At 41.8% G+C, this 144179-nt stretch overlaps 1 pseudogene; it reads left to right on the top strand.

The window, feature by feature from the left end:
* Positions 1-28512: 28512 nt before the first annotated feature.
* On the top strand, positions 28513-28595 carry LOC122903766 (annotated as a pseudogene).
* The last annotated feature ends 115584 nt before the right edge of the window (positions 28596-144179 follow it).

The following is a 144179-nucleotide window of genomic DNA, read 5'->3' as shown; positions in this document are numbered from 1 at the left end:
AAAGAGGCAAGGCTTCCATGTAACTGTCCCATAGGACCCAGATGTCAGAAACATCCTCATCTTCCACTAACCTGACGCTTTCCAGTCGAGTCCCACTTGCGGTGTTCCCTTCAGGTCTTGGTGAGCTTTAAGTAGGCTGCCAGGTCTCTATGAACAGCCTCCCCGCAACGCAGCCCATGCCAGTCAGAAATGGCTTTCATCTCTGTCCCGTAGTGGGTGTGCTCCCCCTCTCCTAACTGGTCCTGCCTGCTACTTTTCACAGCTCCTTGATCTGCCTAATTCTTGAGCCCTAACTCACGTTGCAAGAGCATACAGAATTCTGCGCTGTTGAAGAGTGTTGACACGGCGAAAGAAAGGAAAGGCAATCAAATCTACTCTGAGCCCGAGGTGCACCGAACTCTATTCTTATGAGGGCAGCACACATTTCAGCTTCCAGGGCCAAGGACTGTAAATCTATCCATATGCATGCGGAGCATACGCAGCTACGGAAAAACCGCTGTGAGTAGGGACGCCCCAGATTGGATGGCACTTGCTAGAGTGATTACCCAAATATTTTGGTAGGCCACAGAGGAAAAGAATTATGAGTCTTGGACGGGAGATTCATTTCTCTGCCAAATGGCCGTTTCACTGCAGGGTAGCGGAATGTACTTTCCACTCCAGATAGATCAATGTTGCAATTAAGATATTTAGTGGAGCGGGCCATTTCAAGTGTGACCTCAATGGTGTCCACACCTTGTGGGGGATGGTGGGTGTTGCTTAAGAAGACTCAGGGTTTGACCCTCAGCATGCTGAGTCTATAGGGTGAGCAGGTTCTGAATGTTGACTCGGTGTGTCCATATGGCAGCTATCTGTGGAACTTGGTTGATAAGCCTAATGGAAGTTTTATCTCAGCAGAAAAAGCAGAAGCTTTGGGAACTGAACACCACTTGATAGTTGTCCAGCTTTGGCCAAGTCACTTCACTTGAGTGGTTAACATTTATGAGTCCTAGACACAGCAGAGTGGCAGCCAAGAGCATGGACCCTGGACCCCAAGTGTGTCCTCATCCCAGACGTGCCATGATTGTCCATCTGACCGAAGGCAAGTTCCCTTTGCCTGACTGTCCTCATCTGCAGCAACATGGATTTCAAAGTGGTACCCAAGTTTCCTTTTGGGGTGATGAAAATATTTGAAAACGAGATAGAACAGTAGGGATACAGGGGCGCCTGGGTGGCTCAGTGGGTTGAAGCCTCTGCCTTCGGCTCGGGTCATGATCGCAGGGTCCTGGGATCGAGCCCTGCGTTGGGCTCTCTGCTCAGCGGGGAACCTGCTTCCTCCTCTCTCTCTCTCTGCCTGCTTCTCTGCCTACTTGTGATCTCTGTCTGTCAGATAAATAAATGAAATCTTTAAAAAAAAAAAAAAAAGAACAGTAGGGATACAACATTGTCACTATACTAAATGCTATTGAGTTGTTGACTTTAAAACAGCCGATTTTATGCCTTGTCCAAATTACCTCAATAAAATATGTTTTCTTTTAAAGTAGTTATGTGCACCATAAGGTTATTGTAAGGATTTAAAGTTAATGCTCTGATGAAGTCCCTAGGACATGCAAACCCTGGCTCTTATACTGCTCCAGGTTATCTGTAAGGACTGTGCCTGCTCACCCAGATTTAGACCTATCAAGAGGAACGCAACTTCCCTCTCTGCCCATACTCTGTAGACAGGATGTGAACAAATGGTGACTCTCTCATTCTCTTCTTTCAACTTCGTTCCAGCCTCGCCTCGTGCACCAATTAATTAGATTACTGCTTATCTTATCTTAATTATTGTACAAGAGTATCTTCCCAGCGAGATTTTTCAGAAACACCCTGGTCAGCAACAAATTTTAAAAACTTCTCCTAGGGAAGATTAATTTCCAGGAAGATTCACAAGCAGCTAACCTCTCTCATTTCTGGTTCACCTTTGTTAGTGGCCCTTCCAGCCACAGATGATTCCAGGCTTGCTTCTTAATTCTGGAGCATGTACTTCATTTGGATCCTGCCACTCATGGGCAGGCAACATCGCACTTGAGTCAGATCACTAAATGAAGCAATGGAGTCACCGCCACCCGTAGTAATAACACATTCTGACAAAAACATGAAAGATAGTGTATCTCTGCCTTAACTCATGCGGGTATCAGTGGCGGGGAAGAAAGTAAATTCTTTTAGAATACAGACAGAATCTTTTATCAATGAAAAACTGTCATCGGTCTTTCTTATCTCTTTGTGCAATGACAGCGGGATTTATCTTTCTTAGAAGCAAGCCTCCAAATGAATATCATGCCTATTTTGCCAAGGTGAGCAGTTTGTCATTGTTGGGCAAGTGGACATGTTTTACATAGATGTTGTGGAGCACACATGCCACTTGTCATAAATCCACATGCCCTCCAAGGTGTCCTGAAGCCCTGAGCATTGCTCCATTTCTCTTAGAAACACGAGAGTCACGTATGCTTGAGGCTTGCTCTGTGGACCCCAGATAAGCCAGACTTGCATGATGTAGACTCTGTGCTCAGCCTAATAGCTCCATTATAGCTGCTTCCCCAGCAGCTGGGGAAAGCATGGCTAGAAACCTCTCCTCTGTTTGATGGAACAGTCCAGTCTAGAGTCAGCATTGTGAGGAAATCTTCCCTCCAGCGAAGAGAACTCTGATATTAGCACATTTCTCCAGACACTAGCAAGCAATGGTTCCTTCTTTTCATTCTTTGGTTTTTAAAAATGCTTTTATTTTCCTGTCAACACACCCTAGGTTTTCCCCCAAGGGTTTGCTCCCTTGGTGATAATAGAATCGTTATCAGCACCGGGATAAGAATAATATTAACTTACAGCTCCTGAACACTCCCCGTGTGCCAAGCACCATTCGGAGCATAAAATGTGTCCCAGCTTATTAAGCTTCATAACAACCTCTGAGGTGGTATGACATTTGTCTCCATTTCACAGATGGGGAAACTGAGACCCAGTAGCCTCCGAGGGTGCAGAGCTAGCCAGCAGCAGAGCCAGGATGTGAAGCCAGGTAAACTGGTTCCAGAACCTTTGAACTCAACCACTTCTTTGTCCTGCCAGTCAAGAAGTTCCAAGGAGTTCTAAGGCCATTGAATGATTCATTGTACGACTGTTTTCTAAATGTCCCCAAAAGGTAACACCCTAATGCTAATGACGTCCCCAGAGACCTCCACCTTGTCTCCTCTTTTGCTCAAAGTGGGAGCCATCGTTCTTACTAAGCCCAGAGTAAGAACAAACGCTGGGTCACAAAGAAAACTTCTCCCATGCAGGCCAATCCCAAGGTCCTCAGAGGAGAACCTTCCTGAGAAATCTTGGAAGTTCCATCCGTTGGAATCTGAGGTTACCTTAAGCCAGAAAGGGAATTTAGTTGGAGAATACTAAGAGACTTAAAGAACTGAAGAAAGATGGAACCCCAAAACTTAGGAAGGACAAGAACTCCAAGGCAGTCTCTTTAGGGTAGTTCTATGGGGACAACTGAGCTCTCACTGCAATCGGCCCTAGAATGTCTCATGAACCAATGTAAATTCCCAGAATGGGGTACTTTCAGTTTACCTTTAGTCATGTGTCCAAGCTTGGAGACTGTCAAGGAGCTTCCTGGTTAATTCTGACTCAGGGGTCATGCTTTGGGAGATATCATAGCTCACCTTGTTATTTTTAAGTGCATTTTGTAAACTTTGAAGCAATTCAGTACAAAGGCAAGTTGTCATTGGAAGCTTCAACCCTGGAAGGGTTGTAGGAGAAGCATTGCTTTCCATTCTACAGATTAAAACTCTGAGACATAGGAGGGTTAAGTACGTCCAAGGGACAGTCCAGTTAGGATTGAATCTCAGGTCTTCCTACTCTCAGAAGCTGCTTTCCACCTCACGGGTGTCCTCTGTACAGCTAATTATGAACTCAGGGTAGCTTTTCATCTCTCAGCAGTTTAGCATCTCAAGACTTTGTTTCCCTTCTTTCTCTCCCCACCCACAAACTCGTGCTGGCAAACACACTGGTTCACTAGCCTACTCCCTGCCGGGGAAAGAGTTAATCTGTACAGTTCAAGGACCCCCCACCATACACACACACACACACTCCATAGAAAAGGAGAATTGAACCCCTAAACATGTGTCCTGGAGGTTTGTCTCTGGTGATAAGCCCCAGGCTGCAGGATCTGCTCTCTCCTGGCAGAGATACCAGGAAACACAATTGCCAGAGTCTTCACATCCCCGGCCACAGACAGGCTTTCCCCACCAACAGTTGTGTCTGTTTTCGTAGCACGAGACTAGGGGAGGGAGAGATTTTATTAGCTGCAGCAGGGTGCGGGGCTCAAGGAACACTCGAGTGGTTCTCAGTCAGGCATGAACCGGTGTTCAGCTGAAGGTTCTGGCATCGTCGTGGGGAGGGGTAGGTAGACAGGGCTCTCTCCCTTTCACATCTGGGAGAACACCTGGCTGCACCCTCCAAAAGGCAATGCCAAAGGGAGAATTGGCGCTGATTAGGACCCCAGGAGAGTTAACAAAGTAACGTTCACTTATGCTAATAGCGTCAAGGGTTATTCCATCATCACTAGTGGAGCAGGCTGGACTGAGACAAGCTGAAGTCATAAAACATCCTTAAAATCGCTCTGTCTTGAAATAGGCAAGGGAGGAGAATTTATTATTATTGTTCCTCAGTCACAAAAAAAAAAAAAAAAGAGTAAAAATGAATGAAGGTCACCGTTTCCTTTACAGCTGATCGACTTACCTTTCTCTTTGTTCCTGTGCCTACACAGTAAATCGAAGTTGGAAACAGAGGTGCATACTAGATGATTTTCCGTTGTTACTTTCATTTTCCCCAAGAGGAGAAGGGACAGTCCATTTAAAACAACTGAGCTATTATATCACAGTGCTTCTTGTTTAAAATTCGAACGTCATTGGAGACGTGCTCCAGCAGAACTCAACAGGAATTGTGAGAACCACGTTATCTCAAAAATACAAATCCCAAATACACATGAAATTTAGGGCTTTAGAGTTTTCCAGAATTTATGTATAGATGAGCTTTTAACATATATGCATAAATAGTATATGCATGTTACCTACATGCATAGATTACACATACTATAAAGTATAGACTGTAGTGTGGGTGTGTATAATACTTGACCCTCCTACAAACTTTGGAATGCAGATGGACGAAATGGATGCTCAGTTTGAATAACTTGCTCCAAAACGTAGAACTAGAAACGGCAGAGCCATTTGACTTGGTCTTCTGACTTCAAGATCAATGTCCTTTCCCCTATGAAGATTCTTTTTTTTTTTTTTCCATATTTTAAGAGGTCTCAAAACAGGATTCTGCGACCATCTAAATGACACATGTGTACCTAAGCCCTGTAGCACCAGCCCCATGGCATCATTGCACCAACTACAGCAAAACAGCTACAATAAAACAGCATGTAAACACACCAAATTGGCATAGATCCCTCAGGAGCAGGAGGTTCAGGGTCAATAGCTCTGGAAACCTGGATAAATATTTAAGACAACAGAGGACTTTTCCCTTTGGGAAGGTGCTTAGCATCCAGAGTGGTTAGAAACGAACAAGGGTGTATAGGGACAAGAGCACGTGTCATTCCAGCAGCAATCCTGGGAGGCAGCCTGATTCAGGGGTGAGAAGAGGGATGTGTACGTGAGAGAAGGGCCCCTCGGGGCTCCTCCCCCATCCCACATCTTCCCACTGGCAGCATCCAGGTCTATCCTTCATTCTAAAAAAGTCACATTCCCATGGCCTTCTCTCTATGACCTTCATGTGAGTATATGACCTTAATGTGAGTATTAATGTCCAGTGAGTCATGCTCTGAGCCCACATCTGTTCTTGAAACCTCCCTCTGTCATTTCAAGGAGACTCAGACACCATTCACTGTCCCCTGTGTTCCTAAAGAGTTCTGAGGAGTTTCTTTTTCTCCAGCCTCCTGGGATCCAGTACCCTAGGTGAGTTTCTGTTGGGCTCAGCACTTCTCCAGGGGTCTACCTGGTACCCATGTGGGGACCCTCAGTACCAGAACTACATGGAGACTCGTGAGCAGGTAAGAGAAAGAAACTTTGTCCCCAGTTCTGTGTCCTCTGTCACCTGAGTCCTGTAATGACTCTGAGTGTGCTGAGAGTTTCACAAAGTCTTCAGGCATCCAGCTCTTCCAGCCCGATTCTCAGGCCAAGCAGAGAGAGAGCCAATCTTCTCCCATCTCAGAGATCTCCTTCTCGAGAAGATCCCCTGCCTCCTCTTTCAGACCAATGCCTTCCTCCTGTCCCAATAATAATCTGTGTCAGCGGATACTTGCACAGGCCACTGAACCGCCAGACCTACAACTACATGTAGGTCAGGTGAAGTTGCCCTCCCAATCATAGATGCTCTGAGAAGCATCGGAAAGCCAAGATGGGGAGGTCTCGTGTAGTCCTGAAGGCCTTCCAGGTGGAGGTGGTGCTTTGGATTCTTAAAGGAGTTAAGATAAAGATAAAAGTTAAAGATAAAATAGGCCCAAGAATTCCTTGGTCCTGATTTGTTCACAGGAAATCAATTAAACCCATACCCAAAAGCCATCTCATATGCAGGCAAACCACCGAAGCGAAAAAGAAAAAAGGGAGAAAAAATTTAACTCTCGGACCTTTTCCATGCTGACAAGTTTTGTCTCCCCTCACCGTAGGTATTTTCCTGTTGTGTGTACAATTCTATTTCCCCTCATGTGTGTTGAATCCATTTTCTGAGAGGCAGGCCCTCTCCTCTCAGAAAGAAAAACATAGAAAACACTAGATCTGATATAATGCATCTCATTTCCCTTGGGATCCCCATTTCCCTGCTTCTCATACCAACTCTGAGTGGTACAGTGAGGGTGGAGGGAAGATGTCTCAGAACACAAAATTGAGAAAGCCTACCCTTCAGATGGTGGCCAAATCTGCCCTCGATGTCCTTCAACCATGGGCCCTATCAGCCATATCAACAATCCAGGGGGACAGGAGATGGGGCAGAATGCCAGCATTGTAACTACAAAGGGCATAGATGCTCCCGAGCCTGAGGTTTCAAAATAGGCCTTTTCTGTGGGCTCCAAACCCACATTCTTACATATTAAAGCTTCCAATGGCTTTAATGCGAGTTCCATGCATGTAAGGCTTGCAGGATTGGACCCTGTGGGAGTGTAAAGTGACAACATAATAGAGAAAAATCGCTCTAGCAGGCAACAGTGACAGCTGGGCAGGCATTCGAAAAAAGGGGAAAGGCCTCAGTTTAGACAAATTACTGAATGAAATGATCACATGAAAAGCCCTTTTTACAGCTGCCACTAAGAAATCCAGAAAATATAAAACATGTGAAAAAGTAAATAAAGGAATTTCTGAGCCTTTTTTTTTTTCCCCATTAAAGGTACGGTAAATGGTTAAAATGCCCCAAAAAGATCTTTGGTGTTCTGAGTCATGGGCCCAAATGGAAAAATGTGGCTATTTGGGTTTTTCACATCAATTACTATACAACCAATAAAACATAAACAATGAAAGGACTCCAAAAAAAACCCTGGAAAATTCCAAAGCCTATTTCAGAGTCTCTATGATTATACTCAGATCCCCTCATTTCCACGACTTCTGACATCTCGTTACCCTGCATTATACTCGTTTTCAAGCATATATAAAAATGGCTTAATGCATCCTCAGAACAATTTCAATGATCTAATGGATGAGTTCTATCAGCCACTTAAAAATAAAACAGACATATCCTTAATAGAAATCCTTGGGGTGATAGAAAAATAGAAGGAAGCCCATGTTGGGGGAAAAAAAATTAAAATACAAGAGGCTGCATAGCAGGGCAGAGGCACCCAAGTGGGAGTAAAGAAATCCGGTTTCTGGTATTAATTCTGCCGCTAATATGCTGTGTGATTTGGGGCTAGTATTAACCCTCCTTGGGCCTTGGTTGCCAGATCTCTAAAATGAAGGAGTCTGAAAGGATGCTCTCAAGACCCCTTCCTGTACTGACAGGCTATGATTTTGAAAGCTTCCTCGGGGGAAGATCCTTTAGAACATGTGTTCATGACCTAGCCATTTTCAAATTTAGAAACAAAAACATTTTTAAATTCTCCCTGCTTCTCTGTCTAGATACCAAATTACAGCATTGAGAGGGGTCCAAAAGGGCCAAATAGTACAGTGATGTTCCCCTGGGCAAAGCCCAATTTTACAAAGTAATTCCCAGGACCATCTCAGATTAAGTCCAAAGACATTTTCGGAGAATTTCCAAAAGGCCTGATAGAAGATTGGAGTAATTTCTTAGTTCTGCAAGAGGGGGACACCTAACCCAAGGGCCCGTGCAGAATCTGTTCAGCTTCCAAGAGCCAAACTAGAGCTAGCAGAGAAATGCCCAGCCAGCCTGGATCTACTAGTCAGAAACACACACTTCTGGAAAAGAAGAAATTATAACACATGATGAACATATGCATATTTAGACTGTGATAACACAGATTTACAAGAAATACATTATTCAACAGTGCGAGCATTTTGTAAGTTCTTCTAAGCAGTCCCTGAGTTTGGAGAAAAGGAAGAGAAAGAAGGAAGGGCATAGCCAGGCATAGACACTTTTGGCTCACTGCTGCTGCCTTCTCCTAGGACCTAGCCCAGTGATTCTCAACCCTGGATTTACACTGAAATCATATGGGAAGCTTTTTTTTTTTTTTTAATTTTCTCAATTTATTTATTTTCAGAAAAACAGTATTCATTATTTTTTTCACCACACCCAGTGCTCCATGCAATCCGTGCCCTCTATAATACCCACCACCTGGTACCCCAACCTCCCACCCCCCCGCCACTTTAAACCCCTCAGATTGTTTTTCAGAGTCCATAGTCTCTCGTGATTCACCTCCCCTTCCAATTTACCCCAACTCCCTTCTCCTCTCTAACACCCCTTGTCCTCCATGATATTTGTTATGCTCCACAAATAAGTGAAACCATATGATAATTGACTCTCTCTGCTTGACTGATTTCACTCAGCATAATCTCTTCCAGTCCCGTCCATGTTGCTACAAAAGTTGGGTATTCATCCTTTCTGATGGAGGCATAATACTCCATAGTGTATATGGACCACATCTTCCTTATCCATTCGTCCGTTGAAGGGCATCTTGGTTCTTTCCATAGTTTGGCGACCGTGGCCATTGCTGCTATAAACATTGGGGTACAGATGGCCCTTCTTTTTACGACATCTGTATCCTTGGGGTAAATACCCAGGAGTGCAATTGCAGGGTCATAGGGAAGCTCTATTTTTAATTTCTTGAGGAATCTCCACACTGTTCTCCAAAGAGGCTGCACCAACTTGCATTCCCACCAACAGTGTAAGAGGGTTCCCCTTTCTCCACATCCTCTCCAACACATGTTGCTTCCTGTTTTGTTCATTTTGGCCATTCTAACTGGTGTGAGGTGATATCTCAATGTGGTTTTAATTTGAATCTCCCTGAGGGCTAATGATGATGAGCATTTTTTCATGTGTCTGATAGCCATTTGTATGTCTTGATTGGAGAAGTGTCTGTTCATATCTTCTGCCCGTTTTTTGATATGGGAAGCTTTAAAAAAAAAAATGCCTGGATCCCATCCTCAGAGATTTTAGTCTAATTCCTGTGGGGTACCACGGGGGCAATGGGCTTCCAAAAATCCAGGCACCCTCCAGGTGATTCACTTCAGCAGCCAATTTTGAGAATCCCTGCTCGAGGCCCTCTACTTCAGAGGTTCTCAAACTTGACCATGCATCAGAAGCACCCAGAAGACTCAGGAGACTGCATTTATGAGATCTCACCTCCGAGATTTCTAACTAAGTACCTATGGCGTGAGGTCCCAAACTGCATTTCAGATATGTTCCCAAGTGATGCTGATACCGATGATCTGGAACCTTCACAAAATACTGTTCTAATGTGTCTGTTTGGCTCATAATGATGGAGGCACTTCCCACACAATCATCTTCTTCTCAACCTTTGATCTTCTCCCAAACCACTCAACCATGGCTAAGGTAGGCCTGCTGCTGCTAGGGACAATGTTCAGACTCAAGACCCAGGTGTGTCTAGGGACCAGCAGAGAATCCTTGATTTGGGCTCCATTGGTTGCCTTTTCCACTTTTGGGTGAGCTAAAGGAAAGAAGCTCACCTCCAGAAAACATTGCATAATGCTCTGAATGTTAAATAAGACCTCCTTAGTCTGTAGAGTTGAAAAAGTTAACCCTATGGGCCTGGTTGGCCTCCAAAAACAAAGTCAGAAATCTGAGAAAGGAACTAGGACAACTTGCATCCCAACCAGGAGCATAGTTTAAAAAAAAAAAAAAAAAGAAAGGAAGCAATAACAATCCATAAACACATCAGATAGTCCTTAAGAACTTAATAAAAGAACAAGACAAAGGGGATTTATACCTCTACCTGCCCTTGCCAGGCCCAGCATCAGTTGAAGGTCTTCAACCTGAGCCAATGAACCTAATGAATTCTAGAAAGCTTGCATTCAAAAGTAACGGCCTGGGAGCCAGGAGATGACTGAGAAGAAACAGTAGTTCTGGGCTGCCTGGGTGGCTCAGTCAGTTAGGTGATTGCCTTCAGCTCAGGTCATGATCCTGGAGTTCAAGGATTGAGTCCTGCATCTGGCTCCCTGCTCAGTGGGGAGTCTGCTTCTCCCTCTGACCCTCCCCTCTTCATGCACTCTCTCTCTCTTTCTCTCTCTTTCAAATAAATAAATAAAATCTTGGGTGGGTGGGGGGAGAGGGGAAAAAAAAAAAAGAAACAGTAGTTCTGGAGGCATGGCCCTTGGGCAATGGATGAGGAGGGTCTAGTCAGTTGGAGGTCTGGGACCTCTTTATTGTGAAATCTTTACCTGCCTAACCATGAATGACAACTAACCATTTCTTCTTCCCTGGCCTGTGTTAATCTTTATGCTAATAACTAAGAATAGTCCAGGAGGGCCTGTGGCTTCTTTCTAATCACTTGAAGTCCAGCTCACTCCATCTGTGTGATTCTTTGTCCTACAGTAGACTGAACATGTGCCCCATCTAAGCCAAGTCCCATATCCACCCAGGTCAAAGCAAACTCAGTGGTACCTACAGAAAGCCTTTGGCTTCAACAGTACCTCAGGAGAAACCCTGGAGACAAAGTGAAAGCTGCAAAGTGGATAGTTCAACTCTTTTTCCATCTGCCCCATCTCCATGTGCTTCTTCATCCATTTGGCAATCAGGCCCAGGGAAGGGCAGCAGCCACCAGCAGAGAGGTGTCCCCCAAGAGGCAATAGCTCTACCAGGAGAATGTTACATTCATTGAATAAGTCACTATCCAAAGGAGCTGGACCAGGAAGAGGATTCCAGGCACAAGCTGGCAGGCACGATGGATCTGGGATTTGGAACAGATGATGGGAGGCCAGAACCTGAGCTAGTGAGGGTGACCACTCTTCCAGGTGCTGGATGCTGACCTCCAGAGGGGCTGGGGGGTGAGGGGGAGCTGGAGGTAAATGTTTAAAGTGTAAGTCTGGTGTAAATGGGAGTTGGACTTCTCCTGAGACTTGTCCACAAAGATTGTATCTTAACTCTAACATATATGAATTGTTCCTTTTTTACTTTCTGCTTGGAACTGCTTGGGAAACTTCCTCTTAAGCAAAGATGGAACTCTCTAACTCAGCTGGCAGCCAGGAACCCAGGATGAGAAAGTGAGAAGCAAATAGATATTTTGGATGGTAGTAGAAAGCATGAAGATTTTTATATCTGTCTTATCTCTATCGCTAGAGATTGGAGGTGGTTGAGGTGGAGGTTAGAGGGCACTGAGAACAAAGCCAGGAGGGAGGGACAGGACATAAAGAGCACATGCTAGTGATGTGGTTGAAGATGGTGGGGGACATACCAGGTATCACAGCTCCATGTTTTGAGGTAAGGCACTGACTATCTCGGAAAGTCAGAAGCACCCAAGTCACTGGGTACCTAGCCAGAAGAAGCCCCTAGCCAGAAGGAGGAAAAAGAGGAGGAGGAGAAAAGGAAGTAACAGGGGAAGAAGGGAGAGGAAAAGGATAATTATGAAAATAAAATACGTACCAGAAAATCCTCACTTTTTAATTCAGATGCATTCATTACTGAGAAATTTAATACAGTGTAGTATGATAAATGCTCAATGAGACTAACATCAAAACCATCCATTAGACATAAATAACCGATTTGAGCTGAAGACCAAGAGCCCAACAACCTTTTCCATTTCCCACCCTTATCACTGACTCTGGTCACTAGTCAAGCATGCTGACATGATTATTGTCCAATAAGGACAGCAGTGGGAGTGATGTTTTGACTTGGTTGAATTGCTTTGTCCACAAACACATGGCAAGCACATTTTCTTGCTCAATTCCTCTGCACACATGAAGACAATTCACAAACATGTCTGAGCCCATGACATGGCATGGCATGTAGGTAAGATGCACCCCATCCTGATGCCATCAGGCCACCCACTTATGTTTTGTAACCCCTCACAGGAAAGATAACCCCCCTGCCCCAGTGCTAACCTGGTTCCCTGCTCCATAAAGAAGGACCTGAGACATAAGCTCCCATACTGGATGCTTATTTTTAGAAGTGATCCCAGGAGAAAGGGATTAAAGAGTGAAACTGGGAAGGAAAGAAAGAAGGAAGGAAGGAAGGGACAGAGGCCACTACAAAGGCATATCCTTGGGTTGGGAATCACTGTAGAAACTGGAACTCACTCTGTATAAAATATGCCTCATAGTTGTCTACCTGAGGGACAGAAGAGGACAGGACTTGTCCACCAGATCCTGTCCCTCATTGGAAAGGATCTCCCCATTAGACAATGTGTTAGCCTGTTTGGACTACTAGAACAGAATACCATAAATTGTGTGTCTCATGATAAAAGGGAATTTATCTCCCACAGTTCTGGAGGCTGGGAAGTCCAAAATCAAAGCGCTGGCAAATTTAGTGCCTGCTGAAAGCCCACTTCCTGGGTCACAGACAGCTCTCTTTTCATTGTGCCTGCAGATGGCAGAAGGGATGCAGAATCTCTCTGGGGTCTCTTTTGTAAGAGCACTAATCCATACATTACGGCTCTACCCTCATGACCTAAGTATCTCTCCAAGGCCCTACTTCCTAATACCATCACGTTAGGGGTTAGTTTTTCAACATATGAATGGGGGGTGGGGGGGTGGCACAAACATTCAGACTGTAGCGGACAATAACTTGCTTACAATTCCAGGCAAGCTGTACTTGTGTGTACAGCTACTAAGGTACTAAGTGTGTTTCTTCAGTTCCCCACATCTCTGGATCAGAAAAGTTCCAGAGAAACAGGTGAGGAATAGTATTCAGGCACACCTCCAGGAAGCAGGTGTCATTCATTATAGTACAAGATGGGCAGAGAGAATAGGAGCCAGGACATGAGAGGTGCCCAATACTGTTCTTCACACCCCAGTGGAAATGTAAGCCAATATTTTACTTCTCCCAAACATTTTTGCCTCTTTTGTTGATTGCTGATATCAATTTCTCCATCAGCCATCAAGTCTTGAATGTATTCAGCAGATAAAGCAAACCTCTCAAAGTCCCTGACATCAGGTTGCCTCTACTCTGCCTTTGGTTGTAGATCTGATGTCAGCATGTCATCAAGGTTCTGGAGTCATCAGGGTTGAGAGGTAGAGCCCCGAGAACCACCCAGTCCAGGGGAGGATGATGTCAGGTCTCATGTGGGGATGGTACTAACTTAGGCCATCCACACTTGAGTAAATGAAACCTACAACAAAAAGCTTGATTGTAGCTGTTGTCTTCAAGCGCAATGAGATTTGAATTTGGGTGAAGAAGTTCTGCTTATCATGCAATTCTCATTAGCCGCAACAGGAAAAAAAAAAAAAACAAAACAGATCTTCCTTTCAGGTGAGGAGGAATGGTCACCCATCTTCACAGGGGTCAGGATATTCTCTGGTGCAAACCTCAACTCATGCCTCCTCACTTCTGACTCTTCTTGGCTTTGGAGAGCCAGCAGTCCCAGACTAACCCTAGTGGAGCTCTAAAGCAGTCCAAGGATGAAGGCCACTGATAAAATACTTCAAGGTATGTCAAATGTTTTACAGAGCTAATGGGAAATACAGCCCAATAATCAGGACAAACTTTGCAGAGACTTGCCTTCCATCCCAACTGACGCTTTTATACCTCAGATTCCTATCAGCTCATACCCAGTCCACTCCAATCTTTCTCACATTGTCTCTCTGGCTGTGCTTTCCCATATTAGCCCAGCTACGATGGGCCAATTCGTGGTCCAAAGTACCTTTTGGGTTGTATCATTCCCAAGGGCATTTTGGATTATGTCATTTCTACGCTCATATAACACTTGGCATTCCCTATTACAGAGAAAGTAGATAAATGCCTTAGTCTGGTATTCAAGAACTTAATTTGACTTTCCATCTCATTTCATTTAATTCCCCTACATAAATCCTATGGTTCAGCCTGTAAGAACCACACACACATATGACTGACCACTCAGAGCCCAGCCCATTCTACATCATCACCAGGGTCCTCATCCTAGAGCCAACCTTAGGTCTTCACTCCTGAAATGAATATGGGGAGCCCATTCCTAGCCCTTACTTCTTATCCAAGCCTCATGGCTCTGAACACGTTCCTCTCTATAAATACTTATTAACTACCTTTGCTGTGCCACGTCCTAGAGTAACAAATGACTAAGACATAGTTCCTGACTTCAAGGAACTCCATGCCCAGTGAGAGAAATATGTAAATAAATAATTATGAAACAATGTGATATTACCTTATTAAAGAGGGACAAACGACTCTGGAGAGTGGGGAGAAAGCAATTAGAGAAGAGAGAACACCTGATCTAAATCCTGAAAAAAGAGAAAGAATTTATAAATACAAAGAGAGGAAGGGCATTCCAAGCGAAGAGACAAAGGTCCAATGAAGGGGAGAAGCATGGAGAGGTGAGCTCAAAGGTAAGTAAGACAGAGGCCCTGTGAGTCTTGGACTCCTGGTGAGGAGTCTAGGCTTTATTCTGCAAGCAGAGGAAGCTCTGCTGAGTTAGAGGGAATGACTTCATTCAGACTTATATTTTAGAAATCTCATGCTTGTGGATGCCTGGTAGCTCAGATTTTAAGTGTCTGCCTTCAGCTCAGGTCCTGATCCCAGGGTCCTAAGATCGAGTCTCACATCAGGCTTCTTGCTCAGTGGGGAGCCTACTGCTACCTCTGCTTCTGCCCCTCCCCCCTGCCTGTCTCTCTGGCAAATAAATGACCAAAATTAAAAAAAAAAAAGAAATCTCATGCTTGTAACATGGATGATGAACATCTAAGGGAGACAAGAGGTGGACAGATAAAAAGACAGCGGAAACAGACCAGTGAGGAAATTATTGGGGTGATTTCAATAAGGAAGAACAGGCTTCAAACCAAGCAATGGCTGAGGAGACAGGGAAGAGAATGCCCGTAAACACTGCTAAGTGTTGGACAGATTTTATGTACAACTAGACAACTCAGACAACTTACCAGGTATGTTATGGGTTAACCAGTGTTTCGCAGTTAAGGTTAGAGACATCACTCCACCCAAATCCTGTGTCCCTGAGAAAGTACACAGCCTTCTAACCAAGTCTCTTCTATATGAACACTTAAGTCCAGCCCGTTCTTAGGGAAGGCACTATTTGTATTCATCAGTTTACCATCCTCCATGCCAACCACACACAGATTCCTTCCAACTTACACTTTTGTTTGCTGAAGTCGTGATTAGCACATCTTTATGTGGTGACACACAGCCGGATTCTCAATTTTTTTAGCAAATACAATTTTATTAATTTATTTATTTCTGACTGTTCCTGCAAGAAGAAACCAAAGAAAACCTTTCTGAATATTCTTTGACAGATTGCAAACCATCAGCGGTAATCAGAAAAGGAGAAGGTGGTCGTGGGGACAGGTTTCCCTACTGGAAAACAAGAAGAGAATGGCTATTTCTCTCATTACCATTACCATTACATTTTGGAGAGAATGGGAAGAAAAAGGACATCCTGGTATACAACAAAAGTGAGAAAATGCTCAAAACCCAAGGTCCATCAGGGTAAAAACAATGTTTATCAATGTACCCCCAGTGTTTAGCACTGTGCCAGACACTCTTTAGGTTCTCAGTAAATGCTTGCTGGAGAGAAGGGGAAAAGGGAGAGAAAGGGGGAAGAAAGGAGAAGGAAGGTATGGAGGAAAGGAAGAAGAGGGAGAAGGAAGGGGAGAGAAGGAGGGGAAAAGGAAGAAGGAAGGATTCACTGGTGTCAGAGTACCTTAGGAACTGAATAACTATGGTCCATGCCAGATACCCTCTGTCCATTCAAACCCCTGCCTTTGATCAGAAAAAAGAACATGGCACAGGAAGAGAGACAAAGGATTGAAGAAGCTAAAAGTGTATCCAAATGTCCTGAGCTACTCCTGCCTGAGGGGTTCACCAACCCTCTGATGGCCTCCTGCTTCTGAACATGTAAGCCTTTTTGCAAACAATCACACTGCCGTCCCTGCTGCAATGCTCTTCCCTCAAGTCACAACTCAAATTTGACCCCCTTCGAATGACTTTGACCAAGGCCATAAGCACAGCAGACCTCCAGATACCACCACTTCTCTCTGTTTCATTCTCCTTACAGTGCTGATCACTTCCCAAAGCTGTCTTATGCATGTATGTATCTCCTAGTTTATTGCCTATTGCCTCCCAGGAGAATGTAGGCTTTGCAGACTTCATCACTGACCACCTTCTAGCTAACAACAGCTCCTAGCACATAGTATGTTCTCAATGACTAATTTGATGAGTGAATGTCCAACTAAAGAGATGAGGACACAGAGCAATAAGGATGGATCTGAAAAGTGTAATGCTCGGTGAAAAAAAAAGCACAAGAAATGGAACAAAATCTATAACAAATTTCCATTTACATAGGTTTGAAATACAGGCATAGCAAGGCATTGGTACATTTTGCACAGCATAAAAAGCATTATTACATTCTGCGCAGCATTAAAATCATTGATGATGTTGAGGAACGCAAGGCATTGAGGTGTCAGAATAAAAAGAACTACATACATATAAGCAAGCAAAGAAGAAATAAGGCACCCCAGACTAATTATGACCATAGCCATGAACTGAGAAATAGGGGAAAAAAGAAAAGGGTAAATTAGGGGTGCCTCATATCAGACTCACACTAGATTGTTATTTTTCATAAATAGATTTCATAGATAATATAACTAAAAATAGATCACATATCTGTGTAATAAATTGCATCGTCCCTGCTTTGTTTTGGATTCATTTCTTCTCTCCTGGCGTGCGGGTGTTATGATGAGATGCCACCTTCCAGGGGCTGTAAAGAATAGAGATACAGAATGCTTGGACAAGTTGAGCATCGAAGTCAAGATTCTGCTGTCCACCCCTCTTGTGGATGAGCAGAATCACTTCCTGCACAGTTATACGCACTCTATCTAAACTTCCATCCTTTGCTCTGAGCCTTCAGGAACTTCCTGAAAACTCCTCTCCTTTATTAAACTATTTCTATTCGTTTTCTGATAGGGTCCCCAAACCCAGCACTTTAGGAGCACAAAACCAAAGTGGCACCACAGGGCCCCGTGACACACATTAGGAAGCAGATGAAAGCCAACAATGAGGCAGGACGGGGTAGACAAGTCAGGCATGAGTCCCCACAAGCCACAGCTGGCTGCGTAGTATAGACACAAAGAACCATCAGGATTCAAAGAGACTTAGAACCAAATGAAACTTCTAGCAATCGAGGCAGACCCTCTGCCCATCCTGGGTCATCCAGTCCTGGATGAACTGAACTCACAGCAGAGCTGGGTTCAGGACTCTGTTCCCCTGACTCCCTTTCCAGTGCTCATTCCTAGGGATCAAGGTCATCACTGTGTTTCCATGCAGCCCAGCTGCTGATATGAAGGAGGAACACCAGCTCACTAAGAGGTAAAACCAGGTTTGTCTCAGCCTGAGCAACACACCAGAAGGTGTAGGCTGTTCCTCTGGGATAGATCCATTTCCTTCACTTGAAATCCTCTGTTTTTTTTACCAACTCTCTAAAGTTCTGAACATCCAAAATTCTTACTAGTAATCCTTACTGGCTTATGAACAAAGGACTTCTTAAAGGTATTTCTTGGCACTACACTTTTTTCCCAACCATAACTAGTATACACACACACACATCCATAAAAATGCATAGATATTCAAATGTCCACATGTGTAGACAGTGCAATCGGGACTGTTGTTTTTTGGTGTTTGTTTTTATAGTAACTACAGCCCCATACCCTCAACCATCCTTACTCTGATGCAGAAAGAAGAGGAGGAGAAAACGGAAACTCTGCTCTTCAGATAACTTGCTGGTGACCCCTGGTAAATAACAGCCAAGCAAAACTTCAAGGAACTTGTTACTTAGAGCTTGAATTTCAAGCAAACATCTTCCTGCATTTCTAATGAAAAACGGATCTTTCCCCCCTGCTTTTGAAGTGCTCTTTGGGAATTGTTTGAGTGTTCTTTGCAATCTTTTATACCCAGCCTAAGGACTCTGACAAACTCTCTCTTTCCCTTCAAAGGCTTGTTAACTATGTGATGAATACACCTGTCACTTCCAATTCCAACCTGACTTTCTGTTGTGATGGCTGTAGAATTTGGTATCTATGGCAACTTTTCAGTGGCTCAACATCGATTAAAAAAGGATTGGCTTATCAGGGCTGCTTGGGTGATTGATGGAAATGATCAGGTGCTCAAAAATAATCATGACAGATAGTCTCTTAATTAGCTAGTATGTGCAAGATTCAGAAATTTTAAATTTCATTCCCTTCTTTTTATTATTTCCATGAAAAAGTGACTGAAATGGAATTCTACGAACTAGTTTCAAGTTGATTGGGACTGTCTTGAAGAAAGAAACTTGAGTCAATCCACACATCTTATTTAGAAGCCAAATGGCACACTTTGTCTTGTCTAGAAAATCCACTCCTTGATTTTTTTTTTTTTTGCTATCTCAAGATTGGAGATAAATTCATGTTTTCTTGTTTTTGTTTTTGTTTTTGAAAAGTCAGGTTCAGTACTAAGAAAATTTTCATTTCTTCTGATTTTAGGTTCAGAGCACGCACAAATTAATTATATAGTTTTTATGCTAATGCATCCTCAAGTAGGTGAAGCCAGAAAAGATGATGTTGCGGAGACGAAGCCAGACATTCCCACTGCAGTTTAAATGCCTTACTTTTTCATAGAACACTTTAAATCAATATCTTCTAAAGTGTAATGATAGACCAATGACAGCATACAGGATCATTTTATGGAGTCCACAAACTTTTTCAATAGCCAGATATTTATTTGAATCTGAAACTGCTGCTGTGTAAGCTTTTTTTTACCTAAAAAATACAATGGTGACAATTTCATATGCTTTAAGCTAATTTTTTATATAATTATTTATTTCCTAGGTCTGCCATAGCAAAATACTGCACACTGGTTGACTTACAGAAATGGTTTATTATCTTATAGTCCTCGATGCTAGAAATTCAAAATTGTGTCGGCAGAGCCATGCTCCCTCTGAAACCTGTGGGGAAGCTTTAGCTTCTCCCTAGCTTCTGGTATTTGCTGACAATCTTTGGCAGTCCTTGGCTTACAGCTGCCTTTGTCATCACATGCTGTTCTGATGCCTTGGGCTTCACATGCCTATCTTCTTATAAGGACACCAATCATAATGGATTAGAGGCCCAGCTTACTCCAGTATGACCCTGTCTTAATTAATTACATCTGCAATGGCCCTATTTCCAAATAAAATCACATTCAGAGTTACCAGGAGTTAGGACATTACCATATGGATTTTGAGTCACGATTTCACATTGAGTCACGATTTCAAAGACAAGTTTGTTCAGGTGGAGGCTAAGAAGAGATACTTTATTTTTTTAAGAGTAGAGGGGGAGAGGCTCTCAAGCAGACACCACGCTGATAGCTCAGAACCAACGCAGGACGTGACCTCAGGACGGTGAGATCACAAACAGAACTGAAACCAAGAGATGGACACTTAATCAACTGAGCCACACAGGTGCTCCTAAAATAGGTACTTTTAAAGTTGAGGTTGATTTAAAGAAAACAAGGATAGTATGTGAATATGGCAAGAGTTGTAAGCACTGTACACCAAATGACTGAAATTGAAGGGGGAGGTTGATTGTAAAACTGGCCACAAACTCTTCCCTTCCCAGTCCCCACATCCCTATACACTGTGTCCTTACCGAAAATTTCTCTCAAGAGGTGGAATCTATTCCTCAACCCCTTGATTCTGGCCAGTCCTAGGGTTTGCTTTGGCCAATTGGGACATAAACCAATATGCCATGAACAGAAACTTGAAAGTGCGTGTTCACTGGGCATCCTCTCGTGTCCCAGCTACCATGTTGAAAGATGACAGACCTCATGAAGTAGAACAACCAGCTGACAATCAGCCAGTCCCTACCCAGCTACTGGCTGCAGACACATTGACCTGAGCCCCAGATCAGCTGGCCAGTCCCCAGGTCTAGATCAGCAGCACCACCCATGGAGCCCAGTCCAAACTGTCAATATGCAGAACCATGAGCAGGGGGGAAAAAAAAAAAAGGAGCTGTTTAAAACTACCACCTACACAAGCTCATCAATTTTGTTTCTTTTGACTAGTAATTACAGCAGTTTCCCAAGTTTTTCTCGGGGTTTTTTTTTTTTTTTTAATCAAAGTTTCTCTTAGGGGTCCTAAAAATATTGGTTGAGGGCTGAAGCAAACAAACCCTTGGAAGAGGGTAGGAAGGCTGGACAAGAAAGGTATCTTGCCACATTTTGCTTTGAAGTCCATTTACTTCCCTCCTCTTCTCTGATTGGCCTGCAAAGTTAACCAAAAATAACCTGACAGGCAGAGAGAAAGGAGCCAGGCCTCCACCAGTGCCCCCTGTTTTGCTGCAGGAATCTTTCTGTTCAGCAGTTTCAGAGAATTGAAGAAGAGATTTCCATAAACTGTGACAGCCATTATTGGTGACCAAACCATGGGGCTTTACCATCATCTTCCCCAGAACCCACCGTGAATGGAACTCTGTGAGACCAACTCTGAGCAGCATGATGGAAAAAGAATTACACTTGAGACTGAGACTCCTGAAACTCCCCCCACCCCGACTCAGTGGGTTTTCTCATTGTAGCCAGAGTAATCATTTGACACAAAGCTGATCATGCTGATCCCCCTGTTTTAAAATCTTCCACTGCTTTCCATTGCTGTTGGAGTAACAACCAGATTCTTCAGCGTGGCCTCTATAGCTATACTAGCTTACAAGACCATAACAAAATATCACAGACTGAGTGAGTTAAATGAGAGAAATTCATTTTCTTCTGGTCTAGAGACTGGACATTCAAGAATAAGGTACTGACACAAGGTTGATTTCACCCTGGCTTCCAGATAGCGGACTTTCCCACGTGTCTTCATGTAAGGTCTCCTCTGTGCACACACATCCCTGGTATTTCTCTTCCAATAAGGACAACTGTCCTATTGGATGAGGGCCCCACCTTATGACCTCATTTAACCTTAGTTTATTCCCTTAAAGGCCCTATCTCCAAATACAGTCACACCGGGGGTTGGAGCTTCAAGTAGGAATTTGGAGAATAAAATTCAGTCCTTTGCAATGGCCTTGTTTGGCCTGTCCCTGCTCACCTCTCCAGACCCTTCACAGGCCACTAACTACTCCCTTACTTCTACCCTCCCGCTACTCTGGTTTTCTCCCTTCCTGAACTACATGTGTCTTGATTTTATTTTTTTATCCACATAATGCCTAACCCGCCTAAGCGCATAAGCTCCAAGAGAACAAAGAAGGATTGTATCTGGTTTTGCTCATCAGTGTATCCCCAAACTCAGTGCTTGGCATATAGCAAACACTCAATAAAAGTATGCAGAATGAACAAAAAGTTTAGTAAAGGGCTTAAGATTTATAGAAGTTACACAGGTCAACATGGCACAGAGATATGGAAAACAATTCTTATCCATGCATTCATGCAATAAATACCTGTTCAGCACCTACTGTGTGCTAGATCCTGAGAACACAAAAATCCATAATATAGGTAGGTGTCCAATCAATCTCTTTGCAGGCTAAATTCTCTTATTGAACCATATTCCCTATTCCCATTATATTCAGTCTCCGATCTACTTTGGCCTGGGTATAAATGCTCACTGAAATTTTTCAAACTATGTGATTCTTATCATTGCTATTTACATTCATTGCACATATATCATTTGAAGATCTTAATGTTAGAAATAAAAATCATCCTACATCATTAAAAGTTTAAAAGGCAATTGTCATGCTTTCAGAGATGGAGCCTGATTACAGTCCCAGGAAAATGACTCTCAATAAATTCTTAATGGCTTTATGGGTAGCTAAAGAGAGAAAATACAGGTAGGAATTTTAAGATATATAAATAACTGAAAGATGCATACTAATTTTAAAAATCATTCTCCAGGACCAATGTGACTATTAGATGAATCACACATTTTTTTCATAATGTTGTAATATAAACTGAATTAAGAGGAGATAGAAATAAAGCACATGTATCATATACACAGATGCTTCTAAAAGTCTTGCAAAACCTAATAAATTTAACAAGGGCAGAATTTAAGAGATTTCACTGGCCTGAAAACTTGACTTTGTAAATCCCTTTAAGTCCAAAACTTGCAGCTACTATATGATGTTTGCCTGAGATCCGCCAGACTTTCTGGTAGTTGCTTTCCAGATATGATTCTAATCCTCCTAATCACATACAGAGTAGGAATCACCATTCCCATTTTACAGAAGGGAACACTGCAGATTAGAAAGCTTAATACAGGAAGCAGCAAAGCCCAGTCTCAGACTCCAGCCAGGTGAATCTCAGGACCCCTGCTCTTTGCATTGTTCCATGCTGACTCAAAGCAGTCAAGAATAGGTTCTGGCTGACTCCCTCTGTGGAAAATCTGGGATATAAAAAAGGAAATTAAATGAATTAAATTAGATTTTTGTCTCTATTTTGAGGCTGGGAATGTGATTTTAAATGCCTTCTAGACCTCAGGAGAGAGAAAACGAAAGACTTCAGGCCCTTAGTCCATCTCTAGGAAACGACTCAATTTCCCCATATGAGCGTTCTTAGCTTCAACAGGGAACAATACAAGCAGAGCCACGAGCAAGACCAGATTCTTCCAGAAGGAGAGTTGGGGACTGAGCCCTCTCTGAAGTGACGTCAGAAAAGGCGAGGAAACACTGTAATCTTTTCCCAGTCTGCAACAGGCCCTGGAATTTCCATCTTAGGAGAGTTATTCCATTTGGTTAAACTGTTTCCCCCAGAAATCCTCTTTTTAAATGCTGGACATCACTAATCATCAGAGAAATGCAAATTAGAACCACAATGAGGTATCACTTTACACTTGTCAGAATAACTAGACTCTAAAACATAGGAAATAACAAATGTTGGTGAGGATGGAGAGAAAAAGGACCCTTTCTGTTCTGTCAGTGGGAATGCAAACTAGGCAGCCACTGTAGAAAATAGTATGGAGGTTCCCCAAAAATTAAAAATAGAATCACCAGATGATCCAGTAATTCCACTGGTGGGTACTTACCCAAAGAAAACGAAAACACTAATTTGAAAAGATATATGCACTCCTATGTTTATTGCAACATTGTTTACAATAGCAGAAATATGGAAATAACCCAAGTGTCCCACAACAGATGAATAAGGCAGAGAAGATGTGGTGCGTGGATGGATGGATGGATGGATGGATGGATAGATAAGATGATAGATGATAGATAGATAGATAGATACAACAGAATATTACTCAGCCATAAAAAGAATGAAATCTTGCATTTGCAATAACACGGATAGACCTAGAGGGAATAATGCTAAGTGAGCCACACAAAAGAAAAACAAATACTATATGATTTCATTCTTACATGGAATTTAAGAAACAAAACAAACAAACAATAAAAGAGATAAACAAAAAACCAGACTTGTAATATAGAGAGAACTGATGGTTGCCAGAGGGAAGGTGGGTAGGGGGATGGGTAAAATAGATAAAGGGGTTAGAGAGTATGCTTATCCTGATGAGCATTGAGCAGTGTACACAATTGTTGAGTCATTATAATGCACACCTAAAACTAATATGATACTATTTATTAGGGTGCCTGGGCGGCTCAGTTGGTTAAACATTTGCCTTCAGCTCAGGTCATGATCTCAGGGTCCTGGGATCAAGCCCCACATCAGGCTCCCTGCCCAGTGGGAAGTCTACTTCTCCCTCTCCCTCTGCCTGCCTCTTCCCCTGCTTGTGCTCTCTCTGTCTGTCAAATAAATAAATAAAATCTTTTTAAAAATACTCTTTATTAATTATAAATATGAATATATGAATAATTATAAATATGATTTTTATTTAATTAATAATTAAAAATAAATGCTTAGGACCCTAGCAGGATAATTAGATCATTAATACTCTGGCCCATTTGGTTTATTCAAGAGCAATTAGCCAATCATCCTTCAAAGGAAGGGGACCAAGACAAGCAAGTCCAGGATATGGAACTCCCTCACAAGGGAAGGGATCAGAAGAAAGACTGGCCTTCTGTTCCTTACAGAGTTATCAGGGACCAACCCTAGCTGTGATCCAAGTAAATTGTCTCAATTTAGTTCCAAGAAAGGCTCTGTGTTTTGATGTTCTCACCTGTGAAACGGGAATAAAGATATTAATTACCTGTTAGGGTTGCTTTGAGGCACAATGATTCAAACAAGCACCAGTCACTGCTCTGAACACTGAGTACAGTGCTGAGAACTGGGTTTGGCACCCAGCAATCACTCAGTATATGTAAGTGTTTGAACCTCTCTCGACTGCAGTTTTCTCATTTGCAAACCAAGAGTAGTGATGTTCTATATTGCAAGTGCCTGGCTTTCCTTGATTCATCCAGCAAATATTTAATGAGTACCCACTATGTGCCTGCCACAGGACTATCATGGTGAATCTGATATACTTGTTTCTTACATTCAGTAAACGTATACTTTAGAGGAAGAGACAAGCTTTCCTGCCAATTATCAACAGTGGAATTATCCAATTATCACTGGAAAAACATTTAACAACAATCATTACAAGTGCTTTGAAGGAAAAGCACTGGACTGGTAGGACTTCAGGAAGGTCTTTCTAAGGAAGTGACGTTCAAAATGACTTCAGGATGAGTGGATTGGTCAGATGAGTTGCAGAGAGAGCAGTCTGGGCAGAGGGAGCATGGAGGGTGAAGCACATTCAAGGGAAGCCCCAGGATAACTCAAAGCATTGTTGTTTCTGAGATCACCATTGTGTTGGCCTCTGCTGTGAATAGAGGCAACTGTGGTCAACTCATGGCAGGTAGGTAGCCTTGGGTCACTCCAGCAACACGGCAAGAGGCCACATGATAGATGCAGCAGAAATGAGCCAGCCAAATGACTTTGGGAACATCTGTTCCCAATGGCTTTCATCCAGCCCGTGCACATTCCTAAGGGAGTCCCGCCACCTCCAGAACAATTCCCCTCCCCACTTCCCTTCTCTTCTCCCCCATCTGACCCTCAGCGATTTCTATTTCTTCTTTGGGTTCTTCTCTCACAATAGTAAATAAATGTGAATAGCAAATTTTAGGGGTTTTCTTGTCAGATTGGCAGAAGTTTAAAAGACTAACAATATCAAATGCTGGAATGGATGCCAGAAAATGCAACATCATCATTCATTTAGGGAATGTGTAACTTAGTGATGCCTTTTTGAAAAACAATTTGGCAGCATCTATCAAAATTGTAAGTTCACATGCCTTTTAACTGAGTGATTCCACTTCTAGGAATCAAGCTTTATTTTTTTTTAAGATTTTATTTATTTGTTTGACAGACAGAGATCACAGGTAGGCAGGCAGAGAGAGAGGAGAAAGCAGGCTCCCTGCTGAGCAGAGAGCCCGATGCGGGGCTCGATCCCAGGACCCTGGGATCATGACTTGAGCCAAAGGCAGAGACTTTAACCCACTGAGCCACCCAGGCACCCCTTAGGAATCAAGCTTTAAAAAAAAATACTTGCCCATATGCACAAAAAGAGGGTGTTAAAAGTTGGGTAGTGCTCTTGATCATGTATCATAGTAAAACACTGGAAATTTAAACATCAATTCAGGAGCAATTTAAATAAATTATGGTATATCTATATTATGGACTACTGTGATGCCAGTAGAAGAAGGAATTAAACCCTAAATGATTTGCAAGATATATTATGACATGGAAGGAACAAATTACAGAATAGTTAGAATACTGTGCCCTCTTCAATTTTTTTTAAAGAAACATGTTTATTTGGAGGTATGTAAGCATGGAAAAGCATAGAAGGAAACTGGACATTTGCATCACACCACCAGAATCAGACATCTCCAGGGAGAGAAGGGGTGATCACCTGGGGTAAAAGGGAAGTATTTGTGGTCCCCTAGGAATATGACACCCGAGAGCAATCAAATTCATAGAAACAGAAAACAGAAGAGTGGATGCCAGGGGCTGCAAGGAGGCGGGAATGAGGAGGTAATGTTTAATGGGTACAGAGTTTCTGTCGGGGAAGATGAAAAGGTTCTAGAGCTGGTTGATGGTGATTGTCGCAGAACAATGAGAATGTACTAATGCCATAGACCCATACACTTAACAATGGTTAAAATAGTAAATTTTGTATTATGCTTATTTTACCAGAATATCTGGGACATCTGAGGTCAAGGGAAGACCACTGTTCATAGTAATGGCACTTAATGCCAGGGTGTCACCAAGGGAGCAACACAGAGACCTCCCACCTATCAGATTCTGTAATCGGAATGTTAACAAGATGTTTACAGGCTGAGCTTAAGTCCAAACTCCCAACTTCAAGACCATTTGAAATGGTCTCCTTAAACAATCCAACCTTCTAAATGGCCTATGTCAAACGGTGTGAATTGAGGGACAGACTCATAACTGTCATTTAAGAAAAGAAACAAAAAATAAAGGAAAGAAAGGTCACAATGACTTAGCTCAGTTCTTAAGTGCTCCAACTTGGAACTGATAGCTCAGTAAGTGCTTCAACCTTTAATAGCATGTATCTGCATTTATAGTGTGCTGAGCAGTGGCTGGCTTTCTCTCTGAGCTAGCTTCTTGGAGACAAAACCCTTAATGCTATTAAGTCACAAGGCATAAATAAGACCAGAATTAAACTATCTTCTGCCCAAACATGCCATGTTTGGCATCTGCACATCATTACACGGAACCCATTGAATAAAGCAGAGGGACAACGTTGATTACACAGAGCCAGACCACTTTGCAGAGGAACCAAATAAACACAAACAAACCCAAATCTCGTAACATTTCACTGCTCTTCTATGGGCATCTGTCAGAATAAAGAGGAGATGTTTATGCTGGGGCAGGAAGTCCAGGTCAAAGGTGAAAGGAGAAAGGCTCCAGTACTTAAGAAGAACCCAAGGCAGGAAGGCAAATGTCACTGATAGAAAGTCCATCACTGCCACAGGTAACCAAATATTCTCAGCCTTTGATTTTTACAGGCGGGTGATTTATGAATCATGACAAAACAGAAGGGACATATCTTGAGCTAATGCCCATTTAGATGAGGGGATAAAACCTTGGTGTTTACTCTGAGCACTGTTAATATCTGAAATGAATACTAACCCAAGATGTTTATTGAAAAAGAGAATGATGCCATTTTCCGCTATATTTCATGTCATCTGAATGACCTTGCACTTGAGAACTGCAACTTGTAAGGCAGGAATTTATTTAGTCTCCAGGAAGCTGTGAAAATCTAAGTTAGCAAATTCAAGCTACCCAACCACCCCTTTAAAAAGATAGAATGAAACAGTGATGAAGAAGAAAAAACCAGCGTTTGGCAAGAAAAGGGAGGCACAGGCTAAACTTTGTCCCAAGTCTGATACTGCTTTCCCAACATGACAGAGCAGATGGAAAACTGCATTTTCTAGTGAAAATATAGACTAATTTTTACTAGAGAGCTGATACCCTCCCTGCCAGCCCAAAACTGGTTGAAGGAGTATGGGTGAGTCCTAGTATTCCGAGTTGGAGAGGCCTTAATGTGTCACCTCCCTTACTCCCACTCAGTACAAGAATGCCCTTCACAGTCCTGCCAGGGCCTCAAAGCTCACTCCTTCACATCCTGGGGCCCTTCTCCCGAGAGCTGAGATGAAATCCTCTCCTTGGGGCTTGCCTCCATTGTTGTTAGTCCTGCACACTGCAGTGAACCCACCGCAGTCCTCCCCCTCCTCGCTGTTCCTACTCCCTAGAATGGCTCTCACTTCCGTTGGTCTCAAGAGCTCCTCCAGGTAAAATATCATCAAGTCCTTGAGTGAAGTGACTTTTCCAAGCACTAGACCTCTGCCCCTGATATCTTGGTCAACATTTCCACCCTTTTGGGCCAAAGAGTTTCTTTGAAGCAAGAACTTGACAGAGTAAGTGGTTCCCACATCACCATGAATACCATTCTACACTGTTAATGATCAATGACACTTGGTGTGTAGGAAAGCAAAGCACCTAATGCAGACTTTGAAAAGTTGAAGCAGCTGTGCGCAGTGGCAGTATCGTAGCCAATGAGCTTTATCCGAGGTGCGATTATTGCTAATTGAAAAGTTGAAGCAGACAGGGAGAGAATAATTATTTGGCCAGAAAAGAGAAGCAGGGAGAAGAAATACACAAGAAAAAGGGAGAATGAGAAGAAATGTCTTAGCCTCAATCACAATTTTGCCCAAGGTGGATATCACAGACTCGCCTGTGTGTGTGTGTACATGCACACACACACCATTCTTGTTAGGTAGCCTCAACAAGCAGCCAAATAGCTCAGGGCACCACCTGATGTCTTCCCTCTGACCATTAATGGATTCTGCATTTTCTCCATTTCAACAGCTTAATCACTTAGCCATCATCTTCTCTCCATATGGACTTACAGACAGTGTTTGGTTAAAAAACTTCAATCTCTTTACAAGCAGCCCAATAAAGATAAGTAGAAATATCAAAATTCTCAGTGAACTAAAACCTCAGTCTGCAGAGATTCCTCACATATAATACTTTCTAATGGTGACCAGGAGCCAGATGGAATAACCTAATAAAAGTTAAAACGAGGAGCAGGCAGAGCTATAATGCATATGGTCAAGTGAGCTGTTCCGATATGGAAATTTCCTTTGCAGAACTGAATAGGTTCTGTAGGCATTTTCTAGGTTTTAATCCCTCCGGTTGCTTTTCCAATTCTAAGTCTTCACTATCACGCCCCACCCTAATTGCAAATCTGTCCTACAGCCCGCAAATCAGATAATTTTTTCAAGTCTTTGGTTTTGAGGTTATTGGGAAAAAGTAAAGCCCTCTTCTGACTACAAATGTCAAATTCAATTTGATCCTTTATTTACCTTTTGTCTAATATAACTAAAAAAGGAGCCATTTTTCCTTTACATGCTGCTAAGTCCTGTAAATATATCATTTCAATGGCTTTTCTTATATTTTGTTATATGGCACTAAGGAACACGTGGCCTGATCCTCAAGTGAGTAGAAACAAGCAGAATGAAAGAGGATGTATTGGAAAGGGTAGCAGGAAGAAGTGAGATCAAGATTACTCCGTTATTTGTCTATGGTCAGACCATCCTGAATACACCCGATCTCGTCTGATCTTGATTACTCAGTCATCTCCTCTGGTATGAAAAAATTATGAACATGTTTCCATTTCAGGTCAACTTTACAAAGTGCTTTCATGCAATGATCTTGAATCTCACGAAACACAATGCAGGGTGAGCAGGGAAGTGTTTAGCATCCCCATTTACACAGGAGAAAAGTCAGAGAATTTGTCCCATGTTATGGTGATTTACACACCCAAACACAGAGTCCAGGCTAGATGTGGGCCTCATCTGTCACTCTTTCAAAAGCTACAAGAAGATCTGCCTGGCTCTGGCTTTCTTGCAAAATTGCATATCCTGAGCAATTATAAGAACCCTGGCTATGCAAATTCTCCAGGCTATGCCCCTCTCCTACCTTCAGATCCCTTGCCTGCCCATTATTAACACCAATACCATCAATATGTATTAGATATTTCTGATTATGTTCCCCTTACCCCCTCTTCAGCCAGCCCTCATATGGGCTAGTAAACTGATAAATCAGTTCCCACTAAAGCATTCTCAGTGGAGTCCAAGATTGACAAGGTCCACAATTAGTTAATGGAGGCACCAGGACTTGAACCAAAAAATGGTATAATTCCAGGTCCTATCATAGGCATGGCAAAGGAAACGTCCCCAGAAATCCCTGATGACACCACTTGAGAAGTTCCATTCTCTCTACAGAAACTCTCTTTCTGCCCAAATCCTTCAAACGTATGCATCTAAGGGAAAATAAATTTCTCCAATACTTAGAGCTACACCCTCACCAGAATAGAAAGTGTATTCCAGATTATTCTATGAAAGCTTCGATTAGGTTAACATTTTGTAAGCAGATAGATGTCAGGTCCTTGGGCATGGCTTTCACTTGATGGCGATGGTGATGATGGTGATGATGATGATGGTGATGCCAATCGCCACTTACTGAACTTTGACTCCATGTCATGTACTGTGGGAATCCTCTTATTAACATTATCTTATTTACTCCTTATTAACTCCAGGAGATATATAATATGCAGTTGAGAAAACCAGGGCCTATAGTGATTAACAAATTTGCCCACAGTTTCATACAGTGTCCAGCCGGGATTCAACTCCTGTCTGCCTGGTTAAAAGTCTTGGATTTCTAACCACAGTAATATCATGAAAATGGGCCTGGGCAATGAAAAAAGTCAAATGTTTGAGACTGGTTGGAATAAAACATAGATATGCGAGTACTTATTTCAAACCCCAAGCCTACACAGTGATGCTGGATCCTGGCAAACAAACAGACACTGAAAACAAGCTCCTTTTCAAAGCAGTTTCTGTTCTGGGGCCAATTCTAAATACCATTTAACCAGACTTTCTCTGTGTATTTTTGGAACTTTCTCAGGCATAACAGGAATGAAAACACTCATCCACTGGAGGGGGAAATGGAGATGAAGTGTGGAAGAAACGCTTAGCAAGCACTGCTGGCATGGGCTAGGGAAGAGAGAAGGGGAGTTGGCCTTTTCTTCCCATTTTGGGTGGAGAGGAACCCACCCCATCTGACTTAGCCATTTCCCCGGACTCCTTCTCTAGATTTCTAACCAAATCTTTCTTAATCCCTCTCTTTCTGTGTGTCTCATCTTTCTTCTCCGTTCCTTCCCCTTGATCACTATAACCAATGGACTGGAAGGGACACAGAGAAGAGGACCCAGGGCAGGGAGAAGAGCATGGCAAGACCAGGTTACCATGCATCTCAGTTCCTTTGCTCTTCCCAGCCGAAGTCTATACTCATCAAATAAGGCGATGGGAGGGGACAGACAGTCCACTAGCCCAGGAATTCATACCTCTGCGTTCTAATCCAGACCAGCTAGGTGTGTAACCTTGAGTCTCTATGCCTTTGACTAAAATGGGAGGAAATGGAATCATCTTTCATCTCCTAGAATTTCTGTAGCTGGAAAAAAGCATTATAAAATCCTTAGTATTACAAAATTGTAATGTTTCAAAATAATAGTATTATAAAACAATAATCATAATAGAATTACAAAATAATTGGCTCATCTCTGATGAAACAACTCCTGGGTGAGACCCAAAGGCAGTTAGCTACCCTCTTCCAAATGAATTAGTGATCCAGTACTTAATTCATTTGATCATTAGAAAGTCAGGCTAAATCATGTAGGTCTCCAAAGTGGGTATTTTCCTCCTGATAACCCACTTAAACAAATGAATCCGATAATTGCCCAACTTCTGCTTTGAGCAGCAAGGACACACCTAATTATTTCCTAATTTCAGAAGGGTTCCCAAGCAACAAGTGTGAATAATCTTTTCCATTCAGTATGCTTTGGCTTTACGTTATTTCCACACTAATGTTGATTTTTGTCAGACTTCTCAGGCAAAGAGATGCATAAAGACAAATAAAAAAGTTTAAGCAGTAGGCATTTATTTTCTTTCCAATCCATCTTCAAGGTGAACACTTCACTAGAAGGACAGGTCCTCTTGATTATAGGAGCTTATCAACGGCCCTGGGGCAAAGTTACAATCTGCTAACAAAAGAACTATTGTAATCAAAGGAATTTAACAGAAAGGTTTCTACTGCTGCTTGCCTGGGAAAGAAAGTTTTTCTTTCCCTAACTAGTTATTAAAGTACTTGTGTTTAAATCAGGGATATTTCGGTGACATCAGAATACAGACCAACCCTAAACCTTTGCGAAAACTTAAATTACTGTTTGAAAACGTTCTGTTAACTTCCAGTTTTCCTGTGTTTTCCAATTTTTTAAATACCTTGCTACATTTTCTCAGTGGCTTGTCTTGATTCAGTTAGCCAAAGGAGCTGCACCCCACCCTACCCCCGTATTTTTTAAAGAAAGAACATAGGAACAATGATATTCTTTGAACTTAGTTGAAGGTAGCTATTTAGAATTTGCCAAATTAGATGGACTGAGCATTTCAGTTCTATTGAGAGCGCTCATCTGATAAGTCTTTGATGCATATCTCTATCGGCTTGTGGTAAGAGAAAAATTAAAGGCAGGTGGGGAAAGCAAAGCCGCGCGCCTAAGAGGCAAATCTAGAACATGTTATAACATTGTTGTTATTGGCTGGGGTCAGGTCTCTGCATCTTTCCTCCGCATCAGGAGCTGGGGTTTGTTTGGCGACACAGAGGGAGGCCCCTTATTGGATTCATATTGGCAGACAGCAGGAGGCAGGGCTGGAGCGCCTACAAGGCAGGAAAAGAGTGTATCCTGGTGGCTGGAAAGAAAAGCAGCCAAGATGCCAGGATGGGCGGGGGAGAGGGGGTAGTTCAGGACTTCAGAAGGTGGTTACTTTCTGGTTTATCTGTGTGTTTTAACACCGCGCCTTCCAGTAAAATTTAATTACTATTGGTGTTTAAAATAACACCTGACTTCAGTAGTTAGATTTCTTTTTCTACTATTTGGACTCCAAGAGTGGAAGGTGAGGTTAGAAATTCCAAATTGTGGGGCGCCTCGGTGGCTCAGTCGGTTAAGCGTCTGCCTTGGGCTCAGGTCATGATCTTGGGGTCCTGGGATTGAGCCCCATGTCAGGAAGCCTGGTTCTCCCTCTCTCCCCATTCATGGTCTCTCTTGCTCTCTCTTTTTCAGATAAATAAATAAAATCTTTTAAAACAGAAAAGAAAAAAAAAGAAATTCCAAACGTGATTTAAAAAAAAAAAATTCTAAAGTGTGTTAAACATCAAAAGTTCATACCAAAAAGGCAACCGCTTGCTCTGTCCTTGTGTTTGCTCCCTTCTACCTCATTCTTTCCTGGAAATGACAGTTTGAGAAAAGGGAGGGAGGCCAGTTTGGAGAACTGGTGTCCTACCTCCTCTGGATCACCAAATGCCCAGAGAGGGAGCAGCAACTACACTGGCCACCTTGAACTTTCCATCCTCTGTATATGAAATCCCCTTCGTTTTACTCCTTAAATTTATCCATTTTCCTTGTCAGCAGGTTTTACCACTCAAAGAAAACATGGTTAAGAGCTCAAACAAACTTAATTCATTCCCTGAGAGTCAGACACACCTGAGTCTCCCGGAAATAAAGGTTTACCTTCTCTGCCCAAGTTAAGTTACAGTACTTTCACAGAGCAAAAGGATAAAGGGAATTGTTTCCTCAACCCCCATGCCTGCATTATTTATGCGCAGACTTCTGTAGGCACCCGCAGACAAAACAAATCAGGGTGTGTGTCAGAACCCTGAGTGATGTGTTAACAAAGCCCCACTGGCTTTCTGGAAGCAACTACCCTTTGTGTGCTGAGTCCTTCTCATTAAACCATCTCTAGGAGGCAGTAGCCAGCCCCAGCCCCCCCCCCCCCCCCCCCCCCCCCCCCCCCCCCCCCCCCCAGCGCTAGAGACTGCCCAGGGGACGTCCTGTCAGGAACAGCCCAGGACACAGTCATGGTAGGTTTGTAGATGGGACACTCGCCTGTGAGCAGCATGATATCCCCGAGCACCCCCTAACGCCCAGAAACTTGACATGGAGTGATCTTTGTGGTGTGAATGCCAGACTCGGACCCACCCTTGGGAATCCTGGAGACAGCACAGCAACTCTCCCCTGCTCCTATCCCACATTACACTTGACTTTTGCTGCCTCTCAGTGCACTAAAGAAGCCAGAGAAGTTCGCATGGGATAAAGATGAGAAGCTGCACATGCACATCCCTTCTCAGAAGGAACTCTGCCTTTCTCCCTGGCCACCTGCAACCCCTGGGATCCAAACTCTGTTCTCATGACACCTCCCATCCCCTGCCCTTTTATTTTCTTCCCAAATAACAACCATACTAATAAAGCCTAACCTTCATTGAATGCTTACCTCGTAGGAAGGGCTTAACTCAATTAACCCTGTTGTGATCCTCATTTTAATGATGGGGAAATTGAGACCGGAGAATTAGCAACCTGCCCAAGATCACAAAGCTAGAAAATAAGGATTTGAAAGCAGGCTTTGAACTGCCCGAACTTATGCCCTTAAACCATTACATTATCCTTCCTCTGTTGTTGGGATATTGATCCCATCAGGTTGACCTTGATATTCATTTGAAGTCTGAGTAAAAATGAGGAAAGAAAAGGGAGCATGTCTAGGTTTATATACCACAAGACTAAGGATGGCTTTCTCTGGCTAGAGATTTTGAGAACATATAATAACAGAGAAGTTAATGCATGAATCACATACCTTCCCTTAGTGCAGGACTTCTGGACGGGATCTCTGCAGACCATCAACATCACAGTCACCCAGGATCCTTGCCTCCTGGACCCCTCCCACAACCTGCTCAGTCAGATTGCTGAGCCTGGGACCCAAGGACCTGCAGCTCTGATTTTTAGATACATTAAGGTGATTTTTATATACAGGTGATTTTTATATACATTGAGAGCTGAGAACTGCACACTTAGAGAACCACAAAATTCCTCTCAAATGATCTACCAAACCATATCTGTGGGCATTAGCTTTTGACCAGGAGGAGATGGTTAAGGGAGAGATTGAAAAGATATTTTTCCATGTTGGTCCAACGAAGCAAAGATATAGTGGCAGCAAAAACATTTCAAACAGAATTCATCATCTGTCCCTAATAAAACATTTTTAGGAAAAGAAACAACACATCCACACACCCCCAAAAAAATGGATGTTTTTTGGGGGATATTCAGTTGTTAACTACAAAGCTAATTTGGTTTGTTTTGGTTTTTGTTAGTTTTGTTTTGTTTCGAGTTGTGCATTTTGTTTTGGTTTTTCCTTCTTGAAAGTTTTTTATGTTGTAGCCTGCAGGGCTCACATTCCTTAAAATATCCCTGCCCTGCAAATCTGAGGAAATCTGGTGCTGGTAAATCCTGTCAGGGTTCCAGGGAGCTGCCCGCAAGCTTTCCACACCTAATGGAAGATGGGGGTTGGGCGGGGGGTACCATGACCATTGGTGAGTAACCAGGTATGATCGGTCTCCTAGGGAAGGGGCTGTATTTTCGAAATATTGTCATGGGAACATAGAATTTCAAACTTGACAAGAATTTTTAAGATTATCTAGTGGACTCCTCGACTGTTAACAAGCTAGAGACGTGAATTGAAAAGGGAATATAATATAAAATGTAATTTAAAATCGACCCTATCTACCACTGCCTTGGTCCCCCCATAGCATCTTTTTGAGTAAGGATGATGACTTTAGTGAAGGTCATACTCCATGCGCCCTCCCCCAGGCCATGTCTTGGGCATTTATCTCCCTTGACTGTGTCTGTGTCTCACAGAGAACAAGACTCTCTCACACAACAGAATTGGCACCCATCACCTCTAGCCAGAAGCATGACTGAAGAGACAGTTTACTCTTTTCCTTTCTTCCCCCAATGGTTGCGATCATGCTCTAAAGCAATGAAATGTACACATGCTCCAAAGCAATGAAATGATAGCTCTGCTCAAACATCTGACATGTCTCCTGCTACTTGTAAAACAAAGTACAGATCCCTCAGTCCAGCAGTGAAGGCCCTCTGCTGCATGATCATACTTTTCACGGAATCAAAAGCCTTCAGAGCCAGAAAGGGGAGAGAGTCCTTCCATTCCAGGAGGGATGGAGTCTCCAGCCAGCCTTCAGCACTTCAGAATCAACCAGAGATCATGGTTCTCAAAGTCGCTGCCCATTGAAACCACATGGGCGCACTCCGAACACGTCTGGCTGCACCCAGGACCCATGGAATTACAATCTCTGGGGGCGCAAACCAAGACATCACTGGCTTTAAAAGTTCCCTAAGGGTTTCTAATGTGGAGCCAAGAGAACCACTACCTCATACCGACAGAAATATGATCTCCAGGGCTGGGATCCAGAAATCTGTATTTTTAAATAAACATTCAGGAGATTGTAATGTGAAACCAATTTTGAGAACAGGACCAGTCCAACTTTCATAGTCTATAGATTAAGAAACAGAAGCCCCAGGTTGCTCAAGCACAGAGCCTTCATCGAAAACTAGCTAGCAGCAAAATCGAAAGCAGAATCGGGTCCAGATCCACCGTCCAGGGCTCTTGCCATGATGCATTGAGGCTAACCCCTTCTCCAACTTTCGCGTACACCTTCTTCTCCAGCCTACCCATCTTTCCCTGGTCCCTACATGCCCCCTAGCTTTTGTCACGTGGTCACTGCTGCCCCCACCTGGAATAGTCCTGTCATTCCTTCCTGTTTAAGTCCTGGCTTGGCTTATTTTAAGGCTGTTCCCACATCCTGCATCGGCTTTCTTAGCCACCACTCCGACACACGCCACCTCTCCCTTCTCACCACTCCTGTAGCATTTACGGTCACAGCTTAGCCTTGAGTCATTCTGTAATAACACAGGATAGAAATTCCCAGAGGGCAGAGACCATGGCTTATGTTCTTCTCATATCCGCCCAGTGCACTCAGAATAAGCACTCAAGAAATGCTCTTCCATACCCAGACAGCAAGCCTCAAGACTCACTCAAGTATACCTTGTTGAAAATCACCTTTCAGGACCCTTTCAAAAATCTCTTGCAAGAGGAAAAAAAAAATTACTTTCTGTGTTTCTCTTTTTTTATTATTATTATTTCCTTTTTTTTTTTTTTAATGGCCTTGAGGTCTGTGTCACTTGCAATCAAGTGGCAGTGAACTTGATGCCGGAGTACCTAAGTTTTCAAGACCAGCATGACATATGCATAGACATTATGCATGTCTTCTTTGTGTGCGGTCTTTCAGCAAATGTCAATGGCTTTTCAGAATAAGAGACAATCCTGGGCTGTTGCAGCACCTGCGCGAGGACTGCTAGAAACTACTCAGCCTTAGAAATAAGCAGGAAAAATCCCCCTAATGCCTCAGGGAATCGAGGGAAATACAAACGTGGCAGTCCTCCTCATTTATCTCTTCATCACTCGGCTCAATTGATGTCTTCAAATCAAAAAGCACAAAGCCTCCAAACCCGAGTTCAGTTTTAAGCGTTCTCATTAAGAAAGCTCTCTGGTTTCTAATTGGTTTTATTAGAGCTTTACTAAGTTGTATGGAATTTTTTTGCGCGCAAATAAGTGACAAAGGTATAAATTACTTTGTTCGTGGTCAACATGGAGGATTTCATACCGGCAGAAATGTAAATTTGTGCCTTTGCTTTGGAGAATAGCCCAGTAGTTCCTCCAAGGTTAACCATAGTTACCATATGATCCAGAAATTCCACTTGTACACCCAAGAGAAGGTGTACACCCAAGAGAAATGAACACATGCACCCACACAAAAGCTAAGATGTAAAGACTCATAGCAGTATTATTCCTAATAACCAAAAGTGGAACTGACCCTTGGGTCCATCAACGAATCCGTAAATGAAATGCGATACATCCCTACAGTGGAACATTATTCAGCCATATAAAAGAATGAAGCCCTAATACGTGCAACAACGTGAACAAACCTGGAATACATTTGCTGAGTGACAGAAGCCAGCCACAAAAGCCTACACAATGTATGAGTCCATTCATATGAAAGAGGCAAATCTAGAGAGACAGAAAGTAGGCTGGTTGCCTAGCAGGAGAGAGGGGCTAGGGCGAAATAGAGTGACTGTTAATTGGTATAGGGTTTCTGTTTCAAGAGATAAAAATGGTCTAAAGTTGATAGCAGTCATATTTGTACATCTGAATAAACAAAAAAAACCCACTGAATTGCATACTTCAAGTGGGTGAATTATAAGTATATGAGTTATATCTTAATAAAGCTCTTAAATTAAAAATAAGTTTAAAAATAATGTTGGGAGTTCCAGTCCTTCTGTCTACCTCTTACTACCTGTGTAATCTGAAGTAACTCATTTAACCTCTCTAAACCTCAGGGTCCTCATCTGTAAAAGGGACCCACGTTATTGTAAAAATTAAATCAAATAATCTGTAGGAAGGGTGTAAGTTTATAGTAAATGTTATATATGTTAATGTTATATATGTAAATGTTAGCTATGTTTCCTACTATTTCCTAACTCCTGGAAAAGACCATTAATCTGGGATTCCCCTGCATGAGCCCCAAATGAATTCTGTATAAGCAGCAGAAATGACATCAGAAAAGGGATTCGGAAATACAAGGAACTCTTCCCTAGAATCATTCCCTCCCTCTGTATTTCAGATAGACCCCACTGTCTCCATGCCTAATCTCACCACCCATGTGGGAAAGGACTTAAAAGACCTCTCCCCTACCAACCCCGCCTAATTTCTACCCAGGGGACTGCTCATTCAGTTGCTTCTAGAACTTCGGGAGGCTTGGAAGAACTAACCAAGAGAAGAAAAGTGTGTTCAGTTAAGCAACAGGTAGAAGGCAATGAACGAAGGCTTACCTGCCAGGCGCACCTCACACAACTTCACAGGCTCAGAAAAATTCCATTCTGGTGGGCACTGAAGCTATTACCACCTAGAGCAGCCAGCCAGTGAGAAATTCTGCTTTGGGTTTCAGCTCAGCCAGCTTTCATTACTGGTAAAAAAATATATATATAACACCACATAATTCAACCCTGCTCAAGCTCTACCTCCTCTCTGAAGATATTCTGGCCATCCCTGTCCCCAGTAATTATTCCCACCATTGAATTCCTGTAGGATTAATGTGATAACCTGTAAAATCACCTAGGACTGAGGCTGGCACATTAGGGACTGCTCAAAACCCATCTCTCAGCCAGCACTGGCGCTGGCCCTGTGGCCCCCAGCAAACTCCACCCTGCGTTGTCCTTTATCTTTTGACATAGCCATGTTCTGTCTCCTCAGCCCCTCTGTGAGCCAGGGAGGACAAGAGACCCTATGGCATACCTCACGGTCCTGAGTTCCTCTGTAATGAGGTGGTCAATAAACATTTGTTTAAGATGATAATTCCCAACCCCTCTTTTCTTGCAGAATAATGTCTGTGAATAGATGGGAGACAGTAGTACTGTAAATATTATTCGACAGAGAGGCCTACTTTGCCATTTAGGCTTCCAGTCAAAGCCGTATGAATAGATGGGAAAACTGAGCTTTAAAACAGCAGGAGTGGAACAAAGCTGTACGTAACAAAGGGCAAGATGTACTCAAGGAAAGTTGATACCTAACCTAGTTGACCCAGCCCTCCCCCAGCTTGTATCCAGCTGCCATTATGAATCCAGAGCTGATTCTCTGGGTAGAAAGCATTATAGGAAGACAGCTAAAGATAGGGTATGGGGTCTAAAAGGAAGGTATCTGCATCACAGTCCTACTTGGTTCTAGTTGTGTATATTACAGAACAACCTTGACCCACATTTCCCTTGCCTGGTGCTTGAGGGATAATGACATTGACACCTCAATGCCATTATGAAGTGAAAGGAAGGTATAATGTCCCATGGATGGCAATTACTGCAACTAGAATTACTGCAGTGCTTTAGCCAGGAATTTGGGAAGGTGTCAGGATACCAGGATATGCTGTACCTCACCCCCAAATCCTTCCTCATTCACTCACTTAGCTGAGTTACCTTGGATAACTTAACTTCCTTACCCGTAAAACAGGAATAATAAAGTCTACCATTTAGCACCTGTAACAGTGATCTCTAGCTTTTCATCAAATATCCCAGACCCTCTTCTTCCTGGGTACTCAGGTAGGCTACATTTGCCAGTCATCCTTGAAGTCAAGGATGTCCCTGAGACTCCCTAACACATGTCCACATGTTGGCTTTTGATAAAGATCAAACAAAATAAATACATATAAAACTGAGCTCGATAATGGTTCACTCCTTTCCATTCATACGTCTGTTACCCCCTGAAAATATACCAATAAAACCTTCTTTTTCTTTTGAGTGAGAGTTTTCTAGGAATATGTCTAAGCACAGACCGGGGTTTACCTTGTAAGCTTCTTAGAAGCAAACTTTTGGAAGATTTCTGACCATTTGCATCTTTAAACTGCTCTGTGACCTGGGGGTGATGCTTGCCTTGAAGCCTAATTAGAAGCTGAGAGAGGTCTGGGACAGGGAGACCCACCTAACTCAGTGGCCAGCAGGCCCTTTCAGATTTTCCAGAGCAGGTCAGACCTGCTGTAATTTACTAGGGTTCTCTAATCACATAGAATGCATTTTTTTTTTTCCTCCTGACTGGCCAATCGGGGACTATTTCTTTTTTAAGTTTCCCAGTGGAAATATTTGTTCATAGTTTATATAAAATCCCATAGAGTTTTAGCCATACAGACAATCATTTAAAACTCACACTCTTACTCTTGCAGATTCTTATCAAGGTTTGGATGGAACTCTTGTAAAATGGAATCCTGGCCAGAGGCCACCAGCAAAGCTCTGTCCCATATGTGAACCCATCCTACCCACAGTGGGGCATGTGTGGAGATGGGGACAGCAGGTGGCGTGAGGGGGGCTGGAGGAGGGGTCAGACTGGAGGAGGGAAGGATGGGGTTCATAGGCAGGTGAGAGAGAAGCCAGGGGTGAGACCAGGAGCATGAACACAGAAGCAGGATTTCGAAAGGCAGGAAATCACCATCAGTTATTCTAGGCAGAAACAAAGACACAGATTTAGAGAAAAGCATGGTGAAAGTCATTGCTATTTAATGATGCCAAATAATGTAAAATAGACTAGACTGACACTTCCGGAAGGTGGGCGCTACAGCCAAACACTTCTTTTGGACACAACTGAGAAGTGCCTGCAGGCCACGGCTCCTGCCTTGGGTGCCCCTGGGCTGCCACCGTGCCCTGTCACTGGCAGCAGTCAGAGAAGTGAGTGGACCAGCCAAGTGGCATCCAAACACGTGGGCAACAATCTGGAATTACTTCTGACTGATATCCTTTCTGTCCAGCATTTATTTCGTGGGCAAGAGGAGGCGTTTTATTTTCACAGTTCCATTGGGAGGCTCTGTCTTCTTCTCTGGCTACATGGAATGATCTGAATTAACGGGCACACTATTGCCGAAGTTTCCAGTGATGTCTTAACACTCAGCAATCGCCCAGTGGGCATGCCCATTAATTGGGCTCTTCTGAGTGATACTGCCTTCTGAGGAAACACCAGGGAGCGGACTGGCAAACCAGGCACGCCTCCTGCTTTTAATCCTTCCTTCCTCTTTCCCCGCCGGAAATGCATCTCCTTTCCGGACAAAGCACCTTTCACATCCCTTCATGGCTGATGCCTCAACACAGCCAAACGTGGAATCACAGCCCACACTTCCAATGACTCACTTTGGGAAAGGACAAATGAGAAGGCAGAACGAAAACCTGCATGGATGGAGCAGAAATATTTCCAATGGAAGAGTCTATTCTATGAATATGCAATCTCATGAGAACAGTGGAGCAATTCAGTATTGCGGTGAGGAAATGACAAGTGTTTTACTGATGAGGCAGCCTGCCTCTGGGAGCTTTCTTCAGTATGTCTGGGGCTTCTATTCCGCTTCTACTGCTCAGCCTTTGTGCCAGCCATTTTCTTTCCCAGGTGTCACGTGAGTGCACATGTGTGTGTCATCGTACACGTGCAAGAGCGTGTTTGCAGTTTGCAGAGGATATCTCAGTAGCCTATTTTCCTGGACTGTGCAAACCCGGAGTTCATGTGATAGGGTTTCCATTTCAAGGCCAAATTATGTGGAGAGAATAAAAAAAAAACCACTATGTGTTTTTTCTCAGGTGTTTATGAAGTCCTGAAATTGTGCAAAACTATCGTAGAGAAAAACATTTTTATGGACAGAACAGCAAGACCTGGGAGGTAGAGAAAAACAACTTTAATTTAGAAAGCTCACCATGTCTAGACCTCTTCTGTAATTTATAATAATTTGAGTCACTCTCTGCAGTCCTTCAGTATTGCAAAACTAAATTGGACTGAAAATATACATGTAATTAATAAAATTTAATTCTTTACTCTTCCGCTCCCTCAAAAAAATAAATTACCTGACCTTCAAAACATGCCTGCATTTCACTTAGTTAAGGGTCGCTTTTGTGTTTTCTTTTGGTGGAAGACTGATGGTTTAGTTCAAGCTGTCACTCAAAGTCTCTGGGTTAAAAGGTCTCCATTGATTTACCTTGGGTGCTCATATTAACTAGTTAAATGGTTGAATAGCAGTCAATGACGGAGAAAAACAGATATCTAAGAAGTAAAACATTTGGTACTTGAAAAATTATAGAAGTTCTTTGGCGGAGTTTATTATTCACTAGTTATTGACTAAGCCTAAGAAGTTGTATATTTTCCTAGCTTTGAAAATAATAAATCATTCAAAGCTGCACACATCATTTTAAATAGCCGGTAGAAATTGCTCCGCAGACCTACCAAAAACAGAGCTTCAAGAAGCTTTTCTTGTCCGACTACTGACCATCCTAGAGATTTCAACGTCTGACACCTTACCCACCCTCCCCCCAAACACACACGTGGCACAATAGTATAGCTATGGTGGTGGCGAGTCTTGGGGACTGTCTGGATGGGGGAGGAGCTTCCTATACTTTAATGAGGCCGGACTCCAGTCTTTAAAAGCAAATTCACCAGCTGCTTTCCCAGCATGGGTTGCCTTCCCAGCTTCCTCAAATCTGTCAGTAACACCCCTGGCCTCTCAAGCAAGAAATCCGTCATCATCCGCCACTCTCCGGCCTTCAACCCTTGTATGCAATCTGTGACCAAGCCTGTCATCCCCACTCAGAGACTCTCGGTGAACCCCTTCCCTTCCACGGGAAAGAATTTCTTAAGTCTCAGCAAGTACAAGGTAATGCTGTTGCCAGGATATCTTGCCCAGCATCACCGTGCTAGCCCTGGCCTTCACCATCTCCCAACACACTTCTGCTCTGCCCTCAAGGACACAGGCTGTTGCAAAGGATTTGCTTTGGAGGCAAATGAAAGGGAACCTGGCCCTGCTGACACCTTGATTTTTTACTTCTGCCTCCAGAACTGAGAGGATAAATTTCTGTTGTTTTAAGCCACCCAGTTTGTGGTCCTTTGTCACACAGCCACAAGGAGCCAATACAAGGGCAGAGAGAATTATCCAGGTAATTAACGGTTTGTCTAAAAATAAGTAACTAAAGCTACAATTCTCTTAAAAGCCTAAATCATCTCAATTTCTACCTTGGTTCTGTCCTTCACTTTGGATGTGTACAGGGATATGTAATAGCCCCCACGCAATTAATAATAATAATGATGATCAGGGCGACTGGGTGGCTCAGTCCTTAAACGTCTGCCGTCGGCTCAGGTCATGATCCCAGGGTCCTGGGATCGAACCCCGCTTCGGGCTTCCTGCTCAATGAGGAACTTGCTTTTCCCTCTCACACTCCCCCCTGCTTGTGTTCCCTCTCTCTCTGTCAAACAAATGAATAAAATCTTTAAAAATTGATGATGATGATGATGATCACTGTTTTTATCACTTTATCCACCATTTATTAGGTACCAAGCTCTGGTCACATCCACAGATTATTGCATCCTGCACCCTATCAGGCAGGCATCATTAGCAACCCCACCTTTTGAAGGTCTTAACCTATAACAAAGGTAACCTAAAAACAAATTCAGTTTATTACTCTAGACATATATACACAGCCCTTTCTACTAGCAGCATCGAACTTAAACAAATTCTGCTTTTCTGTCCATTTATTCCTCACACGAGTTCTGGGGGCTTCAGTAAGTCTCAGGACCTGCATTGGCAGGTGGAGTTTCTGCTCTTGCCTTTGGTCCCCACAGAGGGAACACGGGCCTCTCCTCCAGGGACAGCCCAGCTCCAGCAGCACATGCCGTTTGGGGTCTTCTTTCCTAACAGAGGCTTAGTGCTCAGCACCAAGCAATCACCTTGTTCTGTACGCCTCTCTCCAAAAATTAAAAAAAAAAAAAAGAAAAATTGGAGGAGCCATCTGATGAAGAAAGCCCACACTGTCCTTGTTTGCTTCCTGGCCATTTCTGCGAATGGCACTGTTGTGGCAGGAAATTTCAAACAGATGCCCCTCGACCCTCCGTGCCCCCAAGGTGACTGATCGTAAGGTCAGCACGTGGGTTCTTCATTTGGGCAGAGCCCAAAGCCCGGGTGTTTTAATTGAGGGCGTCTTCTGTTACAGCTGCAATCCATTAGGGGCAAAAGCTTTTCAAGAAAGCTTTTCTTTTGCGGTTGCTCTCAATGCTCATGCCTGTGCCTGGAGACTTGCTGGGGGGTGGGGAGAGGGGATGCAAACTTAGTGCAAGTGTCAGGTAAGCCAACAAAACCTCTTTTATGATTCCATAGCAATAGGAGATTGTATCTGTATCTGGGAAGAAGGAGACATCCAGGGAACTCCTAGGAGGAAGCAAGGTCACAATCTATACTAATCCCAAACGTGATCATTAATGCCAGACATCAAAACAAAGTTTCTCCCTGACTTTTCCCTCCCAAATTTTACTAACAGAATTACCAGGGACCAAGAGCACCACCCTTTCTTTTTTTTTTTCTACTTCAGTTTCTCCTTGGGTGAGGGAGATACCTTGGTAGGGAACAAGACAAACTTACAATGAACCAGGCCCAGTTTACAACAAGAACAGTGCAAGTAAACATGACTCCTACTTTATGTTGGGAGATGTGACGCTCATTCCAACAAAGCCAGAGCTTTATTCAAAAACCTTGGCACTTCTCTTTGGAGAATGCCTTCAGAGCTGGTTCTGAACCAATCGCATGAAAAGTAATGACAGTGCCTCACATTCAAATACAGTTCTAGGGCCCTTTGGTCATCCATTTTACCCACCACGCTGGTGGTTCTCAACCAGAGGTGACTTCTCCCCCCAGGGAACCTCAGTCAATGTCTGGAGACATATTTGATTGTCACTCTTAGGGAGTAGGGGGCTACTGGCATTTTTGGGATGAGGCCAGGGATGAGTCCAGAATCCAGCCTTTAAAAGCGACTTAAAGACTAACTAAACATCTCACGGTGCCCAGGGCAGTTCCCCACAGCAAAGGATTATGCAGCCCAAAACGTCAATAGTGCCACGATTGAGAAACCCTGACTATGCTCCACCTCTGACTTCAGATCACAAAGCCTCCCTGGGAAGATGCAGGTGCTAATCAATCCTGAGTCTTCTGATAGTAAATTTCACAGTTAAACAGCATTTTGAACAAAAGCACTATCATCAGAAAAAAAAGATTCAGTTTCCCCAAAGGAGAATTTTGAGGCAAAACCACCCATTTGATCTCTCCGCTCACTCTCTTGGTTATCAAAAAAGTCACATGCGCTCGGGGATATCTTTCAGAGATGTTTCAATTACATTGTCTCCCAGGCTGGAGGCTTTCAGATGCCTTTTTTTTTTGAAGCTGCTAAATCTTTTCTCAAAATGATATTGTAGTTATCAGGAATCTAATATAAAAAATGTAGAGGTACTCTGCTTGCAGAAAGGGTAGAAGGAGGGGTGGCTGGAAACTTCCCCGTGTAGAACCAGCCTTAGCCGTCACTACCTCTCTTTCCACTCCCTAACCCCTAGGATACTAAGAGTGTTACCTTAAAAACCACTGTCCAGTAGCTGAGCTGTGAACAGGGCAGAGCTGCATGGACCAAGAGACCTTACGTTCTCATGGTTGTATGCCGATCCAACCACACATTCTGACCCTTTGACCCCAAAATATATTCCCTCGGAAATGTTCCTGTCATGTCAATGTATTTATTTGGTCCTGAAGAACAGCAGCCATTTTTCCTTAATGATTTCTATGATAACGAATTAGAAACTCACTTCTGTGAATAATACATAAGTACAGCTTATAAACCATAGAAGTAACCACAAAGCAGGTGATTTTATTTTTTTTTAAATCTATATTTCAACATGCCTTAGGCACTTCTCTGCCCTCCTGACACCTACCTTCAGTGTGCAGTAAATAATGCCTTCCTTATAAAGCAGAAATTAGAAACTTTTATTCTAGTTTGCCATTTGCAGTCTAGGAAATATGATGGCTTAAGGCCAAGATTGCGTTCTACATTCCTAATTCTATGGGATGCTCATCTTTCTTCCAAATAGTCAAAAGTTGCATCAGCAGAAATGATGCATCTAAAATTGTAAAAAGAGTTTGGATTTAAACTCCAAAACATCAGTAAAGAAATGCATAGAGAAAAATCATTCCCAAATACACCAGAGGCCCTCTGAACTGAGAACCATCCCAGGTGGGGAGTTCTCAAAAATGTTACTTTCCACCAAAACAGAATACCCCAATTCTGCCTATGGCAGCCAGCCTCCAAGGTAACTAACTCCCAATGACACCCACCTCCCGGTATTCACACTCTTAGGTAGTGCCCTCTGACACTGTTCCAGGACTGAGTCAGTATGACCACTAACATATGGCAAAACTGATGCTATGTCACTTTGGAGGAAGCTGGCTGCCATGTTGTAAGCTGCCTTATGGAGAGGTCCACATGGCAAGGGACTAAGGGAGGTCTCAAGCCAATAGCCAGTGAGAAAATGAGGATCTGGAATTGTGATGCCACCAACTTTGGCTTTCTTTTTCAATATCCCTTTGGCTATTCGAGGTCTTTTCTGGTTCCATATAAATTTTAAAATTATTTGTTCCATTTCTTTGAAAAAGATGGATGGTACTTTGATAGGAATTGCATTAAATGTGTAGATTGCTTTAGGTAGCATAGACATTTTCACAATATTTATTCTTCCAATCCAGGAGCATGGAACATTTTTCCATTTCTTTGTGTCTTCCTCAATTTCTTTCATGAGTACTTTATAGTTTTCTGAGTATAGATTCTTAGCCTCTTTGGTTAGGTTTATTCCTAGGTATCTTATGGTTTGGGGTGCAATTGTAAATGGGATTGACTCCTTAATTTCTCTTTCTTCTGTCTTGTTGTTGGTGTAGAGAAATGCAACTGATTTCTGTGCATTGATCTTATATCCTGACACTTTACTGAATTCCTGTATAAGTTCTAGCAGTTTTGGAGTGGAGTCTTTTGGGTTTTCCACATAGAGTATCATATCATCTGCGAAGAGTGATAATTTGACTTCTTCTTTGCCGATTTGGATGCCTTTAATTTCCTTTTGTTGTCTGATTGCTGAGGCTAGGACTTCTAGTACTATGTTGAATAGCAGTGGTGATAATGGACATCCCTGCCGTGTTCCTGACCTTAGTGGAAAAGCTTTCAGTTTTTCTCCATTGAGAATGATATTTGCAGTTGGTTTTTCATAGATGGCTTTGATGATATTGAGGTATGTGCCCTCTATCCCTAATCTTCGACAAAGCAGGAAAGAATGTCCAATGGAAAAAAGACAGCCTCTTCAATAAATGGTGTTGGGAAAATTGGACAGCCACGTGCAGAAAAATGAAATTGGACCATTTCCTTACACCACACACAAAAATAGATTCAAAATGGATTAAGGACCTCAATGTGAGAAAGGAATCCATCAAAATCCTTGAGGAGAACACAGGCAGCAACCTCTTCGACCTCAGCCGCAGCAACATCTTCCTAGGAACATCGCCAAAGGCAAGGGAAGCAAGGGCAAAAATGAACTTTTGGGATTTCATCAAAATCAAAAGCTTTTGCACAGCAAAGGAAACAGTTAACAAAACCAAAAGACAACTGACAGAATGGGAGAAGATATTTGCAAATGACATATCAGATAAAGGACTAGTGTCCAAAATCTATAAAGAACTTAACAAACTCAACACCCAAAGAACAAATAATCCAATCAAGAAATGGGCAGAGGACATGAACAGACGTTTCTGCAAAGAAGACATCCAGATGGCCAATAGACACATGAAAAAGTGCTCCATATCACTCGGCATCAGGGAAATACAAATCAAAACCACAATGAGATATCACCTCACACCAGTCAGAATGACTAAAATCAACAAGTCAGGAAATGACAGATGCTGGCGAGGATGCGGAGAAAGGGGAACCCTCCTACACTGTTGGTGGGAATGCAAGCTGGTGCAACCCCTCTGGAAAACAGCATGGAGGTTCCTCAAAATGTTGAAAATAGAACTGCCCTATGACCCAGCAATTGCACTACTGGGAATTTACCCTAAAGATACAAACGTAGTGATCCAAAGGGGCACGTGCACCCGAATGTTTATAGCAGCAATGTCCACAATAGCCCAACTATGGAAAGAGCCTAGATGTCCATCAACAGATGAATGGATCAAGAAGGTGTGGTATATATACACAATGGAATACTATGCAGCCATCAAAAGAAACGAAATCTTGCCATTTGCGACAACATGGATGGAACTAGAGCGTATCATGCTTAGCGAAATAAGTCAAGCGGAGAAAGACAACTATCATATGATCTCCCTAATATGAGGGAGTGGTGATGCAACATGGGGGCTTAAGTGGGTAGGAGAAGAATCCATGAAACAAGATGGGATAGGGAGGGAGACAAACCATAAGTGACTCTTAATCTCACGAAACAAACTGTGGGTTGCTGGGGGGAGGGGGGTTGGGAGAAGGGGGGTAGGGTTATGGACATTGGGGAGGGTATGTGCTTTGGGGTAAATTGGAAGGGGAGATGAACCATGAGAGACTATGGACTCTGAAAAACAATCTGAGGGGTTTGAAGTGGTGGGGGGGTGGGAGGTTGGGGTACCAGGTGGTGGGTATTATAGAGGGCACAGCTTGCATGGAGCACTGGGTGTGGTGAAAAAATAATGAATACTGTTTTTCTGAAAATAAATAAATTGGAAAAAAAAAAAAAAAGAAAAGAAAATGAGGATCTCAGTTTAAGAGTCTGCAAGGAACGGAGGCCTGCCAACAACTGTGTGATGAGCTTGAAGAGGACCCTTCAGCTGAGACTATATCCCAGCCAAGATCTTGAAAGCTCATAAGACATCCTGAGCCAAAACCATGCAACCAAATCACTTCTGGAGTCATAACCCTCAGAAATTTTGCAAGATAATAAAAGTTTGTTAGCTGCTGAGTTCTGGGTTTGTTTGCTCTGCAGCAATAGATAGCCTTCACCATATCCTCAGCCCCAAGAGGTACCAATCACAAAGACTGGGGTTCATAAGACATCTAAAGGTGAGGTCAAAGGCATCAAAAGGATTGGGGAACTCCAACTCTGAGCATGAATCAGAGTGTAAAAGTCTAGCTGAGATTCCAGTTATCATCACAGAAAGGGATGAAGAGGACAGTGGGAGAAAGCCACTGTGAGTTTTTAGAATCAGCTGGTTAGTTTTATCTTCTATTTCCATGAAGTGGTCAAAACATCACACAAAAAGGGCCTGTGGACTTTTCACTGAACCAACAAAGAGGAATGAGGGGAGAAAATGGACTTCTACTCTATAGCCAAGTTTTGAGGACTGGAAGAACCCTAGGACAAAGAAAAAGCTGAGACCCTGGGACCTCGTGCATGAAAGGAAAAAAGAAAATGTGGACACAATATGAACCTGAAATGGGAACAGAGAACTTAACGCATTGAATCACTCATTAAACCAACATTAAATGAGCATCTAGTATATTCCAGACAGTGTGCCAGGAATGGTAATAACTGCATGATATCATGATAAGTAGATAGAGTATGCACTGAAAACCACAGAAACATGGTGAAAATACGTTTAAGTTATAATGGGAGAGGGAGATCAAAAAAGGCTTTCCAGAGTAAACAGGATTTGATGTGAGTTTTGATGAACTAGTTAACTAAAAGAACACTCAGAGAAAAGCATCCATGGCAAATGTAACGTGTACAGAAATGATCAATATTGCAGTAGCCTGGGAGAATATAGTATAATGTAATATGGATGATGTAGCACACTTGGAGGGAAGAGTATCTTCAGGTGGGTTTTATAAGATGAAGGTAAAGAGGTAACTGGGACAATATCATAAAGGAATTTATGGATGAAATCTGATCTCTATAGTTAACCACTGAAAATTTTCCAACATGCATGCATCCATTCGTTCAACAAGTTTTAACAGAGCCTCTGTCCGGGGCAAGGCATTGTGGTACTGTGGTACAAGGGATACCAAAAAATGTGGTCCCTGCCCTGACTGCACCTACAATTCTAAAGGAAAAAAATACATTAATGAATTCATGTTTTAGGTAGATTCCTTTAACATTTGTGTGGGGAATGGGTGGGTATAGGAAGGGGGAGGAACATGAACAGTTTCCCAAATGCGTTTCCAAAGACATCTTCATATTCCATACTCCCCGTGGGCCTCTCCCCCACCTTCATATTGGCCAAACACACTTGGAAAAATTCCGCTTCTCAGATAACAGTTGTGTATGTTCCCAAGCAAGAACTTTCCAGACCTATCCTTTTAAGCTCCTTTTCTATTTTCTGCATGGCAAGAAGGACTACTGAATGTCAGAATTGAGTAAGACCCAGGAGATTATCTACTCTGATCCATGCATGCTACAACCATGGAAGCTGAGGCCGAGAGAAGGGACGGACTCCCTCCAGATTCTCAAGGCTGGTTATGGCAGAACCAGCTGGACCTCAAGCCTCCTGGATCCCAGGCCAATGCTTTTGTCACCACATGTCACTACTACCATCATCCTTCACTGCTAGTATGCTTCTACAGCCTACAAGAGCAACATCCACCAAAAAACAAAACAAAAAAACAAAAAACCACCAAACAAACAAAAAAACCCTTAGAGCATGGCAGAGATTTTAGCCTCACAGAAATGCCAATGGCTTCATTCGGCAGCTGTTCAGGTCCCTGCTAAGCTGTTTTCCTCTACTCAATTAGACAGAGCACTGGGGGAAGATCAGGGGGAGAAATTCTCCGGGGTCCCATCTGTTAATAAAAGCCACTGTCAGATTTTCCACAGTATGACGAGTGATCAAAGATTTCTTCCCCTTTTCTTTATCATATTCTTATTTCAAGGCAACATTAGCCCAAATTACAAGTAAGAAATAGCACAATCTACTTGAAAATGGAAATAAAACAGTCAAAGGGAAGAGACAGGCCTAATCACTTAGATAGCTGCAAATTTTGATGCCAAGGAGTATCCTTCTTTCAAGAGGGGAAGAGTATCTCATTTTGGATAATTCTATCGAATTGTGTGAACCCGCATTGGTTTAGCCCCTCCCAGCCATGTTTCAATTGCCTGCTGTTTAACATACGTGCAGGGTCTGAGGTCCTTCGGGCACTGGATGCATCAGTGACTGGCAAATTAACAGCCTGTGTCTATATTGACATTCGTGTTCTCAACTTGATGGTTAATTTATTTAATGAACAGTTTCTGTCCTCATTAGGAGGGTAGAATGTCAAAAGTATATTGGACTGGGCAATACGACAAACAGGTGATGAGATTTTTTTTTTTCCTCATTAACAGGGTTAACTGTTTGCAACGTATTCATTTCATAAACATTTGTTTTTGAGTACCTACTATGTGAATGCCTGGTCCCAGGCTGGGTCTGCAGCTTCCAGCTGGAAGGCTCTCCCTCTTCCCCAAAAGAGCTCAAACTCAATGGGTAAGCCAGTTCACAGGCACCCAACAATGAGAAGATGAGGTCCTGAAACTCTTCGGTTCAAATAAAGGTAGTAGAATAAAGTTGTAGCCATTAGGTTGAGAACTAAAACGTCAACTCAAGTACAAATCTATGAATTTGCTGGTCGTTGATAGACATTGGCCCCTCTATCATTGCCTAATAGGGGAGAAAAGACTATCCAGCAAGGATAGTCTATCCCAAGATAGAGTGAGTATTGCCTATCCCAAATAACAGGGGCAACAAAAATTCTAACATGGTTAAAACCAACAGTTGTCTCCAAGTGAGATCTTCCAACACTAAAGTCAGGACAAATCGCTCTTGCTTCCTCTTTTGGGCTGACAGAGTTTACTCACAGTTTTGTCCAGCGCTGCTTCTTTCTGCCTTTCAGCATAGCTACGTGCAGGTACGTCTATCTCCTCTACTCCATAGTAAGTTCTTGAGAAATTCTGAGTCCAGTGTGCCTAAGCCACTACCTAGGTATGCTGATCTCTGAGTTAATCAGTAGAATTGAAGTGAAATTCAAAAATAAGGGATGTGTTTCTTTTTTTTTTTTTTTAAGATTTTATTTATTTATTTGACAGAGAGAGAAACAGCGAGAGAGGGAACACACAGCAGGGGGAGTGGAAGAGGGAGAAGAATGTTTCCCACTGAGCAGGAAGCCCGATGGGGGGCTGGATCCCAAGACCCTGGGATCACAACCGGAGCCAAAAGCAGATGCCTAGACTAAGCCACCCAGGTGCTCCAGGGATGTGTTTCTTACCATGAGCACTCTCTCACCCTTCAGTTAAGACCATAAAGATAGTACCTGGGCAGTACAGTTGGTTAAGCCTCTGACTCTTGATTTTGGCTCAGGTTGTGATATCAGGTCCTGAGATGGAACCCTACATTGAACTCTGCCCTCAGCACAGTCCAAGAGGATTCTGTTTCCCTCTCCCACTCCTTCTGCCCTGATACTCCCTCTCTCTCTCTAAAATAAAATCTTTAAAAATAATCTCTCTCACTCTACCCTTCCTCCCCTGCTCATGCTCTCTTTCTCTAAAATAAGTAAATAAAATCCTTTTTTTTTTTAATTATCTTTCCTTCTGCCCCACCCCACCCCCACTTGGGCTCTCTCACTCTCTTGGGGAAAGAAAAAAAAAAAAAAACAGAAATGTAGAGAGAAGTGGTTAAAAATGCAGATCTTGGAGCCTAGTGAGGCTGTGTTTGGATCCTTGCTAGCACTTACTAGCTTTGTAATCTTGGGACAAGTTATTAATCCACATTGTGCACCAGTTTTCTGTTCATTTCTCTATAAAATGAGGATAGAAATAATATTTCCTAGCTCTGTTGTGAGGTTTGCTAAATGGAAAAGAACTTGGGGGGGTATGCAAAGTGAGGAAATTCTGCCAGATTTGTCCTACCCAGGGGCAAAAAAAACATCCTAGGAAAACTGCTTCCTGTTACAAGTGGATTTGCCATGTCCAGAAAGTTGCCCATTCTGGGGTATGAGCCACACAGCAGGTGGGTTTCAGTCCCATCCTTTAAGAGTTTTTCTCTTAACTTTTCTGTATTAAAGATAAATTCTAGTAAAGACTAAGAGCTGTTACATGGCTCAGTGATTCATACCTCTAAAAATTGAGAATTAGAGGAAAACCAAAAGCCTCAGTAATATTTCAAGTCTCTTGTTAGGCTACTCTCAGCACTTTAAAATAGTTATACATGGAGGTGCCTGGGTGACTCAGTCTGTTCAGAGTCCAAATCTTGGTTTCGGCTCAGTTGATGTTCTCAGGAAGGTGAGATCGAGCCCCGCACGGGGCCCCATGTCCAGCTCTGTGCTGGGCATGGAGCCTGCTTAAGATTCTTTCACTTCCTCTTCCTCTGCCCCTCCCCGCCCCCATGCATGCACTCGCTCGATTGCTCTCTAAAAACTAAAATAGGTATTGCATGGAGGAGACAGCAAAGCTATGGAAGTAGAAACCGTATCTTTTCATCTTTGATGGCATATCACCTGATATAGCATTAGACACACAGTAGGTGCTCAATGAATGTTTCACAAATGAATAGCTCATTTTATTTTTATATCTTTATATGCCTTTTATATATTTCCTTGATGTAAATAAAGCTATGAGTTACACTGATACGTATATATACATACACGTATGCATGTGTGTGCAATGTCTTTTCATTTTATTGAAGTCGGTATAGAAAGAGAACAAAAAAACTCAAAAGATAATATAATGGAAGTTTTAGAAAGAGCTGTAGGTCCAGATTTACCTATAACTGGAAGCAGCCTTCCGGGGACAATTTGTTCCTGGGTGGGACAAAGAACTAACTGCACATTTTATTTTCTAATTTCCTGAAATGATTTCAGAGCCCAAACTTAGGAACATTTCACTATTTCTAGTCCCACTGACACTGGTAATTCCAGACAAAATGCATCAGGGAGCAAAGTGCCCTAATGGTGTCTACATTGATACAATGCCCTCAGGACAGAGATCAAGCAACATCATTACACCAGATGTATCCTACCTTATAAGGTAAGGCCATCTTGGCTTCTTCACATCTTCACTTAAAGATGTAGGAAATCCCTTTCTCCTTCTGTCTGTAGCCCCTGTTGGTGGGAAAGAGGACAATGCATGAGATCACTTCTCTTTATACAAGTAACAGAAACTTACCCAAGTCTTGTTCACTTTGGTTCAGTTTTCTGGCTTCCTTCTGGGTGTCATCTTTGATAACCCAGATACTAAACAAGACTGTTAATTAAGTATAGAACTATTGTATGCAGAATAGGTCAGGTACTTTCCCAAGCTGTGTTATTTTGGGAAAGGAAATTTGGAAGGAATTCTAAGTGACAAGATACCATGTGTAGCTTAACTCATGAACACAAGATTGGAATAGGTTGAAAAGATAATTGTTTACAATTTCTCCCCTCTTCCTAAATATTAGGAATAAGAAAGGAATTTTAGCAAGCTGAAGTGAAAAGTTAATTTTAGGTCATTTTAGTTGACCAGAAAGGCTACACGTTTGTCTAGACTATGAGAAGGAGAGAACTCTCTCACTTGAAGAAAGTAATTAAGAGGTGTATTAGGAATAGTCCTGTGAGAAATAAGAAACAAGAAATAAAGTCTTTGCAAGTTTAATATCATGACCATCATTTTAACTTAGTTATGCTAAAGTACACTTGAAAAATGTACATGAGAGTCCTTTATTTTCTATGAAGTTAATTTTCTTCTGTTTATATTGCCTTTTTTAAAATCAATGTATCATATTATTGTCTGATATTTTGGCTCAGAAACTCATACTGAGGTCACCAGTGAAAACGCCTGTTAACCAGCTGCTCAGAACATATGTCACTCTACTGCCACCTGATGCCGACATGTGGAAATTGCAGGGGCAGATCGCTCAACCCCAAATTCCTCCAAGACTAAACTTGCAGAACAAAGCCAGTTTTTTAAGTTCAGAGAATACAGCTTTGATTGATACAAATGCAAATGAGAAAATATAATGACTAAAAAAACTGTGAAAATTTTCCAGTCTTGATAAAATTACCAACAACAACAACAAAAAATAAGCACATGTTTACTTTTCTATACTGTTCCCAAATTAACTCTTGTGATTTTTTCCTCCTTTGGCAGAAATATTTCCAGGAAATTTGAACAATTCCTTGGATAGTGGTTTAGACAACTGCATTGGTCAGGTTAGTAGTACAAATGCTATAAGAAAGAGACCCAAAATAATAAGACCTAAAATAATAACATTTAGTGGAATTTTAGTTTGCTCATGCAAAAAAACCAGGCTATGGATACTTGATAATATTAAGAATTATTACCAATTTTCTGAGGTCTGATAACAGTACGGTGGGATTTTTGTTTTTGTTTTTGTTTTTAAGTTCTTAAATTTCTGAGAGGAATAAGGAGAGGGGATAATCTGGTAAATTACCAGGGGCTGGTATGGCTATTTTGTAACTTTCAGGGATATCTATCTTGTTTATCAGTTTCATGGTCCAAGAGAGGATTTCCACCACCACCAGCACATCTCTACCCCACATTGTACACATTACTTTCACTCATTTCCCAGTGCCCTGGATTTTAGTCACACGGTTACCTTTAGAGGTCAGCTGGGAAATGTAGTCTTTCAGGAGGTGATCATGCGTCCAACTAAAAATTCTATTACCATGCAATTCTATTACAAAGATTAAAGGAAAGTTGATAGTCGCCACCATATTTTGATTCTCCCCTTTAATCTACTCTAGATGCTTTTAAATATGGGTTGCTTTGAAGAAAGACTAGGAAACTATCTCCAAATAAAAGGGGCTAAGGAGACATGACAACTACATGCCAGGCATGATTTGAAACTTTATTTTGCTATAAAGAAAATCACTAGGACAATTGACAAAAAAGGAGTATTGTTTAGAGATCAAATAATGGTATAGTGTTAATATTAATTTGCTGCTTTTGATAACTGTACTATGATTATGTAAAAGAACATCCTTACTTCCAGGTAACTCACAGTGAAGAACTTATGGGTAAAGAGGCATTGGGGCTGCAACTTTTTCTTAAACAATCAAGAGGGAGAGACAGGGAGGGAAAGATGGAGAAAAAGCAGAAGACAAGAAACACAAATGGTAAAATATTCCCATTTGGGGACTGAGGATGAAAAAGACCTGGGCAGACTTTCGTACTATTCTTGCAACTTTACCCAAAGTATGCAATTATGTCAAAATAAAAAGTTAAAAACAGCACTGCCTTAGTTCTAACTCAAATTAATTCATTAGATTTTTTTTAAATGTGGTTCATTTATAGTTTAGCCATTATATAACACCTTGGTTGAATTCAATTTTCAGAAAATTGGTAGACTTTCTTGCTGTATATGTGATTTAATTTAAGACTTTTTCCCCCAGATATTAAACAGAGCTAAAAAGGAGAAATTATTTGCAGCATGAGAAATGGTAAGAAGAGCCCACCTTCTGTATAGGTGTAGATCGCTCTGTGATGTAGCCAGGGATCCAGAGGAACCAGCAAGGAGGCTTCCTTGCCCAGGAGCAGGTGCAAAGACTGCCCCAGCTTCTCCCTCTGCTGGAATTGGGAGAGATGCCCAATTTCCTGTCCATCTATGCTCAGGCATACATCACCAAGACAGTACCAATCTCTGAGCTTCTATTTCAGGAACACTGAGGAACTTCAGGTCCTCTTAGGTCTTAAATTCCACATCCAAAGTCTTATACCTTACCCTTGTCAGAGCAGACAAAGCCATTTGAGTACCCAAGCGTTCCCAAATAATACTCCAGCATCCAGTGTGATAGGAAGCCAATATCTCCACATGGATGCTCTCTGAATGGCAAAAACCCTGCGACATTCAATCCTGCAAATCTCCTGAAGAAACACCCTTTGCACTAGATCAAACACAAGCAATATGGCTTGTGAACCTGCTGGCTCTTCCCTGTCCCTAATGGTGCCATCCACCTATTTTAGTGTGGAGCAGAGAATGTCATTCAAACAGAAACATATCTAATTCCAGAGTTCCAACGGTCAGCGATAACCACTGGTCCTGTCCAAGGTCGGTTACCCTTCCTCTTCTTATCACCAAGCTCCACATCCTTGCTTAGCTAGTCATATCCTCCCCAGACTCCACCCGCAGTAGTTTTAGTAGCTCCTATTAACACTTCCCGAAGTGGGCACATCAAAGGAAGAGCCAGAGGCCATGAGCGAGTGGAGATCCTGCCCCAAGCCCGCCACCCTCCAGCTGTGTTATGTCGTGCTGACTTAAAAGCAGCAGAGAAGTCCATTAGGCTTTGGACAGCAAAGAGCACCTCTTCTGTTGAAGTCACTTATAAACAGGACCCTGGAAGGAGGCAGGGGGGAGCAGCTTTCTGCCCCTTTATGCTGTACTAAAAAGGGAAAGTAATCTTATTCCATGTTTTTAATATTTATAGCTAATACCAATGCCCTGGATTCACACCTCCCCCCGCTCCTTAGATCTGGAAAACACAAATTTCCAAAAGCATGTTTCCACAAATTGGGATTTTACTGATAGAGATGTTCAGGTTCTTTGGATATTGGTTTATTGGGTTGTATGCTTGTTTGGCTGGTTTTTTCATTGGAAATGTCTTCCTAGGAATGAATTGATGAGTATGTCCACCTCGATTGTCTCCTAAAAGAGCCAGGCAGCTAGATAGGCTCAAAGAGTATTCAGAATCATCATAGACCTGTGATCTATAAAATGGCAAATCACCCTAGCAGAACAAAGAGAGCCTTGCGTGTTCTAACCTGGAACGTAGATGGTTTCTATTTGTTTTCAGTCCTATTGTTCAGCTTTGATTAGCTTCATGATTCTTATAATGACTTAAAACAGTTGCAGCAGAAGCAATGGCATTGATCCTACTTGACCTTCCTCAGGCCAAGCACTCAGAAGCCAACTCTCCATGCCTGGCCCCTGTTTTAATAAAATAGACTTTTTAAAAGCTGTTCTGATCACAAGCTACAATGTGTTGGAAGCTGTGATATTTCCTACCACTATCCTTGCCTCTGGACCTGTCCATGGCCCTTTTTCCTGCATGACCGCTGATCCGATGAAAAAAGAAAAAAGAAGCTGCCTTGAAGAACAACACGTGTTCTATTTCCTGACCTTGGCAGCTCAAGGTTCTGCAGGACTCTTTTGGAGTCACCATGGAGCAAATCTCTCCCCTCCACTGTAAATTTGTTGAAAAGAGCAAAGGAAAGTTGCAGAAACGCTTACAAGTAAACATCCTCTGAAATCACTGAGGACAGAGAATTACTCTTGTGCCGAATCCCTTTTTCCTCCTTCACAGAAAGCTGCCAATAACCACGGCCTGATTCTAACAAATACAGGACCGATTCTACCTCTGCCTTTGAAGGGCATAATACAGCACAGGTCCTTGGAACCTGGTGGTGAAGGCCTTGGAAGGCCATGCCCACACTCCGCAGCACCCTTCCGTTGAGACTGGCACAGTCTCTTTCACGTGGAGACCGGCTTGCTGGGGAGGCCGTGGTTTGCATAGTCCTCAGCTAGGAGCTTTTCACGGCAACACAGAAATCTGACATTCTGGGTGTGGAATGGCCAGTCCTGGGCACATAGCTCACACCTCAACAGTGAACATGGCAGCCTGCCCAGCAAGCTATGACGTCATTATAGGGGCCAAGTAATCAATCCTTTTTAGTATCATTTACTATTTACTCGACATTTACCTGTGTAGCCTGGTGATTAATCCCAAGGACTCTGGTTTGAATCCCAACTCTGCCAATGACTACTAGCTATGTGACCCTGAGCAAAATACTTCACTCCTTGGCACATCAATTTTTCCATCTGTAAAAGGAAACTATTTCATAGACTTGGGAGAATTTGCTACGTTAATAACCATGGAGCATTTAGAACAAGTGCCTGGCACTTGGTAAACTCTCAGTAAATGTCAGCTTTGTCATGAGGAGCTAATCTTAATAATGATTAACTACTTTTATTAATTTTGGCCATGTCTACCAGGACCTGGAAGAACCTGAATGAAGGATCCCTCATTTGAGGTTATGACCATAGGCCATCCCAAATGGAGAAGGGCATGGATCAAACAACAGGGTAGGAAAAGGGGTCATTCTAAAAGCCAGTGTTGAGCCTCTGGGTTATCTCCCACCCTCCATGAGCCCTTCAGGCAATGGCTGGTGGCACAAATCCCATACCCACCTTTGGGTCCCCTTCTTCAACCTCTGTCTCCTGGGTTCCTTTCTCCATTCTTAGTCTTCGAAATATTCAACATTTTTCACACTCTTCTTTTTATACCCCTCTAAGCCTCAGGGCTCAGGGCTTCGTAGGCAGCACTGTTTAGCATCACAGGGCTGAGATTTCTGATCCCTGCATAGTGCACAAAACGGTTTTTATGGAGGTGTGCTGTTCACACCTCAAGTGTTCGTCTGCTTCTCCTCACCATCACATAGATTGCGTAGGGTCAGTGCAAAATATGCCGAAGGGAAATTCTTCAGATGTGATGAATTGATAGTTTGAAAAAAAACTTTTATAAGGGAAATGTAAAGTTGCTTTTGGGGTTTTGAAATAAATCATTGTTATCTCATCCACTATGTTGCCACATCCTGGAGCAACCTGAAAGCAGTAAGCTGGACCCGTAAAGAGTGGCTTCTCCTGACACTTCTAGCACTTTCTAATCATGTGACCTTGGACAAGTGAATTTCAGGATTCTTCTCTTGCTAAAATACAGACAAAAACGTCTGAGTTTATGCTATTGGGTGCTTTAAGGCCCCAGTAGGATGATATATAGGACAGCGTTTTGAAAATTGTAAAGTGCTTTAGCAATATAAAATGATATTTATGATGTATCTTTTAGCAAGTCCTGAAAAGCATAGAACAGAGAAGACATGCAACAAAGAGTCAAAGGCTGGCATTTTAGTTCCCAATTTGCTACAAACTGACACTCTAAGTTTGGACAAATAACTACCCCTTCCTGGTCCTCAGTTCTCTTATCTGTAAAATAAAAGGGTTGGACTATATGAGCTTTAGACTCCCTCCTCTTTCAATAGTCTATGAGACCAAGCCAAACAAAAAGAAGAAAATCAAAGTAAAATGGATATCTTTTGTAAAAGATAAAAACTAAATTTAATAATAATAAAGAAAATGAAAAAAGCCAATAGTGACTGGAAAAGGCTGACCAAGACAGACAGTTTATTGATCATGACTCTCCTTCTCCAACTCAGACATGCCCTCATAGACTGCTCTGCCATTAGCAACGAATCATTTTTGCAATGCATTGTCTTAATAAGGAGATTTTAAGACAAACCATTTACAAAGATTTCTCATTGCAAAGAGACAGATTATAGAGTTTTGCCTAGTCTCAGGACTGCACAGGTCTACATGCAAGCACTCACAAGCACACACACGCACACACACACGATTCCCTGATACTTGGAGGCCACCTCTAGCAAAGATAAATAGCTTTGGCTACTTGGATGTGTGCAGTCAATGCCTCTACATATGTTCATTTCCACAGAATTTTAAAGCCTCTTTATACATGAGGAAATTGAGATCCTAAGAGGGTAAAATGAGTTGTCAAAAGTCAGTGGCTATTTAGTGACCAAGAGAGCAAGCCACCTGCTCTGATCATGGCTTTTATTCTATGTTGGTAGTTTCTTGACCTTAACGTTAGCATCTATTATAAGGTTCCAAAATTTTATCCATTGGTTTCCTTCTAACCTTGAGTGTTTTTCTCACTGTTTTGTGTTTCTGAAAAGATGACTAAGATTATTCTGCGCAAAGCCTTCTTGTGTCAAAATCCTTCTTATACCACATTTACTGGTGAGGTTGATAACTGTGAACCTTCTACATGTATAAACACATACTTTGTTTCCTACACACCAGTCTTTTGCTCCCCGTTCTCTCTTTAAATCTCTTTTTAATTGAACTATCAGCATAAATTCAAACTTCCGCTTGTTATTTTAATAGTAATTTTAACAATTAACCCATAACTGCTTTCATTGCTAACATAATTATTAAATAATAACTTGTATGTTCGTTAACATAATAAGTCTCATTAATTGCATGCTGTCTCACAATGAAATTAACCTATGAAGATCGGGAAGAAAACACAGGATGTAAGCAGCATCAGCGACTCTCCTTGGAGCTGTCAGGGCCAATTTTCAAAAAATTCGGCTTCAGAAGTTGGGAACAGGGTGTTGGGTGCAGGGGAGATGCAATGCCAAAATAGTAACAACATCAGTTAGAGCTATGAATATCCCAATAACGGGCTCATGAGGGACTTTGAAAGACATGCAATGTTAGGGAAATAAGACTAATGAAGGAGTTTAGAAAGGATCATAAAATCAAGGCTCCAATCTTCAGAAGGAAGAGAAGAAAGGAGAGAAACTTCTTTTCCTCCCAGCCACAGATGTTCCAGATTCCATAAAACATTGGCTTACTGGTAACTCCCTGGTGCTGATGCTCTGTGTCCTCAGGCTCAATCAATAACCTTTTAATGTATTCACTCTCAACTATTTTTCCTTCCTCCCCCTCATCCATTTGTAACTTACCTCCTTATTCCACCTGCTGCAATCCCCATCTTCCTACAAAACGTCTCAACCATCTTAGCCCATTGTGTCATCCTCTCTTGGGCTTTTACTCTTCCTTTTCCTGCCTCTCAGTGGCCATGTTTGCAAAAATAACATATACATTAATTTGTTGCTTTGTCCCTTTGGTGATGGGCAGAATTTGCCATTTGCCCCCTATTTTTACCCTGAAACTTTGTTGCTGCATATAAGTTTCCTGTGTGTCTTAAGAAGGTGTCTATCTATGTACTCTGAAGGATGATAGGCTACTTGTTAAATATGATGGAACACTGAATCCCCACATGACCACCATCACCACCCTTCCTCAAGAGATATCAGTGGTTTTTCATGGCACATAGAAGAAGTTCCAAACTCTTTAGGATGTCTTTCAGAGCTCTTTGCTGTTCATTCCAAAACTCTATCTGTACCTACACAACCTATTTATGGTGGTTACTTTGTTCTCCTGGAAGTAGACAGTGGATTAAACTGACATTGTAAACTATTTTAATAATTATGGGGTTTTTTATTTCTAGAACAGTTATTTCTAGTTCAATCTTCTTCCAATCCGTTGGTCACTTTGAGTAGTCTTTTGCTCCTTACTCAGACTTTTGATTTACTCTTTTACTTCTTTAAACTGAGAGAACACAACAACATTATATTCTGTAACTAGTAGTTCCTTTATCTGAAGTCTTTACAGGACGACTTCTGCTACTTGTTGTTTGTTCTGACTGTCACTCATGGTGCCTTAGTTCCTCATGCATTTTGTTATTTGTCTATCTATTGTTGTGTGAGTTCATGTCCATTGGAACTTTATATGTGGGGATTACATGAAGCATGTGTTGACTGGCTTATTCTTCCAGAGAGGATATAGACTTAATGTGGCCAGGCACTACCTGCTTGAAACTGCTTGAAACTAAATTCTTGGTGTCTTCACACCTTGCATGCTGTGTGAGCCCAGGCCCCAAATATGCATAAGGCTATATTTGCTATGAATTCTCGGGGGAAAATTTTTCCTTACTCTCAACCAAAGACCAAGACAGCAAGTTTCTTTGTTTGTGTGCTTTTTTGTTCTAGGTCACTCTCTTAGTAAGGATGTTGTCTCCAAGAGTCCCAGTGCTGGCAGTGGGGAAGAGGGGTGCACAAATCAACTCGTTACTTTGCACAGGCCCAAAGCTTTGTGTCCTGTTCTCCCAAGTGATTACCAGGGATCAGAAGACTCCCTTAGGGCAACTGCCAGCCTCCATATCAGGTATCTGGCTGTTTGAAGGCTCTGAAAATTACCCTTTCCTCCCAGTTCAGCCATGCATTTAGAATGGTTTATTTCATACAGAATTTGGCTACTTTGTAACAAAATTTCAAGATGTTAGATTCACATTGTTGCAAGGAAAGGAAAACCTGCAATTTAAAATCTCTTTCAACATTGTCTCTTGCCCTTAGAACCTTATATAACTATAGTAATTTTGCTTATAAAATGAACAACTGACCATTCTGGGACAGCACCTCAGTAATCCATACCCTGGAATCAAGGAACTCTGATTCTCATTTCATGACTCTAGGCCAAGATCACACATTTCCCTGTGATATCCCAGAAAGTATATATTTCTGGTTTTGCAAGCCATACAGTTTCTGCCACAACTACTCAACTTTCTGCCATTATAGCAGTAAAATGGCCAAAGACAATACATAAGCACATGAGCACAGGTGTAGTCCAATGAAATCTTATTTTTGGACACTGGAATTTGAATTTTATATTATTTTCATGTATCATGAAATCCCTTTTCCTATTTTTTCAACCATTTAAAATATTAAAAAAAAAAATTCTTGGGTCATGGACCATACAGAAACAGGTGGCAGGCTGGATTTGGCATGTGCACCATAGTGTGCTGACCCCTGCCCTGAACCATGGTTCTCAAATGGGTACACATCAGAATCCTCTGTGCAACTTGTTAAAAACAGAGATGCCCAAACCTTACAGAATGACAGTTTCTGGTGGTGGTTCCCAAGGTTGTATATCTTTTAATATTCCATAAGTGATTCGGATAAGCATCCCTCATTCAGGAAGAGTGATCTAAATTCTCTTTTTCCTAGAACTTTAGGGGGCTCCCTATGTTACATGGTCTATTGTGTAGAATTATCCCATCTCTTTGACTCCAAAGTGCCACATAATTACCTGGTCCAAGTAACCAGCCACGATGCAAAAATAAATACATAAATAAAAGTGAATAATCCCAAGGGCTTTTGGTATATTTCTTATGAAAAATATCTAAAACCTAAAAGTAAAAAAAAATGATATATGAAAAAGAATACATCACAAATCAAAAAGAAGAGGGATTCAGTCAACAAAATAGGTTTGCAGTCTGGAAGCAAGAACAATTTATATCCATATCTCACACCACACACCAAAATAAATACCAGATGCACTAAAGTGTAAAACATAAAAGAATTAAACCACAGAAGGAAACTAAAAGGCAATTGAACTGAATATTTATCAAACCTCTGGGGTGAAGAGGAATTTCTAAGTTCAAAGGCTTAGAAAAAGCCACAAAGAGAAGCTACCCAGATTTAACAGCATAAAAATCTTAGGTCTGCACATATACTAAGATAACATAACTGAAATAAAGAGATAAATTGAGAAGTCTGCATAGTTAAAGAAATACAGAGCTAGTTGACAAAATACAGAAAAAAAGAGTCTGAGTTATAATAAAAAAAATGCAAGTTAATCCAAAACACCATTTGATCTATTAAGTTAGCCAAGGGTTTTCAAGTTGAAACAGGATTCGTACCGGCTAAATAAAACTTAAGCACAATCCAGATTGTCAGAAAAACACCAATCTAGGGAAGGATTTCAAACCAAATTTCTCTTCTTAGTAGGTGTGTAACCTCTCCAAAAAACTGGTAACAGCCCACAGGTCACAAAGAGAGGACTAGTTAAACAACTATAACATACTCACTTAATAACAGATTATGAGGCCATTAAATATTATGTTTACAAATACCATAAACTAACATGGATAAAGGTTACAATATATTAGGTGAAAAGGGCAGGATATAAAATTGTGTAAATATTGTGGTTACAATTTACGTAAACCTTAAATAAAGTGATTCATAAGGGGGAAAAGGTGAGGAGAAATACACAAAGACGTTAACAATGTTTGTGTGGGTGGTATATGCTGGAGACTTTTTTTTAGATTGTGTTTATAAGATTGCATTATATCTACAATTTTTAAAATGGCCTTTTAAAAAGAGAAATTGTTGTTTGAAAACTGGAGTGGGGCTCACCAGTCAGCAGGAAATGGTAAAGTTTCAGAACCCTATTCTGAAATCTTACTATAAAAACCCTGATTAATGTGAATAGTTCATGTGGCAAAATCCCAGTGCACAAAGCCTAGAATTAAATTTTAACTCTGTCCTGTGTTTTCTTTACACTTGTTATATCATTAAGACTATAAAGTAAATAGCTACTGTTCTCACTGATAACTAAGTGAAGCCTAATTGTGTGGTTTTAGTCTCAATTAAAATTGCTGAAAATGTGAAAGCCTTTCTAAACAGCCTCTCAGATAAATAACACTTGAATGCACAGCCTTCCATTGGGAACTTAAAGATTTCCTTAGCGTTCTGGAAGTCTCTGTGCATAGATCTTAAGAGCTTTAGATACTTTTGTGACACTTAAATTTACCCTTCTGCTTTGTCTGACCTTGATACAATTTCCTTATTTGTTAAAGGACATTTGAATTTCAAGACAATATGCAATTCTTTAAATGACAATGGCATGTAATTTAAGCATCCAGCTCGCATCTGCCACAAGCCTTTTGTCTTCAATCAAGTTCCAAAGAATGTGTTCCAATTCACAGTGGTTTCTATGAGGAATTGGCAAATCACAGACATGCTCTCCCCCCCAAAAACACTCCATGGGTCCCCAATTTCCCCCGTCTTTCCTTCCTTCAGTGCTTTTGAACCTGTCTGCTAGAATGTAGGAGAAGCATCTGCCCATACATGAAAAGCAGCATTTTTAATAGGAACACACACTGTCTGGTTTGCTTGTTCCTGCTGCCAACACCAGAACAACCCCTCCTCCTGATCTCTGCCTTCGAGATTTCTTTTCTCCAGGTGGCCAAGATGGAAAGTGCCTTCCGTGCAGATGGATGAATTCTGTCTGATAAATCTCATCTCGAGTCACAGCCGGCTCTTCCTGGAGACCTTGTTTTAGGGCTTTGCAAAGTGAAGGACCGTCCATTACAGCCAGGCATTTATGCCTTCAAAATGCTCATTTCTTCTTATGAGACAATAAAATACTTCCTAGAGGCAACAGCAGGTGAGCGCAGAAAGCGTCTTAAATATCTGACCTGAAGTGCTAAAGATGCTTAATAATCTTTAAAGTTACCAACAATATTGTTTCCTCCCGTTACCAGGATGTTGTAAAATGTCCTAATTAGTCTTTATGATAATGCCGACACCTCCACAGCACATAAAAAGGACTTTTAATTTTTAAAAGGACAACTCTGGTTGGTTTGATTTTTATCTCTAATTGGCCTATAATGTCTATTCCTCTGGCACTCCAGACAGGCAAACATTAATTTAACAAGCAACTCATACACCATTGGAGACCAGAGAATGGAGTGTGGGGGTGGGGTTGGGGGACTGGGAAAAGGGTCCAATTTTCTGGACATGTAATTGGTTCCATTCTCTTTTACCTCCTGGAAGGTGCTAACCAAGCTTGTCTGCTACTCATAGGGGTCCGTCCCTCCAAGGCAGCTCCTTCTTGAGGACCCCCTGCCCTCAGCCAGTCTCTGCTGTGGCACAATCAGGACTCAGCAAATTCCAGGGACCTGTGGAGTAAGTGCTGCAGGGGGCCCAGAAGGAGCCGCATGGTGGACTGAGCCCAGAAACTGAGGCCAGGAGAGCAGAGGCCACTTCCTGCTTCCACACCCAGGGCCCTGTGTTCTTAGACTGGTCATTCATCCTCCGTGGACCTGATTCTCTGCCTATGAAATGAAAAAATGTTCTAAAATCATCTCCAAAATCCTTCCTAGCTTTCACAATGGCACAGCTCTGCCAGTAGCGTGGATAACAATCCCGGATTCCCTGCCAGTCAGTAAGGCGAGACTGTCTCAAGCCCCTGGGACCCATCAGCTCTTCCTGCCACATCCGCTCCAGGGATAAGCACTCAGTTCCTGCCCGGCTCCCCACCGCCCTGTCCAGGACACACCTGACCCATGCAGAAGCCAAAGGCAGGTTGAGTGCACTACAGAATTATTCTTCCCTGCCTCTGCCTAAATAAATACCTTTTAGATTTCAGGAGGTTGAGCTGAATGATTCTGATGATCTCAGTTCCAAAGTGGGAAGCAGAAATCCATGGCTCCCCCTGAATCAGACAAACATCACCTATGCACGAAAGGAGAGTCAAGGCTTTCTCTGTGCCATGAAATTGGCTTGACAAGTCATTATGTGTTTCGGGGCCCAATGTTGCGCCTGTTGCAATGGAGACATGGTGTGAGGACACCGCATATTGACCCCAGATGATGCCAGTTGCTGACTAATGAGACTCCACTGGCGACACCACTTCTACCCCACCCCTTTTCAAGACCCATTCTCCTCGAGTTGCTGCTGGCAAAGAAAACAGAAGCTGAACTGAAGAACATTGCCGTTGAAAAGCTTTTTTCTTCCAAAACCAAGAAAGTCATGACAATCTTTTATTTATATTTCCAATACTTCAATTTAGAGTAATATGGGGAATGGCGCTGCCTGTTTCCTAGCTACCCTTTCTCCTAATGGCACCCTTGCCAGGCATCACACACAGCTCATCAGCAAAACCAGGCCTGGGGGCTTGTGGGGGTGGGAAAGGGGCAAGGCTGTGGAGGTTGTTGTTCTACTCACACACTGGCTGCTAGAAACGAAATGCGTTCCTCAGCTTTGATGTGGTGCTACGGAGAGAGTGGTCCTCTGGTCGGTCTTACTGAGTATCTGTTAAATCAATCACGCTGTTAAACACATTAACACCACACACATACATATTTTTTAATTCTAGGACCATGAAGCCTGAAACAAAACACAAATAATGTAAAGAAACTTGGGGCCAAAATTTCCCTCAAACCTCAACGAGGCTTCCACTCAACCTCTCATCTGTTCTTCTCCATTGATATTTCCCACCCATCCCCCTTCCTCATTCTCTTGGCCCAAACACCAAGTAATTACAGGGGAGAAAGAAGACAGGAATCTGCATGAGAGCAGTGGTCAAGATGAAAATTTTGGTTTGTCCAACTTTGGTTGACACTCAAGCTTAAACTTCTCTGGCTACAAGTTACTAGTTTTTTGGTTTTTGTTTTTTGGGGTTATTTTTCTTTTTCAGGCCATATGGTACCCATCAATCTCAGCCTTAAATTCACTTCCTTTTGTTCTGTATAGGATCTGATCTAATCACTACTTTAAAATAGAATTTAGGTTATGTTGATTTGACTTCCCCTCAGCCACAAGCATTGGAATGAAACAATATTTCTCATATAGAAATGTTGATGTTGGGCGCCCAGGTGGCTCAGTGGGTTAAGCCTCTGCCTTCAGCTCAGGTCATGATTCCAGGGTCCTGGGATGGAGCCCCGCATCAGACTTCCTGCTCAGTGGAGAGCCTGCTTCCCCCTCTCTCTCTCTCTGCCTGCCTCTCTGCCTACTGTGTTCTCTCTCTCTGTCAAGTAAATAAATAAAATCTTTAAAAATTTTTTAAAACAGGGACGCCTGGGTGGCTCAGTTGGTTGGACGACTGCCTTCGGCTCAGGGCGTGATCCTGGAGTCCCGGGATCGAGTCCCACATCAGACTCCCAGCTCCATGGGGAGTCTGCTTCGCTCTCTGACCTTCTCCTCGCTCATGCTCTCTCTCACTGTCTCTCTCTCTCAAATAAATAAATAAAATCTTTAAAAAAAAAAAAATTTTTTTTAAATAATAAATTTTTTTAAATGTTGATGTTTTAAAATGGTAGAATTATTATCATCTTCCATAAAAAGAAATCAAATTATGAGCTATTTGTGGGGTTATGTGAGAATCCTTAAACTGTGAAAGACCCATTGACATAACCATCATCTGCTGTCCTTTACATCATTTTGGAGGGGGTTGCAAGGACTCGAAACTCATTTTACCTCATGAGTCAGGGGCTGATTGGGTGGGTCAGGGCTCCAGAGGATCACACACCCATGTCCACTTCCCACCTCTACCACTCACTGTAGGATCTCAGGCAAATCCTTCAGTCTCAAGTTCCTCACTCAAAATATGGGAATAATAATGTCTTGTAGGGGTTTTGTGAGAGTTAAAAAGATGTAAATAAATATGGATATATAAGGTATACTTAGCACAAAATAGAAAATCAATAAGTGATGCTATCATCATCATCATTATTATTATTAAATATTATCAAAAGCAAAAGACTACTCACCAAGAGAGTAATGATATTTAGAAATTATGGAAAAGCTGGGTTTCCTCCATAAGGAAACCTCACATTAAACAGATGTGAAATCTTCCCAACAGAGTCCTCACTGAGAATGAAAAAATAAACTAATCTACAAATTCCTGTATCATCATTAGGAGACAGACGAAAAACATGCAGCCTCCGTTGACACGCCTCTCTGAATACCTACCAACCCTGTGTCTAAATACCCATGACAAAACCATAACCTTGCAGCTCATCCCTAACAAAACTTAACTTCAGCCAAGTTCCTCTTTCATGCTTATTAAAACTCATCTGGCTCTTCCACTCCCTAGTGTGTGGCATCTTCCTCTGGCTGACCCAAGTTTGGCAATGAATCCCCAAAATGGTGCCTGAACTCGAACACTTTCCTTCACTCTCCCCATTCCATAGTCTATAACGTTGCCAGGGGACTTTATTTTAGTCAACAACTGATTAAGAATAGGACTTAGAATACAAGCATGCATACCTAACAATTTCACTGGGACCCTGCTTAAGGACTGCTAGAGTTTATCTACACTTACTCCTGCCACATTGAAATCTGAATATTACCTGAGTCTTCTTTGGGCACAAAGTCCCTTGTCAACCTTCAGAATATGCCATAGAAATGGCCAGCCCATGGTTGGATCTGAACGTCCCATTTGTCTTCTTGAGGTGTATCATGAGCACTATCTGATGACAAGGTATATCAAGACTATCTTACCAACAACAGGTCCTGGAAAGAGGTCTGTCTTATAGACAGACACAAAATGGGGCTAAGTGGGAAAACAACCTTACATAGAAAGACCTATGCAAAGTAGAGACATCTCGGGGCCTTTCCCGTTAAGTTAATAAAAGGACAATTTATGGAGTGACTCTGATTGGAGGAACGAAGAGAGGCTTCAAAGCTCCACTGATGTCATCTTCAATGAGGCAGATTTAGCAATAAGTGGACAGAAATCAAGGCAGGGTCTGGGAGTATTGGGGAGGTGACCCTTGTTAGGCAGAAGCAGACTACTTGTGCTGCAGAGGTATTACATCCCCAAACCAAGGGGCAGGAACACCTACAGAAAGAGAGAAGCTTGTGATGTTACTCACCCCTATGATCCTCGCCTCATCTCACAACTGTGGGACTGTGTAGCAATACAAGATGGAAACGTGCTTTTTCTCCTAGAGGGCACTGCGTTTGGGATCCTTCTACCAAACTGTTCCTCATAAGAATATAACATGAGTTCTTCAACTGGACAATAGCAACAAATAAAGTCAGTGGGTTTTATGGATCAAGCTTTTATATAAGCCACATTTAAAGGCATATAAAAAGAGTAAATAATATTTACTTTATCAAACGCAGCATTTTCTTAGTCTTATTCTCAGGATTTGTTTAGAATTCTTTCCAAATCACCCAGAATTGTAATTACGTCCAAGCTAAAGCCTCCTTGGGATTGATTTGGACTTTAAGCCAAGGTAGAATCAAAAACGTATATTGCTTTTCCCAACTGCCAGCTGTGGTAATTTCAGCATAGGAAATTGTGATTCTCCTCTTTTACAACTTAATTTTGAAATAACTTCTCACAACTTTCGGCCATGTTTTCTCAGAGTTCTACTTTTCTTCCGTCCATGAAAAGGAAACAAGAAAGTTACATCAAAAGTCTCTACCAAACTTTCATGGGGATCCTTCCATCTGAAGGATGTGCTTTCCAGTTCTGCTCTTAAAAAGGGAATGGGAAAACCACTCTCTCACCTCATCTTACCTTCATCCTCACTCCTTCCTCACCCATATTGGTTTCTTTTTTCTCTGAGCTCTTATTTACGGCACTTTGCCTACAGTACCACTTCTCTCAGCAATGGATTAACTTTCTAAGTTACACATTAAGATCTGTTCTGAAAGAGACCAAGAGTGGATATCCTGGGTTGCCTTCCTAACCCATTTCTCCTTCTTTTCCATCCTATCAGAACCCAAATTCACTCAGGTCTCTGCTTGACTCAGAGAAAGGCGACCAACCCCACCCCCAACTCCAGGGGTAATCCTGGTTTGTTTTTATCCAAACACAGGGATTCTATTTTCCTTGCCAAGTATTGGTCTACAAATGGGCAGGTACCTATTTCTGGCCAATGAGACGTAAGACAAATTCTACTCGGGGCTTCAAAGAAATGTCTTCTCACTTCAAAGGAGACTCTGGAAGAAGTAGTCTCTTTTCTCCCTTGGGAGATTTCCATGTCCTGTTTTGAAACCCAGAGTGGCTATTGCCATATTATTAACAACATGGGGATGGAATCAACAAAGAGGAAGACAGAGTCAAAAAAAAAAAAAAAAAATCATGGAGAAGTCAAGCCTAGGCCTTGGTAAAGTAAACCTGGAGACTCTCTTCTAAACTCTTCCTACATGATATATTAAATTTTCTTATGGTCTGTCCAGATTAAATGGGGATTCTTCTGTTACTTGTGGCTTGAAACATCATAATAGATACAAGATTCCTATAGCGAATAGAAAAGTTTTGGAAATGCATAAGATTTTAGAACATGGATTTAACTTGGCCATGTGACTCTTTCCTTCACATGTCCTAACACACAGATTTCTGTCCGTAGAGTCTGCAGTGTCATGGGAGATATACAGGTAGAATAGTTTAGTTTGCATTAAATTCTTAACATTGTGACTACACTCAGTGTTTGATGGCTTTAGTAGAATATTCTGTATACCTATCCTGTTGTAGAATTGGCAGTGAATTTTGAGTTGGTTGGTGTGTGTGTGTGCGTGTGAGTGTGCGTGTGTGTGTGTGTAAGCACATTGGCATTGCCTGAAGTCCCAGAAGCTAAAAAAAAAAAAAAAAAAAAAAAAAATTCTAAGAGATAAACCTGGAAGCTATGATAATGATTTCCAAGGGAAGTAGACCATGGAGCAAAAGTATGTCTTCTTCAATGCCAGTACATTTGAGGTGAATAACTACATAAAAAATCATAGAATGTGAGGGAAAAGAATGTCATTTTGTTGGGATATAAGACTCATGGAAAAATTCTCACTGGAACTAGGAATTGGATTCAGTTACAGCCATGTTTCCTAAAGCTTTATATATTCCTGTTTTTTACTCATTCCTGACCCTTTCTACAAAGCCACCTGAATCCTCCTAGGCTCTGTCACCAACTCCATATACATTCCCACTAATTATAATTAACACTTGTGCAGAATTTATGGTTTTCTAAACACCTTCACTTTCATAATCTCTCCTGATCCTCCCCATATCCCTATAGGATAAAAATTATTACATTTATCTTATTGATGTATAAACTAAGGGGAAGAGAACTTAAATAAGTTGCCCAGGGTCATACAGCTAGCAAATGGAAGAACTGAGAATAGAGATCTTCTAACTTCAAGTTCAAAATTTCCATTTTACTCTGCCCCTTTCCTCATTCCTGTAAGCTGTAACAAATTTGAAGTTATGCTACTGATCAGCAGCAATTGGTTTGAAATAAGAAATCTTTGTATTCAAATATAAACATGAATATTTGAAAATTGCTAATTTGGGCCAAATGTTGGACTTAAAATGACTGCCAACCTCTTTTGTGTGCTCAAACTCCCTTAAACCATTTGTTCTCAAATAACATTTAGCCTAAGATGTAATACACAATACACATATAGTGTTTCCCATGTACAATGTTTTCCAGCTTCTAATTCATTTTAGGCCATCAAAAGAGAACATAAAATAACTCCAGAGCTCTAGACATTTGCAATTACCTTATGGAGAGGGAAAGGGAAGAGTGGGAAGAGTTTTTACAACTGAGAAAATCCAGATTTCTTATTAGTCATGGTCTAAAAATGACAACCCCCTGCCTATCCAGCAGACCTCCTTCCACCCCGCCCCTCAACCCGCAAGCTGCAGCTGGAAGAGCCTGCTGCCGACCACATTGCTCTGCCTGGCAGTCCATCTACAGACTTTTTCAGGGAACCCATTTTTGCACAAGCTGGATCAGTCCCCATGGCCTCTGGGGCAGAGTACCACCCAGAAGGGTTGGAATGAAGCACATGAGAGTGCCCAGCTGCAGTTCCAGCCCCGGGCCATGGCATCTGGCCACCCATAGCCCACCAGGAAGTAGAGCCAATACCAAGTCCCCTCCTCACCCACAAGGCTTCCTCTACCAAGAGCTTACAAGTAAGCTTAATAAAGTTGTCCTGAATACTCCCCCGTGCTTCCCACCCCAGCAGCCTTTGTTTATCCAGCTTGACCGCAGTCAGGAGAGTCTGGTGAATGAGGTGAGAAAGGTTACCCTCCCACCAGAGCTGGCAAAAAGTGGAGCAGCCATACCTTACATTTCAGAGGAAAAGGCATGTGTGATTTATGAGATTCAAGAAAGGGTCCTTGTCCCCAGATGTATTTCTTCAACAAATATTCAGCTACCTGAATATATAGGGTTAAAATAAAATAAAAGTAAAATAAATTTTATTAAAATTCATTATTAAAATTTTTTATTAAAAATAAAATCTGTATTTAAAAATAAAACCTAAAATAAAGTCAATCCAGGATATCTTTAATGTAGAATCCCTCTTCTTCTTTCTCCCTTTCATTTACTCCAAATTCCTTACACCATGGCCCCCATATTACAAACTATACTTCCCTTTCCAAGAAGTCCAAGTTCTTTCTATATCCCCCAGCTCTGCCTCCCCATTCTCAAACCAACACATTTTCCCTTAGGCATATAATAATGATTACTGGAGAATTTAAACCCCCAACAGAGGCCTGTGTTCCAGATGCAAATAGCTCAGAACAAAATGGTTAAAATGTTTTTATACTCTTTTCCCAGGAGGACAGATACATTCCATCCAATCAAGGTTTTAGGCCTTTGCTACATGTACAAGAATCAAAGAATTGGTTTGAGTGTCTTAAATTGGGAACCTTGGAAACAGACTTTAAGATGAAAAGTTGCCTGCTGAAGATTTACTGGGGAGTCCACTCAGGATATAGGAAGGTAAAGAAAGCAGGACTGGGCGGAGGGAAAAATTGATCCACATTGCAGTTGCAACAAAGACTTCAGGTAAGCCTGTGGGAAGTTGTAAAGCTGGGATGGCCTATAAGAGTTGCCCAAATTGAGAGAAGAGGCCAGGCCTTTTAGTCGTTTTAGCATTCTGTTATGGGCCTTACATTGTCCTCTAGGAGGGTATACATAGCTCCTGTGAGGCAGTTCTCTGTGACTGAGAGCAATTCTTTGAAGGACCAAGTTGTGAGCTATTAAAAGCCAAGATTCCCAGGAGCTAGGGATGGTTGCATTAGTTCTGAAGATAGATCTGGATGGAAAACAACAGTATTCACTATATCCCACCCCTATGCACATGTTTTTTATAGTAAGTCCACTCCATCAAAAGAACAGTTTTTCTACTATTCTGGTTGATCTTATTTCCAGAAGAAACAAAGGCTTGTAGAAAGACTAATTCTTGCTGCTACAATTGATCTCAAGGCTGAATCTGACAATCGTCATTCTCCTATTCCACTACATTTATTCTAGGTTGCCTTCACTCTTGGCTAGAACCACTGCTGGCCTAAATGGCATATCTGGTAGGATGACACAGATCTTCATCCCTGAGGACTCTGAGCTCCTGGTTCCCATGTCAGTCTCGGGCAATGGCTGTTGCACTTACATATTTTCCATTAAGACTGGGTCAGGTATCCCAGTGATCCAGTGGATCACCTAGGAGTCCAACATTTTCTTCCCTGTTGTCTTTGTGTATTAGTAGCCTTACGTCTTCCCAATATGAGGGTCAATAACTCTTAACAGTATGCAACTCTTTCCTTGATTGCTGGTCTCTTGGTATAAGAAACCCAAAGTGACCAGGTGGCAGGCAGTCACAGTTCAAAGTCACTGTGCTACACTGTGGAAGTATTTTTCCTCTGGGAACCAGGATCTTTAGACTCACAGAACCCCAAGTTGTAGAAATGAAAAGTAGTAATTCCCCCAGTGAGTCATTCCTACTTTTACCTCCCCAGTTTCTAAACCCATGTATTCTACCTATTAAGGAAGACCATAGAGTGGTCATTGATTTACGATATGTATCTTAAATGGAGGGTGGTGCCCCATCCCTATAGTATATCATCTTCAAGCTGACATCTAAAAGGCCTCTTTAATAAACCTTTTCATCACTCTATCACTCCTGTGGCTTCTGGGTAGTGTGATAAATGATAAAACCAATTATCACATGGCCAGGTGCCCACTGCTATATCTACTTCTGCTATAAAATGACTCCCTTGGTTCACGGCAATGCTATATAAGGTCTATGTCAGTAGATTAAACATTCTGTAAGTTATCAGGTAGATGTACTTGCTAAGGGCCTGAAAGCAGGAAAGACAAACTCATAACTAGAATATGTGTCAGTTCCAGTCAAGATGAATGGTTGTTTCTTTCAAGGTAATTATCCAATGTATTCAAATTGCCACCAGGTGGCTAGTTGGTTCTCCTCAACAGATGTTGCCATATTAAGGGCTCAGCTTTGGTCTCTGCTTCTAGCCAGTTGCACGTTGGGCAGTGGAAGTAGTGACATCAGCTTTAGTGAGGGGGAGCCCATGCTATCGGGCTACATCACCCTGATTCTGACACCACAATTATTCTTCTTTCATCTGCCATACCAGCACTGAGGTGGCCCATGACAGAGATCATTTGATGTCACCTGCCTGAGTCATTCTACTACTTTGTTGTTTTGTGTCTCTTTTTTGATAGCTATCCTCTTGTGATCATGTACATGCAATACAAAACACACACCCATTGCCTTAGATCCATCTAGACCTCATTGTCCCTGATCTTCCCATCTTTCTCCTTCCAAGCCTCTGACACAAGCAGCAAGGCCATGAGTCCATGTGTATCCCCACATAGGGTCACTTCACTTTCATACCAAGTATCCTAACTAGAACTTTGTCCACTGGAGGTCAGTGGGGGCCATAAGCCAAACAAACAAACAAACAAAAATGGATCTTAATGTTATTGGAATCTTATTTATACCCACTGACTGATGAAGTCTGGACAAGTCCAGTATACTCTGGCACAAATTTGAGCTAATACCTTTCTCAAAAATACTCTCCTTTTCAGCCTTTTCAGTCTAATGATGAAAGAAAGGAGTTTCTCACTATGATAAAACTTTGAATACCTGGGTGGAAACAGGAGGAGTAATCTTTATTTTTTTTTTAAAGATTTTATTTATTTATTTGACAGACAGAGAGATCACAAGTAGGCAGAGAGGCAGGAGAGAGAGAGGAGGAAGCAGGTTCCTTGCTGAGCAGAGGGCCCAATGTGGGGCTTGATCCCAGGACCCTGAGATCATGACGTGAGCCGAAGTCAGAGGCTTTAACCCACTGAGCCACCCAGGCACCCCAGGAGTAATTGTTGGATCACAGGACATGTTTTAGGGCCCATGGGATCCTATCCTTAGAGACTTAGATCAAAACCACTAGATAAGCATCAAGAGGCCTATCGGTCACCATCAGCCATTAATCATCTTAGTAAGTACGTCATGTAAACCTCCTAACGAGTCATATAACATCTTCAAGGTCTGGCCTCTTCAGGTGTAAAGTGGGAGCTAACATGGATGTAGTAGAAAGCCTTGGACTAGGACTGGGCAGGATCTTAGCTCTGCCAAATTCCTGTGTGACCTTGCACCAGTACCTCACCATTGTAGGCCTCCATTTATGATCTACAAATAAAAAACTAGGTATGATATACTGTCAGACTCCTTCTAGTCCAAATACCCAATATTTCTGTGTGTATATCTTCAACTCTAAAGCAGGTGGGTTCAACCCTTCCTAAAAGTGGAGTGGATTTTTAAACCGACAACTTTCTTATGGAAAGTTTCAGGTGTAAAAAGAATGAGCTTGTAGAACAGATGACTGAGCATTTCTCAAAATAAACATTTGCCAAAGCTAAGTTAGACAGGGAATTGCCTGGAGTTATGAGCTTCAAATGCAGCATTAAAACTCTTAATAGACTTGGAGATTCATTTGGAGATTTAGTATTTATTAATATCCCCACTGATTCTATTTTCCACTCCAAATTCAACGCAAATGCTATTTTTACCAGCATCTTTATTACATTCATTGAATGGCACACAGAGGCATCTCATAGAATTACACAGAAATGTCCTGAAGTTGCTTTTAGAAATTGCTATTTTTATTCTGTAGAGTTAATTGAACCTGCTGCTATATATCTAATTTATGTAAAGCACAAAGACAGCAAGTTGTTAAACAAAAGTGTGTTCGGTGCATAATATTAGGAATCACTCCCTCTAATGTTATGGAATATAGGCTATCAAAATGATCTTTCTCTCCTAAATGTAATAGCTGATCTTTATTTATAGTTGCATATCACATATATTAAGAGTTATGTAAGACAATAAATATGGTGGGATGCAGCAATTTTCTCTACTAGTATTGGCAGATAAAGTTCCTTAAGTCAATATTTTGGTAATTTAAGCATTGATAACTAGCTCTTGAATATATTAATGATGATCCATTTTACTACACATCATGGTCTGGATCAATTTGTCTATCCCTTCTTTATATAGATCTAACTGGCTCAACTTCCATTCACAGATGTAAAGGACCATCAGTACACATTACTTTTTGGTACTGCTTCCCTCAAATATTGATTTTTAATTTTTTGTCAAACAGAATGTGTGCTCTCATTTTGTGCTACCAGAATACACATGCGCGCACGCGCATGCACACACACATCCGGGCAAGAGCCATCACATTACACGTCATTTCCCTAATAATGTAGAAGCTGATAGTCATGAACATCAATATTTTTTAAGTTATTTTTGTTTCAAGAAACGGAAGCTGACTGCTTAAATAAAAGAGGGAAGACAAGACAGCTATTAAAAGTATCCCAGGTTACCACCTAGAATGAAAAGAAACATTGGATTAATTCAGATAGCAAAGGAGCCAGAGCATCTCCTGACTCTCGGTAGGAGATAAATAACTGATATATATTGAGTATTTACTTGCATTTAGCACTGCTCTACATCTTTTAAACATGTATTCTCACTTAGCCCTCAAAACAATCATGAAGTAGGTATATCTCTCCATTTTAAAGGTGAAGAACCTAGGGAAAGGGAAGTTAACCAGCCTGCGCAAAGTCACAGAACTAATGAATGGTAAAGCCAAGACTCCATGCTACTTTTGCATACTGCCTTTTTTCTAGAGCATGACCACAGGATAACTCAGCTCCATCAACTGCCCAGCTGCCATGCTCCCTGCATCATGGTTTCAGATTTCATATTCATGGGAAAAGGAATCCCCACCACTCCCCACCACACCCCACCAACCTCCACCATCAGGGAGGAAGGACAACACACATGATCATGGCCCAGAGGGAAAATCCCATGTATTCCAAAGCCCCAGAGAAAGAAATCCTTATAAGCCAGAAGTCATTACAATTGAGTCATTGTAGTGGGAATACCACTGAGCCTGGCCTCAGAAGTGCTGGGTTGTAATCCCTGCTCTGCTGCTAATTATAGGAACTTGACAAAGCTTAATCAACTGTGATTCCAGTTATTTCATTTATAAAGTTAAGCAACTGGACTTTATTTACCCTATTCATTCTACCCCTAAAATTATATTTAATAAAAACACAGGTTCACCCTCTTATCCAGCACCTCCTTCAGGTGCCACATGCTTGAAAACTCCAGGTTTCACAGTTTCCTTTTCTCCATAGCAGACCTCCAAAAGTCTTCATGAAATCATGCTCAAGAGCCTCTCATCTCTGGGGACAATTCGGTGCCTTCTTTATTTAGACATCATCAGAGAGATGTGGTATCTGGATTCTGTAGTTCCAGGGTCTCCTTAGCAAGCCACGATCTGTTTATCATTCCTGGTGTATTACTCAGCTTCCTCCCCACAGGAAGAGAATGCCCTAGCAGTATTCTGGTCTGAACACCAATGAGATACACTGCCTCTTTGTCTACACCTAATAGCCCCAAGTGATCATCCTAAAATCAATCTCTCATAGTTCCTTTTTGTATATTTTAACAGAAAGGGAATATCAAAGTTCAAAGGAAACTCAAAGGCAGCTGGGGCTGGGGCATGCAGTTAGTGAGGCTGTTCAGGTATTATAGACTACATATTTCCCCCCTCCCCAAAATTCATATGTTGAAGCCCTAACCTCCAATGTAGGAGTATTTGGAGGTGGGTCCTTTGGCAGGTACTTAGGTTTAGATAATGTCATGAGGAAAGAGCCCCATGATGAGATGAGTGCCCTTAAAAGAACACGAAGAGACCAGAGTTCTCTCTCTTTGTCCCAAGTGAAGACCCAGCAAGAAGGCGGCCATCTGCAACCGGGAAAAGTGTTCTTCCCAGGCACTGAATCAGCCAGCATCTTGGACTTCCCAGCCTCCAAAAGCGTGAGAAATTAACTTGTGTTTAAACCACCCTGTCTGTGTTATTTTTTTCTAGCAGCCCAATTCTAAAATCTGTGGATTTTAGACTTGACCACCTAAATGGAAGTGTTAGCCCTAATCCCCAATCTTTTGGTCTCACCTAACCAATTAATCCCTAAATGTAAAATCACTCCAAGTATATAGCAATCCACTATTTCCCAAGAAAAGATATTTTGTTAATTCTTAATCAACCCGAATATATACCTTTGTAGGAATTGTGGTTGTAGCAGGCAGAATAGTGACCACCCAAGATTTCAGGTCCTAATCTCTAAAAACTGCCACTAGAATTTTATATGGTAAAGATTTTGCAGATGTGATGAAGTGAAGGATCTTGACAGGAGGGTGGTTTATCTGGATTATCAGATTATCTAATTATTATTGCCTTTAGTGCCCTCACAAGTGTTCTAATAAGAGAGAGACAGAGGGAGATCTGACACACATGCAAAGGAGAAGGCGCCATGATGACAGAGCAGAGAGAGATCTGAAGACGCTGGCCTTGAAAACTGGAGTAATATGGCCACAAACCAAGGAATGCCAGCAGTCGCTGGAGCTGGAAGAGGAAAGGAATGGGTTCTCCTCTAGAACATCTGCAGAGAGCACAGCCTTGCCAGCACGTATCAGCAATACTGATGTTGAACTTCTGGCCTCCGGAACTGTGAGAGTAGAAATTTCTTTGTTTTCAGCCATCAAGTTTGTCTTAATTTGTTACAAGCAGCCACAGGAAATGAACACAGTTACCTATTCCCTTCCTCCCCTTTACTTCAGTGAGAAGGGGATACATCCCTGCCCATTGGTGCAGGGCATGGCCATGACATCTGCTGTCACCCCAAAGTGAATGGAGCGTTCATTTCTGCTCTTCAGCTTTGGGCTGAACCCCATGACTCGTGTTGGCCGATAGCATGTTAGTAGATATGCTGCAAGCAGAGACTAGAGATGTGCCTGTATGGTTGGGTCTGTCTTCCTATGCTTCTGCCACTGCCATGGAAGCACGTTCCCTGGGGAGCCTGCTGGTCACAGAAGAATGAAAGCTCTGGGCACCAAATCGAAGAAAGCCTGCAGCCCAGAGCTCAGCCCAGAGAGCTCAAGCTAGCTCAGCTCAACCCCAGGCAGCCATAAACACAGGAGTGATAAATATCCTCCTGCTGTATGTCCCACTGAGAATTTACGGCTTCTGTGATACAGGAACACAGTTGAAATCATCAGATCTAGTTACCATTAATGAATTAATTTAGATATGCATATCCTTCAAGACTTATACAACATAACACATGAACACAGGGTTTTTTTCATTTTCACCCATCTTGAAAACAATTGGATTAAACCTACACAGTTGGCACAGCAGTGTCTTTGTGTGACACCGTTTTCCAGAGCACACCATTTTCGCTTTCATCCAAGCTGTGTAAGAAATTAGACTGTCCAGTTTCTCACTGGAAATTTCACCCCAATATAAGAATACCCAGTCTCATAACACAAGATGAGTTTGGGGGTTGTGGGGTTTTGTTTTGTTTTGCTTTTCATCCATCACAATTCCTATAATGTATCTTCTATTAGCCTTTTATAAAGATTTATTTATTTAATTTAGAGAGAGAAGGAGAGACAGGAGGGGCAGAGGGAGAGGAAGAGAAGATCTCAAGCAGACCTCACGCTGAATGTGGAGCCCTACGCGGGGCTCTGTCTCATGACCCTGAGATCATGACCTGAGCCAAAACCAAGAGTCAGATGCTTAACCTACTGCACCACCCAGGCACCCTTCTATTGTTTTTTTAAATGGTCTTTAAAAGGCCTGGTTTATAGCCATATCCAATGCCTGTAATCATGACACCATAACATCAGGATCAATTACTAAATTGTGTGAAAATTATTGCCTTTTTTTTTTAACCTATCAACTTAGGTGATTAGTTAGCATTAATCTAAGGCATTTCAAGCTGCTTTCTACCAGTCAGTGCTATGGTCTTTCTCCAGTTACCTGGTGAATTTACCACAAAGCTCAGCTGAGGATTCCTAGCAATGGTTTGTATGGTCAACCGAATTTGCAAAATTTGCAAAAGTAAGATACTTTAACTTCAATGAGTTAAGACCACTATACCTATATGTTCTAACTAATTCTCCATTAGGCTCTCTCCTTGAGCCAGGTGTTCCGGAGTGACCACAGGCATTTTAGAGCGCTGGCTGTGGGAAAGTTGAGTCGGGATGCATTTTGTATGAGCTCAGTGGGTGTATTTCATATTTTGGTGGCTCACAGTCACTTCTGGGGCACAATGAAGCGATTGTTAGCTGTCCCAGGCTAGGAACAGCTTTTCAGAACACTACTGGTGAAGGTACCAACTCAACTCACCTGGCGCGACGACCAGTGCCAAATATCATATCAATACATGCACAAGTCCTATGGCATCCAGCGGGGAAGTGTGTGGGTAGTGGAGGAGAGACCTAATTTGAAATGTGTGGAACCAGAAGCCGGTCTGTGGAAAATTCTTCCAATCATCAGAGATTTAAAATTGTAAGTAGGAGATTTGGTTCTCATTAATGCCTAATAAGAACAGAAGTTCCTTCTTCTTGAGGAAATATACTCAATAATGCAGCATGGGCAATTATAAATGCACTATTGAATTTTTTTTTCTTTTTGATGGGAAACATGTGAAATAAATTTATCAAAATTCCTGGAGCTATTGAGGAAAACCCAAAGCAGTACCACAAACTCAGTACATCATCTGTAACAGCTCAATTACAAATGAAACTTGCTAGTGGTTTTCTCAAATCTGACAGCCAACCTGAAGGTAAATGGCATTACCCAGAACAAACTATGAAGTCCAAAGAAGTTTTCTAAACTATGTATAATTTCTTTAAATGCCAACAAACCAGGTTATCTTTATATCCTCATTATGAAAAATGACATGATAAAATTATTGTCCTATGAAAACATATATTCTTTTTTTCTGGATTTTGTAGTGCTTGGGATATTTATCGGCTTTTTAAACATAGATGATTTCTTCCTTCATTCTAAATAACTTCAGTAGATTAAATAACTGAGCAGATTTTGTCCCCTTTTCTTAAAGTGAGTCCCTGAAAATTGACTTCCGAAAAATATATTAAACTCAGCTTGATCATCATAATGGCACTTGAGTCTCACATACGTGGGTTCAGTTCTCTGCATCAACTAACCTACAGTACTCCTGGCAGACCCATCATAGACATACTCCACCTCTTTCTCACCATTCTTTTTTTGTGACTCATGTGCATTTTGAGACCCAGTAGTCTCACAGGGGGACTGACTGAAACAGAGGGCAGAAAAAAGGGAGAAAGAATTTGTGAAGCTGCTACTGCCAGGGTCCAAATCCAGGATCCTCCATTCCTAGGCGTTGATTAGTGGGTGAATTTCTCAACTTCTGGGAACAAGGATAACACCTCTTGCAGGAAGCCATTGTATTAATTGAGCTGATTCACATAAAATGTATAGATCAACACCTAGCACGTGGTGATAAACCCAAGGAAGGTCAGCTTTTACTCTATCTTTCTGGTTGTTGATCCCATCTGCTAGGCTATGTGCCAATTACCAATAACTCCCTTAGCTCTCAGCCAGCCTTATAATTGCCATGTGGCAAAGGACAAAATGAGTTTCACAGAGCTTCCAAATGTGCTCAAAATCCCATCACATAACTAGGATGAATGCTAGAGGGAAAACTCAAACCCACGAATAGTTGACTCCACCCCACTTCTTTCCAATATACCGCCAATTCAAAAAAATGTATTTTGTTGTCTCAAAACACAAATGAAAAGGATGGATTATGTCAAGGGTAAAAATTGATCATTGGATTGTGAAAGAGCTTTTTCATTTGTTTTAAGTAAACATAAAATCAAAAATATTGAAGAAAATTTACACGGATATAATACTTATAATTTCATACTCTTTACAAATCCAGAATCATTTGATTTAGGGGCATAAAAGCACATTTTATGTGAGTTGGTTTGCTCTTGAAATTAGTCTGTTACATTAAATTAAAAGCATTTTTATTCAGACAATCCTGACAAATTTCCCAATTCTACTGCATTTGAGGGTTTCTTTTATTTTTTTTTTTTTTCACTTTTGTTACAAATGGAGCTACAAGCTGCTGAACTTTAAGGAATCCAGCAACACGTCGTTTCTTTTTTTTTTTTTTTTTCCTTTTTGCCAATTTATAATGAGGGAAACTGTTGAGAACAGAAAAATGCAACTATGCTATAAAAAAACAAAGGGCCATTATGCTATCTGGGGTTGGTTTTCTTTACAGTGAGGGGTAGAGACAAACAGCATTCATTTGCCGAAAAGAAACGGAGAGAAAGAAAGGAAAAGCCCTCACTTCTTCATCCATGCCTCCCAATGGATTGAGCACAATGTCTGCCATGTACAACACAATTGTCCAGCGAGTTTCTAGCAATCTGTGTTTTTGTGATTTTTAAAAGAATTCTTTAACATCTACACAGAATTCTGAAATCCTCATGGTAAACTATGGTAAAATGTTAAAGAAGAGCACTCTAGGTAGAAAGAATGGCAAAGCCAAAGGCCTTCAGTTGGGGGCCATTTCTGAAGTACTTGAGCCGCAGAGATGACAACAGGGTTGCCAGAGGAAGAATGGTAGGAGGTAAACGTGGAGAGGCTGTGTAAGGCTGGACTCCAGCAGATCCTTGTAAGAATGTTGGCTTTTATTCCAAGATGGAAATTATTTTTTTTTCCAAGATGGAAATTATTAAAAAGTTTTATTTGGTAAGGAACATGACAATTGCAATGCTGGGAACCAGACTGCAGAAAGATAAAAAAATAATAATTCTTTAAAGTCTTAACCACTATTAAATCTTTAACATATTGTCATCATAGTCATATATTGCTTCCCTCCAGCACAGAGCTTTACAAACCTACAAGCCTGGGTCAGAGGCTGCTCTGAATGTCCCATGGAAAACACCATGTTCCTAGTTTACATTTCCTTCAGTCCACATAGGGTGTTAAAAATCTCTTGAATGGGGGCGCCTGGGTGGCTCAGGAAGTTAAGCCTCTGCCTTCGGCTCAGGTCATGATCTCAGGGTCCTGGGATCGAGCCCCGCGTCTGGTTCTCTGCTCAGCGGGGAGCCTGCTTCCCCCCTTTCTCTGCCTGTCTCTCTGCCTACTTGTGATCTCTCTGTCAAATAAATAAATAAAATCTTAAAAATATATATATCTTGAATGGGGGGCACCTGGGCATCTCAACTGGTTAAGCATCCAACTCTTGATTTCGGCTCAGGTCACAATCTCAGGGTCATGATATCAGGATCATGAGATTGAGCTCTGTGTTGGGCTTCCCACTCAGCAGAGATGCTTAAGATTCTCTCTCTCTCTCTGCCTCCCCACCCCAACCCCTACCCCACTCACACGCACTCTCTCAAAATAAAATAAAATAATAAAATAATACAAATTCCTTGAATGTGCTGCCAATATTAAAATGGAGAGATTTCACATAAAGTCTGGAATTCTAGATTTTCTCTAAAAACAAGAACATCTGGCAACTCTGGGCCTGCATTTCCCCATAGCAACAATCAGCAGGCACTGGGGACAGCTGCCCCTCTTAGAGCAGGCACTCTGTGGGCACCCAGCCTATACCACTCCCTCAGCAAAGCCAAGCTTTAGCTACCACTTGTCAACATTCTTCAGCTCTTGTACTTCATTTAGTGGAGTAGTGGTCTTTGAGAATTTGGTCTTAGAACACTTTCACACTCTTAAAAATCAATAAGCACTCAAAGAGTTTCTGTTTCTGTGTATTATAGCTATAAGTAGGTATTATATTAAAAATTAAAATAAGAAAACGTTAAAATATAAAGACATTTCATTTAACATCAATAACATATTTTTATGAAAAACTACTATTTTTTCAAAACAAAAAAAGATTATGAAAAAATGGCATTGTTCTATATTTTTGAAAATCTCTCTAATGCCTGGCTTAATAGAATCAGCTGGATTCTCCTATCTGTTACGCATTTAATCTACTGCGATATTTTGTTTTGATTAAAGCAAATGAAGAAAATTCAGCTCCACATAGTTGCATAAGTAGTTGGAAAATGGAGAAGTATTTTCACAGCCTTTTCATACAGTTTCAGATGTTCTTCTTTGATACTACACTACAACTCAGCAAGTGGTAACTTCTTTAAGGGTAGTTGCAATATAGAACCTGAAACCATATCAAGGAACTCCAACTCTATTACATTAAAAGCCACTGGTCTATCTTACACTTTGAATGTAACTTCTATCTATATAGGATTTTGTAACATCAAGCATTGGTCATTTAGAAAATATTGATTCACTAAGTTATGTAGATCTTCTAAATCTTAACACATTTCATTGGATAATATTTTTTTAAAAAAGCAAATCATTATTGTTTTCACTGTGACCTCATCAGAAAAAAATATTTAAAACATTGGGATGCTGTCAAACTCACAATGGTGGATATGAGTTTTCCTAAATTATAATATAGCTTGAAAACTCCAACTTTATCACCAACAACAAATTCTGACAGGTTTTCCCTGAAGTGACAGGCTAACTTCATTTGTTTTTGAGAAAATGTCTGCCATATACCCAAGTTTGAATAACTGTAGTTTGAAAAAAAAAAAAAAAATGAGGTTCCATGAAGGGGAAAAAAAAAAAAAAGTGGCTAGTTCAACTTGCAACTCAAAAAACAATTGCTCAAGTGCTTTTCCTTAGGACACCCAATATACTTCATCGTGCAGAAGGGCTTGATGTATACTTCCAGTCTTGTCTCACAAAATATTAAAAAGATGTGTACTCACCAAGAGTAAAGTTCTGATAAAATTAATAATTTTATATTACTCAATAATCGTGGAAATTTAATTAAAATAATAATTCATAATTCATAAAACTAATCATTGATAAAATAATAATTTTAATTTAATAAAATTATTGATGGGTTTCATAGAATTAATGTTTCATCATGGGCATTTTTAAGTGAAACTAGTTTGTTTTTTTTTTAAAGTGCTTGTATGGCTGTGAAGAGTACAATAACCGGTAGAATCATTTGGTGCTATGCCTTGATTCACATGGAGTCACTATTACTTTGGCACCATCAGAGCAAATATTGGTACAGTAAAGAAAAGCAAGTAATGCCTTGTATTTTATGAAAATAGTGTTGACCTCATGACTCGCCTGGAAAAAATCTCAGGCACTGCCAAGAGTGCACGGATCACATCTGAGAGCTGCTATAGTGGAGAAATACTTCTCTGTGTCCATTTCTGTATCAAAAGCAGAGGGTGACCTGTTTTAAGAAATGGGAAGTGAGCACCCATCTCTAGTTTAAATTTCCTGTCTGGCCCCTGTAGACACCTAAGTCTATAATAATGGCCTAAGTATGTTATAGTCAGGACGACCACCCACTTACCCTATTTTCCCACGCTAGAGTGACCACATTTCAAGTCGCCAACAGCCCTTCACACTTGGTGTGTATGAACGATAGGAGCGACATTCTGATGATCCAATGACCCGAAGCAGACACAGTTTGGAAGATGAGGGAGAGTTTTTGGGAGTACCAATCATAGGCCTAGCCAATTTTCTGTGTTTTGCCTCAAAGACCATGAGAAGGGGAATGACTGCTCATTTTTACAAAGCTGCTATTTGCTTTTTTACTTATTTATTTATTTAGAAGTATTAAGCCACTACTGTGGACTTAATCCTCACACCTGCCCTGGAAATTCATTTTTACCAACCTCATTTCACTCAGAGTCTAAGAGTCCACCACTGCTGGCTAGCAAAAGGGGGAGGCATTTAAACCCAGGGCTCTGTGACTCCCAAGTCCCATAGCTCCAAACAGTCTAAAACTCCTGACATTTCTAACTGGGTACCAAAATGGCAATGTGTTTTTTTAATTATGTTCAATTCGTTTCTAGTGATGGTGATAACATAAAAAGGAGACCAAAACCAACAGTAAATGGTGCTGATAATAGAAATTAATATCCCAGTTACATACATGTCATGATAGAAGCAGTAACAATGATAATGATTATCATTTATTTATTGAGCCATATTTTTGTCTCAGGCACAGATCTAACTTTGGGGGGATAGGCACTGATAGAAACACAGGGTCTCCATGAGCCAGCCCCTAGTCTAAGCTTTGTTTACACATTGTATATAGTTCACTTCAACAAACCTGTTAGGTAGGTATTACTGTCACTTCTATTATATAAAGAAATGAAGCTTCACGGAAGTTATTTATATTACCCAGGATCACATCACTTATTAGGGCAGGAGTCAGAATTCAATTCCAGGATTGTCTACCTCCAAAACTCTACTTGTATCAGTTCAAGTTGAGGACCAAAATTATGTCCACTTAGTCCTTGGGTTGTAAAACTTCCTTCTCTGTAGACAAGAGTGGGAGAGTACTGTTGGACCCTACCAGGCACAAGGCAAATCTGAGTCCATGTTTGGGAAAACTAATTGGAGTAGGGTATGCAGGTAGTGATCAAAGGTGAAGAAATAACTCACTCCAAAAGATGGATATTATGGGAGAATGGAGAAAGGACCTGATTCCAGAATCTTCTCCCCAGAGGGCCAGTTAAACTGGTAGCAAACTCCCCTGGGAGTGTTAAGTGTTAGTTCTCTTTTCTTTTTTTTTAGTACGAAATCATAACAAGTACTAGTTCAAGTAGCTTAATCAAAGAAATTGAACTGCTCTGACCAGAGCCATTAAAAAGGGAGCAATGATTTGCAGCTTTGGCTATTCGGGAAAGAATATCAAGAAAGAAAACTATGGCATTGCTAAGAGTTTTTATATACTATCTTATATAATATTCTCAACCCCCTGTGAGGTAGATTTGACTAGCCCTCTTTTCAGATGAGAACACTGAACCTGAGAAAGAATAAGTGATCCACCCACCAGGTCTATGGATTACAAAGCCCATCCTCTCTCCAGACCAGGATTTGGCAACCTACAGCCCAGTAGCCAAACCCTGTCCACTGCTTTTATAAATAAAGTTTTATTGGAACACAGCCATCCCTGATCCTTTACATATTTTTGTGACTGTTTTCATGTTCCAACAGCCTAGCTGAGTAATTCCAGCAGAGACCACACAACCTACAAAACCAAAAATATTTAATATCTGGCCCTTTGCAGAAAAACTGCGCTGACCTCTTCTCCAGAGTAAATGTCTCAGTAGCTGTGCTGTTCCCTTAAACTAAATCTTGCCAGGACCCCCAGCATACATACAAAACAGACACAAGCATAATATTGTTAAAACTGCATCTTATAAATTCAAATTTACATAACATTTACTGCTTAGAAATTCAATCAATAAGATAAGTTAGTTTCAAGTAACACCAAATTTAAAAACAGCAGCTTTTTAGAGTTTAGATGCAGTGTCAAAGCAGTACTGGCATGCCCTTTATACTTCATTTAACCTTTTTCCAGGCTGGCCCTCACTGACCCAGAAGCTTGAAGAGGAGGGCTAGGAAGCATTTGCTTTCCAAGTCAAATCCTCGACAATGTCATCATTTCCACTCATAGCCATAAAATTCAAACACAGTGAACAAAAAATAAATGTTCACTGAATGACCAGATAAAGCATTTTCATACTGTTTTATAGTTATACTTTCATTTACTGCACAATGTTATTTTTTAAATTTTATTCTAACAATACGCACATACACACACACATAGGAATAGCTTTACAACTTCTGGTATGGGGACAAGACCCTTTTTTGAGCATATATCAACTATTTGGAGTTCCAAATTATTCATTTTTCATATAAAGCACAATGACTTTTAAAACTAATGGAGAGAGATGCCTGGTTGGCTCAGTTGGTTAAGCATCTGCCTTCAGCTCAGGTCATGATCGCAGTGTCCTGGGATCAAGTCCCATATCAGGCTCCCTGTTTCAGGCTCCCTACACAACAGGGAGCCTGCTTCTGCCTCTGCCTGCTATTCTGCCTTGCTCTCTCTTTCTCTCTCTCTCTGACAAATAAATAAATTATTATAAATAAATAAACAAACAAACAAACAAATAAATAAAAATAATGGAGAGAACTGTGATTCATCCAGTGGGTCAGAAAAGTCTAGATCAATTAAGAGGTCTATTGCAGAAATCCTCAAAAGTTCAAGTCCTTGGTTCAGTTTATCAAACTCATTTTCCCCCTTTTCACTAATTTCCACTCTTCTTCGATTATTTGCTTATATTTTTATTTTGGTTTCATTTCAAGGGAATACCTTTCCCACATTCCTGAGCTGAAATCTTATTTTATCTTAGGTTGGGTTCTCTGGAAGCAGAGCTTGTGAAGGAGATTCTTGTAAAACTTGTTTTTTATAGAAGTGCTCACAAGAACCTGCAAGGAGTAGCAAGAAGGGAATGGAATAGTCTAACCTCACTCTGCCTAGTCCCTTGGGGAGCTCTGGAGCATAAATCCAGCATAAACTGTACCATGGCCTGTCCTAGCTTGTGGCAGGAGCTATGTGTCCAAACATTATGGTACAGTCCCCCTCTTAGGTCCAGAGGCAGATAATCCTCCTCTGACAAAGCATGGTATGGGGGGAACATATTCCATCCAAGACCCCAGCAGATGCCCAAAACTACAGATAGTACCAAACCCTGTATACCCTGTGTTATTGCCTATACCCACCTCCCTATGCTAAAGTTTGATTTACAAGTTAGGCACAGTAAGAGATTAACAACACTAACTAATAATACAATAGAATAATTATAATAACATACTGTAATAAGAGTCATGTGCAATGGTCTTTCTCTCTCTCAAAATATCTCTTCCATGATGATGTGAGATGATAAGAGGCCTAAGCGATGAGAGGAACAGAGGTGAACAACTTAAGCCTTGTGATGACTTCGGTGAGCCTCCCTGCTTGCTTATGGAAGATGCTTGGTGTTGGCTGGGCCCTGTGCATCATACAGTGAGATTAAGATGCACAGGCCTTTGGCTTCCGGGAGTTTACCATCTCGTAAGAGATTCAGACAAGAGCACCCACGCCACAATCATGAGCTCGCTTCGACGACTTTATGTCACCCTGGACACTCATGAGACAGCAGCCAGAAAGGAGAGAGCGAAAACAAGTGAACAGGAGACAAATAAGAAGACACCAAAGAGATATGTTTTTTACCTTGTGTTTCTTTCCTTTGGCCTAGAGAGCATGGAGAAAATACCAACAGCAAATGCCAACCACGTAGCGCACTTTCTAGCTGTTTCTCGCCCATTATCGCCCCTAACCTTCGCACCTACCCTTTGCAGCAGAAATTAGATTCACCATCCTTTAAATGAGAAAACTGAAACTCGGGTCACTAAAAAATTGAGGGACCAGAATTCGAAGCACGTCTTTTTTTTAACCATACGACCTCGATGTTTTTCCATCGCCGTCGACAGGGTGCCTCCGGGACTTTGGGATGCACAGATTTAAGTTAGGTAACAGAAGCAGTTGGGAAAGTTACACACCTTAGCCTGAACTAATTTAGATAAATCACTTGGTAAAGCGAATCCAATCACACCCCATTCAGTCCTGACTCACCAGTAAACTGGGGTCAACCTGTCCCTCCTGGCCCTCGAGGGGAACAAAGGAGAGAAAGAGGACGAAGGACTGAAAGCACGGCCTGTGACGGTGACTCTCGTAAAACTGGTTTGTGACAGAAGCGCTCACAAGAACCTGTAAGGGAGGAGATAGCAGGACGGGAGTGGAAAAAGTCTAACTTCACTCTTCCTCATCCCACGGGGAGCTCCGTTGCATAAACCAAGCATGAAATGCACCATAGCCTGTCCTGACTGGTGGCAAGGCTACAGGACCTACCCTCTTGCATTGCCCAGGCGGAAGGACTGGCATGTGTAATCATGGTAAAATGTTAACATTTTTTATGGGCTTTCCTTCCTTCCTGAGTACACCCCTTTGCCCTGGTCCACCTTTGCCACCATCTGCAAAGAGGGAGATAAGAATTTATCCATGAAGGGATGCAAAAGCAAATGCAAAATAAGTTAAAACTTCAGTCAATGAGAAACTATTATGCAGCAAGCTAATGTCTTGAGTGATAACCCTCCTTCTATCTGCTTCTAACACCACAAGAGTTAATTCAGGAGGATCCAGTTCACTGAGTTCTCTTGCAGTCTAGAATCATCACTTTGGGTTGTGTGTACTATACGCTGCCCACAGAAGACCCATCTGTTTGGGTGACCACATCATGAACCCCATAGTTTCACTTATCTGGTATGACGATGCCTGATGTTAGCAATCAAGTGTCTTGTTACAGCATAATCATCATATGGCAATTTTCTGATAGGTGGAAAAAAAAATGCCTTGACAGAGAGCCACCTTTCGCCAATTTTCACAAAGGTATTGTCTCGCGAGCAGCAGCTCAAGGTAAAGACAATTCCCTTTCTTTCTATCCTTCTTGGGCTCTGTATTAGTCATAGCTGCAAAGATGCCATGTAACAAGCAACACAAAAAAATTTGGTGACTGACAAGCAGGGCTGCTAATGTAGGTCACAGAATAAAAGAAGAAAGAACAAAATAAGTGTTTACTTTTCATGGGTCCGCGATGTTTGCTGTGCTCTGTTGGACTCAGCTGGATTTGGTCCAGTTTACCGTCAAAACTGAAGGTCAGGTTTAGTTCTGCTCGATGTGTCCCTCATTCTGAGACCCAGGCAAAATCAGCTCTAGCAACCTAAAGCACGTTTTTCTCATGGCAGACAGCACAGACTCAAGAAATTAAGCCAAAGCACACAAGTGAATTTAAAACCTCTGACCATGTCACATCAATGCATCTTCTACTGACCAAAGCAAACTTCACAACCAAGGACATCATAGAGGGCAGGGACATGTCCTCCTCCCACAGAGGTGAGAAAAGGAGAGTGACTTCTTGCTAAAAAGTAGCATAGCCTGGCACAGACTTACTCTACTGCACTCGACATTGTCGAGAAAGCACCCCACTATTACAGCTCAGGGAATGTTAAAAACTATTTTCATATGGAGACAAGTCATTTCCCATGCACCACTGACTTCTGCACACCAGGTTCTATGTACTTTTTTAAAGGAGATAAGTCTGCTTATCTTTCACCTTTTTGTAGGTTAGTATAATAGACCAGATTTAAGCAAATTAAACATTGTCCATCAAGGATCTGAGAGCAAACATTTTTGAATCTGCAGGCTATCTGGCCTCTCTTGCAACTATACAGTCGAGCCACTGGTTCAACCAGTTGTCTGGCACACTGGCACATTGCCCAGAGAGCTAGACTCAGCTGAGCCATGCAAAGATCTAAGTCCTAGCTTCTCTGCCTCCCCTCTCCTCCTTGCACAGCAACCCAGGACTCCCCAGAGTACCAAGAGGTAACTATTTTGCCTTTTAAAGCTTAGGCCCAGCACGTCGTTTCTGCCACATTCTACTTGTAAAGGCTCTCATCCCTCATCTGTCATCTATAGCCATAGCATCTGTCCCAGTGTAGGCCTATGTCAGAATGTCAACTTTCCTACATCTGGACTTTCAAATGAGACGAAATAAATCTTAATGTTTTACATGCAAACTGCTAAGCAGATTGCCCATCCTACAGGACAACCACAAAATCTCCTGCTCCACACAGACTTCTCTGCCCAGAAAATGGTGCCTCCATCCAGCCACAGGTAAAATCAATTAAGGTTATATAGGGTGAAAGGCAGAAATTGCCTATTCTCAATCACATCTGTCATGGCTTGAGACATTCTGGACATCCCCTACTAAACTGAGTACAGGTGGGTCTCTTCTCCCAACAGACCCAGCTCTACCCAAACATCTGGCCCCACGTGCCTTAGGGGAGGGCTGATATAACAGGGCTGACAAGTAGCAGTGCGGGAGGTGGGGGTGGTGGGCAGGGGCACGCAGTGAGTGAAAGCAGACAGCGCCCTGAGGCCCAGGCACAATGTTGAGTCCAGTGCAATTTTCCCTAATATAACACCCCCTTTATAACACCCCTTATATACAGATAAGTTCCCTCACTCTCGGTCCCGAACACGTCTTGAAAAATTATAATTTTAGGTTTTATAATGGAGCTGCTACCTTCCTAAGGCCCAGTGTAATTCCGATAATGGTAGGTGCACTCACCAAAATTATAAATTTCTCCTGCCCTGGACCTCTGCTGCTTCCATCAGTCCACTCATTCTCTACATCTCAGTCTGTGCCATCTGCCCCTCCCCAAAACTCACAGGCATGTCCTAGGCTCACCATTAAGTCACAAAAACAACCATGCTAACTTTTGCCACACGCTATGCCATCTGCGCACATTCACCTTATCTACCACCACTCCCGGCTCTCCCAACCTGCCTGTACCTGCGCTTTCCCCTGCACCTCCCTTCCCTGGCCTCCGGCCCAAGCCAAGCCAGAGATGGTAATTAAAGAAATACCGGCTTATCACAGACACCTTTTCCAGCTCCAATATCTACAACCATGCAAAGGAGATGACCCAGAAGAGAAACCAAAGTCATCAGGCCTGTGGTGAGAATCTCCCAGAGTATCCCTGTGTTCTTTCACTGAAGGAAATGAGGGCTGACCTGTTCTAGCCCGTATTGCATAGAAGGCCTGAGGGATGGTGGATGGGGACAGATTCCATCCAGATCCTGTACCTTTAATCCAGCCAGAAACACCCACATGCTATACACCTTCAGGACCATAAATCTGAGCTGTCAACACCCCAACAGAGCTCATGGCGGTCATTCTATAACCTACTCACCCTAATCCCTTTCTAATCTGCTATTTGTCTGGTTACTGACTCTTGGTTCTATCTCCCTTTTATAGCCCTGTTGGCTTGACAGATGCATGTATTCTCCTGCTCTCTCATCTCCCTGTCAAAGGTGCTGTCTTGGTCTTGCTCATCAGCTCCTGTGTTTTCTACTTTCAGTATGAAATCCCCTAGAGTGCATATGAGGACCCAAACAGCTCAGTCACTGGGGCTTTTATGGGGTGAGGGCCAGGATTCACAAAGATCAGTCCTTTTACATTTTCAGTGCATGGCCCCCATTGAGGATTCATGAACACTTGTTGAATGACTAAGTGATGCATAAAGACCTTGACCTCATAAGCAATTGTCCCATCAAACCCAGACAACTGGCCCACAATGAGCTATTTTCAAATGAGTTTGTGTCAAGTGCTGGCGAAAAGTGATACCCAGTGGAAGATGAGCCAGACTGAACTACTTAAGGAAACAAAGCATCTTTGAGACATGAAATTAATTAACTGCTTCCAAAGGGAGCAGAAAGTAGGAGGTGGGGGTGGGGCGGATTTTATATAAATTTCCAAAGGACAAGGGACTTGATAGTAAACGAAGAACTTCAGGCTCTAAATTCAAACACTGCCTTCCAAAATGTGTGATAGGCACTCATAATCAGGATCTGGTTATGTACAAAGGAAAGCTCTGACAGAAGAAAACAATAAATTAGATGCATAAATCAAGAGGCTTTGGGGCTTTTTAGAAGTTGCTGCACAATATTCTCTGAGGGTGATTTTAGACTAGACCTTGACAGGGTGAGTTGTGAATATAAAAGTGAGCTTTTGTCAATCAGAAGGCACGTCTGCAGAAATAAGTTTCTAGAGACTAACCAAAGGGAATTTCAAAGATCTAGTTTACATTCTCTGTGTCTTTGAGCCCATTTCCTTGGGATTTAAGAAACCGTAAGGATTTTGAGATCTTGAAACAGCCATATAAAACAGTGTTTGGTATGAGTCTCACAGTATTTGGTTCCCCCAGGCACAACATTTTATTTTTGTCTGTTCTACCAAATTCCACCACCCAGGCCTCCAGCCCTTGCGTGGTTGGCCAGCTTCCTAGACAGAAGGGAACAGCTACATCTTATCTGCCCACCATGAATCTCAAGAGCAAAACAGAAGGGACTGGAGGTGTGTCAATGGATGGGGAGGTTCTGAAGCCAGGATGCTCCCACCCCAACAAGGAAAAATATCTAAAAGGTCACACAAAAGTGGTCCTACAGCTAAGAAAGGGGATTCCTCTGCAAGTACCTGAACTAAAAAAAAAAAAAAAAAGAAAGAAAGAAAGATTTAAAGAATTTATTAAAATCCATAACTTCTGGTTATTAAGAACCATGAAAAACATTATATTCCTGATTTTGATTCTGTCATTTTGATCATGAAAATAGTTCAACCCCATTGTTTGACTCAAACTGCATTTCGATCCTGCTGTATCCAAAATTTGGCAACCAATACAGCAGAACAGCTAGAGTCTGCTTGGTCACGGTAGGTGGAGAGGGTGTCTTTTCTCTCATTCTCTTGCTCTGTGAGTGTGTGTGTTTATGTGTGCGTATCTGGACACTTTCTCTACATTTGCTCTCTGTCTTCATCTGTTTGTGGTGTCTTTCTCTTTCTGTGTTTCTCTGTCTCCCTCTCTCTTTGTGTGACTGCCTCTGCAAATCCCCCAATTTCTCTAAGTCTGTATTTTATATTTTTCTGTCCTTGTATATATGTGTTCCTTTATGTATTCCTCTCTGTTTCTCTGCTTCCTCTCTCTCTGCCTTTCATTCGCTCTCCTTTTCCTAATCTTTTTTTCCTTGTCCTCTTTTTTTCTCTTTTTATTCTGATCCTAATGAAAATCATTTCATTAAAAGCAGAAAAATATCACAAAGTACTTACTGGGTGAGCTAGAAGACCATGCAAGAAACCAAACTAAATTAATGGTATTGCTTGAGAAAAATGTATGCTATGGCAAATGATATGGTATGATCATTTGGTATGATCCTATTAAAATTATTTTGTTCACAATGTAAGATGGGAAGGTCAAAATATCCTGAACCCCAAACCATGACACCACCGGCACCTGCAGCCTGCTTGATCCATTCAAGCAGCTCCCTGGACTGTGACTGGTTCCGGGCAAGGTGAAAAAGGACCTCTTGGAGGGTGCCTGGGTGGCTCAGTGGGTTAAGCCGCTGCCTTCGGCTCAGGTCATGATCTCAGGGTCCTGGGATCGAGACCCGCATCGGGCTCCTTGCTCAGCAGGGAGCCTGCTTCCTCCTCTCTCTCTCTGCCTGCCTCTCTGCCTGCTTGTGATCTCTCTCTGTCAAATAAATAAACAAAATCTTAAAAAAAAAAAAAAAAGGACCTCTTGGAGAACAAAAGGTCAATGCAGATACCAAAAATTTGGAGTCAGTCCTATCACATATCCCCCTCCCTGCCCCCCCCCCCCCCCGCCCAATCCAACTGGCCTCAGGACATTGCAAATCCCAAGTGTAGAAGCACAACCCTTAGCTCAGAGCTCTAGATGGCACTGCCCAAGCAGGGACAGCAACCCCAGAGGCAACTGATCTTTTCTTGCCTTCTTGCTTGTGTTGAAAGCCAACAGAAAAAGAGAATAAGGCCTGAAAATTCTTGGATCCCACTTAGCCCTTTTAAGAAAACTGCCACGCGCCCCCCCTTCCTTTGCTCTGTTTCTGCAGGCTCCCTTCCCCAGGCAGCTCAATTCCACACTTAGACATGCACATGCACACACACATGCAGGTGCTCACACACACACACACACACACACACACACACAGACAATTCAGTTTCTTTCTGCCTTTCCAGCCCTCCCATGGTAGCCAATAATTGTTAACATTTATTAAGAGCTAACTATGTGGCAAGTACGATTTTAAACACCTTCCATGTCTATTTCATCTACGTCTGGCAACATTCTATGCCAGTGCTATTATTATCTCTAATGCCCAAAATGAGAGACCTGAGGCACAGGCAACTTAACTTACCAAAATCGACACAATCAGCAAGAGGAAAAGCCAAGATTTCAACTCCGGAGCCTAGGCTGTAATACTGTACCATATTGCCTAAAGCTAGCTGTTGATGATTAGCAGATATTAGCAGAGAAAGCTATGTGCCCTCTTTATTCTCTAATGAGCTCCCAGGACCCAATAGATAACAAGCTTCTTAAGATCAAACAGTTTTAGAATGCTGAGCAGCACAGAAAATTTGGGGTCACTTTGAAGGGAAACTAACTACTTTGAGTACTGGGGAAAGAAAATCCCATTTCCCCTGACTTTTTATTTAGAGAATAATCAAGAAAATGTTTCCCCTTTCTCTCTCATTGAATACAATTTATCTTTATCAAACCAGAAAAGAATGTCGCTCCAGCTGGAAGTTTCTCACAAAGCCCTGGGAGATGAAAGGTACAGTAATAGATACACAAAGCAGTTGCTTTTTATCTGTGAAGAGCTGGTTTCATATGGTCCTTTCATAAGAGTGAAAAATAAGACATTGTGTTTATGTGGAGCATACATTTGTCTGCGTCACAACAACAACAAAAAAAGGAGTATGACCGTCTACCGGGACAACCTAAATCCTTCACTGTTTGTATTTGGTCCGGCCCAGGTGCTCCATAATAGTGGAAAACCTGCTTTTTAAGCACCTGAAGTATAGACCAAGTGGCCAATTTAGGCTCAAAGCAATTGCATTTGTTATCTGTCCTAAACAGGAGCCCAACCCATACTTTTTACTCAGCTAAAGAAAGGGAACACTGAAAATTTCGTAAACAGGACAATTGATGGTACCTGGCTTTGTGTCAAGCAAAAAGCCAGCCTCTGCATTGAAAAGTCATGACCTTGAAAAGCTGGTTAAAATGGATGATGCGTGGGCTGCTGGCTGGAGAGCCAGCCGGGAAGTAGGTCAGCGAAGTTACAGGCTGGCTTCTGTCACTCCCAGCCGGAGACTGTGCAACTCAGAAGGAAAAAAAAAAAACAAAAATGTTCTCAGACAGAATAAGACCCTGTGTGTGGTTCCCGGCAGCATGTTGTATGGACAAAACCATCACCGCTGAATGAAATCATCGAGGGGAAGCTGTCAGCCCCTGCCACATCCAGGAGACAATTTCTTGCTCCTTTAATTAATGAGGGGTTGTCCTGGGTTGTTTTGTTGTGTTGTGTCCAACCACAGAAACAGACTTGGTTGTCCACTCCTCTGTGGACCTCGCCAAAGGTCACCTCTTCCAGGCTGTCTTCCAGGTCCCTAATGGCCCTGGCCAGGCTGACAGGCAGGAGGAGCTAACGAGGAAGCAACGGATCAAAGGGACATTAGACTTTGTTAAATTTTTTTTTTTAAGATTTTATTTATTTATTTGACAGAGAGAAATCACAAGTAGATGGAGAGGCAGGCAGAGAGAGAGAGAGAGAGAGAGAGGGAAGCAGGCTCCCCGCTGAGCAGAGAGCCCGATGCGGGACTCGATCCCAGGACCCTGAGATCATGACCTGAGCCGAAGGCAGCGGCTCAACCCACTGAGCCACCCAGGATGACAGTCATGCCCTGGACCATTCCCCTCATCCCTCCTGCCCGCACCGCCTCAGCTCCTCACCCCTTCTACCTCCCCTCTCCGCCCCACCTCCCCTGCTCCGAGAGGCACTACAAGGCATTGCTCAGGGACACAGCTCCTGGAATCAGATTACCTGATGTTTAATCCCAGAGGCTTGCTTGTTAGCTGTGTGACCTTGGACACAAATCCTAACCTTTCTGTTTCCCAATTTCCTTCTCTTCAAGAGAGCAGTAGTAAGGGTCCATACTTGGTGGGTTTCTTGGGCTGCGTACCCCATCAGATTGCCAGGAGGGAGAGTTCATTCAAATCTAGATAATCCAAGGAGCATTTAGTAAAGGAACTGGTTACAAAGGAGTACAGAGGATGTAGCAAAACCACAGGGGAGGGTGCAGTGCCCTGAGGCGAGCAACGTGGGTTTGGTTACCTCTCCTAGACCTGAAGGGGCACCAGTAGGGGCACCTACTGATCTCCACCCAAAGAAAGCGGGTGCTCTGCAAAGAGGGTGTCCCATGAATTCGGACCATCAGGGTAGCTGGCTCATAGCAACGGGACAGAAAAGGAGACGCATGAATAAATGCACTGACCTCACTCTCCTTACCTCTCAGGGTCTCCATTCTTCCCATCGGCTGAAACCAAAAGAGACAAGAAGGCCAGGGAGCCCCCAGATGCCTTCTGCCCGGGGCCCCGAGCTGGGTAGGGAAGGGTGCAGAGTGAATGGCGGGGCAGATGGAAGCTACCGAGCACCAGGAATTCCATGAGGTGGTGTCGGACAGAGCCTAGAGCACCCCTCAGTGTTTAGGAGTAGCTTACTGTGTGTCCCTAGTTACCTGTCTTTGGATACATCATCAACCGCCTGACAGGGACAAGAGGGTAGGGACCGCAGATGCTTTGCAAATAAGGCTCTGGGGTCTGGTGAAACCATTGCTCCTTTTGCATCCTGCCTCAAGGATTCTCCCAGCTTCCTACTGACCACACAGCTCATACCCTTGTGGTTCTAAAAGGAAGCAAAACCTCACAATAGTGGAAGAGGGGGGGAGTGGCCTATGCTCCTTCAGCACCCAGCTAGCCCTGGTGATTCCAGTCATTCTCAGCATCCACCAGCCAGTTTCCAAAATCACTTTTCAACTTAAAAGACACTTTTATCAACACTTTACACATACATGCAACATATAGAATAGTTAAGATCAGGCAGTTCTAGCTAAAGTAGGGTCAGACCCACTGAGCCAGTCTTTCAATGGATGCCAAGGGCTACAGAGAGCACTGTTCCAAGACACCTGACCCACAGTACCCCTCAACTGTTCTTGGTCCCTCTCCTGGGTCTCTCCTTCCCAGGTGCTAAACCAGAGGCCCTCAACTAGTCAATTACTATCCACCAAGAGATTTTGGAGCTTAAGCAATAATAATGAAACCTTACCATTAGAGTGCTTAACTGATTTTACAGGCCCTGTCACCCACATTATATTATTGCATCCCAACAACAAGCTTGAGCTTCCCCAAATTCACAGCAAAGTGAGCAGCACAGCCAGGCTTGGAAATTTTTTTCAGTTTGTTATTGTTGTTGTTGTTGTTGTTGTTGTTTTAACTTTAGGACATAAGCCAGAGAGACCAGCAGATTCGGTTAGGTTGTTATAAATGATTTTTTTAAATTATTATTATATTGGGGCACCTGGGTGGCTCAGTCGGTTAAGCATCTGCCTCTGGCTCAGGTCATGATCTCAGGGTCCTGGGTTTGAGCCCCACATCGGGCTCCCTGCTCGGCAGGAAGCCTGCTTCCCCCTTTCTCCTCTGTTGTGCTCTCTCTCTCTCTCTCTCAAATAAAAAAAAATCTTTTTAAAAAATTATCATTATATTTATTAGTTACCCACATCTTCTTTTCTTCTGAACACTATTTAAAATCATTTTCTGTTTGCCTACATGATATCTTCTTCCTCCCCTCAAATGCCAAGCGAGCTCCCGGAGAGGAAGTCCCATGCCTATCTCCTGCGTGACCACATCCTAACATCTAGCCAACATCTGACAAGCAACACACATGCAGTCCTTATTTGCTGAATGAAAGAGTGAATCTCTTAGTCCCACTCTTTTAGGTTATTTACCCTAACTAGGTTTCAAGGTTCCCAAGGCTAAAAATAACCAGGTTTTGACTCAGCAGCTGGCAAATGTCCAGATTACTTTTAGCTCTTAAGGTTACGGAGAAAAAGTGGGCCAGACCTAACTGGAACAAACTGCCTGCCCATACATCCTTGCTCAGCGAATGTTAAAGACTCGTGAGTAACAAATATTGACGAAGACTGGCTCTCCTCTCCATTTTCCCAGGGGTCTCAAGCCCTCAACAGCCTACAGTTTCTAGAAGTTTATGATTCTTTCCCACAAGACTGTGAGGCCTTAAGGAACAAGGACTCTGCCTTACTCATCTTTATTTCCCTAGGAATTAAAAGTGCACCTGGATCAGGCAAGGCCCCAAATAATGATCTGATGAATGTTTGTGAATGATTAGCAATGCAAGCCTGAGCACCAGAGTGTGGAATCATGCAATTTTAGAATCAGAGGGATTTCAGCTACTGTCTAACACTGCTCTATCCAGGACCATCTGGCTGACTTAGTTGGTAGACCGTTTAATTCTTAATCTCAGGGTTATGAGTTCAAGCCCCACATTGGGTATAGAGCTTACTTTAGAAAAAAAAAAAAATTTTTTTAATAAAACTGCTCTGTCCAATGTATTAGTCACTAGCTATGTGTGCCACTAGCACACATTTGCCACTAATTGCCACACATTTGCCACACAATTGCCACTAACAGTTGAAATTAAACAAAATTAAAATGTATTCCACAGCCACTCTATTACCTCTCATAGGGCTCGAAAGCCACATACACCTGGTGGCTGCCATGTTGGACAGTGCAGAAAGGGAATATTTCCATCATCCTAGAAAACCCTTTCAGACAAGGTTTCATGTTATAGCGAGAGAATGGAGTCTCAAAGGAAAAAAGTAATTTCCCCTGAGTCACTCAGAGTGTGAGAAACAGAAATGGGACCAAAAAAGCTTAGTCCTCTGCTTACTGGTCTGTGTTTTTCCACCATTACACTAGATGCACACATTGTGAGGGCCTCACATATGAGAACCACAAAATGCCCTCCTCTTTCAAGCCAGCACAGCTTTGGAGAGCCCGGTAAGAAATCCTAGATGCACATCACAGAAAACAAATGCTACACCCAGCAAGCAAATGAAGGGAAACCATAGCTTCCCACAGAAAGCTAGAGGCCAAAAGATCTGAAGTACGCCCAAATGTGGGTTGCCTTTTTATTTAGAGCCTTTTAAAATTGTTTTCATTTCCATCTTGGAGGTTAATACCCAAGATGGACACTTTTTTTGAAGAGTTCCTTTTGATTTTAATTTCTTAAAGTCCTCATTTGAACTCTGCTTTTTGTTTATGTTATACCCATCCCACAATTTTTCTTTCTTTGCAGGTAACTTGATCCTCGAAAATGTACAGAATCCACCCACACCCACTGCTTTTCATTAAACATCAGCTCATCCTTTCAAGGGAGACTTTGAGGATTTTACGTCGCCTTTTCTAAATGTATGTGTTTTTTTTTCCCCTGAAAGTACATCAAATTAGGTTCTTGAAAAAAATGTATTCCTTTTCTTAATCTTTAAATAGCTGGGAATGAATTTTGGCAAAACCTCAAGGAAACCTATAAAAGGAAAGAAGCCAGCTTCCCCCACTTCTCTCCAGACTAGAAGTGGGCACGCACTCGGTCAGGGTCCTCACACCCAGACGGACCTCTGAGTGGTTAGCACCCAGCCAAGGCACCTAAACCCCAGCGTGGGTGTGGATTCCACACCCAAAACAAGTCAGCACATCTTGTCTCAGAACCACGACATCCACATCTTTGTTTTTACTAGAGCAACAGTGAGAGAAGCAGGATGCAAAGAAGTGAGCTTTGGTTCTGGAAGGCCTGGGCTGCCGGGGGAAACATTAGCCATGAGGGGCACACAGCAGCATGGGGCGGCAACTCGGGCCCCAGGAGCTGGGGTGGTCAACAGCGAGTGGGGACACTGGTCACACAAGCTCCCCAAGATACTGGGAGGATGCAAAAGACTTCAGAGAAGACCCTCCTGATGGACAAATGGAGTAGGGACAGAGAGTGTCTAAAGAAATTCCACTGATGAATCATATATTTTTTTCCTGGTATGTCTCCTACGGTTTCTGAAGATTTCATTATCCTCATAAGTGAAATTTTTAAAATTGCTGAAAGAAGGTGCTTATTGAAACCTATAGCTCCCCTTCCCTTGGCAGGCTTTGATTTGAAACATTCAAAACACATCCAACAGCCTCTTCTTCCCTGAAGACAGGGGCTTTAATGTGAAAGAAAGAAAGAAAGAAAGAAAGAAAGAAAGAAAGAAAGAAAGAAAGAAAGAAAGAAAAGGGGCGGGGAGATCCCCTTACACCAGCCAGCTCTCACCTCTTAAAGAAAAACGTTACCTAAAAAGTAAGGTATTGGTTAGCAAAATATAGTGGCAACTTTAAAATCTGAGTCCTGCTCTTTGTTCCTAATGAACAAAGAAACACAATTCCCATAACCCGGAGCCATGTGTGCGTACAATTTCAGAGCAAGGACTGGAGTTGTCATCTAGGCCAACGTCTTTATACTGCAAATGAGAAAACGGAGGCCCAGAGAGGTTAAAGAATTTTAACAGCTAGCAGGTGGGCCGAGGCAACACCAGGGGCCAGGTGTCCAGGGTCCCAATATTTTTTGCACAGCAAAAGACAAAAAAAAAAAAAAATCATTCTCTTACTTGGGGTGAGGAGAGGACTGTTTAAAGGTGGGGAATTAACACAGCTCCTTAACCCTGCCAGTTCAGCTGTGGAGAGAGACAATCAGGGTCAGCTCCAGACAAAAATACAAACTAATTGGAGAAGCAGCACAAAGAAGGCTACCTGAAAGCACATCAACCCTTCTTATTATGTGGCTACTGGAAACAAAAGTCCCTGCCCACCTCACAGGAATGAAAATAAAGTCCCAGGCCCAGGAAAGCACTCCGAAATCATCCAATGCTGTGAAACCAAAAGTGATCAAGATGCCAGTGGGTTTTGCAGGAGGGTTAGGAGCTGGAAGCCTCTCCCGGGGAGATGTCTTTGTGCCTTTGTAGTGGTTGTGTCTAGAGGCAGTACCCTGCCCCTTCCTCTTTTCCAGCCATGAAAGACAGCTATGGTAGGGGTCGGGTGGGGATTGATCATGAGGCACACAATCACCCTCTTCCTTCCCTATATTCTCCCCTGGTAGTAGGGAGGATTCAAGACCACACTGCTGCTAGGCACCATCTTTCTTGTGCATTTTATCTCTTTGAATTGCCTTTAGTAGGGAGAGTATCTGTATTTTACTGTTTTTGTGTACCCCAGTTTGGGCGCACCTTTACTTTCCATGCCCACATCTAAAGTATATCTTTCAAGGGCTGCCCTCGAGCTACTGACGTGCTCCCCACAGACAGACAGCCAGGGGTGCCTGGGAATTCTCCCCAGAAACCCTTGATCAATGATGGACGGGTGCAAAGGTAGATAAGCCCAGCTCCCTTGGACAATGCCTAGAATAACTCATCCTCTAGAATGCTCCTACCAATCTTGAGCAAAGCCACACCTCTAGGGGACTTTTGCCTGAGACTAATTTTGCTTGCCCCTTCATCCCCTACCATAACGTGGGAGCATTTCCTTAGTAAGTCCTTGGAGGCAAATCCTTCTCTCAACATCTACTTCTAAGAACCAGGTCTAGAACTTTCATCTCTCTTATTCCTTTGGCAGCTGGTATGGCAAGACATGCCCAGGGTTACCTTTTGTCTGGGAGGAAAAGTTCCCAGGCTAGGCCTTAAGAGAGAAGCCCAACTCCAGAGACTTGAGCATACCCTTTGCCTCTTGTGTTTCCTTGGAGACCTTTTCCATCCAAGCTTATTAGAAAAAGTGCTAAAATCAAGGACTAATGTCTGCCATGGGGTAGGAAGGAGCCAGGAGAGGATGGAGTGGTCCATGTATGTGGTGTTTGCCATCTCTATCCTAGAGGAGAGGGTCCAAGGAAAGGGGGGTCTGTTTTTATTCCACGCCTTCATTTGACCATTAGCTTAGCCCAAAGGAGTCCTGATGGGTCTGTGCAACCCAGCTCATTGAGACTATCCAGGATTTATTATCCAACTAGTAACAGAGTATCCCCTCTACATATGCCCCTTGGAAATTGTGGCAGTGTGGGGAGCTGATGGAGGATGTAGTATGGGGAGATCCTTGGCCCATCTCTTCTTGACTACTAAGGGTTGGACTAAATGGGCTATAGAGTAGAGAAGGCAGGCCCTGGAAGAGCTGTTTTTAGAGCAGGCAAACTCTGATACCATCAGCTCAACTTGAAGTTGGGCAAACCTGAAGGTGTGCCTGTATTTACTAAGACAGAGGCAGGTAGCCCGGTTAGGGCATGTTTAAACTTCTACCTGTAGGCAGGTAGGAAATACTGAAGCCCATAATCCAGAAAGCAAACTGGTATCAGGAGTCTGGAAATAGAGTCCAAGTCCTGCAAGTCTTGGGACTAACATGGGATGTTACCAGAATAGGACTGGAGGCTTTCTCACCTGAGTCTTTTTATCTACTTTGGTTTTATTGTGATATAACAGACACACAGTAAAGGACACACACTATAAGTGAATGAGTGAATTTTTACATATGTAATATTCTCATCACCCCAAAAACTTCCCCCATGCCTCCTCCTAGTCCATCTCCCTCCCCAAAGGTAACCACAGTTCTGAAGTCTATCACCACAAACCAGCTTTGCTGTTCTTGAACTTCATATAAATGGCAACTTATGGTATGAATTCTTGATGTCTGTTTTCTTTTGCTGTGAGATTCACTCATGCTGCTTAGAACAGTTTATTCTTTCATGTTGCCATGCCCTATTCCACTCTACAAGTATATGGACTTATCCATTTGGGTAGTTTCCAATATTTCACTGTTGTGAATGAAGCTGCTATGGACATTCTTATCCATGAATTTTGGAGGACATAGGCACTCCCTTCCCTTGCTGGAAGACCTGGAAATGGAATTTCCAGGTCACAGGAGAGGCATAGATTTTCTAAAGCAACTATACCAGTTCACACTTCTCTGAGTTACATATGGGAGTTCTACTTGACCCACATCCTTGTCAACTCTTGGTATTATCAGTTTCATTCATTTTTGCCATCCTACTGGGTGGGTAGTAGTATCTCACTGTGGTTTTAATTTGCCTTTCTCATCTGGTACTATTTATCCTCTAGGAATGATCTAGGTACCCAAAATGTGGTCATTTCTCCATGGCGTCTTGAAGGTGCAACTTTGCCCCAGACACAGACATTCAAAGCTACCCCTCTGGGACTTTATACACAGAGACCTGGGAGACGGGAGATAAACAAGGACTGGCCTCTGTCATGGAAGTGTAAGAGAAATGAAGGCCACATGACTCCAATATATCACTGGCCCAGCAGCCACTCTGCCCCAGAGCCTCTCCTTGAGGTGGAACTTCCAGATGTTTCTCCAGATCAAACTCTAGCCAAGGGCCTGTCTTACCCAGAGGAGCTGGGGAAGCCAAAATACCCACTGAGCTTAGAGAATAGAGGCTGTGAAGATGGAATGAAACAGAAAACAATGCCCAGAGCATACAGTATGCAGATCTATGTAAATCAAATATAAAAGCCAGAATGCAAGTCTTCAAGCGATAATGCTCTCCAGCTGTCATACATGACAATCTCCATTCCAGAGACCGCTGCGGCACTGCGGAACCAGCAGGCAGCATAGTTCAGCACAGAGGGTATGGTTTTCCTCTTTCCTTTAATCTGGGAGCATGAGTTCACTGGGTCCCTAGGGATCCATAAAACATGGAAGTCTGTTGTTTTGTTAACCGGTTTGTCCATTTTTATTCAAGTAAATGAGGCACAGCTTCTTCCCGTCGGTCTTCGGCTTCAGAGTCAAATGTCACCATCCATGGCCTTTGCCGCCGACATAGGAAGGGCAGCGGTGGCTGTGCTGAGAATCTGCCTGGGGTGGTGCGGCGAGTATGTGACTCAGAATCAGTAGCCTGGCTTGAGCTTCCATGGCTACCTATCTGGTGTCCTCAAGCAAGTCACTTCTCTCTGTGATCCTTGATTTTCCCACCTGCAGCAGGAGCAGATCGGACTAGGGTCACTTCTAAGATCTCTTTCAAGGTCTTGAGCTGTCTGAGCCTGTGATCCTCGGTGAGGCCCCTTCAATCTAATTGTCAATCAGCGTGAGTCACCCGCCAAACACAAATGAACCCATTCCCATGTAGAGCAATTAGAGCGAGGCCATTTCTGCCACACATCCAAGATGACAGAAAGCCCGACCCAGATTCCGTGCTGTATAATTGAGCATTAAGACACAACAAGGGCTCCGTGGCGGCATAATAATGCATGCCTGGCTGATTTATTAAGCATCCGACTTAGAAGTGCATTGTCCCGTAATGCCTGGTACTTTAGGCAGCACTCCATGAAAAACACTTGTGGTGCAGGCAGTTGTGTTCAGATCTTGTTACATCCCACAACTTCCAACTTCCCCATCCCTCCGCGGCAGCCTTCGCCTCCCTTTCCTGCCCATTCAGAAGCCCGGCGGCCCCTGTCTCGACCACACTTCGCGGCACAGCCAGCTCTGCGCAGTCTGTGGCGCCCCCTGTTGGCACCGGAATTTTGTCAACCGCTTCGCAGTGGCAGGCTCTAAGCTGAGCAAAGCGACTTAAAGGCACCGTTGCAGTAACTAGAAAGACAGTAGCAGTGATGGCAGGCAAAGGATGAACACTGAGAGAGAAACAGAGACACGTGACCCTCGACCTGCCCTCTTGCCCAGCCTGATTTCCTGTAAAGCATTTATCTCTACCTGCCACATTTATATTTATTTTCACTACGTTCACTGTCTTCCCCAGCTAGACTTAAAGTCTGGTGATAGAAGGCTTTCATTCAGTTTGTTCTTTATGGACTTTCAGCACCTGGGGTGTTGTCTGGCATTAAGGAGGCCCTCGGTAATATTTGCCAAAGAAATCATTTATTTGTTCAATAAATAAATATACAGGTGGTAGCAAGGGCTATTGAGGAGAATAAAGCAGAGTAAAAAAGTGTGAGGTGCTAAGAAAATGAGAAGGTTGCTGTTTCAGACACAGTGGCCAAGGAGGGTTCTCGGGCAATGACACTGAAGCAGAAACTTGAAGGAAATGAGAAAAGGAGACACTCGGATACACAAGGGACGAATGTTCTGGGTAGAATAGCCAGGGCAAGGCCCCAAACAAAGTCTTGCAGTGTTTGTAGATATCCATGGGGCTGATGCAGAGGACAAGACAAGATCGTAAGAGCCAAGAGGTAGCAGAGGGCAGTCACTTGGAGCAGAGGTCACCAAACCACAGGCCGACCTATTGCCTGTTTCTGGGAACAAAGTTTCATTGGGACATAGCCACATGTGTTCATTTACATATTGTTGGTGGTTGCCTTCATGCTCACAGAGTTGAGTAACCGCCACAGAGACCAATAGCCCACAAAGCCAAAACTATTTATTATCTGTCCCTTTGCAGAGGAAGCATGCTGGCCCCTGCCCTTGATCATTAGAGACCACTGTAAGGACTTTGGCTTTTCTCTGAGGAGCATGGCAAGTTATTAGGGGACTTTGAACAGAAGAATGACATGATCAGACTTCCAATTTAAAAGGATCAGGATGGCTGCTGAGTAAAGAATAAATTGTAGGGGTGGAAGCAGGGAAATCAATTAGGAGGTGAGAAATAAAGAGGGCTTGGACTGGAAATGTAATCAGATTAGAAAATGCACAAAGTCTAGCCGTTCTCACAGCACAGAGTGAGTTGGATGTGCTCTGCTTTGGTCCATTTTGGCCCTCAGCAACTGGGTTTATGTGAAGGTGCTAGGGAGTAGTCAAGGAAAAGAGGCAATTTTTTCCAAGGCAGGAGAGGAACCACAGTAATGATGCTAAAGGTTGCAATGAGCTAACACCCTTTCTCAGTGACCTCCTATTGGCTGCGTATTCTGAGACTGGGCTGGGGTCCAGGCAAGATCCTAGTTCACTTCCTGGTGGTAGAAGCTGTCTGTACTGGGGCTATTCGCTCATGGGCTGTGCCTGCAGACCTCAAATGGATTGGGAGGATAGGAGCCAGAGGTCATAAGGGCCCCAGCCAGATGACAGTCCTTAGAGCCACAGCCATTTACCAAAGACTCAGGGAGTCAAATGCTAGGAAAAGTGTGGTGCCAGCAAAAGATGCTCGGAAAGAAGGTATGAGAGTTACAATCAGCCCACCAAATGCCAAGACGGGAGATGGGGTTTCACTTCCCACCATCTCCCTCTGCACAGCAAACACACAGGCTGCCCTTTAAATGAAGAATGTTTTCTTGCTATTCTTTTAATTAGTCTTCTACCACACATGGGAGTCTGTGAGCAGCTCAGTGAGATTATTGGGAAGCCCAAGAGGTCTTTCTCTGTGAGAAAAAGAATAATAGAGCTGTGGGAGTCTTGACAGCCCCAGGCTTGAACTTCCTAACTATAACATGAGCTGTGTGACCTAAGGCAAGTTACTTAACCCCTCTGTGCAATAAAGGGTAAAGAAGGCAGAGTTGCTAATGAGGATTGCAGATTACATATAAGAAACATATGACCCATATCAGCAACTATTATTGACAAGAAAGAATTACGTGATGGAAAAATAAGCTTTGTTTACCAGCTGTGTATTCCTGAGAAAGATAAATAACCTATCTGAGCTTCATAAAATGAAGAGAGCACTACCTCTATCACAGGAGTTGGATTAAATGCACCTGAGCAAATAGCAGATATAAGGCACTTAGTAGATTTTGTCCTAGTGTGCACACTCCCAGCAGCCCAGATAACTTTGTTCTTTGTAAAACATCCTGAAGCTCTGAAGTCAAGACCTTGAACAAAAGAGGAGGAGGGAAACTGATAAAGCAACCAAGAGACCTTAGGTCCACAGCCAACTAGGGCCAAAGATGAGCAAAGACCAAGGAGCCAGGACTTGTGGAGAGCTAAGTGTGCCCACCCAGCACAGACTGGCCGTGCCCTGCTGAATCGAGGTCAACCCAGGACATGATAAGCCCTAACCCAGTGGGCTTAGGTCTTGGATTGATTTCCCCTGCAAAATCCAGGGTTGGGGAAAGGAGGAATACAAGGATTCCCTGGGGTGGGAGAGAGAAGAGGAGCTTCTCATTCCTTGTTCGCCCCTCCGACCTCGGGCCTCCTCACAACACTGACAGGTGAGTGTTGGCAAGCTCAGGGCACTGCAAGGAACAGCACAACACTGAGTGTTTGTGAATGGGAAAGCATTATGGAATCTGAGGACTAGAAAGCATCTGTGAAGTCTGCTGGGATTCTAGCAAAACAATGGACAAGTAGCTGACCCTCTGTGAGCCTGTTTCTTCATCTGTAAAATGGGGATAAATAATCTCTATTAGACTCATAGGTTTAATTGTGAGTTTAGCTCAGGCTTGAGAATAAGGAATTAATTAATCAAGACCTTTTTCATCCAGTACATTATAGGTCCCATCTCAGAGACAGGAAAATAAAAATAGAGTGGGAAGGGGGTATCATTACATAGCCTCCCCATCTTCCATTTGACCAAGGAAGCAACCCAGACCCCTGACCCCCAACTCTACTGTTGGATCTTGCAACCCCATCATCACAGGGAGCCTACTCAAGTGAGGGACTATGTATTTCCCCAACTAGGTCAATGTGTGGCCCTCTGGGAGCCCTGAACTCTTCCAGTGCAAACTGAAAGAATGATCTAGTCAAACCTAGTAGGTGCTCTAAGGAGATATGTGAGGAGGCTGCATATGGCTCACAAAAGACACATGGGTGGTGGGCAAGCTCAGGCTTCCTGACTCTGGCCCTCACCACCAACTCCCTGCCAAGCTCTGAACCCCAGAGGGGCCTGGAACTACCCCTCCACTCCTTACAGGGTGTCCCCACAGTGCTTACAGAGCACATAACAATGGTTCCATACATGTCTGCTTGTTAAAGGAGTAAATGAATGAAGGAATGAAGAAATATTGATGTTCAAATCTTTATCATTAATTCCTACACCTCAACTAATGCCCTTGTCATGAACATGATACCTGGCCATGCAAACTTGAGACCCCAAGGCCAAAGGGACAGATGTCACCTGGAATTAATCCAACATATTCTCTTCTCCATAAACTGAAAACGGCAGGGATTTCTCAGTTTTTTTCACAGGATAACCGAGAGAGTCAAATGAGAACCAGTATACACATGCTATAAAGGTACAAGGATGTACATAAGAAACAACATCACAATGATCCAAAGTTCTCAGAAGCTTCCATGGGCCATTTGAAGTCAAAGTGTGGATCACTGCTTATTGGGCTGGAGGAGAAGAAGCTGTGGTTCTCATGCCAGCAAGGTCTTGAATAGTGCACAGCCTATTCAATGTATTCCCCACCAGAGCCCACATCCCTGCTAAGTCTGGGAGTGTAACATAATAGACATAGCCGTGACAGCAGCAGAAACTGTAGCTAGCATTGAATAAGTACTTACTATGGTATGCCTCCATGCTGAATGCCTCTCATCATCCTCCTTATGACTCTAAAACATCTCTTTCAGCGGGAACAGGCATTAGAATATTGTTCAGTAAATATTTACTTCCCACCTCCTCCATGGCAGAAATGTATTTTCCACCCTGTGGATGTGGAACTTGGCCATGTAACTTGCTTTGACCAATAGACTGACAGTCAAAGTGACAGAGCATGCGTTACAAGCCTGAGAATCACAGGTTTCCACTCACCAGCCTAGAAGATGCCGAACTCCATCATGAGAAAAACATGCTCCTGGTAACCACTGTCCTCCAGCCTGGGCTCCAGAAAAACCTGCATGAAGCAGTTTACAACTTGGGTCAGAGGCTAACTCTTCAGCAATCTAGAAAGCACTGCCCTTCGCTTTGACCAACATTATGGGAGTAAGAAATTATTGTTGGCTGCCTCTGAGAGCTTTGTGGTCATTTCCTATGCGGTAATAATAGATAACCTAAATAACTAATTTTATAGATAGGAAGCCGAGGCTCAGAGAAGTTAAATAACTTATCTGAGGTCAGCCAGCATATAAATGACAGAACTAGGGCAGAACCCAGATCTTTCAGATGAACTGAGAGCAGGTTCTAGATTACCTTACTGTCCTGCCTCCTACTTGCTATCTGAGGAGGTGCATTTTGTGTCAAGCTATATGAAAAGAACAGCCAGACCAATGGAAAGTAAACAGAAATTCTCTGGACCTAGTTAGCTATTGAAAACAAGCAAATCTAGAGAGGTCTACCCTGCTCTCCTCATGAGGGGCAGCCTCCTCTGCAGCGCTGGAGTGTTGCCCACAGTAGCTGTCTTTCTCTAGGTCAGGGCCCACGGGGCCTATCCTCATGAGGGGATACCTCTCAGAGACCCCCCCAAAGCCCAGGGGAAGCCCAGATCTCCCAACCATGGTAGTAATATGACTAGACCCCCAGCTGACACTCTGACGGCCACATCCAGCAGAATAATTTCAAGAGACTCCAGTAGACTCCCAGTTTTCAGACCGCAGTGGTAAAGAATGACTGGAACATTCTGAAACAAATTTTTTAAAGGTTTGTCAGGAAAAGAGATGATCCAATCCAGCTGCATTTCTGGGTTTTGTGAGGATTTTTGTCCTTACTCAGAATGACTTCTTGTATACAAAATGACATTTTTCAATTCATAAAAATATATCCTTTCACCTCCTTAATTCACTTAGTCCATCGTTCTCTCCTAATGGGCACTGGGATATCATTATCTCAGTCAGAGCTTCCTTTTTCTCTCAAGAATGGAAAATTAGTGAGGAAATGAACAAAGCAGTTGTTCATTAAATGCAATTCCCCAAAAGGGCCTGGAAACCCAGGGAATCCCTCTGACAAGTTATCCAGAACAGCAATAAAGCCCTAAGCCATAGAATGAACTGAGAATATAAGAGGCTCAGTCTGACATACACACAAGCGAATGCCAAGGCTCTGCTCTGCCAGGCTTCCCTCCCTGGCTCCTATTTCCTTTTGGCTCCACATAACTCTTCAACCAAAGACATAGAAACACACTGGGCTCTTAGAAATCCACTGTATCACCCAAGGATCAAGTGTGGCTGCACATAACAGAAAATCCACTGAACTGTGGTATGGATAAAATGGGGATTATTTTTCCCCATGAAAGATGAAGACTGGAAGTAGACATTTCCTGGCATTGATTTGGTAGCTAAATGCATCAGGGGCAAAGTTTCTGCACTTCTCTTGGCTTCTCCTGCATGGTAACAAGACGGCTAGTCCAGCTTGAGACATTTCATGGGCAGGAAGGAAGACAATGGAGCCAGAAGGAGGGAAGAACAATGCCTACATCAAGAAAAGCAAAATTTCCCCCCAAGTCTGAGGGGGTTCAGACTTCTTACATGTCATTAGTCAGAATTGCATCACATGTCCACTTTGCTGCAGAGAAACTAGGAAATCTGACTTTGTAGAGGAGCACATTGGGGGCGCAAACAAATTAGCACTTGAGGAAGAGGAGGTAAAAAGTTATTCTCAGTCAGTTGGGAGTCGCTGGCAAACTCACCAGTAGAACTTTCACAGTTGACATCAAACTTGGTTGGGCCATTTAAATCCAGTCCAAAGGACAGCTTCAAATTTACCTAACAATCAGGACGTTTTTCTCCTTCTTCACTCAGAGGCATTATTCCCCCAAACACTAAAGAGGTAGAGAAGATAATTAATGCAAAGCAACACTTTTGATTTGAACATACAGACTTTGCTGTTGATGGGGAGATCAGAAGGAAAGGCGGCCTTGGGATTTTCCTTTTGAGATGACATTTGTTTTTAATAGCAAATGACTTTCATGTCCGGAATAAGCCACTAATAGAATTAACCAAATGAAAGCAACAAAAATAAAAGTCTAAGCATATGACCCCAGCATCTGTCAGAACAAGGTAATCAGACAAATTGGGGTCCCCATGTGACAGATTTTTCTGGATTATCTGGAGGAGGTTTTCAGAAGCCAAGTAAATTATCTTGGTGCAGCTGCTCTGCACCCCCCATTAATACTTTGATGCAGCAGGATAAGGATTTCAAAATGTAAATGACTATAAATGGATAATGACTAACACAACCAAGAAAAGGAAGTGCTACTCTGAACCCCGAAGGAGCAGAACATAGTAATTCAGTGGGTGCCAGCATCACTTTCTCCTGTGCAGGAAAACCAGCATTCAGATCACAACAGAATTAGAAGAAGAAAGGAGGGAATGTCAACTCTGAAAGTATCTGTCTTCACTCCTAGAAGATGACAAGGGACACAGATGTTTGTCACACCCCAAATAAAATGAACTTACAGAGAATACTTTGGTGAATATTAACTTCCCCATGAAGATCCAATTTTCTACATTTCTACCAACTCTGAAGAAGATCCTGCCTGTAGATTTGCTCTGTTGCCTCAGGCCTAAGCCAGAGCAGCCCAAAGGGAAAAAGGTCGCGGCATTAGTACCTCCTTTATTGATGGAAAGAAATGTGAGATCAGGCTGTATGACTGTCATCTACACAAACTCAGCTCCTGGTTAGCCATACAGGTGTTTCTGTCAGTGGCTTATTTTTAGGGGATGGATGAAGTTGTTTTTGAATCCCTGGCCTTCTTATTCTATCAGTTTCTCTACTTTGCATTTCATTTAGGTATAACATAGGTGGAATATTATTGCCAACAGAAGTGAGCAAGCAAGATGCCTTGGTTTCCCAGGGCTACCATAGCAAAGTCCCACAAACTGTGTGGCTTGAAACAATAGAAACTTATTCTTTGACAGTTGCAAAGACTAGAAGTGGACAATCAATTTTGGACCATATTCTCTTCAAAGCTCAAGGGAAGAATCCTCTTTTGCCTCTTACTGGTTTTTTGGTGGTTCCCAGTAATCCTTGGCATTCCTTGATTTGTGGCAGCATAATCCTAATCTCTGCTTCTATCATCATATGGCTATCTTCCCCCTGGGTGTCTCTGTGTGAAAAATCTCTCTCTCCTATGAGGACACTATTCATTGAATTTAGGGTCTCCTCTAACCTAGCATGACCTCATCTTAACTTGACTACATCTGCAAAGACTGTTTACAGATAATGTCACATTCGTTGGTTCTGGGAGTTAGGATTTCAATATATCTTTGGGGCTGAAGGGGGAACAATTCAATCCAGAGCACAGATAATCCAAAAAAAAAAAATTAATGACTTTTCTCAATTCTGTGGGTTTACTTGAATTTCTTCTACTTTCATGAGAGGATACAGATAAAATAAGCTGATGATACAATGTCTCCCTAAAACCTTACTCATCATTTTTTATGATTAAACACACCAACCTTGAAGAAGGCAGCAAATTGCTCTGGAAATAGACTGTGCACATGAGACCTGAACTCTAGTATCATCTTTGTCACTAGCTAAATATGAAGTCTAGGTATAGTCAGTCATCTCTCCCAACCTTCAGCTGTTAAACCTAAAAGGTGAAACTTAGACTGAATCAGAGTTTCTTGAAGTGTGGGATGTACATCATTAGTTGTAAGACCAGATGGCTGAACTCAAATTTAACACTGAAAAAACTGTACTGGAAAATTTTGTTCTATCAGTTGCATGGTCCAAATCTTACTTTGGAATCTATGTTCATTTTTGCTCAATAACAAACCACTCTAAAATGTTTGAGTGTCACAATCATTTATTAGTGTTCTCAGACCTATGGTTCTGCTGATCTAGGCCAGGATCAGCTGACCCAGCCTGAGCCCACTATTGCAGTTGAAGCCAGCAGATTGACTAGGGTTAGCTGATCACACACCCAGTCATTAACCTGGTCATTAGTCTGCTATTGGCTGCAGTGATGGGGTGGCCCTGTCATGTGACTTTCATCATCCATTAGTCTAGCCTAGGCTTGTTCATGTGCTGGTCAAAATTTCCAAGAATAATAAGAGAGGGAAAGCCCCGAAGTGCAAGTATGTTTCAAGACACTGGTGGCATAACATTTGCTGTTGTCTGATGGCCAAAGCAAATGACATGGCCAAAACCAGACTCAGTGTGGGAGGAGATTTTCAAGGGTGTAGATACAAGGCACAAACAAATTCAGGTGCAATAACATTTCACAGGCTTAGTATGTTTTTAATATTTCTTCAGGACTGCTAATCTCTCTTATTAACAAACAAAACCTAGAACTCAGGCTCAGAGAATCAGTATCTAGTTAGAATTAATAGCACTATTTCACTTTCAGTATATTTATTTTATGGTTATCTTATATTTCTGTCACATGGGTTTTTAATTATAGTGGCAAAAGAGTCTCCTTTTTAAATAAGTTTATAGTTTTTCCAAGTGAGTTACTTTCAAGAAAATAAGTTAATAGTGACACAGTTGATATATATGTATTATAAAATCATGACACAAAATGGCTGAAATTTGGAAAACAGTGGACCAGAGGATATCCAAGTACCCTGCACCTGTTCTATAATCATGAGAGTAGGGGAAAGGTCTTGTCTCTAGAAACATGGCAGAATTTTGAGACCAGCACATCACCAGTCAATAAAAAGCCTCACTTGTATTGAAGAACTTGGCTTTTCACAGAGCTTACAGCAACGAATTGAATAAAGATGAATTAGATGGGATAAATTCTAATAGGCTGTACACTTGGTCATGAAGCATATACTCCTCCACCATGCCACACAGATTCGGAATGATATTGACATGCCCATATGGTTCAGCCATGAACCTAAATATAACAAGGTGAATACTGTTGTGAACTGAACACTTGTATCCCCCTAAAATTCATATGTTGAAGCCTTACCTCTCAATGTGATGGTAATAGGAGGTAGGGCATTTAGAAAGCAATGAGGTTTAAATGAGATCACAAGAATAAATCCCCAGTAACAGAAGTGGTACACTGACAGGATGAGGAAGAGACATCTGTTTCTCTGTCTCTCTGTCTCCTTGTCTCTCTGTCATGTGAGGACACAAGATGACAAGATGACACCTACGAGTCAGGATGAGGAACCTCGCTCAGAACCAAATCAGTTAACACCCAGATGTTAGACTTTCCTATGCCCAGAACTTTAAGACTGTCTCTTGTTTAAGCCATCCAGTACATGAAATTTTGTTTTAGAAGCCCAAGCTGACTAATACAGACATATTTATTAGACCCTTCACACTTGACACTTTGGGAAGCCATCACTTAGTTCTGAGAAACTGACATCATCTAAAGGATTTCTGGAAGTTCATTTGGCAATGACCTTTGGGTTCTATCTGCAAATCAATTTTCTTACATTATATGTCTTAGTGTTTTTATACCATCTGGTCACCTACTTTAACCTTTGAATTGCCTCTAAATGATTTTTGGCAATTGAGAAAAAAGCACAAAGGTTTATCACCACTGGACCTCAGACTCTGAATATTCCCTCCCCCATAAAAGGAATTATAGAAATGTTTAAGTCATAATATTGGCAATAGCTTAGGAATAACATATAGATTCACAATGTGATAATTTGAAGGACATGGCATTCATTTGGATCATTTCTCTATGTTCCCTTAAAAGAAATCCAGGTCACGCCATGTCCACTCACAGACATGCAACGAATCAAATCCAAAGTCACCTATACAAACGCCCAAGCATAAATCTATCCCAAAGGTAGTATCTTTAATTTCCCAAATGTTCTGAAATTCAACTAAGAGATAAGGCACTTGACCTCAACTCAACAAAAGAGAAACCTATTCCTGGATCCAGAATTCTAATTCTCAGAACACAAAGCAAATCTATCATGTGGTCCAGGTAAATACTTCCTAGTAATGCACTACATACACAGGTAACAACACATGGAGAATTTTTACAATACCTTTAAAATATACATCTTATATATATTGTCAATTCTTAAATCATACATGCAACCTCTGTTCCCAATGTAGAGATTCCTTAATAATATTAGTTTCTCCCTTTCTTGTATAATGTGGAGTTGCACTTGGAGAAAAAAAATGTCAATTCAATAGTACCAAAGATTCCCCTTTCTAAATGTAAGGGAAGACAACAATAACAAAAATCTAGCCAAACATCAGCTACTATAGCTTAGACCTATGACAAGAAAATAGTAAGTATTTTAGCATGTAATCCTAGACAAATAAAAGATGGGAAAACAAAGCCATAGATGCCTGTGATGTAAGTCAACAAATTGCCCAGATAACCCCAAATCCACAGAATGAGACTGAACACAATCAAATTGAAATTATTTTCAGGTCTGGGATTTGATTTTACCCAAACACAAGCCAGTAAGTTAGTTGGTACTATTTCATGGGTACTGAAAGAAGACATGAAACTCCTAGGTCAGAGGCAAAAGACTGTTATTATTTATAGCACAGAAGTAGCATGAGCATCAGCATGTGTGCCAGACCCCCTTGCCCCAACGTCCCATTGAAGTATTGCTGGTAGCCCAGATGGATGCTGCGCACACAATGGGTTTATAACGCATTGCATAAGGAACACTGAGCTTAAGGTCCATGTTGTTTTCTGGTAAGCAGTAAGCTAACCTGTTCTTTATCCCAAAGAGAGACATTACTGTACCCCCCAATTCTGTTCATAGTAAACATAACCCTAAGAAACAGTCCAGGTGAAGAACAGTCAAAGCTTTGTATCCTGGGCATGTCCACCAAAAAAGTACAGAGCCCATGGCAGACTGCCTTTCTCAATAATGAGGAGCTCTCAATTGTTAAGTGAGAGGTGAGCTGGCTATTTGCAGTAACAACAAGCCTACAGCAGGCGTAGTCATCCTGAGACATACTGTAGTTCCTGCCTACCTTAATGAAGAATTTAAACCCAATTGAGCATATAGGTGTGTATTTATATTTCTCTCAGATGAGTTTCTGTAAACTCGTGAACAAACCATACTTGTAAATCAAGTCATCTTTTAAATATTCTGGAAGAAAACCCCATAAATGAACCCTTTTAAAATATTCATCCCTTAGTTCACCTGTTTATAAACCTGTGGAGTTAAAAATACACGGATTGCATGGAGCACTGGGTGTGGTGAAAAAATAATGAATACTGTTATGCTGAAAATAAATAAATTTAATTAAAAAAAATACTGGATTTTCTTAAAGTGAGCCATACCCATACTAGTGTAACCCTGCCATTTGTAATAAGTTGTGGTGAATTCTAAAAAACAAATTTTTCAAGCATGTCTGATTTGACCACACCCATAAAAAGAGTCATTGACCAAATAGATCCCATCCCAATTTTAAAACTACATCTGTTTTCTTCTTTAAAACTTCCTCATAACTATTTTTATATGCCTCAATTCCTGGGTCAAGCCAGATGCTGCCACTTTGGGTGGATAATCTTATTTGCCGGGATTCAAAGCTGGGTTACTACAGCAATCTCCATAAACACAATCCTTCTAATACTCCAGTCAGGTTCAAATTAGCAGGATTGTAGTGAAAGACCTCCAGATTTGAAATCTTTTTTAGTCTCTTTTCTTACATATTATTGACAGAGGCTTCTTCCCCCTAGTTCCCCTCCTCTCACCAAGAATATGTTGCTCCCTCATTGATAGGAATTTGGAAATTCAACCACTGTTGCCCAGAGCAATGTGGCAAGCCTACAGGACTTTCCAGGAAGAAAAATGTCTACTTTTCCCTTTACTAGATTACGTTTCAAAAATGTATAAACCGCAGTCAGCAGCAGTGAAGTCAGGTCAAAGTGACATAAAATATGATTTCTCTGCCACACAAGAAAACACTAATAAGAAAGAATTTGTAGTAGCTGCCAATGCTTCTTAATAGTTCTCTAGGAATCCACATGACAGAGCTGCAAACATGGATGGTACCCAAAAAATGTTGCTGAAAATAAGAACATACCCTATTTGGTATAATCTAATACCAGGTCTTATACTGGTATAGCACCTTCTGACATAAAATATTTCACATGCATTCTTTCATTAGATGCTCACCATAATCCTATGAGGGAGGATAGACAAATCACTTGGGTCAAAAATAAGTCAAAAAGCTGATTTTCTTTCATGGTACCTAAACTGACCTTTAGTCCTTCATTCTTTCTAATACCTCTGGCTCCATACTTGGACACTGGAAGGTGGCAAGCATTTGTTGTTACCACCTATGTCTGGAGATGGAACCAAAATGACTAATATATAGTTCACTGTCCTCTCTACAATACAAAGATGATCTTTCAAGTGGCTAGCACGAAAGAAAGTCAAAATTGTAGGCACATCTCTGCTTGGTGGGTCTCAAGACACGTTGGCTAACATCAATCTGCCCCATTGTGCATTGCTTCACCCAGTAGGGTTTTAAAGCCACTGTGCCTACAATTTTGCTTCAAGTTTCAATCTAGTATTTTCTTTCAACATCTTAATTTGTTGGCTCTTATGACATTTTGATAACAAAACTCTGGGGGAGGCTTCCCAAACTTTTCTAATTGCCTGAAAACTATAACTTCCAAAAAGAGGTAGAGATTTTGAGCTATGTTATTGAGGGCAGAAGTCACAATAGCTTCCAGTTTATAGGAAAAGATGGGAAGAACGAGGGCAGGACTAGGTGACTCTGGAAACACAATGTCATGTAGAGAGAGAGTGGGCTTAGGCATTAAATAGAATTGTTTAAGTAACTAGGGATAAGTTATTTAGCATCTCTGAACCTCAGATTTGTCATCTGGAAAACTGATCTAGTAATATTTACTTCAGATTACTGTCAGGAGTATTAATAGTGACTGAATGCACTTACTATATAATAGGATTTTTTGTTTTGTTTTGTTTTGTTTTTATTGTGTTATATTAGTTACCATACAGTATATCATTAGTTTTTAATGTAGTGTTCCATGATCCATTGTTTGCATATAACACCCAGTGCTCCATACAGTCTGTGCCCTCCTTAATACCCATCACCAGGCTCACCCATCCCCCAAACCCCCTCCCTTCTAAAGCCCTCTGTTTGTTTCCCAGAATCCATAGTCTTTCATGCTTCATCTCCCACTCTGATTTCTCCCCCTTCATTTTTCCCTTCTCCTAATGTCCTCCATGCTATTCCTTATGTTCCACAAATAAGTGAATTTGTATGATAATTGACTTTCTCTGTTTGACTTATTTCACTTAGCAAAATCTCCTCCAGTCCCATCCATGTTGACCCAAAAGTTGGGTATTCATCCTTTCTGATGGCTGAGTAGTATTCCATTGTGTATATGGACCACATCTTCTTTATCCATTTGTCTGTTGAAGGGTATCTTGGCTCTTTCCACCTTTTGGCTATTGTGGACATTGCTGCTATGAACATTGGGATGCATATGGCACTTCTTTTACTAAATCTGTATCTTGGGGGTAAATAGTGCAATTGCTGGGTCATGGGGTAGATTTCTTTTTAATTTTTTTTAGGAACCTCCACAGTGTTTTCCAAAGTGGCTGCACCAACTTACATTCCCACCAACAGTGTAAGAGGGTTCCCCTTTATCCACAACTTTTCCAACATTTGTTGTTTCTTGCCTTGTTGATTTTTGCCATTCTAACTAGTTTAAGGTGGTATCTCAATGTGGTTTTGATTTGAATTTCCCTGATGGCTATTGATGAGGAAAAATTTTTCATCTGTTAGCCATTTGTATGTCTTCTTTGGAAAACTATCCATCTTCTGCCCAGTTTGTGACCTGATTATCTGTTTTGGGGGTGTTGAGTTTGAGAGTTCTTTATAGATCTTAGATAGCAGCCCTTTGTCCATAGTGTCATTTGCAAATATCTTCTCCCATTCTCTGGGGTCCCTTTTTGTTTTGTTGACTGTTAACTTTGTTGTGTAGGAGATCTTTATCTTGATGAAGTACCAAAAGTCCATTTTTGCTTTTGTTTCCCTTGCCTTTGGAGGTGTGTTTTGAAAGAAGTTGCTGTGGCTGATGTTGAAGAGGTTACTACTACTCTAGGATTTTGGTGGATTCCTGTCCCATCTTGCCCCTACTCTCAGGATTTGTCATCGTTGTTGTTGTTGTTGTTGTTTTGGAGTGTGTGGGGGTCCTTCAGGGAATAAGTCATATCTTACTCATTGTTGTATCTTCAAAATTTAGCACAGTGTATGGAACATGGTAAGCTCTCAACATGGCAAACATAGTGAAGGCATTGTTTGAGTCAAAGAAGCATTAAGGGCCATGTAAGAGTTGATCAACTGAACATGGTGGGCAGTGTGGGGTGAGGATAAACTCAGCAAAGACCCAACAAAACATTAGGACCTCATGCTCAAAGCTGATGTCCTGACTCTACAACAAGGATCAGCAAATCTTTTCTATAAAAGACCAGATAATAAATATGTTAAGCATTATAAACCCTTCGGGCTTTGTCACAATTACCCAACTCTGCCACTATAGAGTGAAGACAGTCACAGACAATAAGTACATGAATGAATGTGGCTGCGTTCCAATAAGTCTTTGACTACAGACACTAAATTTTGACTTTAATATCATTTTCACATGTCACAAAATATTATCCTTCTTTTAATTATTTAACCAATAAAAAATGTAAAAACCATTCTTAGCTCATGGGTTGTACAAAAATAGGTGGCAGGCTGCATTTGACCCATGGGCTAGAGTTGGCTGACTCACATGCTAGTGAACTGACCCAAGGATGTTATGAATGCACACTCACCCTCCCTAGCTGAATCCTCTAAAAGCCCCCATCTTTGTTCCTCTAATAGTTTCCTATGGCTGCTGTGAAAAATTATCACAAACTCAGTGATTTAAACCAACACAAACATCTCCTCTTAAAGTTCTTGTAGTCAAAAGTCATGGGAGGCTAAAAATCAAGGTGTCAACAATTATGGTTACTTCTGGCAGATCTGGGTGAAAATCCTTTCCTTGCTTCCAACCTTCAGAGGCTGATGGCATTTGGGGCCATAACACTCCAATTTTTCACATACCTTTCTCTGACTGATCCTCTTGCCTCCCTCTTATAAAGACCCTTCCAATTACACTGGGCCCACTGGTTAATCTAAGATCATCTCTCCATCTCAAAAGCCATACATAATCACATTTGAAAAATACCTTTTGCCATGCAAAAACATATTCACAAGTTCTTGGAATCAGGATGTAGACATCTTGGAGGGTTCCTATTCAACCTACTACAATCTTGTTCAGGCTCCCTGGCAGTGATGCATAAAAGAGAAGGTGCCATCACTTAGCACATAGACATTGTGTCCACACAAACAGTGCAATTTCTCTTCCCTCCTTCTGCCACAGAACAAGGAGAAAGCCAGGGTCAATATTTTTTCAACTTCTCCTCTCTAACTTCATCCCACGAATCATGACCATTAAGTTAGACACTGGCCCAGTAAGTAATGAAAATGAAAATAATTCCTATATCTTAGAAAACCCTCTCAATACTGGCCCTGTTTTTCTCTGAGTTATTTTTAAAGTTACACAAATTTTTCTCAAAGGCATACCAGAGACTTGCTTTCAGCTTCTTATCTATGCATAGCACAGACAATTGCATTATACCTAAGAGAATTAATGTGATTTAATTATATTATATTTGGTGGTAGTTTAATATCAAACTTCTTTTGTACAAGAAATTATTTCTTGGTGAAGTTAAGCTCACATATTATGCTCATTCTTTATTCATTAAACTCATTAAGATCAGTGGGAATTGCTTATAAATAACTATACTATTGATTTGAAACATCGCAGATAAGTGAGGATATTCTAAGAGTGTGAGAGCATAATGTTTCTTAGTTATTTTCTTGGGAATTCATGTATTGGGAATCTATGTGTAGCATACTTTCCCAAGAATAGATGACACATCATTTAAAAGTTCTCTCTTCTCTTGCAAAATAAAGATGGACAATAAATGGACAACTGTCTTTCTTAGGAATCTCTTAAAAGGATCTAAAGCCAGAGTCAACATATATGATTGTACAAGTTGTTCACTGCACAAGGGTATTCACCAAAGAAGGAAGTGGGGCTGAAGTCTGGCTGATGTTGTGCTACCAAACTACACATCCTGGCACAAGGTTGTCAGAAGGGGGAGGAAATATCTTCTTAATTCACACAAAAATAACTGTATGCCCACAAACTTGTGCAGATCCACTTAAGAGGGGGGTGCCTTTTTCTACTTTGCAAAGACAGCTCATGGACCAGTAAAGACCTTGGCTGAAATCCACTTGGATTAGCTTAACCAAGAAAGGGATATTTATTGCAAGGTTATAGGTATACTTCTTGGGACTCAGAAGCAAGAGGTACAGTAGCTATTAAGTGGGATTAGAACAACAACACCAAAAAAAAAAAAAAAACCAGAAAGCTGTCAAAAGAGAGAGGCAATAACTAAATAATCAATATTTACTGGCACATCCAGTCTTCACAACAACCTTGCTAGAGCAGAATAATTAATCTCATCCTATAGATGCAGCCTCTTGCCAAAGGTCACCCAGCCAGTAAGTGACAGAGCTTTCAAATCTAGGCACATCTGTCTGCAATGTCCTTGTGCTATCCACTACTTCACACAGTCTCTCTCATTCTCAGTGTGTGGTTGGTGTTCTTATAACTACTCACTGATATTTCCTCCTCTCTTGTTTCTAAGCACATCGGAGAAATGCACTTCCCCCTGAAGTTAAATGGGCATGTGGGATTTGCTTTGGCCAATGAAATATAAAAAGTGACATGTGTCACTTCCAGTTGAAAGCCTGAAAGAGCCAGTGTGTGATTTGCCCTCCCCTCTCCCCACTAAGGTGACCATAGACATTTTAGGTAGAGATGCCAGCCTGCATCCTTGAGAAAGGACAATATGGAATGGAATCCACAGCCAATCTGCATGAATTTATAACTTATAACTCAAGTGAAAGGTAACCTTTGACTCATTTAAGCCACTAAGATTTGGGCTTATTTGTTACTGCAGCATAACCTTGTCTATCTTGCCTGACATAACTGTTAAAGACTTTGCATTACTTCTAGCAGCTGGTAAATTTCTTCACCCAGTGAACCACACAAGTTCTTTTGTTTTCCTACTTGCCGAAAACCCTGCCATCTTTCACAGGCCAGCTAAACTCACCTACTCAAAAAGCTTTCCAGGTGACATTAATCCTTACTCTTTATAATCATTATTGTACTAACTATCATCATCATATATATTAGAATCCAGCTACACCACACATTACACATTATGTCTCATGTATGCTATTGTAACCTGTTTCTTTCTTTAGGACAATGTCTTAACTCTCCAACTAAATGATCAGTCTTTTGTGGGCAGAAATCATGTTGTATATTTCTGCATGGCTCCCACAGTGTGGCCAGAACCCTGGTGAGTAGTGCATAGAAACCCAATAAATAGTTATGACATCACACTGTCCCCAAAAAAGTACACTGAGGAGGATGGGTGAGGACAAGGTAAAGGGAGCAGAAGGGATAACCTTTTCTTCCTCTGTGTACTCACAGATTTGAACAGTAGAATGTTCCTCCATGTGGAGGGAGGAAAGGGTTAAATTTCAGTAGACTACACCCTGAGACAGCTAACATCTTTGGAGGTTATATTTCTCATTAATATAAAAGAGTTAATTATACATCTTGGAAATTCTATTCACGCCAAATCTTCTTTTAGGGTTAAGTCATGCATGATCATTTATATTCAGGCATTAGCCCTGACAGCGCCTTGTTCTTTTGGGCCATCTTATGCACCTGCCCTAAGGATTCACAGGAGCTTTAGGAAGCTGTTCTCGTAGTGGAACATTTTACCGAGAAGATGACCTACACTGCAAAATACTTTATATAACCAAAGGCAGGGCATAAATATTTTATAGCATCGAGTCCATGAAAACACATCTTCATTTCTGTAATGCGCTATCTCAGAACATATCACTGGGGGAACAGGACTTGCCTGAAAGATTCAACAACTCCAATTTGCCATAGCTCATTAGGATGCCCTAGAGAACAAGCACAACAAATAATTCTAGATCCTGCTGCTCGTGGGCTAGTTAATGTGGACTGACCACACAACAGCAAAACTTGTCACCTCATGAAAAAGCCACCTTGTGTGTACAAAGTACATTTAACAAGGAATCAGACAATGTCGTCTGGAAGGAGCCCTGGAGACATATTTTTTCTACAGGTGAGGAAAGAAGGTTCAGAGAGATGACGTGAGTTGGATTTAGATTCAAAGTTAATCCTTCACTGTTCCTGTCATAACCACAAAATAAAAACCCATGGGTAAAGTGAACACAGAGAGCACATCCACTGATTAGACCTACATTGCCAGCTTTGAAGTAAAGTATCATGTCACTGCTCAGGCTTTTCAGTAAGTGGTGCTGCGTGTGCAAATCTGTGAGTAACTTCAAATTTCTCATTAATAATATGTTTCCATAAATACCAAACCTCACTGGAATCCCTCTATTGGCATTCATAAGTTAAAATCTCCCACCATTAATTCTTCAATAAGAAAATTATTTCCTGGTAAGTGATGAATTAGAGGCTGCTGCAGCTTAAATTCAGCTTTCACATTATTTTTCCTCCTTCACTGATCACCCACTTTGTTCAAAATTGGTTATACCCACCCAAATCTCTTGAGCCAAGACATCACTACACTGTGTAATTAAATTCTGAAATAAATAGCAAAGCCTTGATGCAAAAGTGACCTTTTTGATTCAGAAAGTCCTTCAAAATTTCAACAGGACAAACAGAACATTCCTAGTTTTGAGTTGCTCACAGGGCCAACAATAGCTTTGTAATCCCTTTGTCAAGCCCAAGCATACAAGGAAAGGATTCACTTTTTTACTTAACTATCCGAGGTTTCTTTTATGCTTCTTCACCAAGCACTGCAGATTTGAGGAAACCACTGTATAACCCTGTTTTTAAATGTTCCTTTCAAATGCGGTTTGAATTGTTCGGTGAGAAAAGAAAGGGGTGGCCCCTTTAGAGGCAAGCCTAGGCAGAAGCCCATTAAAAGGAAAGCTGAAATCATGGAGCATCTCAGCAACACTACTGCTGGCTTTGGAAGGAGGAGTGATCCAGAGATAAACAAGTAGCAGCCTGAGAAATCCTAATTTAGAAAAAATAAGTCAAGCATTCAGCTGAAAATACTGTTGAGCCGGTAATCAGCCTCTCCTAACTTCCCACTGAAAGACTTTAATGGCACCGGGAAACACCAAAACTCCCAGCAGCCAAAACTAACCTAAAGGCCAATCTAATTCCGGAGTCCAGAAAGAAGCTCCAGTATGTTTTAAATTAGACTAAACTAGACTCCCAGATTTCTCTTTGTCCCATATGCAGGAGTCATCTCTATGAAACAAGAGTCTTCATAGATGAGAGGAAAGGGTCTCCCTGAAAACATAAAGGATTATACTTCCTACTTTACCCCTATTCTGGAAATCAAGAATGTGTATCAACCAGAAAACCGGGTAGGTGCCGCTCCATCACAGAGTCACATTGTGGCCTTCCTACAACTTTCTGAATTCTCTTCAAAAACATTGACTTTTTTTATCCCCTTCAAAATCAGCAAGTTTCTCATCCTCGTAGTAACATCTAAAAGGCATTTGTGGAGCATTGCATCCTGGAAAATGTAGTCTCCACAGGTAACAGTGCTTTGCAGGAGGGGAGGGCAGAGTTGTGTGGAGCATTCTGGGAATTGTAGTTTTTTTTGTGCCTTCCATTGTTTTAAAGTATTAGTGAACCTGGCAGCGAACTTAGAATCTCTGGAGCTGAGTTCCCTGCTAGATTGATTCGCTCTCAGAATTGTGTCCTTCATCTTGCCTCTACTCTGAAGAAGAAAAGAGCGTTAACCATCTGCTAGATGAACAGAGAAAAGGGCCAAAAGCAGGTAAATCAACTAACACTATCATTTGGCAAACTGAGCCGGTATAGATCTTGCCTCATTCCAGAAGGAAAGGCAATAAATATCATATAGAGTCTATGGGGAAATACAGCCACACAAGAGAAAGGAATAATGTCGTGAAGACTAAGAGATAGAATATACTTCTGAAAATATTTTGCCCAGGGAGATAGAAGAAAAGAAAAAATGAAATTCAAAAGGATAGGAGACTCTATTAGACACCCTCTATTAGAAAGACAACATGAAAGAAGGTAGCAGAATTGTATGAAGAGAAAGACAGACAAGATAAAGAAAAATGGCAGGAAACCAAAGACAATAATATACTCACAGTGAAAGTGATTAAGAGCAGAAACAATAAAATAAATGAAGTCAAGTTGGTGAATCATGGGGTAACTTGAGATGTTTTCCCAGAATGTAGTGGACAGAGACAAAAACAATGAGTTAATATAATGGAAAAAAAATAGAAAAAGAAAAATAAAGAATGAAAAGTAATGTTTCTAAAGAAAATGCTGAAGTAGAACAAAAGCAATAATAAAAGATAAAGGGACTTTCTATCCACAGGACCTGTCCCCATGCTTTAATAAAATATTTTTTGCACTGGAAAAAAAAAAAGATAAAGGGAAACTGTCTTAGACTGAAGAAATGTAAATATCCTGTATTCCATTTGAAAGGATTCATCATGAACCAGGGGGAAAAAAAAAATCAGTGAAAAACTTTCACCTAGATTACTTTGTGCAATTTTTTTAAAGTGTATGAATAAAGAAAACATCTTTCAAACACTCAAATAGGAAACAATAAATTAACTCTGAAAGAAAAAATAACTGAGTCAGTCTCAGACTTCTCTTCTGTAACACTAACTGCCAAAAACAATTAAGTGGGACCTGCAAAGATCTAAGGGGAAAAAAACCATTTGTCTTTTATGTATAAATACAACATAAAATTATTCTCAGAAATACGAAATCTAAGTCTATATGTAATGCATAAAACTTTCCTTTTAAAAAGTCACTATGTAATTCAATTAACCAAGAGATTAAAGAAAATTAAGATTTTAGGAATGAAGAGGTCAAGATATGAAAGAACTGATGATAACCACTAAAACAAGTTAACTGTAAATCTAAAATAATTGTAAGTCTGGCTGAAAGCCGAATACAAAAGTCAGAATTTATTCTTGAATGTAAAATTATGTTTAAAAATGCATTATAGGGGTGCCTGGGTGGCTCAGCGGGTTAAGCCTCTACCTTCGTCTCAGGTCATGATCTCAGGGTCCTGGGATCCAGCCCTGCATCGGGCTCTCTGCTCAGCAGGGAGCTTGCTTCCTCCTCTCTCTCTGCCTGCCTCTCTGCCTACTTGTGATCTCCATCTGTCAAATAAATAAATAAAATCATTTTTTAAAAAATGCATTATAATTACTGGGATTTAAAACCCAAATCATATAAACAAAGTTGGAGAGGAGAGGGAAGAGAATGTGAAATTGTGCTAACTTTCAAATCTTATTTAGTAGTAATTCAAAGATACTGATTTGGCTGGATTTTTACAATTAGAGATACATGGTAAAAAAAAAATGTTTCAGAAGTTAACAACTTAACTAACAACTTAATTTAACAATTTAAAATTAACTCACTAATAGGAAGTGAAAGGGGACAGGGGCACCTGGGTGACTGAGTCAGTTAAGCCTCAGATTTGGGCTCAATTCATGATCCTGGGGTTCTGGGATCCAGCCATGCCTCTGGCTCCCTACTCAACAGGGGGCCTGCTTCTCCCTATTCCGCTCCCCCAGCTCTTGCTCTCTCTTTCTCTCTCTCTCAGTCATATAAATAAATAAAATCTTCAAAGGAAAGAAAGAAAAAAAGAAAGGGAAGGCAGGAAAGAGGATACATACCTGGAAAAGATAAAATAATGCACTTAGTATGCACCAATAACTGAAAGCAATCAAAATACTTATCCATTGGCTGTTAAGTAAATTATTATTATAGAACTATGTTAAGGGAATAAAATATGGCCATTAAAAGTCACATTTTACAATATTTTGTCTTGGAAAAAAATGCAGAAGATATTGGAAATAAAGGATAAATTTCAACAAGCTTGTTCCCTGTGATCCCAATTTTGAAAGCATAATATTTTACACATTATGTATTTTGGAGCATAAAAAAATACAGACATAGAAGGAAAGGACCAAAAAGTTACACATCATCAAATTAACAGTGATTGTCTCTGGGTCAATAATAAGATTTTTATTTTCTTCCATTTGCTTTTCCATATATGCATAGGGTTTATAACAAAAAAACACTTAAATATAAACACCATAAATATAAATCAAGTTTATGCTATGTCGGGGGTCAGCAATTTTTTTCTGTAAAGGGTCAAATAGTAAATAGTTGAGGCTTTTCAGGTCATACCATCTCTGTCACAACAACTCAACTCTGACATTGTACTGCAAAAACAGCTAGACAGTATGTGAACAAATGAGCATGACTATGTCCCAATAAAACTTTATTTACAAAAACAGGCTGGATTTGGGTCTATAGTTTCCTAATCCTTATTATATAGTAACATCTGACATGGAAGATTTAGAAATTATTTAAGCGCATTATTTTTCTGTTTTCTGTGATTGTTTAGGACAAACATGCCTAAACCAGTACAAAAGAAGTTTCTATGAGAATGGAAATCTTCTCTAAGTCATTTCATACAGTAGTCAGTAATCACACGTGGTGTTGAAATGTGGCTGATGCAAATGAGGAAATTTATTTTTCAAATTTTATTTTATTTTAATTAATTTAAACTTAAATAGCCACACATGAACCATACTGGACAGGATAGTTCTAGTGCACATGTTATTGGCTGTGCTTTCCATCATCCACAGCAGAGAAGGATACAACCGTTTATTTTATCTCTTTAATTTCTTGCCAGACAATATAATCTCAGACTCGTTCCTTCTCAGTTCTTATCAGAAATCCTTTGTAAGGAATGAGCAGAGGATTGTCTGAAGGGCACTTATATCTCTTTGGACTTACTCATATATTCATGAAAGTTCACTCAGCTCCTACTATGTACAGACACTCTGCAGACTCTGGATAAACAGTGGCGAGCAAAACAGACAAGGTCTTCCCTCACAGTTTATTCTACAAATCATTTAAAGACACTAAAAAATATAATACAGTACAAATGAAAAAAAAATGAGTGAGAGAGCCACATATACACTGCTTTTAGGGAAACAACTTAAATATAAGAATAGTAAAAGGTTGAACACAAAAGAATGAATAAGGGGCCCAATGAAGAAGAGTTATATGGAATGATGGGACCAGTATTGTCTGGTAAGAGCTACTCAAAGTCAAATATGTATTTTTAACACACTGCGGGCCAAGCAAAACCTGTCTGCAGACAAGAGCCGGCCCACCAAGCAGCCATGTAGTAACCACCTAAGTCACCTTATTTAGAACCCAGAGAAGAAAATTCCATCCTGAAAAGCAGGTTTCAGGTGATTAACAGAATTCTATTTTTATCTTAAGGAAATGGAATCTTTTCTTAAATATAATTTACATGATAATTAAGATTAAATATAAGTTAAATGCAAATATTTAAAAGCATAGATTGATGAGTTTTACAGATGGATAGCCCCACATAACCACCATCCCAAGTGGGATTCAGACCAGGAGCTGGCAAACTCTGGCCTGTGGGCCACATCTGGCTTGGTGCCTATTTTTGAATGGCCAACAAGGTAAGAATGGTTTTTATATTTTCATGTGATTGAAAAAAAATTTTTGAAAGAATAATATTTCTTGACATGTAAAATACATATGAAATTCAAATTTCAGTGTCCACAAATAAAATTTTTTGAAACACAGCCATGCTGGTTCATTTACATATTGTCTATGGCTGCTTTTGTGCTATGATGGTAGAGCTATAGTTGTAACCCAGACCAGATGATGGGAAAAGCCTAAAATATTTACTGTCTGATCCTTAGCAGAAAAAGTTTGCTGACCCCTGATGTAGAACATGACTGTCACACCAGAAAAAATTCCCTCATGTCCCCGTGCAGTACATCCTCCACACTCTCTACTCATTCTGGGCAACAACTGATCTGATTTCTATCACTGCTGATTAAATCTACCTATCTAGAACTTCATACAAATGAAATCATATGAAACATTTTTTTTTCTCTTTCTTTGGCTTTTATCCCTAAATATAATGCTGTAAAACATAGCTATGGAGCATGCTTCTGAAGTTTGTTCATTTTTATTGCTGTGTAGTATTTCCTCATGTGAATCTACCACACTTGGTTTATCTGCTCAGCCACTGACAGGAGTTCTGAGCATTTATGAATAAAGTTGCTACCATTCATGTATAAGCCTTTTGCATGCAAGTCAGGTACAAACCTTTTAGTTAAACAGTTGGTGATATTAGTGGGTTGTAAGATATATGTACGTTTAACCTCATTAAAAACTGCCAGACTGTTTGACTCTCTTCCCAGCAATACATCAGAGTTCTCATTTTATTACATCTCTGCTAGGACTTTTAACTTAAACCAATCTAGTAGGTATAATGTGATATCTTATTGTGGTTTTTTTCTTTTTTAAGATTTTATTTATTTATTTGTCAAAGAGAGAGGAGGGCACCAGTATAAGCAGGGGGCACAGCAGGCAGAAGGAGAAGCAGGCTCCCTGCTGAGCAAGGAGCTGGATGCAGGGCTCTTATCAGGACTTGGGAATCATGATGCAAGCCAAAGGCAGATGCCTAACTGACTGAGCCATCTGGGCGTCCCTTACTGTGGTTTTGATTTGCATTTCCCTGGTGACTAATGATGTGGAGCATCTTTCAATATGCTTATTAGTCATTTATGCATTTTCTTTTGTGAAATATCTAGATCTCTCAAACAATTCCTATTTTCCTATTTGCTTTGGCTATTTGGAAGCTTTGAGCTCAAGGAGAGGCCAAAATATAACAACTGTATAAAACGTCCTGACATTTTGAGGGTTCTAAGCTGAATCTTGGTTTCATCATCCATTTCCCCCCTTATATTCTCTCTTTCCCATTTTTTCACCTACTTAATTTTGATCCTGTGTTTCTCCATTTCTTTAGCATGACTCAAGCCCTTTTTTGGAATGAGGCAGGTGACAGGCAAAAAGAAGTATGAAACTGGTTGGCTTGCCTCTTCTGGGCCAAGAATTGTTCTGGACACTGGGAATACAGAGAGAAATATGTCCTCATCCTCCAGGAACTCATGGGAAAAGCAACCAATAACTTGAAGACCAGGCAAGTAGTGCAGCAACAGAGGGTTGCCCTAAAGGACAGTGGGCCACATGGGAGGTGATGGGATATATCTTGGAGATATATCTTGACTCACTGTGGATTAAAGAATGAGTCAGTATGGCTCAGAAGGAAAGAGGAGCCCTAGGGATGTGGTGGGGGTGTATATGCAAGAGAGAATATTTTAAAATTAAGGAATATTTCATGCAAGATTGCATGATATATTCTGAGAATGCAGAATTTAGCACAGCAACAGCAAGAAATAGGGAAGTTCAAGGAAGTGAAGGGCAGTCATTTGACTCCTGCTAAAGTCTCAATGACCAAAGTAAGTCACATGTCCAAACCTAAAGTCAGTGGCAGGGAAAAATCACTCACCTTTGGTGGCAGGACTTGCAAAGTCACATTATAAAGGATGTGGCCATTAAGAGTGTGAAGAATTGGGCGCCTGGGTGGCTCAATGGGTTAGGCCGCTGCCTTCAGCTCGGGTCATGATCCCAGGGTCCTGGAATCGAGCCCCGCGTCGGGCTCTCTGCTCAGCCGGGAGCCTGCTTCCTTCTCTCTCTCTCTCTCTCTGCCTGCCTCTCTGCCTGCTTGTGATCTCTCTCTATCAAATAAATAAATAAAATCTTAAAAAAAAAAAAAAAAGAGTGTGAAGAATTGAGGCAATTCATGCCATCCACCACAGCAACATTCCATAGAAGAAGTGGTGAGCACCTAAAGCGAAAATCTGGACAAACAGTTGGTTCAGATGGACTGGATTTCTGAATTACGTTTGGGTATGAGCACCAGCCTGGGTGCTGTGGGCTGTAGCTTCATACCTCTGACATACTTCAGGGAAATACAGAACAGCGCAGAAGATTTAGACTGCTCAGAAGCCCATCTCTAAACAGCTACAACTCAGGTATCACCAACCACAGAGCAACAGTGAGTTAGATGGTACATTTCAGTTTGTTCAGTTCATTTCAGAACTGGAGGCCTATTTAACAAACTGAAATGTACCAAAAATGTCAGCTATCACACTATTTTCTAGATTGGATTTTTGCATTTAGAACTAAAACAGAGATTCTGTCCTAAAAATCCATGTCAGCTGTGATTCCACTGCCCAATTATCACTAAGTGTGTGATTATAACCATTGGCAAATTAAACTATAATGGCACTAATGCAATTGTGTTGTTAAAAAAAATTCCTGAGCACCACACTCACCCCACTACTAGTTAACTGCTATGCTAATGTCTTGGCACATGTGACTAATAATGAAATGAGTTATAACTGTGTGTTTGGATCACATTACATTGCTTCAAGTGTATCATAATATTTTATAGCTTAATGGAGAACCTGGCTTATAGCAATACAGGAAAAATAAATCTCGGCCAATCATCATCCATTTAAAAAAAAAATCTATATTCAGCAGCCGACAAGATTTTAACCATCAATAACAATTACCCTGAAACCTTTCTGACACAATAGGTAGATATTTAATATCAATAACATAAAATACACCCTCACTAATGGAGATATATTAAGATATTGATTAGTTATGCAAGAAAGTTTATGCTTATTCCAGTCCCACTAGTAATTATGAGCAGGCTATTGACTACTCCTTGAACCACATCTTTTAGTCCATTTCCCTTTCGCTACCCAAGAGTACACTTGGCTGGCAGATAATCAGAACAAACAGACATTCCTAGAAAATGTGAACCATATGTGCAACCCAGAGCAGCAGGCTTTTACTGAATGCCTACTAGGTGCACTTTACTGTGCTGCCAAGACCACATAGCTATAAAGGCACAACCCCTTTGCTTGAGATGCTTACAGTCTGGTGGGGGAGAGGGACAGGACCACAGAACATGTAATGGAGAAAGATGTGCCCGAGGGCATGCAGAGAAGCAGCTGAGGTGGGGACTTGGACAAGCAACTAATGACTATAACATAAGGCAGAGGAAGCAGAAGCAGGGCTGGGAGGAAGCAGGGGAGCTGGAAGGCTGCCTCCGAGAGTGGGGCCTTTTCAACATTTTTCTTAAGTTTATATGTAGACATGACAGTTGCTAGGACTCAGGGGCGGGGAAGAATATTAAAGGAAGTAATGTGAAAGCAGGACCTAGAGAAGTAGACAAAGAAAGACTGGAGGCTGCCCAACAGGTTCACTACCTGACCACAGCTCTGCCCCAGACAAGCTCCCCGCAAGGACCCTTAGGGCCTGATTATTCCTCCCAAAGCCAAGATCAGTCCCTTAAAGGAAGCACAAGCCTTCTAGGGCTTGAAAGGAAAAAGTGGGGAGGAACTGGTTGTGGGAAACCAAGAGACTCTATGAAAGAGTGGCATTTGGGAACTAAACTTTTTTTTAAGATTTTATTTATTTATTTGACAGAGATCACAAGTAGGCAGAGAAGCAGGCAGGGTTGGGGGTGGGGGAAGAAGGCTCCCTGCTGAACAGAGAGCCCAATTCAGGACTTGATCCCAGGACTCTGAGATTATGATTTCAGTCCAAGGCAGAGGCTTAACCGACTGAGCCACCCAGGAGCCCCACGGGAACTAAACTTTAAAATGACGCAAGAAACAAATGTATTTCTTTTGGTGTCTAAATTGCTATGGATGATTTCAAATTCTCTGTCTCTCTCTGTCTCTCTCTCTCTCTCTCTCATGTGGACCTTGACTGCTTCTTAGTTTCCATGACTACACCTATAGGGGATGGACCTTGTCCCTACCTTAGATGCTGTATCCTTGTTTCCTGCATTTGTGATGAGCACAGTGGTCTTGAGGGGCCTCAGGAATGACCAGAGAGCCAGAGCTGCCCCTTTACAAAGCTCCAAGCATCCCATCAAGCAGCTATTCTGAACTCAGTGAATTGCTATATCCCTTTGGGCAGCAGAAAACCAAAGGGTGAAGGTGCCACCCCTGGGCTGGGTGGCTAGGTCTTCCAAGAATGAAGCTCATTAATAATGCAAAGCACAGGAAGAGAACATTCTTTTAGCACTGAAGACAAGCACCAATTCCCCAGGCAAAGACTAATGTTTTTATTTTATTCTTTTAGAAACGTTTAAAAAAAAAAATAGAAGACTTCCATGTTTTTCACACTCCCTCAAATGGTACAGAGGTAAATGGAGTGAGAGAGAGAAGACCCTTCTTAAATATGATCTGTTTTCCTGTGTGCAGGCTGTTTAGAATGCCAATGCCTGCAGGCTATAGGGGAATTCAGGTGAGAGAATTTCCTTCCTTCCAAATTAGAGAACAAAAGAACTAGACCTCAAGGCCATTTCTGCCTTGAAACTCTTCCTGAACATGGTGTTTCACAATTAGAACACAACGATTAACAAAGAATGATTTTCTTTCAACTAGAAGTAGAAATGAAACACAGACACCCTGCCGGTCACTCTTGGTGGCAAAATTGCTGCAAAGCAAATAACAAAGCATCTGGACTGACTGGGGTTTTCTTATCAGAGCCAGCCAACAAGAAGCTTATATACAATGGTTTGTACAAAACCTTATTTTCCACTGCGATGCGCAGGGAGGGGAACCTCTGCCTCTCTACGGGGGTTAGTAGAGCATTCCTTACACACAGAAGGTAATGCCAATTAGGAAAAGGTAACCAAACTTTTTAAAGCTCTTCAGAGCCCCTCTGCCTAAAATTGTCATAACTGGAGGCAAACGTTAATGAAGCCCCCACCTAACGTTTCACCAAGCCCTTCCAAACGCACATCCACAACCTTGGGGTCTCTGTTTTCCTTAACTAGCTGGTGAGCTCCTAGGCGTTGGGCATATCCCAACGTTCCATTCTCATGGGCTACTGCAGGCCCTGCCTACTGGTCAGCAACAATATGTGTTTGTTAAATAAATGGTGTAGAATGTGATGCCCAGGGAGTTCGTCACTTGCCCAAGATCACACGGCTGATTAGTAACAAAATCAGTCCAAGTCTCCCAGGCCCTGTGTTCCTTCACAATGCCTCCAAAGGGATTAAGCTGATTAATAATGGCTTCCGTTTATTGAGGACTTGTGTGTCATGTCCCCCAGCCCAGTACTATGCATTCATTGTTAATTTAATCTTTGTTACAACCCTAGAAGATAGACACTCCCCATTTTATAAATGCCTAACCATAGGGCCCATCTGTCTGAGGTCACAATGCAAGGAAATGGCAAAAGCTGGCAGGCATATGTACCTACACCAGCCTGACCCCACATCCCATGCTTTCCCACCCCCAGGGATCACCTCCTCCCTAATCAAAAGAAACCAAAACACATTTGCCAGCATGAATCCTGAATGGCAGGAGACCATGAAATGACAAAATAAGTTGTTGATGCATTTTGGAAGGTGTAAAAATCTGTTTCCTCTTGGTGAGAACTTTATAAAAAAAAAAATCAAAATCGAGTTAAAAGTAGGATAGGAGAGGGGAAAAACAAAAAAAGAGAGAGAGAGTTTGGAGATGCTGTATGCCTCTTTAAATCCTATTAAGGCACGAACTGAAGTCCTTTAGGGACACAAACAAAGAGAGATGCGTTGGGAAAACCCAAAGGATTCTGGGTGCGGTGCCTGCTATGTGCCTTCTTTCTGTGAGATTAGTCATTTAAGAGGCTCATAAAAATAAGTAAACAAACTTTCAAAAGGTTGGACCTACATCTTCCTCCAAAAAGCCAACAAGGAGCTCCTGCTAAGAAATTGTCACAAACATACAAAGAATCATGTTACTACCACAGGAGTCTTTTACCTACAGCCTGGAAATGTGATCTTTTCTGTTCAAATGTGGTTGAAATTTGTTGGGGCTGGAAAATAGATTATTCTTTCCTTAAAAGGGCAAACCGACTGCTTTGTGGCCAGCACAAACAGGTTTTATCTCAGCTGATTTAAACCCTGCTTTGTCAGGTTGGACCCAAACAATGTGTCTGCTCTGACTCCCCCTATCTTATCTAGACAGTTGGATCATGTGAGCTTTTGTGATTTGAGCACCAGGATGCCCAACACTGGTCTTGAGGTTCAAGAACCACAAACAAGAAAAAGAACCACAATCAAATTAGGATCTTACTGATTCCAACATACTGTACTGTTTCAGCAAAACAAAACCAGGGAGGATTTGGCACAATTTCCTCATTTTGAGGAGGAAACTGAGGCCCAGAGGGAAGTGGCTTGTGGCCTTACAAACCATTCAAGGAAAGGTGTTGCTTTATACTAATGTCTTGAGCCCATAATGTGCCAACCCATCGGAGATGCCCTGGTGTTTGTTGTTATTGTTGTCATTTTAAATTGGAATTATTTGAAAATATTTAAAAATTAGGAGGCTCAAAGGAATATTGAAAAAGAAAGCCAAAGTTGGTGGCATCACAATTCCGGACTTCAAGCTCTATGACAAATCTGTAATCATCAAGAAAGTATGGTACTGGCACAAAAACAGACACACAGATCAATGGAACAGAATAGAGAGACAAGAAATAGACCCTCAACTCTATGGTCAACTAATCTTTGACAAAGGAGGAAAGAATGTCCAATGGAAAAAAGACAGCCTCTTCAACAAATGGTGTTGGGAAAATTGGACAGCCACATGCAGAAAAATGAAATTGGACCATTTCCTTACACCACACATGAAAATAGACTCAAAATGGATGAAGAACCTCAATGTGAGAAAGGAATCCATCAAAATCCTCAAGGAGAACACAGGTAGCAACCTCTTTGACCTCAGCCGCAGCAATTTCTTCCTACGAACATTGCCAAAGGCAAGGGAAGCAAGGGCAAAAATGAACTATTGGGATTTTATCAAGATCAAAAGCTTTTGCACAGCAAAGGAACAGTTAACAAAACCAAAAGACAACTGACAGAATGGGAGAAGATATTAGCAAATGACATATCAGATAAAGGACTAGTATCCAAAATCTATAAAGAGCTTAGCAAACTCAACAGCCAAAGAACAAATAATCCAATCAAGAAATGGGCAGAGGACATGAACAGACATTTCTGCAAAGAACTCATCCAGATGGCCAACAGACACATGAAAAAGTGCTCCACATCACTCGGCATCAGGGAAATACAAATCAAACCCACAATGAGATACCACCTCACACCAGTCAGAATGGGTAAAATTAACAAGTCAGGAGATGACAGTTGCTGGCAAGGATGCGGAGAAAGGGGAACGTTCCTATACTTTTGGTGGGAATGCAAGCTGGAGCAGCCACTCTGGAAAACAGCATGGAGGTTCCTCAAAAAGTTGAAAATAGAACTGCCCTATGAGGGGCACCTGGGTGGCTCAGTGGGTTAAGCCGCTGCCTTCGGCTCAGGTCATGAGCTCGGGGTCCTGGGATCGAGTCCCGCATCGGGCTCTCTGCTCAGCGGGGGGCCTGCTTCCCTTCCTCTCTGTCTGCCTGCTTCTCTGCCTACTTGTGATTTCTGTCTGTCAAGTAAATAAATAAAATCTTTAAAAAAAAAAAAATCTTTAAAAAAAAAAAAAAAAAAGAACTGCCCTATGACCCAGCAATTACACTACTGGGTATTTACCGTAAAGATACAAATGTAGTGATCCAAAGGGGCATGTGCACCCAAATGTTTATAGCAGCTATGTCTACAATAGCCAAATTATAGAAAGAACATAGATGTACATCAACAGATGAATGGATAAAGAAGGTGTGGTGTATATATACAATGGAATACTATGCAGCCATCAAAAGAAATGAAATCTTGCCATTTGCGACAATGTGGATGGAAGTAGAGAGTATTATGCTTAGCAAAATAAGTCAATTGGAGAAAGACAACTATCATATTATCTCCCTGATATGAGGAAGTGGAGATGCAATGTTGAGGGCTTGGGGGGTAGGAAAATAAAAATGAAAGAAGATGGGATCGGGAGGGAGACAAACCATAAGAGACTCTTAATCTCGCAGAACAAACTGAGGGTTGCTGGGGGGAGGGGGGTCGGGAGAGGGTGGTGGGGTTATGGACATTGTGGTGAGGGTGTGTGCTGTGGTGAATGCTGTGAAGTGTGTAAACCTGGTGATTCACAGACCTGTAACCCTGGGGCTAAAAATACATTATATGCTTATAAAAAAATAAAAATAATAATTTTTTTTAAGTATAGAAATTTTTTAAAAAATCAGGAGACTTGGGAGCACCTGGGTGGCTCATTTGGTTGAGAATTCAACTCTTGGTTTCAGCTCAGGTCATAATCTCAGGGCCATGAGATCAAGCCCTGTATCAGGCTCCTTGCTCAGTGGGAAGTCTGCTGGAGATTCTCTCTTCCTCTTTCTCTACCCCTCCCCCCACATGCTCTCTCTCACTAAATAATTAAATCTTTAAACAATAAAATTAGGACATTCAGTATGGTGGTTCTTAAACATAGAATTACAATACGACCCAGTAATTCCACCTCTGGGTATACACATGAAATAGAAAATATATGTATTGCTCTCCATCCCCGGTTCCTGACACAGAGCTCTTAAAATCCTTGTAATTTCCTAAGTGGTAAGAGCACTAGGGGCATCTTTTGTTCTAATACGTAGTCTTTGACTCAGTTCCTAACACAGAGCTCCTAAATCCCCTGGAATTTACTGGGTGATAGGAATGTGTTTGGTTCTAATGAGGTAAATCTTAGTGGGCTCCTGGATAGCTTCAGGATGGGAGCTGGTTGCCAGAAAGACCATAATTAGAAGCTTGGAACTTCCAGTTCCACAACTTCTATGTACTCTAGGAATGGGGAGAGGGGCTGGAGATTGAGTAATGATCATCCAAGACTACTAGATGAAGCCTCCAAGACTCCCAAAACTATGGGATTTAGAGAGCTTCCAGGTTGGCAAGCACATCCACCTGCCACCCCAAATCCCTGGGTGCTCAAGACACCTCTGGACCTTGCCCTATATATCTCTACATTTGGCTATTCATCTGTACCATGTTTCCTATCCTTTAGAAGAAACTAGTAAACATAAGTAAGTATTTCCCTGACTTCTGTGAGTTTTTCTAGTAAACGATCAAACCTGGAACGGGTTCATGGGAACCTCTGATTTATAGCTGCTTGGTCAGTAGTATGGGTGACAATGTGAAATTTGCAACTGTGTCTGAGGGCAGGGTTGGGGCAGTCTTGGGCACTGAGCCCTTAACCTACAGGGTTTATGCTAACTCTAGGTGGCATCAGATATTTTGGCTGAATTGTGGGACACCCACCTGGTGTCACAGAGAATTGCTTGGTGTGGGAGAAAAAACCCAGACAAGTGGTGTCAGAGGTGAAGTGAAGTAATGTGCATGTGGTAGTAGGGTGAGAGTAAAGAAAACAGTAGTGGGTTTTCCTAGATGACACCAAGTGAATTGAGAACATGTCACTCAGATAACGCGTACACCCCTCTTTATAGGACCATTATTCACAATAGTTCAAAGGTAGAAGCAACACAACTGTGCCTGAATAGATGAATAGATAAACAAAACGTGCCCTATACGTACAACAGAATGTTATTCATCCTGAAAAAGATAGAAAACTCTGATCCATGCTACAACATGAATAAACCTGGCAGACATTATGCTAAGTGAAATAAGCCAGTCACAAAAGGGCAAATGGTGTATGATTCCACTTGTATGAGGACCTAAGGGTAGTCAAATTTATAGAGACAAAAAGTAGAACGGTGGTTATCAGGGGCAGGGAGGGAAATGGGGAGTTCATGTTTGATGGGTGGTGTGAATGTACTTTATGTCACCACACCATAAACTTAAAAATGGTTAAGATGGTAAATTGTATCTTATGTGCATTTTACCACAGTAAAAAAATAAATAAATAAATAAATAAATAAATAAAATTTTAAAAAAAGGAAGTTTCCATATAAATATCCAGACTTCCAGCGTCTTTTGAAAAACAGGAAATCTAGTGATGCTGGGCCCACATTCTTGGAAGGATCTGAGCAGCAGCTGCTCCCATCAGACTGAGCAGACACTCCCATCTCACGGGGCCACCTCCTCTCCCACTACCCCCATCTACCTTACCAGCTGGGCTCCTGACGCTAGTAAGGTTCCCAAACTGGGCTTCCCATGGGAATCACATGGAGAACTTTCAAAATATACTCCATACCCAAGCTCCACCCCAGAAAACTGAATCACAATCTCTGAAAGGTAAGGCCAACACACTGGTCATTTTTTAAAGCTTCCAGGTGATTCTAACATGCATCCAGACCTCCTCAGCACCACCAGCCCAGAGTTCTTGGCTGCACATTGGGATCAACTGAGGGGATCTTAGAAATTACTGATGTCTCCTCCTGTAGGTTCTGACTTCATTGTTGTGGGATGTGACTAAATATTAGGAGTTTTTAAAGTTCTTTAGGCCGTTGACACTACAGCAAAGATTAAGACATTTGAGTTCATATCCCCATTGAAACACAGCACTTGCTTTACCTTTAACCCCTCATTTTGCCAAATTAAATATATCAAAAATTCATATATTATTATATGTTGTATATGTATATGTATACTGCATACATAGATACATGTAAAAACATAAACATGTATACATATGAGTCCTGTGAGATTAGTAAGTGAAGGGGCCCATAAAACAAGTAAAAAAGTCCCAGTGCATGGACACACTCCATCATCATGTGTTCCATGATTGCCTCCAGATTCACCCATAAACCAAAGATAAACCATCAGTGAGACCGAGAGAACAGTGCTCACACTAGGGTTTACTGATGAGTGATTTGAGTAACTGCGGTCTCTTTGGAACTGGAGACAAAAATGACTATTTCTTGAGCACTCATGGCACCTCTGTGCTTTCCTTAACTATCTCATTTACTCTTCCCAGGCACACTGAGGGAGATACTACCGTCGTCATTCCAGATGAGGTAAGCGTGAAGACCTACACAGTGAATACTTTGAAGGGAACACCACTCCTTTGAATTTGTAAGTTCTGGAATTTTTCTTAAAATCAGCCATAATCTTTTACAATCACACCTTGTATGTTCCCAAAATGTTCTGCTAAATAGGATTTTTGTAATGTGCTTCTCGTTTTAAAGCCACTAAGGGAATTTGGTATTTGTAGGGAACACTTAAGAGAACCTTTTTGTAAAACAAATAACCCTTTAGTACTATGAACACTAAGCTCTCAATGTAGCTGTTTTGTGAGTTAGGTGTTACAACTGCAGAACTGGTTTTCTTACAGGATACTGAATCTGTTTCCAATGTATATTCCAAAGAGTATGTGTGCAAATCAGAGAATGCTTAAGAAAGTAAGTGTTCTGGGTAGAAGCAATAATCTTCCAAATTCTGCCCTCCAAAATAATAATAGAAATGTTAGGAAGTCTTTTTTGTTTTGTTTTGTTTTAAGATTTATTTATTTATTTGAGCAGGGAGGGGTACAGCGAAAGACTCTCAAGCAGACTCCCCCCTGAGCGGGACTCCGCTCCCAACAAGGGGTTCAGTCTCACAAACCATGAGATCATGACTGGAGCTGAAACCAAGAGTTGGACACTTAACCAACTGAGCCACCAAATAATGCTAAAGAAGAGTTAAGTTTCTTTCTTGTCCCAGTTTTCCAGTTGCAAAATTCATCATGTCTTCCTCTCAAAGGAATGTCTGAATTAAATAGAACTGAAGACCACATCTCTCCATCCTACCTAAATGGTCTTTCTCTAATCAATTTTTTGCCATTGTGGCAGATGGGCTATCCGTCTGCTGAGAGGCTGGCGTGATTTGGTAGGCTAAATTAACAGCAAAGATTATCCCAAACCAAACGGATTGTTCCGTGCTCCACTGTTAGTATCACAAGAAAACCTAAATAGAACTGAAAATGGTCTAGCAAGTTGTACCATAGACAGAGAAATCAACACAGGCACAGAACTTTAGAACAGAATGTCCCTTTAAAAAGAGAACTGAAAAGTAATTTATTCTACAAGTTAGCAACCAACTACAGCTGTTATAGCCTCAGGCCCTAACAGAGATAACCTCTCAGGAGCCCCCGGTGAAAGAAGGGGATGGAATACAGAATCAACCCCTGCCACTAGGCTAAAATTTAGAAGTTTGCATTTTGAAGTATGGGCAGTCTTCATTCAGAGGCTGACTTCTAAATGTTCAGAACTCACAATTTTACAGGTTGTGGTTATGTTCCCCAGACAGCCTACAAGTGTTTATGTAATCCTTAATGTCCTTGAAAAGGAGCAAAGATCTAACTTTGCTAAGGTTTGAGTCCTAGGATGAGGAAGGTGACA

This window comes from Neovison vison, chromosome 3 (genome assembly GCF_020171115.1).
Source record: "Neovison vison isolate M4711 chromosome 3, ASM_NN_V1, whole genome shotgun sequence".
NCBI classification, from domain to species: domain Eukaryota; kingdom Metazoa; phylum Chordata; class Mammalia; order Carnivora; family Mustelidae; genus Neogale; species Neogale vison.
Note: the sequence above shows the minus strand (reverse complement) of the source record. Positions and strands in the feature narration are given on the sequence as shown.